This window comes from Saimiri boliviensis, chromosome 2 (genome assembly GCF_048565385.1).
Source record: "Saimiri boliviensis isolate mSaiBol1 chromosome 2, mSaiBol1.pri, whole genome shotgun sequence".
NCBI classification, from domain to species: Eukaryota; Metazoa; Chordata; class Mammalia; order Primates; family Cebidae; genus Saimiri; species Saimiri boliviensis.
In genome coordinates, this window is record NC_133450.1 from 78,009,400 (window position 1) to 78,153,578 (window position 144,179).

Consider the following 144,179-nt stretch of genomic DNA (forward strand, 5'->3'; position numbering starts at 1 on the left):
GTGATCCACCCGCCTCGGCCTCCCAAAGTGCTGGGATTACAGGCTTGAGCCACCGCGCCCGGCCTGTCTTTTCTTGTTGGTTAAGACCTCTTTATAAACTTGTTCGATCTCACCATCCCATATGCTGAGCAATAAAGGGTAAGTAAAGAAAAAACCCTGGATTACCAAGAAGGGCATTTCAAAAGTATTATCCTGACTGGGTATTCTAACATTTTGGGAGGCCAAGGTGAGAGAATTGCTTGAGCTTGGGAGTTAAAGACCAGCCTGGGCAACACAGTGAGGACTTGTCTCAAAAATAAATAAATAAATAAATAAACTAAAAAATTAGCCGGACATGGTGGCATGCGCCTATGGTCTCAGCAATTTGGGAGGCTGAAGTGGACAGACTGCTTGAGCCTGGCAAGTTGAGACTGCAGTGAGCAGTAATCACACTACCTGCACTCCAGCCTGGGCCACAGAGTGAGACTTCACCTCTAAAACGGATGTGTTAGTCCTTTTACTTTTAATCAATATGTTAATGCAAATAATTCATAAAATGCTACATGAAATGTATCCAAGACAATCTGATATCTGGAATCAATAACTGGAATTGATAAGTGGAGATCTTGGTGTCCACTGGGTAGGTGATTTGGGTACTGGTGAAGGTTGTGGCAGTCATTCTGAGCAGAATGTGCATGTGAGAGCCTTTCTCTACTGCTGGGGGTACTCCAGGAGAAAGGATGCCTACTTAAGACACTACCTTACATGGTTTTTATCTCTTTATTTCTCAGTCTCATTGGTTGCACCTGATTTCCTCCATGACATTAAATAACTGTTGTACAATTTTTTCTGCTGGTAGCACATGATTTTTCCAAATTAAAAAAAAAAAAAAAGAAAAGGTTATCTTTTCATCTATGTCTGTGTAAATAAACCCAGTAATTACTATAACTCAAATTGCTGCTGAAAGTCTCCATATTTTAATGTGCACAGTGGCACTTGCTACTAAACGTCTGCACATATCCTGGGAAGCTAATCCTGAATTAGGAAACCGAAAAACTGATTAAAATAAAATTGGGCCAAGTCCATGAGTTTTATATTCATAAGATTCACATTTTCCGTGAGGAAATGTGCAACACGAATTGAATTATCTTCGGGAGTAATAACAACAACAACAAAAAGGAAATTGAAGCAATGGTAAAACATGGGTACGCGCGCAGGGAGACGTACAAATGGGGCTTGTGGTTTGGGGTGATTGCGATTCAGTATTCTGTCCTGGTGAAGCAACCTTTGCTTACTAGCCTGCACAAACTCAATTCTCTTGAGGCTAAAGTGGGTATTATCCAGTTCTCCTATAGCAATGTTTTCTCAATTTTAGAGTTTTACCAAAATAATTTTTCCACGGAGCTTTGAAGATAGCATTACTAATCTTCATAAGTGTTTTAATCACTTTCCTTCCTGATTGCCTTTAGGACAAAAGAGCAGTTGTAAATGTTAAAAAAAAAAAAAAAAAAAAAAAAAAAAAAAAATGTCAGGAAGGCAAGAGTTGACTGTTTTTCTGCCTTTAGTCATAGACTATGTGAAACTGAGTATTAAGGAAATCCCGTAGAAAATTCAAGTCACCGCATTTTCTTGTAGTAAATTGTACTAATTAGACTGTCCATAACGCACCTTTCTTTGTTCCCTCGAGGACCACTCTCTGCCCCTTTACACTTTGTTCTCTGTCCAGGCAGCTGACCTGTATGGGCATCACCAATGAGCTCCTTTGTCTTCTGGCTCCATTTTGGTTAGGTCAACGGAGAGCCCCAACAGGAGATCAGAGGGAGAAGGGTGGGTAAGGTCAGGTGGGCATTATACCTCTACTGAGCACCACTGCTCTTGTCAAAATTTGCCCTGTCTTCCAAGCTCTAGAAATGACGTTCTGCCCTTTTCGCTTCAGAACTGGTGAAGGGAAGAGCCCTGCATTGTTCCCAGCTGGCAGGTACTGCACTCTCCCTTGTGGTTTGGGTTTCCATCTCTTGCCCACACCTTGATAAATAGTCCCTTATGTAAACCCTCCTCAAGTTATCCTAATTTGTGTTCTGTTTCCTACTGTGACCCACACAAAGACAAATCCGGTTCATCCACTCTGTGTCTAAACATATCTAAATTCTCACTACATTCTGAGGCCACCATCATCTCTTAACAGGACTGGTTTTTTGTTGTTGTTGTTATTTTTATTTTACTTTATTTTATTTTGAGACAGAGTCTCGCCCTGTCACCCAGGCTGGAGTGCAGTGGCATGATCTTGGCTCACTGCAACCTCTAGCTCCTGGGTTCAAGCGATTCTCCTGCCTCAGTCTCCTGAGTAGCTGGGACTACAGGCGCACGCCACCACAGCCAGCTAATTTTCGTATTTTTAGTAGAGATGGGGTTTCATCATGTTGGCCAGAATGGTCTCGATCTCCTGACCTCATGATCCGCCTGCCTCAGCCTCCCAAAGTGCTGAGATTACAGGCATGAGCCACCGCGCCCGGCCACCAGGACTGTTAACTTCCCTCCCTGCTTTCACCCTTCCTTTATGGCTTAAAATCTTCTAAAGGTTTCCCATTATACATGTAATAAATCCACAATTCCCTGTCATGGTCCAAGGCCCTGCATGATCAAACTGTTATCATTCAACTTCCTCTTGAGTCACACACATCTCCTAGGTTCCAGAACTTCTCAAGTCCTCTCTTCACTGAGGGCTTTTGCCCATAGTGTTCCTTCTGCCTGGCCTGTTCTAGTTTCTGCTCTTCACATGGGTAGCACCATCAAAGACAAAACTGAACAAGTAAGGAGACTGATTTTATTTTGGCTATAGGGAAAACACCCCATACTTGAAGATAGAGTATGTATTTATTTTCTATTACTGCTGTAAAAAAGTACCACAAAATTAGTTGCTTAAAACAATACAAAATCATTCTCTTATAGTTCTGGAGGCTGGAATTCCAAAAGGAGTCTTCCGTGCCTAAATCAAGGTGTCTCTGGTGCCGTATTGCCTCTGAAGAGATGCAGATTCTCTAGGCAGGAATCTGTGTTCTTGCTTTTTTCCATGTCTAGAGCTGCATTCCTTGGCATGTGGCCCCTTTATTTTCAAAACCAGCAGTGTAGCCTCTTCTCTCTGACCCTGCTTCTCTCTGATTCCATCACATGATTTTCTGCCTATAGTCAAATCTCCCTCAGCTTCCCCCTTACAAAGATATTTGTGCTTATTGCGTGTGGAGCTTAATATCTCGGTGATGGGTGGATCGGTGCAGCAAACCACCGTGGCACGTTTACCTGTGTAACAAACCTGCATGTCTTGCACATATATACCAGAATTTACAATAAAATAAAATAATTTTTTTAAAAAAAGATACTTGTGCTTATATTTAGGACCTACCCAGATAATCCAAGATTATTGCCTCATCTCAAAATCCTTAATCACATTTGCAAAAGCTCTTTTTCCATACAAGGTAAAATTCACAGATTTCAGAGATTAAGACCTGGATATTAGAGGCCATTATTCAGCCTACTACAGTGTGTATCAGCAGGATAGTTTTGTCTTAGTATTTTTTTTTTTTTTTTTTTTTGAGAAAGAATCTTGCTCTGTCAACCAGACTGGAGTGCAGAGGTGTGATCTCAGCTCACTGTAACCTCTGCCTTCTAGATTCAAGCAATTCTCCTGCCTCAGCCTCCCGAGTAACTGGGATTATAGGCACACACCACCATATCATGCTAAAATTTTTGTATTTTTAGTAAAGGCTAAATACCCTGTTGGCCAGGATGGTCTTGAACTCCTGACCTCAAGTGATCTGCCCACCTTGGCCTCCCAAAGTGCTGGGATTACAGGTGTGAGCCCCTATGCCTGGCCTTTTCTTATATTTTTTATAAGAAAGAGTAGACAAGTTACAGGTGGAGTAATTTAGAGTAGGGATTATTTATTTCTGTGTCTAGCTAGTTTCATGAGGACAAATAATTCTAATCTCAGCTAATCATCCATGAGACAAAGAATGAAGTTAGAAGGAGTCTATCTGACCTTATCTGCAGGCTTAGTTTAAAGGGGAAAAGTCTGGGTTTGACCTTGTCACAGTAAACAAAGGAATCCTCTACATTCTTATAGGAATCGTGAGAAAGAGTTGGCAGTCTCTTATCTAAGGCATATAGAAAACGGTGGTTCATTTCAGTTAGCCATTTCTAGAACACAGGAAGCTGGGAAGACTTCTAAATGATTGCTGTGTTCCGGGAGCACAGGGCTCAGGTAAAGTTCAACATCATCAGCACCTTCTTATCTTTACGTGTTTTTCACAGACACCTTACCTGAGTACCCTAATAAAGTACTACTATTTCCATTATTCGCTGTCATACTGATATAGAACGGCTGGGCTCCTGGCTAAACGCCACTCTTAATCCTGGAACCACGGCCCCAAGTGAAAACAGCTGACCCTGTTTTTCCACCCAAATCTTGCTTTTTTGGCCTGCATGCCCCTATCCCGTGCACATAAAGACTTCAGCAGGCATAGCAACACGGGCAGCGCAGCCGTGGGGATACAAGCTACTGAGCGTCCAGACTGCAGACAGATGCAGCTGACTTCAGATGGTGTACCTTCAGGGAAAGATCACCTTCTTCCTACACCACCCCCTTTCTAATCCCTTACCCGGCTGAGAGCCACTTACATCGCCCAGTAAAATCCTCCGCATACACTGCCCTTCCATCCGTTCGTGTGGCCTGATTCTTCCTGGATGCTCGGGTGCAGAGAGGGCAAGCAGGGCTTGGATGCTGCTACAGGGGCTGCCGGCAGCCTGCTCCTGCCAGGGAGGAGTGACGGGCCAGTTCCGGAGTTGGCCTTTGCCAGCTGCACGCGCTGGCTCGCAGGCTCCCTCTGGCGAGGAGTGACCCACAGTGAGTTTAGTGAAAGGAGCCACCCCAGCTGCCGCCCACCAAGGGTGTCAAGGTCAAAAGAATGATCCCGTCTCAATACCTTCTCTTTATTTCTTTCACGGTGTTTTTCACAATTTGTAATTATTATGTGTGGCTTGTTTTCTTGTTTATCTAAACCTTTTACCTTTTCCAGGGCAGGGAATGTACATGCCAGTATCTGCAGAGCTCAGAACAGTGCATCTTTGTATCTTTACAGCCTGAGACATTTTTGTTCAATCAATTGACAAAAGAACTGACACCGGATGGCAATAAACTAGGAGAAACTGTTTAGTAAGTAGTGAATAAGGATAAAAATAAATAACAGCGATTTGAAAAAGAGGGTGAGACTGGGCGCCGTGGCTCATGCCTGTAATCTCAGCACTTTGGGAGGCTGAGGCAGGCAGATCACTTAAGATTAGGAGTTCGAGATCAGCCTGGCCAACATGGTGAAAGTTCATCTCTACTAAAAATACAAAAATTAGCTGGGCATGGTGGCGCATGCCCGTAATCTCAGCTACTTGAAAGGCTGAGGCACGAGAATTGCTTGAACCTGGGAGGCTGAAGTTGCAGCGAGTTGAGATGTTGCACTCCATCCTGGGTGACAGAGCAAGACACTGTATCAAAAAAAAAAAAAAAAAAAAAAAAGAGAGAGAGAGAGACAGAGAGAGAGAGAGAGAGAGAGAGACAGAAATCTCCGGCAGCAGGATGAGCATGTTCAGAGCCCTGGAGAGCACGGAGTGTGTGGTGTGTGTGGGCATGGCTGTGGTGTGGAAGGGCTCTGAGCAGGGCAGAATGAGGCTTCATACTGAGTCAGAGATCAGACCCTAAAGGAGTTTCACACTTGCCATGTCCCTCAGTGCCCTGTATTAATTCATCCTTCCAACAAATATTTGTTGAATGTATTCCATGTGCCAGGCACTGGTCTAGACTTGAGGATATAGCAGGGAACAGAACAGACAAAAATAAGTCTGACAATAGATAGAAAATGTGATTCAAATGAATAGTGCTGAGAGTTAAGGAAAAAAGTAAAGCAGGGAGGGAGGTATGGGATTTAGACTTGCGATTTCAGAGATGGAAGCCAGGGGCAAGGCCTCAGTGAGAACATGCTATTTGCTGAGTGTGGGGCTGGGGGCTGGAGGTTGTTTTACCAAACTTGAAGGAAGTGATATCTTGGGGAAGGGCATTACAGGCAGAGGACACAGCAGGCACTAAGGTCCCGCGTGCAAACTCACCTGTAAGATGGCCAGTGTGATCCGAACAGGGACAGAGGAAGGTGTACAGTTGTAGGAGTTGAAGTCACAGAAGTTGGGAGATGGAGTACAGGAGTGGGGCCTTGCAAGCTCTTGTAAGGATGGTGGCTTTTCCACGGACAGAAATAGGAAGCCATCAGAAGATTCTGATAACAGGAATGACAGTCTCTAGTTTACTTAGGATTTCTTGGGTTGCTATGTTGAAATGAGGCAGAGGAGGATTAAGGCCTGATGTGGAAAGACCCTTGAGAAGGCTCATCCAGGTGAGATACGGGCTGGTGGCAACATGGTGTCAGAGAGGTAAAGGTGGAGATGGTGATGAGTGAGTAGATTCTGGATATATTCTGAAGCCAGTAGTATTTGCTGATGAATCAGATGTGTGTGAGAGTCAAAGATGACTCCAAGACTCATGGCAAGGATAGCATTGTCAAGAATGGAGATGAGGGGGAGTGCTAAAGAGCAGCTTTGGGGAGGAAAAGTAAGAACTCACTTTTGAACACAGTCAGTCAAAACTGCACAAATACTTTTTTTAAGTATAATTCATTCTATAAATGTACCTTTGAGCATTAGGAAATCATAGTATGGTGACTTATTTCCAATGTGCATGTTGTGTTAGCGGCTTTAGCAGCTGGAGTTAACGTTTTTTTTTTTCTTTTTGACACAGGGTTTTGCTCTGTCACCCAGGCTGGTGTACAGTGGTGCAATTACAACTCACAGCAACCTCCACCTCCCAGGCTCCAGTGATCCTTTCACCTTAGCCTCCCGAGTAGCTAGGACTACAGGCACATACCACCATACCTGACTAATGTTTGTATGTATGCATGTGTGTGTATATATATATATATATAGAGAGAGAGAGAGTACTTCACTATGTTGCCTGGACTGGTCTTGAACTCCTGAGCTCAAGCTATCCTCCTGCCTCAGCTTCCCAAAGTGCTGGGATTACAGATATGAGCCACCATGATCGGCCTAACATCTTTTAATACTGGTTATTTCTTACTCCTCTGAACTTCTCGCTTTCTCTGAGAATAATTTTACCACCTCTCTGTTAGGTAGAAGTACAATAAGAAAATCAGAAAGTGCAAGTACATGACAACAGAGAAGTCCGTCTTCTTTTCTTGCTCTCCTGGGCATCCAAAAGAGCACATGATCCAGAGATGGAAGTCTGGGAAGGCCATGCTGTGTGAGAACAGGGGCTTGCATGAGAACAGAGGCTTGGGCTTGAGCCCGAACCCCCAGGGTCTGCAGCCAAGTCTCACAGCTTGGCAGTTACCCATGACTTTCTCTCACAAGTGAGCTGCTGTGTTTTGCCCCAAATGATTCTCTTCTGCAATATAAACTGCTTCCAGGCTGAGGTGGAAATTAGTCTTCTTGTCCCAGATGTCATTGCTTGTCACCTTCTCTGAAGCAATGCCATTCATGACGTGGATCTTGGCCTCAACCTCTGAGAAGTTCTCCTTTCTGCATTCTTCATCTTCAATTACTTAACCTGAAAATATACTGTTTAAATCTTATACTGCAGCTCCATATACTCTGCTTAACTGCAGAAAGAGTCAGTCTACGTAAATTAATTTTCCAGATAACTGAAGCTTAGCCATCTTTTGATGCCAACCATGAGGACGAGAATTTTTCTGAGGGTGAATTGCAATGAAGGTATCCTTGCTTTCTTAACTAGGACACATGGAACAGAATTCAGCTTTTCTGCCATTAGTCTGTCTTCTGACGAAGTGATGATGTCCTCAAACTCTACTGAGGTATACAGAGTCTGTGCCTCAGACTGCTCCACTTTTTGAGCCTTGTTTCCTTTGTTAAAAGTTTCTGAAGTTTTGCTGCATTATCCCTGGTGTCAGTTATGGCTAGTTACTGCTCATTTAACATTTTGTTGACTGGAAAACAATGTAACTAGAAGTATGTGCAAATGTTCTGTATGGGAACACCGTTTTAGTACTTGAGGACCTCAGCAGTCTTTTTAAGGTTTAATTTATTTTTTTTGGTTCTAGACATCCCTCCAAATGAGTATGATCTACTGAGCATGCAGAGTGGAACTTTTCTGGGGGACACTTCATGAACCGTGTTTAACTTATCTGACTCCCATCTTGGCTCTTAGGAGCTGATACATGATCTCCAGAAATGTGAGATAGCAGTGTGGCAGGCAGGATTCTAAGATGGCCTGTGTAATCTCCTCCTCTCAAGTCAGGGAGGGACCTGTACAATGGGGTGCCTCTCCAATTATTAGCTTACTTTATAAGAAAGAGATGAAAATTTTTGCAGATACAATTAAAATCCTTAATCTTTTGACTTTAAGTTCAATTATAAGGGAGATTGACCACAATGGACCTGATTTCATCAGGCAAGCCCTTTCACAGAGGGTCTACAGTTGAAAGATTTCTCCCTGGTGGACTTAAAGAGGCAAGCTGCCATGAGTTCTATAGCAGCAAGGAAATTAATACAGCTGCCAACCACTTGAGATTGGAAGAGGACCCTGAGCCTCAGAGGAGACTATAGCCCTAACTAAAATCTGATTCCAGTATAGTAAGATTCTGAAGAGAGAACCCGGTTAAGATATGTCTGGCGAGGCATAGTGGCTCACACCTGTAATCCGAGCACTGTGGGAGGCTGAGGCAGGAAGATCGTTTGAGGCCAGGAGTTTTAGATCAGCCTGGGCAACATGGCAAGTCCTTGTTTTTACAATAAATAAATAAAATAAAATAAGTAACATGTCTGTATTCTCGACCCATGGAAACTATGAAATAATAAATGGGTACTGTTTTAAACCAGGAAATTTGTGATAATTTCTTATGCAACAGTAGAAAATTAATATACATCCCAGTTGGATTTTGTGTTTACAAGGATGAAAGAACACACTATACTCATAATGCATAGATTCACACAAATTTAGTCACATTATTATAATTACCCTATCCTACTATGGATAATATCAATTCTGAGTTTTATTCCTTCTAGAAAATAAAACTCGGAACCTATTAAGATTGTACTTGGCTGAGTATGGTGGCTGATGCCTGTAATCCCAGCATTTGGGGAGGCTAAGGTGGGAGGATTGCTTGAATCCAGGAGTTTGCGACCTGCCTGGCCAAAAAGTGAGACCCCATCTATACAAAAAGGAAAAAAAATAGTTGAGGATGGTGACATGCACCTGTAGTCTGGAGGCTGAGATGGGAGGATCACTTGAGCCCAGGAGTTCAGAGCTGTGATAATGCCACTGCATTCCAGCCTGGGCAACAGAGTAAGACTCTGTCTCAAAACAAAACAAAACAAAACAAAACACAAAACAAAACAAAACAAACAAAACAAAACAAAGCACAAGATTATACCTGTCTACTCCTGAGTTTCAGAAAGTAAAATATGAAATATGAACCTACTGATCTAATGTTTGCAGGGCTATAGCAGTAAATCTAATGCAATATTTCTCTATCACTTTCTCCACCCAAGAAAGAAGTACATATATATATAGATATGCACCTCTTACAGTGACATTTTAGTTGCTTACTTATATTACAAAAAAGCACAACACAATAATGATGGTATAATATCTTATATTTTCGAGTGCAAAAATTTATTATATATGACCTTCACAACATATGTCAGTTCAAACATGAGTTAATAATTAAATATAGTCTGGCAGACAAGTAGCTTATTTACAGATTTAATTTTTAAAATGTTGGTTTTGAATAGTTATTATTGTATATACTAAAAAAATGAAATCTCTTACTTGTCCTTCATTCAGTTTTCTTCTCCAAAGTCAACACTAACCGGTTTTTTGTGCATTCTTCTAGAGGTATACTATGCACTTAGAAATTAAAATTCAAAAAATATGAATAAATGGTAACTAATGCTCACTAAATTTGACTAATTAACTGATTTCCTAGCAATAAGATATATCTGTATTCCTAAAATACCATATTCCTGATTACAGTGGAATATTGTTTGAATGCCTCAGTAAAACTGAGTCCTGGGATTCTGTTTTGGATTTTCCTATGTTTATTCATACAAGAAATTGACTTGTAGTTTCCTGTTTTTGTGGTCTGGCACATTTTGCTATCAACTTTATGCTAGTTTTGCAAAATAACCGAGAAATGGACAGACGATGTTTTATCTTGTTCTGTTCAGCAAAAGCTTAAAAAGAATGGTAACTATCTTTTCTTCGAAAATTTAAAAGAAATCACCTAGAAAAAATATTTTGGGTTGCAACTTTTTTTGAGCTAAATCCTCGACAATTTTTGTGTTCTATCCTGAAGTATTAGATCTTATCAGGTATTCTATTTTCTTTTGAGTTACTTTTAGTAGTTTATATTTTACTACAAATAGACATGTTCCTTGTAATTAGAATTTTACCATACTAGAGTTTGAAAGAACATTCTTTTCCAAAGTTCAACCCAAAGTCCCTTGCTCATTTGTAAATGTGTATATTTTATCTATTTTTTAAAACTAAATATAAGTTTATTATCTGATGTTATTCCCTTTTTTAGCAAAATCAACAAACAACAGTTGAGTTTGTCGTGTGAACTGTTACCGTCTTTATTGAAAATAATGTTTATGCCTAATTATTTACCACAAAGTGCTGAGCCCAGTACTGTGCTCAGCTATTGACACACATTATCTCATCTGTTTGCTCTTATTCTCTTAATAATCCCATTTTACATAGGGGAAGACTGATTTATATATATATATATATATAATATAATATATTAATAAAATATATGTTATATATAGTAATATATAAAAATATATTTTTTATTGCATTTTAGGTTTTGGGGTACATGTGAAGAACATGCAGGATTGTTGCATAGGTACACACATGGCAGTGTGATTTGCTGCCTTCCTCCCTATCACCTATATCTGGCATTTCTCCCCATGTTATCCCTCCCCAACACCCCACCCCCCGCTGTTCCTCCCCTATTTCCCCACTACAGACTCCAGTGTGTGATGCTCCCCTCCCTGTGTCCATGTGTTCACATTGTTCAACACCCACTTGTGCGTTAGAATATGTGGTGTTTGGTTTTCTGTTCTTGTGTCAGTTTGCTGAGAATGATGGTTTCCAGTTTCATCCATGTCCCTGCAAAGGACATGAACTCATCCTTTTTTATGGCTGCATACTATTCCATGGTGTATATGTGCCACAATTTCTTTATCCAGTCTATCGTTGATGGGCATTTGGGTTGGTTCCAAGTCTTTGCTATTGTAAACAGTGCCGCAATTAACATATATGTACATGTGTCTTTATAATATAATGTTTTATAATCCTTTGGGTATCTACCCAGTAATGGGATTGCTGGGTAAAATGGTATTTCTATTTCTAGGTCCTCGAGGAATCGCCACAGTGTCTTACACAATGGTTGAACTAATTTACACTCCCAGCAGTGTAAAAGTGTTCCCATTTCTCCACATCTTCTCCAGCATCTGTTATCTCCTGACTTTTTAATGATCACCATTCTAACTGGCGTGAGGTAGTATCTCAGTGTGGTTTTGATTTGCATTTCTCTAATGACCAGTGATGATGAGCATTTTCCGTGTTTGTTGTCCTCATAAATGTCTTCTTTTGAAAAGTGTCTGTTCTTATCTCCACTTTTTTTTTTTTTTGAGACAGTTTCGCTCTTGTTACCCAGGCTGGAGTGCAATGGCGCGATCTCGGCTCACCGCAACCTCTGCCTCCTGGATTCAGGCAATTCTCCTGCCTCAGCCTCCTGAGTAGCTGGGATTACAGGCACGCGCCATCAAGCCCAGCTAATTTTTTTTTTTTAATTATTTTATTTTATTTTATTTTATTTTATTTTATTGCATTTTAGGTTTCGGGGTACATGTGATGAACATGCAAGATTGTTGCATAGGTACACACATGGCAGTGTGGTTTGCTGCCTTCCGTCCCCTCACCTGTATCTGTCATTTCTCCCCATTTTTTTTTTTTTTTTTTTTTTTATTCCAGCTAATTTTTTGTATTTTTAGTGGAGACGGGATTTCGCCATGTTGACCAGGATGGTCTCAATCTCTTGACCTCGTGATCCACCCGCCTCGGCCTCCCAAAGTGCTGGGATTACAGGCTTGAGCCACCATGCCCGGCCATATCTCCACTTTTTAATGGGGTGTTTGTTTTTTCTTGTAAATTTGTTTTAGTTCTTCGTAGATTTTGGATATAAGCCCTTCATCAGATGGGTAGATTGCAAAAATTTTTTCTCATTCTGTTGGTTACTGGTTCACTCTAGTGATTGTTTCTTTTGCTGTGCAGAAGCTTTAAGTTTAATTAGATCCCATTTGTCTGTTTTGGCCTTTGTTGCAATTGCTTTTTGTTTCAGTCATGAAGCCCTTGTCTATGCCTATGTCCTGAATGGTTTTGCCTAGGTTTCCTTCTAGGGTTTTTTTTTGTTTGTTTATTTGTTTTGTTTTGTTTTGAGACGGAGTTTCGCTCTTGTTACCCAGGCTGGAGTGCAATGGCACAATCTCGGCTCACCGCAACCTCCGCCTCCTGGGTTCAGGCAATTCTCCTGCCTCAGCCTCCTGAGTAGCTGGGATTACAGGCACGTGCCACCATGCCCAGCTAATTTTTGTATTTTTAGTAGAGGCGGGGTTTCACCATGTTGACCAGGATGGTCTCGATCTCTTGACCTCGTGATCCACCCACCTCGGCCTCCCAAAATGCTGGGATTACAGGCTTGAGCCACCGCGCCCGGCCCCCTTCTAGGGTGTTTATGGTGTTAGGTCTTACGTTTAAATCTTTAATCCATCTGGAGTTAATTTTTGTATATTAGGTACAAAAAAGGGATCCAGTTTCAGATTTCTGCACATGGCTAGCCAGTTTTCCCAATACCATTTATTAAACAGGGAATCCTTTCCCTGTTGCTTGTTTTTGTCAGGTTTGTCAAAGATCAGATGGTTGTAGATGTGTGGCATTGCCTCCAAGGCCTCTGTTCTGTTCCATTGGTCTATATCTCTGTTTTGGTAACAGTACCATGCTGTTTTGATTCTTGCAGTATAGTTTGAAGTCAGGTAGCATGATGCCTCCAGCTTTGTTCTTTTTGCTTAGGATTGTCTTGGCTATGCTGGCTCTCTTTTAGTTCCATATGAAGTTTAAGGTGGTTTTTCCAGTTCTGTAAAGAGGGTCATAGGTAGCTTGATGAGGATAGTGCTAACTCTGTAAATTACTTTGGGCAGTATGACCATTTTCACAATATTCAATCTTCCTGACCATGAGCATGGAATGTTCCTCCATCTGTTTGTGTCCTCTCTTATTTCATTGAGCAGTGGTTTGTAGTTCTCCTTGAAAAGGTCCTTTGCATCCTTTGTTAGTTGTATTCCTAGGTATTTTGTTCTCTTTGTAGCAATTGTGAATGCCAGTTTGTTCTTGATTTGGCTCTCTTTAAGTTTGTTATTGGTGTATAGGAATGCTTGTGATTTCTGCACATTGATTTTGTGTCATGAGACTTTGCTGAAGTTGCTTATCAGTTTAAAGAGATTTTGGGCTGAGACAATGGGGTCTTCGAAATATACAATCATGTCGTCTGCAAACAGAGACAATTTGACTTCCTCCTTTCCTCATTGAATACCCTTTATTTCTTTTTCTTGCCTGATTGCTCTGGCTAGAACTTCCAGTACTATATTGAATAGGAGTGGTGAGAGAAAGCATCCTTGTCTAGTGCCAGATTTCAAAGGGAATGCTTCCAGTTTTTGCCCATTCAGTATGATATTGGCTGTGGGTTTATCATAAATAGCTTTTATTATTTTGAGATATGTTCCGTTGATACCTAGTTTTGAGTGTTTTTAGCATAAATGGCTGTTGAATTTTGTCAAAGGCCTTCTCTGCATCTATTGAGATAATCATGTGGTTTTTGTCTTTGGTTCTATTTATGTGGTGGATGATATTGTAGACTGGCGTATGTTGAACCAGCCTTTCATCCCCAGGATGAAGCCTACTTGATTGTGTTTTATAAGCTTTTTGATGAGCTGTTGGATTCGGTTTGCCAGTATTTTATTGAAGATTTTTGCATCAGTGTTCATCATGGATATTGGCCCGAAATTTTCTTTTTTAGTTGTGTCTCTGCCAGGTTTTGCTATCAGGATGATGTTGGTCTCATAAATGAGTTAGGGAGGATTTCCTCTTTTTGATTTGTTTGGCATAATTTCAGAAGGAATGGTACCAGCTCCTCTTTGCACATCTGCTAGAATTCTGCTGTGAACCCGTCTGGACCTGGACTTTTTTTGGTTGATAGGCTATTAATTACTGCCTAAAGTTCAGACCTTGTTATTGGTCTATTCAGGGATTCAACTTCTTCCTGATTCTTAAGGAGGCCAACTAACATCTCTTTTCTAGAGAGTGGGGAAACTTAAGATTCAGCTCCCAGCTCTCTCCTAGCTTGAACTCTTCATCTTACTATTCTGCTTTTTCCATCAGTTTCTTTTTGATGCTTTCCTTTGGTTACTTTGTGCTATTTTTAATCTTTGACTTTAATGTTAACTTTCGTTTTTCTTATTTTTTAATAAAGCCATTTATAGCTACATATTTACCTCCAACTTCTGCTTTATTGTGATATGTTTTGCTGCTATGTGGAATTCTCCATGTCATTTTTACCAGAGTCTAAAGCTGCATTTTCTATTTCTTTTTGACCTATCCAGGAGAATTTCCTTTTTCCAATAAGTAAGATTTTTAATATTGCTTTTTATATATTTGTAATGTCTGTTTTATCGTGTTGTGATAAAAATGTTTTATTTACTATTTCTTCATTTTGGAATTTACTGAGTTTTTATTAGCTATTAACATAGAATTTGTTTTCATAAATATCCTATAGATTTCTAAAAGATGGTGTATTTTCTGTGGGTGAGCATTATTTTACCTATTCAATTTTTTTTAATGTTGTTTGAATTCTTCCTATATTTGATTTGTCAAAGATTTTCACAGGGGTGAACTGTTTCCTAAGAAAATTGACTTTCTGGCAGGGCATGGTGGCCCACACCTATAATCCCAGCACTTTGGGAGGCTGAGGCGGGTGGATCACCTGAGGTCAGGCATTCAAGACCAGCCTGGCCAACATGGTAAAACCCCATCTCTATTAAAAATACAAAAATTAGTCGGGCATGGTGAAACATGCCTGTAATTCCAGCTACTTGGGAGGCTGAGGCAGGAGGCAGAGGTTGCAGTGAGCCGAGATAGTGCCACTACAATATAGCCTGCAAGACAAGAGAGAAAATCCATCAAAAAAAAAAAAAAAATAGAAAAGAAAATTGACTTGACTTTCTGGAACTGTCCTTTTGTTTCCAACGATTCCTGTGTTATTTATGTCAATACTATGCTATTAGTTTACAGAAAGCTGCATTATTATAGCTACATTGTGGCCATATATATTTTATAAATGTGCAATGATACTCTCTTGTTATTCCTAATTCTTTAGTCTTAAACTTTGAAGTTAATATTGTCCACTCTTTTTGAATGTTTGTATATACTTTTGTTTATTCTTTTGCTTTTAGCGTTTTTATTCACTTTCACTTGTGGACTTTTAGTCCTTTTATATTCAATTACAAATATGATGCTTGCAGATAGAGTTTGATTTTTTTTTTCATTAAATTTGAGTGTCATTTTGTCAATAAGATGAACACATTTGTGTTTTCTATCTGCTCAAGCTTTGCTGACAGTCTCCCTTTTCCTCTGGTCATTCTTCTTAGCAGAGAGGCTACGTTAGTAAGTCCTGCTCTTGAATCCCAGCTTTAAATAACTGCAGATGAGGCCACCAATGGAAATCTTCAGGCTCACATCTGACATACCACTGCACCCCAATTTTAGTGACTAAAAGTAAAAACATGACCTAGGCCAAAGCAATGTAATTTGAGTGTTTTTATTTCAGGTTCATTTTTTTTTCCACATATTTTTTCAGCTAGAATCAACAGTCAAAACATGTCAAAGAGAAAAATCAAGCTGTTCATCAGAAAAACAATTTTTTCATTGGTTTGTCAATATGATTAAGTATTATAGACATACTAACAAAAATGAAAAAAAATCAGTACCTATATATTCCAAATTTTGCAAGTTTTTCAACTTTTCATTTTAATTATTCTTTTAAATCCATACAATCACTACAGAAAGTAACTAAAGAAATGATTCAGGATGTATTTCTTACTAATGGTTTGAAAATTTGTGGCACTTGGTTTTCAAGGCATCTATAAAGATTTCATCTGTACTAACCATTTAATTAGAAAAAATATGCAAAGTAATGCTATGATGGAAATTTCAAAATATTTGATAGGAAGTACAATTAAAGTTTATATGTTGAGAACAGAGTATATTTCATTTTGTTGGAGTATATGGTGTCTTCTAATCTAGTTAATATACTTTTCTGGCAGCAGCAAATTTAAGCCATATGTCATCAATGATTGCTCAGATCACTTTAAGTATATAATCTGTTATATTAAATAACTTATTTAGGTAACTGCTTTGAACATTTGGTAGACTCAAGTACTTCTTAAAGTTTTAAGTTATTGATTTTTAAATCTGCTTTGTAGGTATAAGCCTCTGAGGGGGCCATGCCTAATTATGTTCCCCACCCTATTGGTCTTTTCCTTTGATAACCATCCGTGGTTACTATGACAGCCGGTCAATAAGCATTTATTGAGACCCTGGTCTGGGGCTGAGACCTATACTAGGGCTGAGAAGTAAATGCTCTAAAAACAAAAGATTGTTTGTCTAGAGAAGTTTATAATCACATTGGTGGCTTTCATGAGCATGAGCCAACATGAGTTTCTTTGATTTTCTTGTTTATCAACAGCAATGACAAAAATGTTTTTCTAGGGATAGCATTGGCTTTGGCAACCCCTTAAGCAGATAAGATGAAAAAAAGCTTGCACTAACCAATAACAAAAAAATGATGCAATATATGTAGAATCTGGTAGGATCATCTCCAGAGGTTTGCATATCCATAGATTAGATTTACAGCATAAAGTACTGGAACATATTTCTTAATTGTGCATACATTAGGTTAAATGTATTCTAATCTTTCATGTTTTAAGAGTAAAATGTCAAGACATTTTTGTGATTTCCTCTAACTAGTAAGACAGGTGGGAGGTTCTTTGTGAGGATTTCCAACCAAGCCATATACAACAAATCCGATATGGATCCTTTTCTTGCCACTGGAAGGCTCCTAGTGACATAAAAGAAAAATTTAAAAATGAAAGTGAAAATTACTATAGGTAGTAGTGGCAATAGCATTTCTGAACTATTTAATAACCGGCAGTCTTAACTTTTACCTTAACCCAAAATGAAAACACTGAAATTATTATTACTATAGATATCAAACTGATGTATTTTTTAGGCAATACAAATACCTATAAACCAGAAAAACAGGGTTAAGTATTGTGAAGACAAAACAAAAATACACATTTTCACTTTTCTTTGAATAGGGAATTTGATCAATTAATACCTGTCACCATTTTGGTGTAAATGATTTTTTCCAATAATTTAAATATCTTACATTTGGGAAAAACCTCAGAAACCATCTACTGGAACCCTACCACTCAATTCAGGAGACCATCCTACAATATGTTTGATGGATAGTTTTCCCAGTCTACATTATGTAAAGACATATTTATCTGTATACACAGGAGTCAATTCATGAGGTATAAGTGTGAAGTCATTGGAGGCTTTCACGTTTAAATACCAATCTTTAAGTAAACAAACACACATTTTCAGTAGACACAACCAGAGTGTAAAGAGTGAAAATAGAAATGGCTCTGCCTTTTTCTCCTACACTGGCCTCTTCTCACAGTACCAGGAGCCTCATGAACCTGCCATGGGCACAGCGGCTCAGGGACACCCACCCAGGGCAGGAGGCTGTGAGCTGTGGTAGCTGACTTGCAGCTGTTAGGCAGGGAGGTCCAGGGTCTCAGGTTCCTGGAGCATGGTCTTACCAGATGGGCACACGCCTCTGGATAAGGCATGGCGGGCAGCAAGTCGAATCGAGGCTCTCTGACACTCACGGGCCTGAGGGGTGAGGGTCTCAGGGTGGCACTTACCTTTCTTTACTGTCTAAGAATCCAACATGTTCCCCCAAAAAACTAAAATTCCCACCTGAAGAGCTGTAAGCTTTTAAATGGATTAACGAATTTATCCTAAGATTTATTTCTAACATTCTTCAATGCTTGCAATGATTACTTACAGGACAATGAGATTAGCGGCTCTTGAGTGCTCCTGTAAGAGTTCATTCAGTCGCACTTGGCGGTAACTCTGTGGGCAATATTTAGATTTGTTGAGTACAGTTCTACTAGAATTATGAATGAGAATTTATTTTCTTACCACAAATCGTGAACAAGCAGAAAATCTCATCTGAAAAAATGTGTAAAAATTACAGTAACTTTTTCCGGCTTAAAACTTAAGTGTTTTAAAACCTCATGAGAAATTTTAGAAATCTTAAGAATAAAACACATTACAAAGATTTTCATTTTGTAGTGGCTTATTAAATTCTGGGGCGGGGGAAGCAAACAGCATAGATAACATTAAAAAGAAGGTGAGAATGACCAATTTGAGGCAATAGGTTTTCTATTAAAGAAAACGGGTTGAATCTTGATACCAATTTGATTCTCTAAGAACATAGATTATATTCTAGTCTGCCTTTTTTTAAGCTCTCTGAATATTCTCTAAGCACAGAGGGCTGGCTTCAATTAAAAAGCTGCCAAAAGACTCACTTGGAAAAATAACCACTTTGCAATGATGAGAGTAATATTTATTATTGTATTTCACTGGTTCAGAAACCAAGGCGCAGATGAGTGATTTGCTCGATTATATAAAACTTTGTTAAAAGTAAGAGGTTTATTACACACAGACTTTTTGATTCTAGTTGAGTCTCTTTTTTTCCCCCCACTAAATCTAAAAGGCTTTGAGTATTTCTTGCTCAAATTTTTCCAAGTTCAGCTCCTAATGTAGTTTATGTGGGGCATGGTGGGCAGTCCGTCCAAGCAAAGCTTTTGAGGCTTGTGGGCTGCAGGGGTCAGGGTCTCAGGGTGGCACTTATCTGGACCTCACTGTCCAAAAGCCCACATGTTCCAGTAAAATAAAATCCCACCTGAAGAGTTATGAGTTTTTAAATCGCTTAACCCGATTTATCCTAAGATTTCTCTTTTTTTCTGAAACAGGGGTTTATTCTGGTCATCCAGACCGGAGTACAATGGCACAATCTCAGCTCACCTCCGCCCCCTGGGTTCAAGTGATCCTTCTGCCTTAGCCGCCCAAGTAGATGGGACTACAGGCACATGCTACCTCTCCGGGCTAATTTTTTTATTTGTTGTAGAGGAGGGGTTTCACCCTGTTAACCAAGCTGGTCTCAAACTCCTGGGCTCAAGCAATCCTCCCACCTTGGCCTCCCAAAGTGCTGAGATTTTGTGTGTGAGTAAATCTTAGGACACCCAGCCTTTAGATTTCTTTCTAACATTTGTAAATGCCTGCAATTATACTTATGGTACAACGAGATTAGCAGTACTTGAGTACTCCTATAAAAGCACTCAAGATTTTGTAGTTTAGAAGTTCTTGTGGTCCCTTTTCATTTCTGTCCAACTCAGGTGTCAATTCTTCTACCTAGTTGTTAACCCCCTGCCTTTGCATTATTCTTATTATCACCAGCTTCACTGGGCTCAGGACAGAAGGCACTTCCCATCTTACGGGGCTCTGTAGAAAGGTTTACCATTTTACATCCATCTCACGATGTGTGCTGGATTCAGCTTCCATATTCATTCTTCCTGTCATATCACATATTTCCTCAGATTGCCTTTATAAGTTTTTCATAGCCTTTGTTTCATCAGGTTAAAATTATTTGTTACTGTGTTAGATTGTATCAACTTTGCACACATATTGACTCAAATTATGTTAGGCTGATGGGTCTGTCTCCTGTTCTTTAAAATTAAATTTGAAAGGAGACTTCACAATTTGTACCAATAATCTATTTTTTAAGTTTAAAAAATAACGGACCTTATAGGGAAAATGAAAACAGTTTTCTAAATAATCATATCCAGTAAATGATAGAAAAGCACTTGAAAAATGCAGAAAAGTTGGATCTTGAATAATGACATTTGACAATAAATATATTGCTTCTTTGTCTTTAAATCAACTACTGTTTCCTTTTTCAGTTAGTTAGAAAGCAAAAAAATTAAGGAAGACAAGTCCTTACCTTTTCCTTGACTGCTTCCAGCTCTGCATCTGTAATCTTCCACGGAGTTTCTCTTTTTAATTTCTCAGCAGTTGTTAAATCTTTGCAGCTTTCATGGAGACGATATGGTTCAATCATCTCTTCAAAGACTTTCCAGCTAAAATTTGAATTATAAAGGAGGCCTCACAGTAGGAAACTAACTCATTATTTCACAGATAGTCCTGGTATGACTGGCTCTGCTGGCTGTGGAATCAGAGCTGAATGTCATGCAAATCCTTTAAGAATTACTTTGCAGGGAATTTACTGTGAGTAAAACTGTGGCTACAGTACTCCCTACCTACCCAAGGAAAGGCCTTAGTGTGTTCGAGGCCTTGTTAGCCTATTAGGTGTTAGATTTTCAATATTAACAGACAAACATATAGGTAATAATTGTTCTGCAAATACATTTTCTGCATAGAGCAGTCAAAGACATGGCTGCAATATAGACACTTTAGCACACAAATGAGTTTCCACCTGTTTATTGTACAGACTCTATGGGAGAGATTTATCAATTAATGTAGGAGATGAACTAGGCTCAATGGGAGTTGAATGTGGCTACCCTCACCCTTAGTCCACATGGCAACTCCCACTCATGGCAGGAGGCCACGGGCAGGTAGGAGGAGAACAGCAAGGGCTCCCACCAGTTGAATGGTTGTAGAACAGTGTGGATGTTCACTGCAAATAATGCTCCCCTCGTCCTTTTGTTGGTTAATGTTGCTGTCTGAGATTTTCAAATGAGTATTATTCAGGTTCATATTCGGAAGAAAAACAAAAATCAGTAATGTTTTAATGCCTAAGAATCTGAGGTTATGTTAGAACATTTAAAAAGAAATTGCTAAGGAGAAAACTAGCAGCTAAGAGCTATAGCACATTTTAAAAATTACTTGTATGAGCCTCATAAGATTTATTCTTAAAAACAATGACACAAAGTAAAACTTACAATTTATGGCAGTAGTTGTCTCTAGTATGCTACTTTAAGATGATCTTAAGTATGAACAATTTCTTTGGTTTCATATAATGTAGCTTAGTTATAATTTAGTAATCTTGGAATGAATGATAATTAGAATCGATATGCTGTTAGGTCAAGAAATGAAAACATGAAGTAATGAGTTCAATTATCTCACCAACTGACCTGATTTAGGATTTGCACATAAAAGTGCAGAGATGACAAAGGAGCAGGATTGTCTCTACTAGTGAGCCTTTGTGAAGAGACTGAAAAGATACTTAATGCATTAGACTTCCATTGCACTGATTGATTTAGAAAGGTAGGCAAAGACAGGGAAAGATTAAGACTGATAGGCCCTATTATTCTTTCAGCTTTTATTTCCTATTTCCACAGTGTCATGCCTTTAGAGACTTTGGGGAATTGCCATTACTCTGGAAAGGGGCTGGCCTCAGAGAGTAGGGTCTGGGTTCTCCTCTGGCTCCTGCACTGTCCTCCTTGGCCTGCATATTCTAGGCTATACAAGGGGAGTAACAATGGCTGCGAGAAACTGGTTTGAGAGTCACTGTGATGATTTGGGTGACAGTACTCTGAAAAGCATGCAGTGCCTTGGAAAGGCAAGACATTCACTTTACTCAGCAGCCATGGAACTGAGATGACCAACGGGAGAGGCTCTCTGCTTAAGTTATTCGCATGCTTATTTTAATCAGGATAAAAGTTTCTTTGCAGCTCAGTCCAAATCCTTGCTAGAAAGCACAGTACAAAAATACTTTCCTAAGAAATAGAAGGTGGAGCAGAGGTTGTTGGTTGTCTCCCCGGCATTTGTACTACGTTTTCCTCGTAGTTTCAGTGGGAATAACTCCAATGACAACATCAGCCAATCAGCACAACTCTATGCCTTCTTCCAGACTGATTGGCCAGGGGTGGGCACATAACACAGGTAAACTTGAACTGATAAGCACCCACTATTACGCTGACCACAGTAATGGCTCAGTGGCTTAGGTTAGTGAACCCAGAATGGAGCCCTGGACACCGAGCTCAGTGATCTGGGAAGAGACAAACTTTCTCTTTTATAGAACATACATGAACAAGTAGGTAGTCCTGGTTGCAATTGATAGTCCATTTTCTTTTATAAGTGAAATCAACTTTGATAGACGCTTTTATAAAAAAAAAAGTAGGGAGACTGCAAGAAAATTAGTCCTTGATTACAAAATTAACCTTCTAGATTAAGCTTAGCCTGAAATTCAAACTACGCTTCTATTTTTAAGTTATACATGAAAATAATTTTCCCATCGTCAAAATCACTGTGAGTTAAGTTTTCTTTTACTTGCACTTGAAACATGCTAAGTGACACAGGAGGTAGTAAAGGGGCTGTATTTGCCCATTCTTTTTCTATGAATTCTTACTGTTCCTTTTCTGCTTTAATCTTTGATTTGTCTATCCTTGGGCTCATCCTTGAGCTGCCATTTTTCATTCTCCTAGCTAGGGGATCCTGACATAGCTCAAGATTTCTATTTTGGCTGGGTGCAGTGGCTCACCCCTGTAATCCCAGCACTTTGGGAGGCAGAGGTGGGCGGAACACAAGGTCACGAGTTCGAGACGAGCCTGGCTAATATGGTAAAACCTTGTCTCTATTAAAAACACAAACATAGGCCGGGCATGGTGGCTCATGCCTGTAATCCCAGCACTTTGGGAGGCCGAGGCGGGCAGATCATGAGGTCAAGAGATCGAGACCATCCTGGCCAACATGGTGAAACCACGTCTCTACCAAAAATACAAAAAAATTAGCTGGGCATGGTGGCGCACGCCTGTAGTCTCAGCTACTCGGAAGGCTGAGGCAGGAGAATTACTTGAACCCAGGAGGCGGAGGTTGCAGTGAGCCGAGGTCGCACCACTGCACTCCAGCCTGGCGCCTGGTGATAGAGTGAGACTCTGTCTCAAAAAAAAAAACAAACAAAAAAACAAAAACAAACAAAACACACACACACACACACACACAAACATTTGCTGGGTGTGTTGGCATGTGCCTGTAGTCCCAGCTACTTGGGAGACTGAGGCAAGAGAATTGCTTCAACCTAGGAGGTGGAGGTTGCAGTGAGCTGAGATCATGCCACTGCACTCCAGCCTGGGTGACAGAATGAGACTCCATCTCAAAAAAAAAAAAAAAAGATTTCTATTTTGATTCTCATTAAATCTGATTTTTTTCCTTATAATCACTTTTTTTTTTTTGAGACGGAGTTTTCCTCTTGTTACCCAGGCTGGAGTGCAATGGCACGATCTCAGCTCACCGCAACCTCTGCCTCCTGGGTTCAAGCAATTCTCCTGCCTCAGCCTCCTGAGTAGCTGGGATTACAGGCATGCACCACCACGCCCAGCTAATTTTTTGTATTTTTAGTAGAGACGGGGTTTCACCATGTTGACCAGGATGGTCTCGATCTCTTCACCTCGTGATCCACTCGCCTCGGCCTCCCAAAGTGCTGGGATTACAGGCTTGAGCCACAGCGCCCGGCTCTTATAAGCACTTTTAACTGACTATAGAAGAAGTGTTACATGCTGTTAAATATAAATAATAATTCACTTTTTTAAAAAAACAATAGCTGCTCTGCCTTCTCCATCCTTGTTCCTCATAAAAAGTCTAAAATTTTTTTAATTGCATAATATTTTCCTTCCAAGTCCACATAAAATTTCATCTCTCAAAATAATGTACCAGTTGTTTCTGCGACCACTCTAACATCTTTAAACTAAATTATCTACTTAATTGCTTCTAGTTTTTCTTTGATTTCCACATAAAGATTGTTGTCTTTTTGTCCTGTGACTTTTAATTCAGTCTATGCAATAAAAAATGGAATTTAACCACAAGAGCTTTTCAGTTTCTCCTGGCTCAATTATTTTCTCATTAACTTTGCTTCTGTACTCCCTTTCACCCTGGCCTTACTATGTTTATAGATAATATTGCTATGATAAAATTCCTCCATCAAAACTTACTGATGTTTTATGGGTAGTCGAAAGATTTATTAAAGGCAATTTGAGGGCATTTAAAATTAGCCTCCAACATGGAAATCATTGACAAACTATTTTTGACTTTGTGTATCACCTGATGACCAAGAAAGAATCATGATCAAGGGATAGTGTTAACAGCAGGTAAGGGCTGCCTGGCCAAGGTCCAAGTGGGAGCTGAAATTGGGCCAGTGTTCTATTCTCTAAGACTTAGTCCCTGGGTCTGGGGCTACAGCAGCCCGGATGAAGAGTTCTCTTTCCCAGATTAGACCATCAAGGGGAGTTGCCTTAATTAAGGTATTACAAATGTGCCAGGTGGGCTACTAGTGGCCATCTATGAGATTTATTGAATGATCAGACTGTGTTCTACAACAGGGTTACTTTCAGGTATTGGAACAGCCATTGCCAACATCAGATAGCGACTGTTTTATAAAGTCATATGGCATCACTTATGGCAGGAAGCTGAAGAGAGGATGATGTCTCTTCCAGCACACTCCTTTTGGTGGCCTCTTGTTTCTTTTTATCTTTTTTTTTTTGAGACGGAGTTTCGCTCTTGTTACCCAGGCTGGAATGCAATGGCGCGATCTTGGCTCACCACAACCTCCGCCTCCTGGGTTCAGGCAATTCTCCTGCCTCAGCCTCCTGAGTAGCTGGGATTACAGGCACGCACCACCATGTCCAGCTAATTTTTTGTATTTTTAGTAGAGATGGGGTTTCACCATGTTGACCAGGTTGGTCTCGATCTCTTGACCTCGTGATCCACCCGCCTCGGCCTCCCAAAGTGCTGGGATTACAGGCGTGAGCCACCGCGCCCGGCCAGGTCTCTTGTTTCTTTAGCAGGGTATACTGGCCACAAGGATTTTTTTTTTTTTATTTCATTAAGAATGGATTTGCTTTTTCTACATTTTCCTTAATACCTTGAAATAACAGAGAGAAAATCTCCAAACTTTTGGAAACTAATTTATTTCCTGACAAAAAAATTAACTCTCTTAATTCCAGGATAATGAGGACATATGACAAATACCAAATTAACACGGTGGACATCAGAAGAGGACATCATGGGACAAAGGTCAGAGCAGTAAGAAGAGTGTCCGGACTATGAAAAGTATTCAAAGAATAAAGAGGCTTGGTTATCGGAAGAGGTATATCAGCTTTCCCAGCAACAGGACGGAAGGGGCGGCTATGCAGGGTGGTGACTATGGCAGCTGGACAGAGACTGGTACAAAAGAAGGGGAAGGAAACAAGAACGTGGGTAGAGAAAACCGGACTGACAAGCAAAGAGACAAAGAAATAGAGGGACAAATTCGTCAGTAAACATTGATAATGCTTAGCGAAGGATAAGACCAACAACAGCAAGAAGAATTTGGCTATCAGAAGTGGATGAGGCCAAGTGTGGTGGCTCACGCCTGTAATCCCAAAACTTTGAGAAGCCAAGGTGACAGGATCAGTTAAGCCCAGGAGTTTGAGACCAGTCATGGCAACACAGTGAGACTTTTTCTCTACGAAAAAAAAAAAAATGCTGGGTATAGCGGCTGATGCCTAGAGACCTAGCAACTCAAGAGGCTGAGGCAGGAGGATCTCTTGAGCCTAGGAATTAGAGGCTGAAGTGAGTTATGACTGTGCCACTGCAACCTAGTCTAGATGATAGAGTGAAACCCTGTCTCAAAAAGAAAAAAAAGGTAGTGGGTGAATAATTCAGGCCCAGCATTAAGTTAGGGCTTATGGAAAATCCGAAGTCTGTAGACACAGTGCCTACCCACTGGACAACAGAAAATGCAAATGCCAAAATGCACTGACATAGACAGTACAATGACATAGAGAATGGAAATTCTTTGAATAAAGAGTGGAAGGCTACCAGAGATTATTGTATGACAACCCAGTTCATATCAGAATGTTAATTCCATTTATCAATGAGAAGGACATGTTCTTAGTTTTTCTTATGTATTTGGAATTGTAGAAATATAAGAATGTAAGGCATTAGAGTATGATGTAAAGAAATATCACAAAGTAATGAACAGTTTAACCCTGTCAATTGCAGCTTTCTTATCACAGTTAATGTATTATTATTATTATTATTTTTTGAGATGGAATCTTGCTCTATTGCCCAGGCTGGAGTACAATGGCATGATTGTGGCTCACTACAACCTCTATCTCCTGGGTTCAAGTGATTCTCCTGCTTCAGCCTCCCAAGTAGTTGGGATTACAAGTGCCCCCTACCAAGTCTGGTTAATTTTTGTATTGTTAGTAGAGACGGGGTTTCACTATGTTGGTCAGGCTTGTCTTGAACACCTGACCTCAGGTGATCTGCCTGCCTTGGCCTCCCAAAGTGCTGAGGTTACAGGTGTGAGCCACTATGCTTGGCTCTTTTTTCTTTTTTCTTTTTTTTTTTTTTGAGACAAGGTCTCACTCTGTCACTCAGGCTGCAGTACAGTGGGGTGATCGTGGCTCATTGCAGCCTTGACTGCCCGGGTTCATGTGATCCTTCTGCCTCAGCCTCCTATCTAGAACTACAGGCATACCCTACCAAACCTGGCAAATTTTTGCTGTTTTTGGAGGGTCTTGCTATGTTGCCTAGGCTGCTCTGGAACTCCTGGGATCAAGTAATCCTCCCATCTTGGCCTCCCAAAGTGCTGAGATTACAGGTGTGAACCACCATGCCTTGCAGTTAAGGTGTTTTGTGGAGCCATTTTAACTGACCTGCCACCTTGGAAGGATCATGAATAACCCTAAATAACATGAAATTCAAGTTTGTTTCATCAGTAAGAATGCATCTTAAATTGGAATAATTTTTGGTTAGTTATTAAGCTCACATAGAATAACAATAAGCCAAAAGAAAAGGCAAGAAGTCTTGAAAACTGTAGAATTATAACACATCAGGAAGTACAAAAGGAAGAAGAAATGACGGTCAACAGAAAAGGAAAGAGATTTGACAGAACTGTGATAATCTAAGCCATTCCAAGACCTTCACATCCCTCTGTATGATTCCTCTTGGAGGCCCCACTCCACACGAAATCAAATGTATTTAATTGCATCTGAATGCAACAGACAATATGATTTTGGACTATAAACAATTGAAGACATTTTATAATTGCCAAATGATAACTCTAAATATTTCATTTAATTTATAATTGGCTATGGTTTCTAAACAATCTTCTTGCACCCTTGCAAACTACTGTGAAGATCCAACCTACAACTGTTTTCAAATATCAGTGTTGCCAGGTGTGATGGCTTGTGCCTATAATCCCAGCAGTTTTGGAGGCTAAGGCGGGCAGATTGCTTAAACTCAGGAGCTTGAGACCAGCCTGGGCAACATGGCGAAAGCTTGTCTCTGCCAAAAAATTAGCCAGTGTGGTAGCACGTGCCTGTGGTCCCAGCTACCCGGGAGGCTGTGGGTAACTCCCCATATAGGTACCGAGGAAGGAGAGCTAAGCAGAATCCTGGCACAATGAAGACCTGGAGAATATCTCAGTTTATAGTGTTACTACTCAGTGATTTCCTTTTATATAATCCTTTATATAATCATATATTAGTTTATAGAATTAGGGCTTGGAGAATATCTCAGTTTATAGTGTTACTGCTCAGTTATTTCCCTTTATACAATCCTTTATATATAAACATATATCAGTTCATAGAATGAGTGCCTAAAGAATATCTTACTACTCAGCTATTTCCATATATGTGTGTGTGTGTGTGTGTGTGTGTGTGTGTGTGTGTGTGTATACATGTCTTAGTTTATAATTGGAGGAATGCCTAGAGCAGACACAGTGCAGAGCATGATTTAAGGGAAAACAGTTATACTCAGACAAGAATCCATGGCCCAGGCAGTAGCGTTCAGTATTATAAAGATACCCGCTGTATGGCAAGCTTGGGGCAAGAGCCACTCCTCCTGATAAAGGAGTTGTAGGACCTTGCTCCAGTTCTTGTAGAAGGCTGCCCTCAAACTGGCAATCACACCTTGGTGACTGTGAACTTTGTTAGCTCTTGTTACTGTGCTGCTCGAAAAGCATTCCCCTATAGAAGTCATTGGAAGCTGCCAGCATTGGCGTAGCCCCTGACAGCTCTGTCACTGCTATGTGACTTAAAGCATCCTCCTTTAAATTTTCTTAGTAGCTTGCCCATAGATAGAGGTATTGCACACTGCACCCGCTTCACTGTGCATGGCCCACCTCCATGCCTCGGTGACCTAATGGGGGTGGACCGCTTACTACACACGGCCCTTGCCTCAATAACCTAATGGGAATGGACCCCTTGCTGTGCACTGTCCACCTCCCAGCATAGGTGACCTAATGGGGGTGGACCCCTTGTTTTATTGCTCACGACCCTATTGTATCCTTAAAGATGACTTCACTCACTGCCCTGCCCCCTAACCTATACACAATAAACACGCTTCTAGACATTCAGGGCCTCGCCTGATTCCACTCATAGGTGGCGTGGCCCCTCAAGCCCAGCTGCATTTTCCTTGTACTTCCGTGTCCTGTCTCTTTATTTCTCGGATCCTGTGCCTCAGCACAGCAAAAGGGATACCCCATGACCCTGTGGGCCAGCAGCCCTACAGAAGGCCGAGGTGGGAGAATGCCCTGAGCCCAGGAGGCAGAAATTGTTGTGAGCTGAGATTGCACTGCTGCACTCCAGCCTGGGTGAAAGAGTGAAACCACATCTCAAAAAAACCACAAATAGGTTCCCTATTAAAAGATTAGTGCCCTTACAGGAAGAGAAAGAGAGAGCAGAATTCTCTTCCCATGTGAAGACATAGCAAGGAGGTGGCTGTCCACACACCAGGAAGAGGGCCCGTAAAGGGAACTGAGTAAGTTAGCAATCTTCTTGCATCCTTGAACTTGGACTTCCCAGAATCTCGCCAGAACCATGAGAAATAAGTATCTGTTGTTTAATCCACCCAGTCCATGGCATTTTGTTAGAGCAGCCTGAGCTGACGAAGACAATGATGGAGTTGATAAATATAACAATTAATGAGGATTAAAATAATGCCACATTTTGAAGATATTTAAATGATTAATTTGATTTTGTCATTTTTTTTAAAAAAAATTTTGAAGCCAATGCATTTATTTTCCAGGCTTCAGATAGTTTTAGAGGTCCGCCCCCCAAATTCACAGGCCTTACCTGTTGTGTCTTTAGTGCCTCAAAGCTAAAATGGCCCTGGAGTGTTGGTATTGCCAGTGTGCCAAGAAGACACAAGCTGTTTCCACATCTTCTCCATCAGAGCTCCCCATCCAGGATGCCCACGAGTAACTCCGAATAACAAAACTTGCCCTGAAAGCTCTGGTCAAAATAGTATGACCTTGCACTTCCGGCTTCTCTTGCCACCATAGAAACCAACAGGAAGGGCAACTCTAAAAACTAACTAACCTGTTTTAACAGTTCTCCCTCTCAGGCTTGTCTTCACTGTAAAAGCTTTTCTTCCCTTTAGAATGTACTTGTTAGTTCTATATTATGATTATTTAAAGGCCCTTCTTATTAGATCCTATCAAGAAGTCACTGCAGTAAATACGTAACATTTTTCCTGTTTGATAATCAACACAAAAGAGAATGAGAGAGTATCAGGGGTTATCAATAGATCTTGTTAAATATTTCATACCTCTCTTTGTTTGGCTTAATGTTGATGTCACCAATGATATGGATGTCTGCAAATTTTATCCTAAATTTGCTCAGAAGGGAGGCCATTCTGAAAATATAAAAGGAAAATACTTTATCATTGCGTATTTAACTATTTTCAATCAAAGAGCTTTGTGTTTGAGTTAAGATATCAAAAGCAATCACATCTCATTTCAGCTTAGCTTTCAGACAGAGGCCTTTTGGTTGGTGTTTGATTTTCATTACAGTACTTGATGAACGCATTAAGTGTGGGCCAAGCTATTTCACTGACGGCATAAAGAAACCTCTCTAGGTGCAGACACTGGCAACAGCCAATCCAACTCTGCATTTATATCCCAGGGAGCAGAATGCAAATTCGTCCACATTTCTTATGATTTGAAAGACAGCAAGTCTTAATACGTATGGACTATCATATTAGTGATAATTTCTATAGAGTTACAAACTACTGACCAATAGCTATCACATAATATAGCATAATATGATAAATTATATATGATTAATTATATCTATAAACACATAAGTTATATGTTATATAATATATTGACAGATATTATAAAATTATACAACCTCATATATATTTATATGAGGTTTTTTCCCCAACAATGGATAACTTTGATATAATGTCAAAGTTACAGAAAAGTTGTAAAGATAATACAAAGAACTCCCAGATTCACCAATTATTTATATATATATTTTTTGAGACGGAGTTTCACTCTTGTTACCCAGGCTGGAGTGCAATGGCGCGGTCTCAGCTCACTGCAACCTCCACCTCCTGGGTTCAAGCGATTCTCCTGCCTCAGCCTCCTGAGTAGCTGGGATTACAGGCCCGTGCCACCATGCCCAATTAATTTTTTGTATTTTTAGTAGAGACAGGGTTTCACCATGTTGACCAGGATGGTCTCGATCTCTCGACCTCGTGATTCACCCGCCTCGGCCTCCCAAAGTGCTGGGATTACAGGCTTGAGCCACAGTGCCTGGCCAATTATTTATATTTTGTCCCGTTTGATTTACCATTTTCTTTGTTTCTGTCTCTTTGTATTTATCTATCTATTTACTTCTATTTCCATCTAGCTACCTATCTACTCTATTCTTTTAAAGTCAGTTGCAGATATCAGGTACCTTTACCCTGAAATTTTTCAGTGAGCAGTTTCTAAGAACAAGGATAATCTTTTATATAAAGAGAGCAGATTTTTAAAAATTGGACAATTTAACATTGATGTCATACTATCATCTAAGTCACAAAACATTTTCAAATTATTCTAATTGTTTCAATAAAATATTGCCAGCTTTAATAAATATAAAATATTATAGATATTATGTTAGTTTCCATGCTAATATGATCCTCTTTAAGTGGAATTAAATATATACAATATCAATATATATATAATTTATTGCTTTGATTGAAAAGACATATATGCATAACATATACGCAGTCATACACCATATAACAACATTCTGGTCAATGACAGACTGCATGTACAATGGTGGGCCCATAAGATTGTTGTGGAAATGAAAAATTCCTATCACCTAGTGATGTCATAGGTGCTGAAATGGCATAGCACAACACATTATTCACACGTTTGTGGTGATGCCAGCATAAACTAACCTACTGCCCTGCTAGTCATATAAAAACACAGCACATACAATTACATACAGTACATCACACTTGATCACAATAATAAATGACTGTTACTGGCTTATAAGTTTACATACCATGCCTTTTATTATTTAGAGTGTACTCCTTCTACTTATTAAAAAAAGTGAACTGTAAAACAGTTTCAGGCAGGTGCTTCAGGAGGTATTGCAGAGGAAAGGACTGTCACCACAGGAGATAACAGCTCCATGCCTGTTACTGCCCTGGAAGACCTTCCAGGGGACACAAGATGTGGAGGTGGCAGACAGTGATACTGATGATCCTGATCCTGGGGAGGCCTGCACTCATGTATGCGCTTGTGTTTCAGTTTTTAACAAAAATATTTAAAAAGAAAACATTTAAAAATAGAAAAAAGCTTACAGAATAAGGATGTAAAGAAAATACTTTTGCACAGCTGTACAACAAGTTTTAAGCTATGTGTTATTACAAAAGAGTCAAAAACGTAGACATTTATAAGTTAAAAAAAGTTACAGTAAACTAAGGTTAATTGGTTACTTTATTATTGAAAAAAGTATTTTTTATTCCCAGGTCCAGCTTTGAAGAAAAATATTTCCGTATAAATCTTGTGTAGCCCAAGTATACAGTGTTGATAAAGTCTACAGCAGTGCACAGTCATGGCCTGGGCCCTCACTTTCACTCACCACTCACTCACTGACCCGCCCACAGCAACTGCCAGTCCTGCAAGCTCCATTCATGGTAAGTGCGTTATACAAGTGGACCATTTTTCATCTTTTATGCTGTATTTTTACTGTAACATTTCTATGTTTTGATATACAAATATTTACCATTGTGTTTCAACTGCCTAGAGTGTTCAGCTTAGATTTGTAGCCTAGGAGCAACAGTGTATACCATGTAATCTAGGTGTGTAGTAGGCTATACCGTCTAGGTTTGTGTAAGTACACTATGATGTTTGCACAATGATGAAATTGCCTGACACATTTCTCAGAATGTAACAATGTAGCAATGTATAACTACGTGTGTGTGTGTGCGTGTGTGTGTGTGTGTGTATCTATATATAGAGAGAGATATATACGTAGATAGATAGACAGACATATTCACATTCACAGTCCAATACATCCTAAGAGGGAAGAGAAAATATTAAAAATTACTGAATAAAGCCTGTCATTATTTTATGACTTCTAGAAGTGTTGGTTCCAGGAAGGGCTCGGAGCTTAAATATGCCCCGAGGAAATAAGAGCTGCTGAAGGTGGTTTTCTGGATTTCCACCAGAGACCTCTAGATATGTCATGTTCTCAGCATGCTTATTATTCTCACAACCGGCATCAGCTCTCAATGGCTAAATTAACGAGAAAGATACAGACTTGCCCTGTGAGATTTTAATTTTTTTAAATTAGAAGGCTTCTCTACAGTCATCCCTTTAAACTCTTCCAAACTACAAAGGAGAAACTGGTGAACCAGATATGTTTGGCGACTGTTGCAAAGTCCTGCAGCTCCTTGATGGCAGAGCTGGGGCTAGAATCCAGGTACAGTCTCTCCATTTAGTTCTCTTCTACATATACTGTGCTAAGAGTGACTGTCATGAACTAAGAGGTTTGAATTCCCCCAGAAAAAAACAACTGGACACAAATTCCTTCAGGCTCTTCTTTTCTTGGAGGCTTTTACTGGTCAGAACAAAATAAGCATTATATGAGATAACGAATCTTCCATTCAAGACTTGAGATGAAGCTTCTGTGGCACATTCCTTTTGGAAAGCGTTTGTGGCAAAGGGTCAGAGGACCTTCTTGAAGACAGCGATCAGGAAAAATATGCAAATAATTTACTGACCAGAAAACCAAGTAAACATGAGGCCTATTCTGGAGGCTTTGTCTTTAAGTCTATTGTGTCTCGGACACATTAAGTTATTAAAATTAAAGCATTAAAGCAATGAACCGCTAAAATGACCCAACACATGAATCGTAAACTACTTACGCAATTTTTTCTTCCTCAATGCGGTTGATCTTCCCTCCGACATAGATTCTTAACTTACAGTCTTTCCATTTTTTTCTGAGAGTCAAGATATAAGGGATAAGAAGTGTTAACCCTGGAATAAAGAGTAAATTAGACAGGATGAGTATATCTAAAAGGAAGGAAATGAATAGCTTGATATCTTTATTCATTCCCACATTCATAGTTCTTTATAGTTCCAATCTTTGGAGAACACAGAGTGTTATTCTCTAACCAGTATTTTCTCATATACCTCCTTAGGCAGTTTTAAGTTTATCAAAACTGAAATTCTTCTCCCTTGTGTATTTTCTGAAAGTTTTTACCTCCATCATCAAACAACCACCAAACGTCAATTGTGCCTTTTTCTTGTTTCTTTTTAAATTGAGTGCTGGCTTCCACCAGTTTCTGGTTGAACTCTCCCACATGCATTGACTGGATTGTGTTAATGCTGCCATCTGAAATGGAAGAGGGATTGATGCATCTGTTGCTTTTGAGGGCAGGAACAAAATAACTTTCTTATCAATCTACTGGTGAAAATAGAGAAAAGGTCACAGATTCCTGTTTATTAAACTTAAAATAAATAGTGACTCTATTCTTCAAAAGGCAAAGGTAAAAATCCAATCTCACAATAATTTAGACCACCTTCAATAGTTAAATAAAATATTGACAGTTAACAAGTAAAACAGCTTTATGATTATAGTTTTTATTAAAAAGCAATGGATTATTTTCAGACCTTTAGTAATCTGCCTCAGAGTGGAGTTATTATTTAGGCATGTAATAATGCTAATAGCCAGAATATCCCCATTTCTCCAAATCTCAGATATAAATCAACTTAATAATATTAATATTTTTATATTTACTTAAAGAACATGTGGTAAGTGGTTTTCTAGAAATAACCCATAGAATCAGAAATATCCTTTAATTAGGGAATTCATTCATGAAGCACTCGTTTGGTTTAAGTTCCATTCAGGTCTGGTTTATAAAATTTGCCAGGGGCCACGTGCAGCTTTTTTTTTGTTTCCTTTTGAGGTGGAGTTTCGAACTTGTTGCCCAGGCTGGAGTGCAACGATGCAATCTTGGTTCACCACCACCTCTGCCTCCTGGGTTCCAAGCAACTCTGCTGCCTCAGCCTCCCAAGTAGCTTGGATTACAGGCATACACCATCACGCCCAGCTAATTTTGTATTTTTAGTAGAGGCGGGGTTTCTCCATGTTGCTCAGACTAGTCTCGAACTCCTGACCTCAGGTGATCTGCTGGCCTTGCCTCCCAAAGTGCTGAGATCACAGGCATGAACCACTGTGCCCGGCAACCATGTACATCTTGAATTCTCTATGACTATCTGGTCCCATTGTCAGCCTCACTTACTCCTCTGTTTTCAAGGAATCTTATAAAGCTAAGGTAAAGCCATCTGAGCTATTTGAATCTTTGTGAATTAGATGAAAATAAAAGCTAGAAAATATGGAAATACAAAACATCTTTACTTGAGTTATAATTGAGGGTGTATATAAAATAGTTAAAAATTTTTTAAATGCAATTTCTACCCTAAGATGGATACAATGAAAGTGTACCAGGGAACTAGGCCAGTGTTGGGGCAGGACCCTTGCTCCTATTTGCCAGTAGGGGTTTCTTTGCCACAGTGTACATAGTGTTTCTCATATTTGTATCTTTGTAAGTTGTGACTTTATTGCTCTATTTCGGAGAGGTGGTGTCAGCCCGGTGCTTAGAGGAGAGCTGACAGCCTCTTCAGAGCTTTCTCTCTGATCTAAGAGCTTCTGAAGATGCTTTGTTCTATCTTGTGCCGTTTCCGTGTTTGGGGTCTGTCATTCTGAAGCAATGACCTGATATTGTTTTTTACATCCCTGGGACCACTGAGGGAGAAAAATTTATTTACAAAATGGACCAAGCTCTGCCCTTACAGGCAAGTCAGAACATCCAGAGGCTTTCCGTTCACACCCAGGTGCCTGGGGGCAGGATTGGTTCTGATCTAGAACTCAAAAGAGTTGACAACTAACAGAAGCCCAGAGTGGTGAATGGGCTCACTTTAGAGCTGTGTTTAAACTTCTAGGTATTAAAACAATACATCATGTTACTACTTTTCTAAACAATTTGACATGTTGACTTTTGGAAGAGCATATTTTTGCCAAAACAAGTATTGTGAAGCAGAAATAAGCTTCCAGAATAAACAACAAGTCCTGGTGTCATAATAAGGGCGTTAATGCTTCCCTCTCTCCAGCTAGAGCACACTATTGGGCTATGACTTTTGAATTTTCCATTATTTTCTAGACTGCACAACTTAGCAGGGCAGATTTAATGGATTGTTAGCTTTTCACACAATGAAACCAAATAATTAGAAAGGAAAGAAGATAGTAGTTAGCACCCAGAAAGTTTTATTTAAATATTTTCACCGTCAAAGTCCTGATACAGCTTCAACTAGAATTCAATCACATCATTTACATCATTTTAAGGTGGGCTGTAAGGAATAGGTCACAGCCCATGGGATCTCCCCGGAGCTCAGGAGCCCGGAGTATTTGAAGTGGGACAATATCTGGATTTCCCAGCATTCTCTTTAGAGATATAAACTATTATTTTATAAGTGAAATTTCATCCGTGGGCTGTAGTAGGAGAGCAAACAGGCAACTATTTACAGGGTAGGAGACGGCCCTGTCGAAGAGACTCTTTAAAGGACTGGCGCCTGTCAACTGAGACCAGAAGCCTGCTAAGTCCCCACTTGGATTCTGCTATTTGATTTGGAGACCCTCCCAGAGAAACCATCTTTTCCTGGCCTCACACCAAAGTATGACTTCACTAACTTCAGGACACGCGTTCGAAAATGCCTGGTAATATTCTGATTTCTGACCAGCAGAGGTCACTCTGTACCTCATTAAACTCAAACCTACAGCGTTTTGGAAAGTAATTTTCCAGAAACCAAACGTTTGAATCATCTGTTTATAAAACGTATAACAAGCTCTCCCATCCTCTGATCCTCTGTTCCAGGACTGCATGCCAGAAGTTCACAGATAAGTGTACCATTTAGATGAAATCTACGGGTTGTAAGTATCAATAAAGTTCTAAGCCCTGCATTCTGGTTTGTGATAAAGACGCTTTTTTTTTTTTGAAATCAGTGTTCTAGCTGGATACCGTATTTGCATGTACTAGTCATCTTTCAGTTCCCTGAAATGTCTGCAAGAGAAGGGTGTGTGTGGATAAGAACAGTTTGGGTACTGGCTCTTAAATTTCTATATCCTCTTTCCATCTTAACTGAGAAATTTCTATTTTATGGCATGCAATCTGCTGAAGCTCTGTTTGACTCCCAAACCAAATATTACGTTTTAAAAATAATTTTTGACAGTAAGATGGTACAAAGCACTTAATGATGATGATAAATGACAATAGCTGCTACCTTTTATCCATACTACCTTCTAGAAATAAATTTTTCAGTTCCTACCCACACTCAATGCCCCCAACATCTTAAATGCTGACTTCAGACTCTTTATAGATCCTCAAATAGTAACTCATCTTGTAAACTTTCTGGCCAATTAAAAAAAGTACGTACCATTTTTAGGCGTTGTCTTGGTGATGTTCAACTTGCCAGCTTTTTTAAACAAGGCTCGGATGCCTCCACTTCCCTCTTGACACTCGTTGTCTTTGATAGTGGCTTCCAATGCTAGTCTCTCCTGTTCTAATCTCTCTAATTCCTCTGATGAAAGAAGACAAAATCACCTACTTAACTCAGAGCTATAAAGTTTCTAGAAACAATCTTATAAACTTTTAATATTTAAAATGGTATATATGCAATAAAATAATTGTTTATATATAGTATATTTTTAAAAATGATTTTTATATATTACCTTTTAATGAAAGTAATATATTTTGGCTGGATGAGGTAGCTCATGCCTTTAATCCCAGTACTTTGAGAAGCCAAGATGGGTGTGTCACTTGAGCCCAGGAGTTCAAAACCAGCCTGGGCAACGTGGTGAAACTCCATCCCTATGAATGATACAAAAATTAGCTGGGAATGATGTATAGTGCCAGCTACTTGGGAGGCTGAGGTGAGAGGATCACCTGAGCCTGGAAGGTAGAGGCTGCAGTGAGCCATGATCATGCCACTGCGTTCCAGCCTGAGTGAAATTCTGTCTACAAAAGAAAAAAAAATTCCATAATATATCATAGTAAATTGTATTCAAAAAATTTGTCACAACTAGCTTAGAAAAATAGCTCTACATGGCTGGGTGCAGTGGCTCATGCCTGTAATCCCAGCACTCTGGGAGGTCGAGGTGGGCAGATCATGAAGTCAGATTGAGACCATCCTGGCTAACAAGTAAAACCCCATCTCTACTAAAAATACAAAAAATTAGCCAAGTGTGGTGGCATGTGCCTGTAGTCCCAGCAACTCGGGAGGCTGAGACAGGAGAATCGCTTGGACCAGGGAAGTGGAGGTTGCAATGAGCTGAGATCGTGCCACTGTACTCTAGTCTGGATGACAGAGCAAGACTCTGTCTCAAAAAAAAAAAAAAAAAAAAAAAAAAAAAAAAAAAAAAAAGAAAAGAAAAGAAAAGAAAAGAAAAATAGCTTTATGTGTTAAGTTATGATACATGAAGTTACTGGATTTTTATTTGTGAGGGCAAGAGAGGCTATTTAATGCCATCCTTATTCACTACCATGCAAAAACAAACAAACAGAAAACCTTGCACACTGTAGCCACTGATTTACTGACCTAAGCTTGTGGGTCAGATGTTTTACAACTGGAAGTGACAAAATTACAGAAGTACACTGGCTATATATCAGATACACAACAAGGCCTCGTGAATTGAAACATAAAACTAGACAGCAAAGATTAAGAAAAGATAATAAAATCTTACAATAAACTCTATAGGCTCTGGATACAAATTAGAATGGAAAATATGCACCAGCAATTCCTTTCGATAAGCAAAATACTGCGTGGAGTACGTGACCAAAGTCAAAGACATAAAAGCTGAGGTTTCTGGGTGCCTGTCAGAGTTCACATTGCTAAAAGGGTCTTATGACACATTTGAGCCTGGAACAGGAGTCAAACAGTGTAAAATTGCCTGCCCAAGGTTGAGGCCCACTATCCAAGCTTTGATGTTGTATCTGGGTGCCTTTTATCTTTTTGGATTCTGATTGTGACGAAAATTTCCTAGCTGCTATGTAATGTGCTGGATCTCTCTTTGGCTCAGCCTGCACTGGATCAGGGTAAAGAAGACTTTCAAAGCAGTCATATGACACTGCTACACTTAGGCGGCTTCTTGCTTCTTGCTTACACTGGGTGAGGTGGCACTCTTGTCAGATGCCCTGATCATACTGCCTGCTGAGAACAGAGTCCCAGAAAATGAGCAATGCTCAGAGGAAGAGGATAGAAAACCTAGATTCAGTGTTACAAAACACTGGGAGAGCTTCTGTAAATGTCAACCCTCAGAGCCCATTGCCTTATCTCTCTGTGAAGCGAAGCTATACAAACTCTAGATTTATCAATTATGTACTAACTAAATCTGTCAGGACAGTCACATCCCTAGACGATGCTGCTATTCAGCTACACAGAATTGTCTGGCTCCTTTCCAGGTCTTAGCAATTAATCTTTTGCCAGTGGCATGAGATTTAAGGTCAAATCACCCATGTGATTTCCCCAAAGCTTCAAAGGTTCTCAAGACCAGCAGCTATAGAAAATCTGAGAAATTAGACTGATGGTATTAAAGCTCAGACAAGTTGCTTACCCCTGACTTTTGAAAGGTGAAGACAAGCTGCATTGCACTGGGGGTTCATGACCGATTATAGCTCTGCTGCTGGCTTTATGTGACATTTGGCAAGTAATTTACTTCTTCTATGCCTCAGATTTCCCGTCTGTGAAATGGAAAACTGTAACCCTTTCCCTTTCCCACCCTCCAAGCTTTGCAAAAAGAATAAACAAAGTTTCTGCACAGTGTTTTGGAGCTCCTAAAAGAACAGAGCAAGAACTGCATTCTGTAGGCAGTGTATTTATGCAACTTTTGGAAATGGGCCTAGTCATGCAAAACAAATTGAGTATTTTCAGATGCCTGGGAGTTATTTTAGCAGTTACTATTTATTGCACACTCTTTGGGTGCCAGGGACCGTGCTGCATTTTATTCCTTTCCAAACAACCCTGAGATAGTTACTACTATTATCATCTTCATTTTGTAGATGAAGAAACAAATAGGTTCGGTGACTTGTCTGATATCACCCAGCAAGTTACAGGGTTCATATGCAAAGAGATCTGGGCACGCTTCCCACCATGAAGATCCTCCTCCTGTGGCTTATCATTATGATTTCAGAGTTGTTTTATTACCCTCCTACGCTTTATCATCGGATGAACCTAAACACTCTGAGGCACATGGTACAATGCTAAGTTAATTCCCCCAAACGATGGCCCATCCAACATGTCATTTTGAAAGGACGACCCTAAGGATACGAGTCTATATGGCAGGCTGCACCCAAGCAGCAGCACTGGTACCTAGATTTTGTTGTCACTGTCTTGAAACACCCAAGCTGCTATCTTGCCTTCTGGGGTGTTTCAGGGGGCCAGCTGCAGGGTAACCTGCTCTTTGCAGACCTCTGGTGTGGTAACTGTAAAGGTTGCCCTGGGAAGGGATTCTTCTCTTTTTTGGTTGTGGGGGTGGCGTGGGCTCCAGTGGACCCTATGCTTAGCCACTGGTTGCCATGCTCTTTGATCTCTAGTTTAGAAAAAGAAGGAAAAAAAGATAAATCCTCCTTTGTAATGGAGTCAGCTGGCTGAGCGAAGTGGGAGTGATTCCAGCCGTTTGCTCGAAGGTATGTGCACAGCCCATCCAGAACAGAGCAAGCTGCAAAATTGCAGGCCTGAGAGACAAAATCAAATTTTGCTCGAATGCTTGAGATGTAGCCGTTTCCTCACAGATGATAGAGACAGAGGATGACAGAGAGTATCTATTCCAAAGGCTAAAATCAGCTTACTTTGACATCTTGGATTTTCAGATCCATACCACGGTGTGATCCCCATTTGCATAGTGATTTTCACAAGTTCTTATTCGAGTTAATTCTTAATTATTCACTTGGTAGGTGATCTAAGGCCTCCTTCTGCGTGCTGCTTCCTTTTCACATTTCAGCGCTAAACAGAAGTGATGCTTTGATTACGTGTTCTTCTGAAAGATCTATCTAGTGTACTGCTTGCCTCTGTTTGCATGCAGGGAAATTAAGAGTAGACTTTGTCAAAACATTTTTGTCAACCCCAGAAATACTGGTCAGGTAACTTGCAAAGGGATACCATTAGCCACAAGGGGAACAAGCCAAGAAAGTATGAATGAATGGCTGTAAGTTGATTTTCACTAGCCTGACAATAAAAATTATTCTATCATCACCACCATCACGACTACATTTTTAATGTTCAGAAATTACAAAGCCCTTTTTACACAGTACTTCATTTGATACCAATACCGGGACGTAGGCAGAGCTAGTATTGTTCTCCCCAATTTACCAAAAAGGAAACTTGGGCTCAGAAAGTTCAAGTGATTTGTCCAAGGTAGCACAGCTAGTGACCCAAGCCTTCTGCTCCCAGTTCTAGTGTTTGTCTCTCTTCTCCCTTCTTCTTCAGTGACATGCCTTGCTCACAATATCTGCCTGCTGAAGGAATACCCAGTCCACATATTTTTTAGAAACCATCCCCTAATTTCTCCAATCACAATCAATCTCCTCTACATTTCTGTAATACCTTGCTTAAACCTTTATTGCACTAACTATAACTGTGTGACTCGGATGCCTGTCTTATCCACAATGGACTGCAGACTCCTGGAAGGCAGAACTTACGCCCTATTTCATCACTCACATTTACTGAGAGTATGCTGTGTGGCAAGCACAATGCCAAATGCCTTGCAGCCATCAAATTCTTTAATCCAAAACAATAGATCTGTGACATAGGTACTAGAATTATTTCCACTGGAAAATGCAAAAAGTGAGACACAGAGAGGATGAGTAACTTGATCAATGTCACACAGACAAAAGGTGTCAGTTGGGATCCAAACCCAGATCTGTCTATTCCAAACCCTATGCTTGGACCTTACATTATCCCTCCCACGTTCTTCATTGTGACACCCTTCCCTGCTCGTACCTGGAACCATATTTGCACCAATAAGCCCTTTAGAATTGTGTGTTGAAATAAAGAACAGGTCAATACTGTTTAATTCAGTTCAGTATTTTTGAAAGCACTGCTTTTATAAAAGAAGAAAAATAAGTGTGGAGTTGTGAAGAATGGGGGTGTGAGAAGTGTGTGTGTGTGTGGGGGGGGGTAAGTATAAAATACAATGTTTAAAAGAAGTGAAGTTAATACTGTATACAAAGTTATATAAAAAAGAGGGGCAGACAGGGGACAGACAGGGGAACCAGGAAGATAGGAGCCTGGGAGATGGAAGCATGAGAGGCAAGTGGGGAAGGAGAGGGAACTTCTCCCTGGAAAAGGCTACCACCTGGAAATCCTGTAATGGGAACTACTGGGAACTTGAATGCACTGGATGATCTGTAGTACGTTATAATTTATAAGGACACGCTGCTACGGAGAGAGAGAGAGATAGAGAAAGACAGAGATAGAGATAGAGATAGGGATAGAGAGAGAGAGATAGAGATAGAGAGCACGCCTGCCCTTCTCTCTTTTCAAGATGTTTATAACCTCAACCTGAGGTTCTAATGGTGGAAGAAAAAGCTTAGACCTTTTGGTTCTCCCAGTTGAGGGAAGGTTTCTAATCAGTTTTGTATGCCTTCATAGTAATAACTAAGAATGACTCTTGAGCCATACCTTCATGTAAATGCCAAAAAACTGCTTTGAACAGTAGTTACTGTATTTTCAAGTGTTTTATAAATTGATTATATGGTACCCAGTTGTAGTGACTGTATTTTAAAATTCAATTTACTTGCCAAGATTGCTTCAAATGCTACGTCCCCAGTCTTTTTCTTCTTCTTTTTTTTTTAAAGATGTCTTTTAGAAATAGGCAGAGGTCTACAAATTACAATCTGCTTTGAATCTTAAGGGTAGAGTCATTAATTATCTGACAGCAGAAGAGAGAGCAGGGAAACCCAGTGGGGGAATGGAATCCCCTCCCATTTTACAGCATTCTTTTTTAAAAATTATTAATTATTAAGTTATAATTCTTTCCTTGGTCAATCAACTCAAAGCTGTAAATGCTCATATGAATCAATGTGCTGTACCCCAGGTGAAGTCTAGTTGAATTGAAGGCAGGAAGCCATCCTGCAGTGGCTGCCTTCTAATCAAGTAATTACTTACTACACTGCCATCTGTCTTTATTCTGCTAAGCCACTCGGTCAGACACAGCAGTACCCCCATACTCTGAGATGGTCACAGACCGTGCTGTACTTACACAGAATACCTGACCACAATACATTGCAAATCACGTTTCATCTCTTTATTTCTTACCAGTACAATTTGGATTCTTTGTTGTAGTTGGAAAACTTCCTGGGAAGTGAGCAATATGTTTTTTTTTTTTTTTTTTTTTGCATTGTCAGGCAATAAATTAATTTATTAAGAGAAACTATCAGTCATCAGTATTGGATGAGTTGCTGCAGTGTACAAGTTACAATGTTATGAGCATCGATCGTATTCATATTAAAAGTTATTTTTCTCACATAAGCCTGTGATACAATATAAATATAAAAATATATACCATATAAAAATAATTGTCATTAGCTGGTAAATTATCTCTATAGCTGATTTCTATTCACTACTTTATTAACTAGAGTATATGGGCACTCCGAATTGCTAATATTTCCTTTAAATTATAATCTGCGATGACACTGTGGTGCCTGTGTTGGAAAAGCTACGATGATAATCATTAACATAGTATAATGCAGTACTTAAGATTTATCAGGCCCTTATTAGGCCATGAATTACAGCATAATATAATGAAATGCAAGTTTATTTCTTCCAATTCAAAATCTAATAAGAGGTTTGTGTCATAAATTACATAAACCTCAAAACAATGCATGGAAGTGTGGCTGAAAGTTAATTTCTATCATTATGTTGTTTTTCTGCATGTTCTTCCTGTACGTGTGTAACATTGTTTTTCTTTGTTTACCCTAGATAGTTGGTACTTGTAATTATTTTATTAGCATCCAACTGTATTTTCCCTTTCTTGACTAAGAAGCAGAAATATTTCAAACATCAAAGTTTATTTAAATAGGATACAACCCTTGGGAAATTAAAAGGGGATGCAGTTCGCTGCCAGGATTCTTTGAGAAATACTGTATAACTTGGTTGCTGTACTGCTTTATAGAAGTAAATCGAGGACGCGTCTTGGCAGATGGAACAATGGGTGGGAGCAATGCTTTTCAGCTACATCACATCTTTCGACTTGAAGAGATCAACATAACACACAAAGCTAATGTGTAATGTAAATACAAGTTATGTTTTGCATTTTCATTTGTGGATGGAAAACATTAAAGCACAAAAGCCAGGAAAAAAAATTAAAGTAAAACCTAGGAAGTTCGCAACAGAACAGTTCTCTTAATATTCAGTTCTTGTAATTGCCCTCAACAAGGGGGCTGTCCTCTTACCATAGACAGGCAGTCCCCTTGTTGTGTGTTTTAAGGAACACATAGCTTTGCCTCATTACCAGAGCTCAGATTTCACCATTGCCTCTTGCTATATGTCATCATCTTCTCTAGCTCTTCTTTTTAAGAGATAAAATAGGGGCTTCAAACAGATACAGGTTTGAATCCCAGCTCTACTAATGACTAGCCTTGTAAATCTTGGGTTAAGTCTCCATTTTGCCAGCTGAAAAATGGGGACAATGATAATACTCTCCTCATAGGGTAGCTGGGATGATAAATGTTATATATAAACATGAAGCATAATGGCACAGAAGAGGTGCTCAAATATTTTAACAATTGTTGCTACTAATGTATTAAGTTCTATTAGGAGGGGATATACATTAATAGTAAACACTCACTGAGTGGGAGTTAGTATTTCTGATCTGGAGATTTAGAATGTCCATAAAAAAGGCCGGGCGCAGTGGCTTAAGCCTGTAATCCCAGCACTTTGGGAGGCCGAGGCGGGTGGATCACGAGGTCAAGAGATCGAGACCATCCTGGTCAACATGGTGAAACCCCATCTCCACTGAAAAAAAAAAAATACAAAAAATTAGCTGGGCATGGTGGCGCGTGCCTGTAATCCCAGCTACTCAGGAGGCTGAGGCAGGAGAATTGCCTGAACCCAGGAGGCGGAGGTTGCGATGAGCCGAGATCGCGCCATTGCACTCCAGCATGGGTAACAAGAGCGAAACTCCGTCTCAAAAACAAAACAAAACAAAACGAAAAGAATGTCCATAAAAAAGAAAAGGGGCATAAAAATGAAGGCTAAAGACACCAAGAGATAACCTCTTACGCTACAATTTTGCATGGGATGCATTCTCCTCACAGTTTCATTTTTACACGCTCTTCATTGTCATAGAGTACACATAGTCAGATAGTAGCTCTCCGTCTTACAGAAACACTTGATCTCTAGCTTTTTTCTTTGTCCTCCTGTTCTCCTGCAACATACCGGAATGGCTGCATCAGAAAAATTCACCTAATCCACTCATATTCTTTCCTGTTTTGATGGAGACAATCATGAACCAGCAAATAGAATATGAATCGATCAGGCAATAGCCCTTAAAAATCCTTTTTTTCTGTCTGCTAAACCTACCCAGAAATGCCCTGATGCTGCTCCTGTGCCTTGAAGACTTCATGCTGCCGGGGAAAACTGGACAACCACAGCTGGGTTTTCACTGTTGCACACTGATCTGTTCTTGCTGATCTCTTTCATTCTCCATCATGACTTTTAAAAATGCTTACTAATTTCTTCTCATTCTCAGTTAAACCATGTCTCTCGCTTTAAGAATTAAACCATTGCTCCAGCTTAAAAGGAAGAATTGAGACTATTGTGTATCGTCTTCAACTGACTACTCTACTCTCACAAATCCACATATCCCATCATCAATCCTCCCCTCCTTTGCTCCAATTTTAGATAAAGTGTTCTTCTGTTTCAGGCTGACTCTTTCAGCCACGGCTTTCCCTCAGTTTTCTGTTCCTCCTGGATCTTACTACAGGAGTCACCCCTTTCTTTGTCTACCTCTTCATTTTTTTGCACACTCTGGTGCCATTTCCACTGTCTGGAAACATGATTTGATCTCCCATTCGAAGGTCTATAGGTCCCCCGCAGAAAGCCTGCTGAATCTCACTCCTCTCGTTACCATCCGTACTTCTCAGAAGGGTTGGCTGCATCCATATTCTCTGCCTGTTCATCTCATAGTCTCTCCTCAAACCATGGCAGTCTTGATTCTGATAATCATGCTTTGCAGAAATTGCTCTAAGATTATCTGTGTCGTGCCAATTCCATTTGATTCATGATCTCACTGTACTTTTCTGCTGCATTTGGCAATGTTGCTTATTCTCCCCATTTTGAGTCCTGTTCTCCCATGGTTTCCCTGAGCCCAGACTTCCAATTTCTTCACCTTTCTGACCTCTCCTCCTCTTCTTCGGGGCCTTTTCCCTACACTTTGGAGTCCTCGGCTACACACACTCTTTGAGTTGTATTTTCCAGGGTGATGGTTTCAATCCACATTAACCATGGTGTCTCCTGTATTAGTCTACCCAGGCTGTTTAATACAGGACGTCTTAAACAATATGCATTTATTTCCTTACAATTCTAGAGACCAAAAGTCCAAGATTAAGGCATCAGCTGGATTGATTTTATTCTGGGGCCTCTTTTCTTGGCTTGAAGACAGCTGCCTTCTCATCATGTCTTCACACCATCACCCCTCAGTCTATACGCTAATCTCCTCTTCTTATAAGGACATCCAGTGATACGGGAGTAGGGCCCACCCAAAGAACCTCATTTAACCTTAATGACCTCTTTAAAGATCCTGCCTCCAAATACAGTCACATTCCAAAGTACTGGGGGATTTCAACATAGGAATTTGGTGAGGAGACATAGTTCAGTCCACAACATCTCCTAAACCTGTATTCCCAGCTCAGATTTCTCCTTTACGATGAGGGCTAACTGCCTATTAGACATTTCCCATAGGATTTCCTACAGAAGATTGTTTGAAATTGACCCCAGCATCTCCTCATTAAACCTATACTTTCTCTTGCATTTCCCATTTCCATTGGCTCAGCCAGTCAGCTAAGGAGTTTTTCTTTACTCCTCTTTTTCCCATATCCCACATATCCAGTCAACTCCCAAACACTGCTCCTCAAGCCTGCGAAATACTTTTCAATTCTGCTCTTTTCTCTCCATCCCTACTGAGGCTGCCCTAGTTCAAGCTGCCACCTTCTCTTGTTTGATTATTGCAGAACTCTTTGATCTGTCTATTTCCATTCTAGTCCTGAGTCCATGCCCCATAGAAAGAGCATGAGATCTAAAACCCAAGTTTGACCACATTATTCTCTCACTTGAATCTCTCTAATGGCTCCTCGTTATCTGCAGAATGTGAGCCATCTTTTTAATATGGCAAATGAGGCTTTTACAGTCTGGATCCTCCTTAGAGTGGCAACCTCATGTTTGACTATTGTCGGCTTCCTGCTTTTCACTTGAGCAACATGAATCTGCTTTTGGTTGTCTGTATATTCCATTCCTCTCTCTTCCCAAGTCTTCACCTTTGCAAATGCTTTCCTCTTTGTCAGGAGTGCATTCTCCAAGCTGTCTTCCTTACTTTTCTCTCCCTTAACTTTGGTTAATGCCTACTCATCCAATAAATCTCAAATCAAAGGTAATTTTCTCCAGAAAGCCTTTCTGGAGTTAGCTGCCTCTTCTTTCTTTCCCATAATTCCTTATTCATATCTATTATAATGCTAATAATCGATCTACTTTCCTTACTAGGCTGTGTGTCTCTTGAGCAGGCGTCCCCAGACTGTTTACACAGGGGGCCAGTTCACTGTCCCTCAGACCGTTGGAGGGCCGCCACATACTGTGCTCCTCTCACTGACCACCAATGAAAGAGGTGCCCCTTCCTGAAGTATGGCAGGGGGCTGGGTAAATGGCCTCAGGGGGCCGCATGCGGCCCGCGGGCCGTAGTTTGGGGACGCCTGCTATTGAGGGTACAGACAGAATTTATTAATCTCAGTCTACCCAGCACAACTTGTACCTACACTATGCCTGGTACATGACAGGCACCAGAAAACCATCAGTTTTTCTTAATGTTGTGTTGTAAGTAGACTCTTGTGAAGTTCAGCAGAAGAGGTAAGTCATGGATTCATGTCTTGTGCTAATTTTTCAGTAAGTATATAAATACATTCTTTATTTCATACACAAGAGCGTATGTTTAAATTCTAAGACTAAGCAAGTATACCAAATTCTCTACAGGGAAAAAATAAAGAGTCACTAATCTGAATTAGCGTTTCTGCCTCTGACTTAAATTAGTGATTCACAGTATGATACATTCAGGCTCATTTCCATGTTAGCTACAAACCAGTTCATAGACTATCAAAAGCAAAATGCGTGTTTTTCTGAGGAAAGAATTAATCTTCATTTTCTGAAACATCTTGCAGAAATTAATTTGGCAGGTTATTTTACCGAAGGTGTTTATTTTCACTGATGCTGGCTTTGTGGTTTTGTGATAAGAAAAATAATTGATGACTACTTTGAATTCCTCTGCATTTCTGGTTAGCAGGGCAAAGGCTACATTGGAGAAAATATTGGGGGAACTATATGTACTGTGAGTTAGTGTTAGAATGTAAGCTCCACTGTCAAGGAGTTTTGTCTATACTCTCCCCGCTCTATCCAAGAATGATTTCAGGCACAGAGTAGGTGCTCAATTAATGCTTGTTAGTTGAATAAAGAAAGTACATACCTTGCACCTGAAGAACCTGAGAGATGTCAAATCCTTGGCTGATTCTGACGATAACCATGCCAATCTCAAAATCAAATGCATCACTGAAAGAGGAAGCAGAGCAGTTAGTGTTTTAAATGGCTCCTTTATCCTAAAGTGTTAGACTAGTATTAGTCTAGGATCACTTACTTCTAGGATTTTGATATAATAAAACTATTAAAATCCACTTTAGAATATAGCCAAGAGCTGATGCATTTCTTTTGTTTGTTTGTTCTTCCCTTATGCCTTTTTAAAGTATATTTTGGGTGGAGGTAACTAAATCATTCACTCTAGCCAATTTGTTCAAATAATACTCTAAATCAGAATTTTGATTAGGAGCTTGTCACATCTTTTAAAAATAATCAAATCTTTTGTATAGTGAGCAAAACAATCACTGGTATATTTAGACCAGAGAGTTTACAGACAGCAAACAGTCTTTAAAATGATTAGCCACCACCCCTAACCTGGCTGCCTCCCAGAAGGACTCCTATCACATTTCTGATTTCAAGTTCATGGTTAGAAATATCTCCAGTTCCACTAAAGAATTTTCAAAACTGACTCTAAACTCGCCATTTGAAGCAATGCTGTTTCACGGCAACCCTGTATACTGGCTCTTGTGCTTTCTCTGTATTCAACCCAAACAAATCAAGTTATCTAACAGAGAAATAAAGTCTGTCTTTCTTTGATCTCTGTTTGAAGAGATAAAACTTGAAGAGATAAATGTTTTCTCTGGTCCTAAAAATGGAAGCAAGCCAGTTAATAGTTTGAGCCATTTAAAGTTTTTTCACTGGGGGGTCCTTTGTAGTTGTATGGATTTAAAACTTACGAGTCCTTATCATTAGGTCATCCTACCCCGGGAACAACTGTCCCACCATATGTAAACAGTTGCCAATGGCCACAGTAAACCTGAATTTTCATTTGGTATACGTAAGCTTGGTGCAATATGAATATCCACTCAAAATCTAAACCATAAATAATCCTTACTTAACAGAATAGTTCCATTCTGGCACAAGCTATCACAAAGTAAATTCCTCATAAACAAATCTTGTTTCTGATTGTTTTTGATTATAAAAAGTAAACGATATGCTCCACCAGAACAAATTTTGATTCTGTGTGAGGCAGAATAATGTACTCTCAAAGTGTCCTAATACCTGGAAACTGTGAATGTATTTCCCTACACGGCAAAAAGGACTTGGCACATATGATTATGTTAAGAACTGTGGGATGGGGAGATTATCCTAGATTACCTGGATGGGACAAGAGTAATCACAAGGGTACTTAAAATGACGAGGTGTAAGAGGAGGTCACAGTAATGTGATGTGAGAGGAACTTGACCAGCCATTGCTGGCTTTGAAGATTGAGGAAGGCATTCCTGAGCCATACCCACATGAGGGAAGCTTCGGGAAGCTGGAAAAGGCAAGGTCAGAAATGTATCCTAGAGCCTCCAGAAGGGAATGCAGCCTGGCTCACACATGCCAGACTTCTAACCTACAGAACTGTAAGATAATCAAGTATTGTTTGTTTGTTTCTTAAAGACAAAGTCTGGCACTGTCACCCAGGCTGGAGTGCAGTGGTGTGATCTTGGCTCACTGCAACCTCTGCCTCCCAGGTTCAAGAGGTTGGAATTATAGGCATGCATCACCATGCCTGGATATTTTTTTTGTATCTTCAGTAAACGTGGGGTTTCATCATGTTGACCAGGTTTGTCTCAAACTTGTGACCTCAAGTGATCTGCCCACCTCGGCCTCCCAAAGTGTTGTGATTACAGGTGTGAGCCACTATGCCTGGCCTAAAGTACTATTTTAAGCCATTAAATTTGAGGTAATTTGTTATGGCAGTCATTGAAAACTAATAAATACAGATTCTAATTAAAATTAAACTATACGTGGCTGGGTGAGGTGGCTCACGCCTGTAATCCCAGTACTCTGGGAGTCCAAGGCAGGCAGATCATCTGAGGTCAGGAGTTCAAGGCTAACCTGGCCAACGTGGCAAAACCCTACCTCTACTAAAAAATATAAAAAATTAGCTGGATGTGGTGGTGTGTGCCTGTAGTCCCAGCTACTTGGGAGGCTGAGGCAGGGGAGTCACTTGAACCTGGGAAGTGGAGGGTGCAGTGAGCCAAGATCATGTCACTGCACTCCAGTCTGGGCAACAGAGTGAGACTTCATCTTAAAAAAAATAAATTAATTAACCGTATTTAAGAATATTACAGAAATTTAAAATCTTTTATTCAAAGAAAAATGGTAAAATACCGTAATCGTATAATAAGACCCCTGTGTTAACAATACTACTGTGCTTTAAGTCATAAAGACACAAAAATTGGAAAGGGAAATGTAATATGGATACATGATTGTCATTATTAGCCCCAGTGTTGTGCTAGTAAAGTCATTTAACTTTACCAATACAACTAGGTTTTATACTAGTACAAATCTGGGCCACCCTAACACTGCACTTTATTACCAAGGAGACCAATTACTAATCTGTTGGAAAAGCCAAAGGCCTTCTTGGTTCAGTATTACTGGGTTTGATTATTTTGCTCCCTTTGCATTTCTAGAATGTTTGGGATGGCAGGGAGGTTGGAAGACAGTCCCAGGTAATTCTGTATCAAATTATGGATTATTTCATTGTAAATTGACACATTTCTTCCTATGTGTTCTTTTTTCTCCTCTCCATTCCTTTTGTTCCCCAAGTCGGAGAGAAATTTTACTGAAGAATCTGGATTAACAGAGGACAGATCTGGTTAATTTCCAAGAATGTCTGATCAGCAACCGACTATGATTCTAAATACATCAAAATACTGTTTGCTGAGCCTGGAAAAATTCTAATCTTGATCACCTGGTTTAGTCTTAACATATTGAACTTACAACACCAGCAGGAGCCACATGACAGCACGTGGTACCCAAGCTGTATATGTTTTGAGAAGCACAATGCACTTAATATACACATTCCTTACATTAGGAAGACTGTTGGTGAATTTTTGTTTGTTCAGGAATTCCTGTACTTTCAGAAGATGAAAGTTATTTTCTTATGCTTCCTTTTAATAAAACTAAGAATGCTTTTGTTAGTATGTTGCATAAATCTGCTCAATATAATGGTAAATGTTATGCTTATAATAACAAGGGGTAGCGGAAATAGCATGCTATAAGAAGGGCTAAGCAAATACTTGTTTTACGTGGCTAGGATGGACTTTTAAGTGCAGCTGTATCTCTCAGGGCAATGCCACATACCCTGTGATCTGAATCAAACCACAGCCAGATCCCAGGCACAGGAAATCTTCTGTTTCCAGAGATGTTGACACAAAAGATGGCTTTTGGGCATAGCTAACATTGCCCCTCTGGAGTCTGATTAAGTATTTTCAAGCCTAGAAGAAATGCTCAACTTTCTTTGCTTTTCTTTTTTTTTTTTTTGAGATGGAGTTCCCCTGTTGTCCCTCAGGCTGGAGTGCTGTGGCATGGTTTCTGCTCACTGCAACCTTCACCTCCCAGGTTCAAGAGATTCTCCTGCCTCAGCCTCCCGAGTAGTTGGGATTACAGGTGCCCACCACCATGCCCAGCTAATTTTTGTATTTTTAGTAGAGATGGGGTTTCGCCAGGCTGGTCTTGAACTCTTGACCTCATGTGATCCACCTGCCTTGGCCTCCCAAAATGCTAGGATTACAGGCATGAGCCACCATGCCAGGCCGAAAATCTCAACTTTCTGCAATGTTTCTCTCTGCAGGTGTAGAATTTGTTTTCTCTTATCCAAAGGAAGGAACCAAGCCAGGTAATACTTGGAGTATATATGTATATACATATATACTGGCAATGTATATACATATATACATTACTCCAAGTATTACGTATATACATGTATATATGTATGTAATACACACACACGTATATACGTATATACATATATATTCATATGTATGTATATACATACATATCTATTCCAAGTATTACACATTATATACTCCAAGTATATACATATATATGTGTGTGTGTATATATATATGTGTATACACACACACACACACACACACGCATACACACAGGGTTTTGAAATACATATTTTATATATATATTCCAAATATATATTATATACTTGGAGTATGTAATATATAACACTTTGGAGTATATAATATATAATACTCTGCAATATATAATATATAGTATATAATATATAATACTTGTTTTGGAGTATATAATATATAACACTTTGGAATATATAGTATATAATATATAATGCTTGTTTCGGAGTATATAATATATACAGAAAGCACAGCATTACAGTCATGAGTTTCAACTCTGATTTGGGATAGTCCTGGTTTGGAATTCTAGCTCTGTCACTAAATGCACACTACTTAATTTTTAACATCTATGTCTCCACTTGAAGAATGGAAAAAAAAATAGTATTTCCTTCAAAATCTTATGTGAATTAAATGAGATAATTCATGTTTAAGACATTAGCCTGCTGCCTGCTAGTTCTTTAAGATCTATCATTATTACCTATATCCTAAGCCTCCTCAAATATTTAGCTGTCAGATGTTATGTACCATCTGAAACTCACATTCTGGGCACAAGCCAATCCTACTCTACCTGACAGCAGAAGCACTTGGCGTATGGGAGCCTCTTAGCAGACGGAGATATAGGGCTCTGGGTAGTGAATGAATTATCAGAGGCTCAGAAGAAGACAAGGACCGAACTGCAGAGACACCAGCCAACCCAAGATTCCAGGTGTTCTGAAAGAAAAATTTCTCTTTGCTTAGCTGTGCTTTGCTTTTAATCTTGTAAATAGATTTTAAGGTTGTAACTCTAAACATTTACCTTTTTCTCTGACACTGGTATTTCTCCCACCCTGCCTCCTCTGACACTCTGATTCCCTCAAGCTGTATTATTGGTGGTGTTTTTTTCACCTTGGAAAGAAGTCAGAGTACCAGGAGAATGTGCTCTTCTCAGGCAATTTAATCTGACACAACAGTGTTAGGTGCAGTACAAGTTATGTACTGCCCCGGTTAGTGCTTTATAAACACGAACACGTCTTGAAAGCCATCACTTACTGTATGATTCCCACGTAGTTCTCAATCTCTGTCAAGGGAGCTTTCCTCCAGTTTTTCTTATATCCAATCACCAGAGTGTTTGGTTTCATTCTTCCTAAGCCTGAGGCCTAAACAGAGGACATAAAAACATGGGCAACCCTTACTGCACTGGAAAGCTACGAGTGCAAATGAAAAATAATGTCTAAAGGAGCTCTGAAGTAATGTTCTGAAGATTCTGAAGATTAGATTACATTTTAGTGCATGTCCTTCATGCCCGTACCCAAGCATAAAATGGAAAGATTAATTCTAAATCATCTCAGCTATAAATGGATTTTAGATGACAGAAATGTAGCTTTTCTAAATTAGCAGTCATTTGCATTTCTTTTGACACACTCATTAAAATGGTTCAATAATTTAAAATCAAGTGCGGGTCAGCTTAACTGTTGGCATGCATGTTGTAACTTAGTGGTTCAAAGCTCATTCCCACCTGTTATACCTATAATGTCATTAGCAATAAAATCCATGTTTGGAAATTCTTATGTACAAGGATCAGTGAAATCTCTACTTACGTTATTTACTGAAGAGTGACTGAATTATGTTTCCAAAACCTAATTCTCTTATATGACAGTATCATTAATAGCCATATTCCATATCACAAGTGTTGTCTCCCTTCATTAGATGATAGCTTATAGCTTCCAGTTAATCAAATTTAATTCAGCAATATTACTAAGCACCAATGACTTGCATAGTACTCTGTTAGGTTTGGTGGGAGAGTGGTGAAGCACATTCTTTGGCCTTATGGAACCAAACATGGTGAAGAAGACAATATTTACACAAATGATGCTAATATACATGCACATGTAATAGAAACTCATATAGAAGAACAAAGGAAGAAAACTTGAATTTTAGGTGAGGATTCATGGCCAGCTTCATGGGAGAGGCAGTATTTCAACTGAGTCTTGGAAGTTGGTGAGACGTTGGCAGGTTAAAACGGGAGAGCAGCCGGGCGCAGTGGCTCACACCTGTAATCTCAGCACTTTGGGAGGCCAAGGTGAGTGGATCACTTGAACTCACGAGTTTGAGACAAGCCTGGTTAACATGGTGAAACCCCATCTCTACTAAAAATACAAAAAATTAGCCGGGCATGGTACTGCGTGCCTGTGATCCCAGCTGGTCCGGAAGCGGAAGCAGGAGAATCGCTTGAACCTGGGAGGAGGAGTTTGCAGTGAGCCAAGGTCATGCCATTGAACTCCAGCCTGGGCTGCAGAGCGAGACTCCACCTCAAAAAAAAAAAAAAAAAAAAAAATATGGGGAAGAGCAGTGGGAGTAATGGAAGGTAGTTCTGGGTCATGGGAAGAGTGAAAGAAGGGCCAGAGCTGGACATTTTAGAGGGAACAGTAGCAGGTGGAAGGAGATAGGCAATGAAAGAGGCATCCTGAAATAAACTTTGCCTCCAATACATTTGGTGTATTGTTCTTGGCCCAGCACCTTCCTGGAGTCCTTATTTGGCCCTTGGCAGATGTGTGGCAGTATGGATGGATGTAGTCTTTTCCATGGCGACACTCTGACTATTTGGTAATTTGTACCATAACTTCTAAGAAGCAAAGATGATTTTACTCGAGATGATGTAACTGCAGTGCTTCCTTTCATATCACTTTGTCTTATTCTTTTGCCACAGCTCCTCTGTACTTCACTTTTTAGGTAAGGAAATTTATGTGAACATATGCATGTTAGAATTTTCTCTACCATTTCTTCTGGATTAACCTAAGAATTCTCTTTCATACCTGTGTCTTTTCTTTCTCTGCTCTTATTTTATGTCTGTATTCCCATTCCTAGTTGAAAATTTTATTTTACAAAGCTTCTATCATAATTTTATAATAAATGACTAACAGTGCCAATGTATTTAACCAAAGAGCTATTGAAAACTAACTTGGGGCTGGGTGTGGTGGCTCACGCCTGTAATCCCAGCACTTTGAGAGGCTGAGGTGGGTGGATCATGAGATCAAGAGATCAAGACCATCCTGGCCAAGAAGGTGAAAACCCGTCTCTACTAAAAATACAAAAATTAGCTCGGTGTGGTGGCCCAGGCCTGTAGTCCCAGCTAGTGGGGAGGCTGAGGCAGGAGAATTGCTTGAACCCGGGAGGCGGAGATTGCAATGAGCTGAGATCATGCCACTGCACTCCAGCCTGGTGACAGACTGAGACTCCATCTCAAAAAACAAAAACCACAACAACAACAACAAAAAAACAACCTTGGTACTGAAAGAAAAATCAGCATCTTGCAATAATACCTGTTTCCACGGTTTAGCAAATTAATAACAAATGAAAAGTGGCTCATTGTGGGTAATAGGTTTTGCAGAAATGGTTTCTCTGCATGTGCAGCTACTTCACAAGTATTCTTAAGGGAAATCAGACACAGGAATGCATCAAATACTCTTAAGCTTCAAAATATTACCAATTAAGCTTAAGCAATATTTTTTCTTTCCTGCCTGCATGTGCATCTGAATTACCTGGATGCAGTCCTGACTTCTGACACTCTGAGATACAGTAACTCTGAAAGCCAAATGCACCATTTCCTATACATATAATTAAGGTTTTTCAACCATATTAAAGCCAAAATGCTTATCAAGCCAAGCTCTACAATTTCTGAGAATCTCTTGGAATGTTTTAAAGATTCTCTGTCATTCTAAATTGTGAAGATCAGAACTGCGAAAAAGATTTTATGTACTTACTATAGAAGAGATAAAGGAAGGAAAAAAGAAAGAAAAATAAAAGAGAAAAGATGGGAGAACTGTGGGATTTAAGGTTGAGCTGCAGAGATTATTACATTTTATTCAACATTCTGGAAATAATTCAGAAGGATAGGGAGATTTTATGCCCAGATCACCATGCATTAATTTAGTTGGTCTAGCAGCTGCCCTAACACCATTTGCAAAAGAAAAAAGGAAAAGAATGCCTGACTTGAGCATTGCTATATGCAGTATGAGATATAAAAATAGTTTGAAGTTTCAATAGGATCCTGAATGTCGTCAACCATTGGAACAAATTTGCATTTCAATAAGTACGGGGGCAGAATGTATGCTGGTGGCCAAAGGCAACCTCATTTTCCATTTCCAGCGTATCATTCATAGTTTATTGTAATAGAACTTCTCTGCTTTTGTTCTAGTTTTGCCTCTACTCAGGAATTCAAAATAATTCCTTAACCATCTGCACTGGTCTCCGATGCTGAGCTGCCTTCCTGCAGCCGTTCACTTTGGGAGCCTCATTAACATGGAGCACTAATTGTCTTTTGCCTCTGTGCTCCATCCCTCAATGCAGCCTTACCTGAAGGAGACTTCGGACGCCATCCCTGAAACAGTCTGCCGCCACTGCAGCATAAAAAGCCTTGATTTTGTTCTTTATAAGCCAGGCCTGTTTTTTCCCCATGCCACTGTTCATCTCCTTAACACACAGCTTGCGCGGTCCCTGTGTGACACAATGAAATATTGGTTAGAAGCCCTGCTATTATACATCACATTGCTGTTGTTTTCTAAAGGACAAAAATAGCCAGCAATGCCCCATTGAGTTAAGAAATGGGAAAGAGGGAAAAACACCTCACTGGACAGGGTTCTGCAGATTCAGCCTTTTGGGGAGGACCTGTGCTACTCACATCATTCATTTTCTACTCATTTTCTTCCCAAAACATCCAGACTTATTAACATCTGCTTAATTAACTGCCTGCCACTGAATGAAAGGAAGAGCTGAGGGCATCATGGCACATGAGGAAAATACTGAAAATGTGACCGAAGAGGCTCAGGATAAATAATCAGCCTTTGACTCATTAGCGAGAGCTACTTTTAGGAACACCAAAGAAATCTCAGCTGGAGCCTAATTTCAAGAATGGACTGCCATGAACTGCACATAGTGACAATTTTTGGCCGATGCGTGACTTTTTTGTATGGCAAAAATACCCTTATACCACATTTTCCTGGTAATGTTGCCACGCTTCCGCTTAGATACATTAACATTTCCTTCTCATTCAATAAATTTGGTGGGAACAAAAGTTTACGTATCTATGACTTAAGAAGAGTGGAAGAGATTAAGAGGGAAGAAGGCAGGTGTTGTGGCTGTTGATAAAGCATTTTATAATTTCAAGATTTAGTTCTGGAAACTCATTTTTAATGAAATATTCTATTATTATTTCTCCTTCCTTAAATGTCCAAGCTAACTCGTTTCTTCTCATGTTGTGATTCAATCCATAAGGTATTTCTGATTATCTGCCATATGTCTGATAGAGTATGAATCCATTTTCCCAGGAAATTATTTTAATTTATAGAGAGATTTGTATTTTGTTGAGATGTCTTAGATTTTACATGAATCATTTATATGAATACTTTGGATGTTGATAAACGCAGCCTTGTAGGTATTGAAGTAGGACTCAAGATTTTGCATTTCTCACAAACTCCTGGAGGGAACAGATGCTGCTGCTCCTCAGACCATACTTGGAGTCATGGTCTTAAAGGGTCTCAGATTGGAGAGAGGACATTGGGATGCATGGAAAAAAAAAAAAAGCCCAGGCTTTGCAGTCAGACAAAACTGGTCTCAGATCTAAGCTTGAGGAGGTAATTGATTATCTCTGAGCTTTGATATCTTGTTCTGAAAATGAGGATAAACTCTTGCTTCTGCAAGGTTGCTTTAAGTAGTAATAATAAAGTACCTAGTACAATGTCATCGAAGCCCACTGCGCTTGTTCTCTAACACAGTTGCAAGAACACCGAACTGAGAGTCAGAATGCTGGGTTGAGATCTGGCACTGACTGGCTGACACTCTGGGACTGTCATTTGTCCTGTCTTGATGTATGTTCTACACTTATAAAACTCAGGCAATCACCTAGGTCATCACTGCCTAATATGATAGCCTGTATGTCCATGCTGCTATTGAGCATTTGAAATGTGGCTGGTTCACACTGAGATATGCTGGAAGCATAAATTACACAATGGATTTCAAAGTCTCAGCACAAAAAAGACGGAAATATCTCATTAATGTTTCTATATTGATTCCATATTGAAATTATAATATTTTGGGCACAATGTGTAAATACAATATTGTTTTTTTTTTTTTTTTGAGACGGAGTTTTGCTCTTGTTACCCAGGCTGGAGTGCAATGGCGCAATCTCGGCTCACCGCAACCTCTGCCACCTGGGTTCAGGCAATTCTGCCTCAACCTCCTGAGTAGCTGGGATTACAGGCAGGCGCCACCATGCCCAGCTAATTTTTTGTATTTTTAGTAGAGATGGGGTTTCACCATGTTGACCAGGATGGTCTCGATCTCTTGACCTTGTGATCCACCCGCCTCGGCCTCCCTACAATATTGTTAAAAATAACTTTACCTATTTCTCTTTTTTCTTTTTTGTTCAGATGGAGTCTTGCTTTGTCACCAGGCTGAAGTGCAGTAGCACGATCTCAGCTCACTGAAACCTCTGCCTCCTGAGTTCAAGAGATTCTCCTGCCTTAGCCTCCTGAGTAGCTGAGATTACAGGTGCCCACCACCACACCTAGCTAATTTTTGTATATTTAGTAGAGACGAGGTTTCACCATCTTGGGCAGGATGGTCTCAATCTCTTGACCTCGTGATCTGTCCACCTCGACCTCCCAAAGGGCTGGCATTACAGACATGAGCCACTGTGCCTGGCCTCTTTTTTTCTTTTTAATTGGCCACTAGACAATGTCAAATCATATATGTGGCACATAATATATTTCTATTACACAACACTCAATCTCTGGGGTCCTTTCCATTTTAATATTCTATTTAAATTGAATCAGATTCTTTATATTTTTACTTTTTCCAGCATATTTCCTAGAATATGCCAACTTTTCAAAACAGTTTGGCTGACTTCATATTAAAGGAAAATTAAAAAACAAGAAACTTCCCTGAAGACAGAAAAGGTAGAGAGATCGGGAGAATAGTTACTAAACTAGATGACCTTGTCTAAGGAAGGCTATGCCCTTATGGATCAATTTAGCTAAGGTTTCCAGATTGTCAGTGCATTTTGAATCACTAGTCCTTCTTTGGGCATTCTAAACTTCATCAACTGCTGAAGAAAGAAAGAATATTTTATTCAAGGAAGTTAGAAGAATAACAAAACAGAAAAGGCTTTGAACCATCAGTGTAGTGAGTTGTACCACTGTGACTGTGAACCCCTGGCGAGAATGGCATTTATTTAAATAAATACAGTCTAACGTATGTCTGTTAGTATTATAAAAATCCAGATTAAACATTAATTGTGACAGAGAGATTTACTTTAATGCCTAAACTTGCCATATTGAGAAGTCATAAAAACGTTTCAATGCAGAATCTCTCTTTGCTAAAAATGATTATAACATCATTGTAGCACACTTATTAATGCGAGGCAAGGAAGGCTGCAATACAAATGTAGTAAGAATAAAGCAAACTAACAAAGAGAAAAGACATACTGGAATACCATTATTCAACATTCAAATATGTCACAGTTACAAAAATGAATTTTACTACCCCATTATAGTATTATAGAGATTAGCTTCAGTTGGGATCCAAAATATGAGTACATAAATTAATTCAAGATTCAAACAAAGAAGCTTTAAAAATCTTGTATATATTATAGCTTTGATATTAATTGAGGAATGGGTAAAGCATTTCTAATTATGTAGTGTGGAGAAGTTGATGCAATGTTACTTTAAATAAGTGACTATCATGAAAAGGAGTTTGTCAAGGAGTTCTGATCCCATTAGGATCAAACAGAGAAATTTGCCAAGTGCAATATTTCTTCCTACTTTTTTTCTTAAACATTGGAAGTCTTATTTGTCTGTCTTCATTTTCATGGCTGCTTTGGTTGGAACTGAAGGAAGGAACATTTTTTCCCTTTCTGATTTGGACCATATTATCTTACTATGCAGGCTGGTGCCTATTCATAGGTTATTTCACTCTTTCAATATTTGGTCATGTCACTATTTTACTGACATCATACCAGAGGCTTACTGACAAAAGAAGAATAAGATGCATCTAGAAAGAATACATTTTTTCCTCGGTGGATGTGAAAGTTGAGATTAAGAGGAGGTTGAAGATAGAAGAAAAAATGAGATTTTAGTTTTTTTGGGGTTATATGGGCTTGAATTGCCTTCCTTATATTGTGGAGTTAAAAGGTGGGTGTCTTCTATGAGATATGTAGAGAACTCCTCAAACAGAGAATTTAAAGAGAGCTTTAGGTTTTCTTAAGATACTTTATAAATTTTTAGAAAAAAAAAAAAAGAAAAAGAAAAAGAGAAACAGGGTAAAATTCTAAGAGCGATTTTACATGAGAAAGCCAGTTGAAGACTGTCCCTTTCCTCCATTACAGGAGAGGACAATCAGGTTTAAAGTAACATTAATGAGTAGGAAAAACATGAATGAAAATAGATTTACATCTTGGTATCCATCTGTGAAAGGAGAAGACTACTACTCATAAAATTCAGATAACATTGTCTCTGGGGACAGAGTCAGGGGTCTGGAGTGGTTTTAAAAGGGGCTTTAACTTGATCTGTAATGGCTTATTTCATTTAAAGAGTGAGTGGAAGGCAAGATGCAGTGGTTCATGCCTATAACAGACTTTGGGAGGTTGAGGAGGGTGAATTGCTTAAGCCCAGGAGCCAGCCTGGGCAATATGGCAAAACCCCATCTCTACAAAAAATACAAAGATTAACTGGATGTGGTGGCATGTGCCTGTTATCCCAGATACTGGGGAGGCTGAGGAGGGAGGATTGTCTGAGCCTGGGAGCTCAAGGCTGTCATGAGCTATGATTGTGCCATTGTACTCCAGCTTGGGTGACAAAGTGAGACCCTGTTTCAACCAATCAATCAATAAAATAAAATACAATACAACATAATAAATAAGGTGAGTGGAAGCATCTGTAACCATTTTTTTCTTTTTCTTTTTTTTTAGGCAGGGTCTCACTGCATCTGGCCCAAAATGTTAACAGTCATTAATTAGGAAACGTAGACTATGAATTAAAGGTCTTATTTAATTTTATTTAGTGAGCCATATGAAACTGCCGGTATCTAATGATTTTGATCTATAAAAATGCAAATTTTATATGATTCAACCTAATTATTTTTTTTAGTGTTTCAAAATTTAAAAACAGAGTCAATCTTTAAAAAGTCTTATTTCTTTGGCCACCAGCACAACACAATGTACTTGATAAAAGATGCCACTGTAGACTTGAAAGCCTTTTGCAAGGCAAGACCAGCAAAATTTAGAAAAGAGGTAAGCGGGATGGGCACAGTGGCTCACGCCTGTAATTCCAGCACTTTAGGAGGCTGAGACAGGTGGATCATGAGGTCAAGAGATCGAGACTGCTGGGCGTGGTGGCTCACGTCTGTAATCCTAGCACTTTGGGAGGCCGAGGTGGGTGGATCACCTGAGGTCAGGAGTTCAAGACCAGCCTGGCCATCATGGTGAAACCCCATCTTAAAATAAAGAAATAAATAAATGGTTAAATAGTAAAAAAAAAAGAGAGAGAGATCGAGACTATCCTCAACAACATGGTAAAAGCCTGTCTCTACTAAAATTACAAAAATTAGCTGGACATGGTGGTGTGCACCTGTAATCCCAGCTACTTGAGAGGCTGAGGCAGGAAAATCGCTTGGATTTGGAAAGTGGAGATTGCAGTGAGCCAAGATCATCGCACCACTGAACTCTAGCATGGTGACAGAGCGAGACTCCATCTCAAAAAAAAAAAGAAAGAAAGAAAGAAAGAAAGAAAATAGGTAAGGGGCATATTTTTGGACAATAATGACTTTATCTTTTCCAAATCCCAGATCAATGGAATCAACTTTCAATTGAATTAACTTTTGAACCTTAAATGTATACCTGTTATTTGTTTTAATAAAAAATTCCTATTTTTAAATGTAAAAATAGAAGTATTAGGAATGAGGGACTGCTGCAGTATGATGTCTTTGCATATGGGAGAGGAAGTGTGAACGAACCCCATAAGACTTCTAGAACTGAACACAGTGTGCCCAGAGAATTACAGGTACATAAATTCAAATTAAATTATGTAGGATGACTGGTTTGGATCTCTCTCCATCTACTATCAATGACATAAGTGAGGAAGCTCACTGACAAAGGCAGTGCTTATGTGTGTCAGGATACAGAGGGTAGAAGTGGTGGAGGATGCAACTTGCAACCTTTAACTAATAACTTACCTTTTGCTGAACCTGTTGAACTTGGCTGTGCTTAGAAATATGAGGGGGATACTATAAGGTAGAGTTTTCCTCCCTCCTGTCTTCCTATGGTGACAAGAATGATAATGTACAAAAGAACAAAATGACTTTCATGTTTAATATAAAGGCTATTGGAAGTATGTCACTTCCAATGACACGGAAGTATGTAGTTCAAAAGAGAACAGACAGTAATTTTTAAATTACAAAGCTGGATTCTTTAAAATGGGTCCCCAAATTTACCTTGATGAAGAGTGGCTTGCGTAAAATCTTTAAGCTGAATAGTAAAAAAGCAACAGAGGGGAAACGGCTTAGAGGAGATTGTAAGTTAGCTGGATAGTTGGAAGGCCACAGTGGGTGCTTGAGGCCCAGCAAAGAGTACAGGTCTTTTAATTTCAAATTTTAAAATGCGGCAGTTGCAGGAAATGACAGCTGTGCCCACACATTTTCCCTCTACCCACCTGCATCAAAATGCCCATGTTTTAAGTCTTGCTCCTTTCTGGTAGGATAACAGCACTTAAAGCAAATATTTCAGTAGCTGCCGGCCACCAGAAGGATGGAGCCCAGAGCCTGCTGTCCTGTGATTAGTGGGGAGAAGCACATATCTCACTGTTCCGTCATGATCAAACTGCTGTACACTTAAAAAGTTCAAAATCCAGTGTCTGGACCTGGTTTTTCTTTTCTTTTCTTTCTTTTTCTTTTTTTGTTTTTTTTTTTTTTTTTTTGAGATGGAGTTTCGCTCTTGTTACCCAGACTGGAGTGCAATGGCACAATCTCGGCTCACCGCAACCTCTGCCTCCTGGGTTCAGGCAATTCTCCTGCCTCAGCCTCCTGAGTAGCTGGGATTACAGGCATGCACCACCATGCCCAGCTATTTTTTTTTGTATTTTTAGTAGAGACAGGGTTTCACTATGTTGACCAGGATGGTCTTGATCCCTTGACCTCGTGATCCAACTGCCTCGGCCTCCCAAAGTGCTGGGATTACAGGCGTGAGCCATTGCGCCCGGCCTGGACCTGGTTTTTCTAAGAGGGCATGCTTTAGGTTTTTATTGAAGGTAATATATTTTGGGAATAAAAATGGCAACTATAGCATACCAAAAATAATGATATTGACAATAACAATGAAAGTTAATTGAGCATTTATTCTTTGAGGGACATCAGACTCAGCATTAGAAAGCTTATCTTCTGTAATTCAAATAGCAACTCTGTAACATAGGTGCCATTTTTATTATTTTCATTTTACAACTGAGAAAAGTAAGGCACAGAGAGATGAAATATTATGTGCCTAAGGGACTCACGGCTAATAGGTGGCGAAATAGTGATTTGAAACTTGACTGTTATTCTCAAAAGCCCCTGAGCACCAGCTTCCTAGACTCAAAAACTAAACTGTCATTCTCTTATCATCATCACTATTTAACATTTTCCACAAGGTTGGCCTAACCATCAACCTTTGTGCTTTTGGAAAAAAAATTCTGATGGCATACTTACTCCCCCTACATCCCTTTCCATCTGTTTCTTTGCAAAGATGATTGACGACTGAGCCCAGAGTCTAAAAATGCTGTCAACATCTGTAGCCCCAGGAGCTCACACAAAGTAACTAACTGGAAAGTCATTAACTGATGCAGTAACTATTTTCTGTCCCCAGGAGAACCTTGGCACCTGAGAGCAAGGTTCTTGGGCCCTACATGGAGAGACCGATAGAGTAGTTTATAATGCAGCCCAACATGTATGTCAAACAAACAGGGCCATTGGTGGCACAGACTAAGCCACCTACTTCAAATGAAATGATATTCCAGCACTATCCTGTATGATAGTCAAAGCAGCAAAGGGTTAATTAAAAGCAGTCTCTCTTGTTTCTGACAAGACCCTTTCTCCTTTGCCAATAGATGACTGTTTATACTCCCAGTTTATTTCTCCAGTCCTAAAGATACTTTATTGCCTGCTAAACTAAATTTTCTCTGAATTGCTGCAGAAGAAAAACACCCCAAACTGCTTATTTCATCAAAACTGGCTTCTATATTATATTGGCCAAAATGAAATCCACGAATCCAGGGCACCAAAGTTGATAATACAAGAGAGGGGTGCTTGATAAGATTTTAAAAAATTCTTTAGCGTCACAGTTGGTCATTACTTAACCTGTCAATCTCAAGTGCTTAGTAGGAGTCTCTCTACCTCCTACCAGATAATTGCATTGAGTTATATTATTTGAATGACCGTTATATAAGCACCAAGAGGAAAGAGAGTATGATCAACTGCTTCATAGAATATTGGCATTTAGAATATTACCAAGTGTAAAGAGATGCTTAAGTGCTGGTCATGATGACGTGGTAAATTAGCCCCCAGCATCAGGGCAGAGTTGACTGGCTGGAAAGTCACATGACTTCCTGACGGCCCTGTTCCTTGGCAGGTACTGGAGAAGTAAGTAGTGATGCTGGATGCTAACAGCACTCCCAAGGCTGCAAGTGTCCTAGACTTTCTCCTCAAGGCATGACACACAGCACACTTGGGTGGCCTAGACCGATATTTTGGCTCTGCCACTTTCCTGTCATGTGATCCAGTACAATAATTTAATTTTCCTGAATCTCACTTTCCCAATCAGTAAAATGAGAACAGGGCTGATTTTCTTTCATGCTTCACTAGGCTATCGTGTGGCTCGAATATGAAAAGCTGTAGAAAAAAGCTTTGAAGAATAGGTAAGTACTTAAGTACTATAAAAATGCATTAATTGCTAAGAATTTTGAGTGAGGGGTGTGTGTGTGTGTATGTGTGAGAGAGAGAGAGAGAGAGACAGGGTAAGAAAGAGAGTATTGGGAATAGAAGTAGAGGCAGGCTAGTTTGGAGGCCTTGCACTTTATTATTATTTTATTTATCTATCTATTTATTTATTTTTTGAGACAGAGTTTCACTCTTGTCACCCAGGCTGGAGTGCAATGGCACAATCTTGGCTCACTGCAACATCTGCCTCCCAGGTTCAAGTGATTCTCTTGCCTCAACCTCCCAAGTAGCTGGGAATACAGGTGCCTGCCACCATGCCCAGCTAATATTTGTATTTTTAGTAGAGATGAGGTTTCACTATATTGGTCAGGCTGGTCTTGAATTCTTGACCTCAGGTGATCCGCTCGCCTCCGTCTTTCAAAGTGCTAAGATTACTGACGTGAGCCACTGTGCCTGCCTGACTTTATTATTATGATTATTACTATTTGAGATGGAGTCTTGCTCTGTAGCCCAGGCTGGAGTGCAGTGGTGCGATATGGGCTCACCGCAAGCTCCACCTCCCAGGTTGAAGCGATTCTCCTGCCTTAGCCTCCCAAGTAGCTGGGATTACAGGCATGTACCAACATACCCAGCTAATTTTTGTATTTTTAGTAGAGACAGGGTTTCATCATGTTGGTCAGGCTGGTCTTGAACTCCTGACCTCGGGTGATCCTGCTGCCTTGGTCTCTCAAAGTGCTGGGATTACAGGTGTGAGCCACCGCACTCGGAGACTTACTATTTTATTATTATTATTATTATTATTTTTTTTTTTTGAGATGGAGTTTCGCTCTTGTTGTCCAGGCTGGAGTGCAATGGCGCGATCTCGGCTCACCGCAACCTCCGCCTCCTGGGTTCAGGCAATTCTCCTGCCTCAGCCTCCTGAGTAGCTGGGATTACAGGCACACGCCACCATGCCCAGCTAATTTTTTGTATTTTTAGTAGAGACGGGGTTTCACCATGTTGACCAGGATGGTCTCGATCTCTTGACCTCGTGATCCACCCGCCTCGGCCTCCCAAAGTGCTGGGATTACAGGCTTGAGCCACCGCGCCCGGCTATTTTATTATTATTTTAATGCTTCCTCCACACTTGAGAAATTGGTCAATAATTATGGTTAAATTTTTAGCACCAGTTTTTAATACCTCCTAGGAAAACCACCAATAAGTTGTTATTAATCTACCACATATTTCCTGAACAAAAATAATTCATTTAGCTCTGAATGTTTATCTAAGGCATGAAAAACTTGGTTTAGTTCCTTGAATATCTGCAGTGTTACCAAATTTATCCAAATATTTAATCTAAATTTGATGTGCTATCATTTAAGGCCATTATGTCTGGGTGGTTTCTTCATCAGTTAATCTCTATAATAGTGCTCTCTCTGGCTCATTCCCTCCTTTTAATATTTCTGTAGACAGTTATCACCCCAAATGCCTTCATTTTATTTCTGAGCCAGTTATCTTTTTCTTGACTCAAAGGCCATCATTTGGAAATATTTGTCACTTTTAGTTGGCCTCCTACGAAATCTGAAGCACATTTCGTCTACTGGTTTAAATTCAGGATCACGGGCCCTTGCTCATCCTTGCTCTATGAATCAAGGTAGAGGGCTCTTGTATAAACTGTTTTTTGCTATTTTCCTATCACTACATGTACCTTTTCTCCTCACCTAAAATAAACCAAGGTAAGCAGGAAGAAAAAAGCACTTCCCTGGGGTGAAGTGGTTCTTACCACAAAGACTTCGCAGCAGATGCAAAGGCCACTGTTCTTGGTAAAGGCGTGAGTTATGTCCAGGAGAGCAGGTCTTGTCATGGGTCCCCCTGTCAAGACAATGCACTGGGGCCTAGAAGTGAAAATAAGGTGTGAGAATGTGCCATTGCAGGAAGTCTGTAACCTCAGAACCATTCCAGTGGGATAACAAGGACAGAGGCTTGGAAAAATGGGACAACCTCTCCCCTGGTTTTTCGCTTTCCCACCAGAATTCTTGAATCATCCTGCCTGTCCATCTTGACATGCTCGTGTTTTCAGTTCAGTTAGTCATAGCAAAAGTGTGAAGTAAGGAAAAGGTGGTCTTGTGGTCCCTTACATGGTTTGGCTTTGTTCCCACCCAAATCTCATCTTGAATTTTAGCTTCTATAATCCCCACGTATTGTGAGAGGGACCCAGTGGGAGGTAACTGAGTCATGGGGACAGATTTTCCCTTGCTGTTCTCATGACAGTGAGTAAGTCTGAAGAGACCTGATGGTTTTATAAAAGGCAGTTCCCCTGCGCACACTCTCTTGCCTGCCACCATATAAGATGTGACTTTGCTCCTCCTTCACCCTCCACCATGACTGTGAGGTCTCCCCAGCCACGTGGAAGCATGAGTCCACTAAATCTCTTTTTCTTTATAAATTATTCAGTCTTGGGTATTTCTTTATAGCAGTATGAAAATGGACTAAAACTGGTACCAGTAGAGTGAGGTGCTGCTGTAAAGTTAGCCAAAAATGTGGAAGTGACTTTGGAACTGGGTGTAACACACAGAAGTTGGAACAGTTTGGAGGGCTCAGAAGAAGATAGAAAAATGTGGGAAAGTTTGGAACTTTCTAGAGAATTGGAGGGCTCAGAAGAAAGGAAGATGTGGAAAAGTTTGGAACTCCATAGAGACTTACTGAATGTCTTTGACCAAAATGCTGGTAGTGATAATGGACAATAAAGTCCAGGCTGAAGTGGTCTCAGATGAAGATGAGGAACTTCTTGGGAACTGGAGTAAAGGTCACTCTTGCTATCCGAAGAGATTGGTGGCATTTTGCCCCTGCCCTAGAGATCTGTGAAACTTTGAACTTGAGCGAGATGATTTAGGGTATCTGGTGGAAGAAATTTCTAAGCAGCAAAGTGTTCAAGAGGAAGCAGAGCAGGAAAGTTTGAAAAATTTGTAGTGGAAATTTTTTTTTGTGGGGAGAAATTCAAGCCGGCTGCAGAAATTTACATAAGTAACAAGGAGGGAAATGCTAATCACCAAGACAATGGGGAAGGTGTTTCCAGGGCATGTCAGAGAACTTCACAGCAGCCCCTCTCATCACAGGCCTGGAGGCCTAGGAGGGAAATATGGTTTTCTGGGCATGGTCCAGGGCCCCCCTCCTGTGTGCAGTGTTGAGACTTGCTGCTCTGTGTCTTAGCTGCTCCAGCCATGGCTAAAAGGGGCCAAGGTATAGCTTGGGTGCTGGCTTCAGAGAGTGCAAGTCCCAAGCCTTGGCATCTTTAATGTGGGGTTGGTCCTGCAGGCACACAGAAGACAAGAATTGAGGTTTGAGAACCTCTGCCTAGATGTCAGAAGTATGGAAATGCCCGGACATCCAAGCAGAGGTGTGCTGCAGGAGCAGGGCACTCATGGAGAACCTCTGCTAGGTCAGTGCAGAAGGGAAATGCGGGGCTGGAGCCCCCACACAGCCTGCCCACTAGGGCACTGCCTAGTAGAGCTCTGAGGAGAGGGCCACGGTCCTCTAGACTACAGAAATGGAGATTCACCAACAGTTTGCACCGTGCACTTGGAAAAGCTGCAAACACCAACCAGTGAAAGCAGCCAGGAGGAGGGCTGCACCCTGCAGAGCCATAGGGGCAGAGCTGCCCAAGACCATGGGAACCTACTGCTTGCATCGACATGATCTGGACATGAGACATGGAGTCAAAGGAGATAATTTTGGAGCTTTAAGATTTTACTGCCCCACTGGATTTCAGACTTGCATGGGGCCTGCAGCCCCTTCATTTGGTCCACCTTGCTATCTCCCTGCATGGAAGGTTACACCTGGCACTATGAGGGGCTGCAGTTTGGGGTAGGCATAGCTCAGCGTGGAAGGAAAGAAGCACTCACTTACAGGAGGTGCGGTCATAATAATGGGGCAGAACTGTCTGACTGCTTATTTTTAGAACATACCCGTAAAGCTTATAACTACTTGAATGCCTTGTCCCTCATATGGGAAAGGCACTCCTAATGTGGAACAACATCAGGGTGCCTGAGACACCAGCTTTACCTGAAGTTTTTCACGTGGTCTTCCACTGTGGTTAATTCCAGAGCATTGTCTAAAGCACTCACGTAGGAAAGTGCCTGTGTGGAGGAGCCCCAGTTCACCTCTGTGGATAAAGGAGGAAATTGGCATAAAAAGCACTGACCTTTCCTCTGTGCACCACGAATAATTTTTACAAGCCATCCCCATCTATGATTTTCCTTGGCTGTGCCAGTGATGATGAGTGCCCAAATTAGAGAAAATATAATGTGCTATTTCCTAAAAAGCACTTTGTATACATCTATGAATACACATGAATCCTCAGAAGCGAAGGCTTCATTCCAGCAAAGGATCAGACTGTACAACTGCAGTCCTAGAAATCTTTCTTGGTGGGAGAGGCTGTGCGATAACCACACTGCAGGCAGACAGACTTGGGAACTGGTCAGTCCCTGAATAGATCCAAAGCATCTTCACAGATTTTTTTTTTTTTTTTTTCCGAGCCAGAGTCTTGCTCTGTCAGCCAGGCTGGAGTACAGTGGCACCATCTACCGGGTTCAAGTGCAGTGGTACCATCTCCATCCCCCCGGGTTCACGCAATTCTCTGCCTCAGCCTACTGAGTAGCTGAGACTACAGGTGCGCACCACCATGCCCAGCTAATTTTTGTATTTTTAGTAGAGGCGGGGTTTGGCCATATTGGCCAGGCTGGACTCAAACTCCTGACCTTGTGATCTGCCCACCTCAGCCTTCTAAAGTGTTGGGATTACAGGCATGAGCCACTACACCTGGCCCAATTCTTAAATTGAAATGAGAAGCAGTATTTCTGTATACACAGATAGTGTGCAGTAATCTTTACATTTTGAATAGTAAAACTAAATAGCATGGGAATTCTAGATTTCTATGAAGAGGGCTGAGGTTCCTTAGAAAACATTTTAGTTTGATCTTTGAGAACCTAATCCCTAATCATCTTCATCACAAGAAGATCAGTTCTCCATTCTACCATCTTCCTCCGCTTTCTTTCTTTCTTTCTTTCTTTCTTTCTTTCTTTCTTTTTTTCTTTTTTTTAACAAATTTAAGTTTTAAATGGCTCTTCCAGGGTTTATGAGAGGAAGCCCCTGACGTGAATGTACAGCTACACCCCAGATGACAGACAGAATCTATTCTTCTCAGTCTTGTTCTGGAGAGCCAGGGAAATGGGTGAACCATAATTATCGGAGATAAAACAGATCAATATCAATTAAATGTTGACTGTGCATCAGGCATTAAGTATACCTTAAGGTATTTATTTCTATAGGGATAAAAGCTCTACTAGTCATTGGACGTTTATATGTAAAAAGTGATCCTCGAACAATACCTCACATCATATATAAAAAAGAAATCAAAATGGATAACATACCTAAATATAATTCCCAAAGCATTAAAACTTCTAGAAGTTTGTGACTTTGAATTAGGAAAAGATATCTTAGATCAGATGCAAAATGGCAAGCCATAAAAGAAAAATAAGTTAAATTAGAATTCATAAAAACTTAGAACTTTTATCCTTCAAAACAAATTGTAAGGAAAATAGAGAAGCAACAGATACATAGAAAATATTTGCAAAACACATACTACTAAAGGATTTGCATCCAGAACAGATAAAGAACTGTCACTACTGAATAATAAGAAGACAACTAAAAAATGAGCAGAAGAATTAAACAGACACTTGACTAAAAAAGATATATGGATGGCAAATAAGATGTTCAACATTGTTAATCATTGGTAAAATGCAAACTAAACCACAATGAGGTGGCACTACATATCTATTAGAATGGCCTTTAAAAAATCAACTGGCAATAACACATGCTGACAAAGACGTGGAGCATCTAGGACCCTCATTCATGGCTTGTAGGAATGGAAAGTCATACTGCTACCATAGAAAACAGTTTGGCAGCTTCTTCTAAAATTATATATATATACATATATATATATATGTACTTTTAATTTAATCATAAATCCTACAACTAGATATTTACCCAAGGGAACATGAAAACATAAGTCCCCATAAACTCCTGTGGACCGAAACTGAAAAGAACTCAGATGACTATCAATCAGTAGATGGAACTAAAAAGTATATGTGATGTATTCATACAATAGAATACCACTCAACAATACAAAGGACAAACCACTTACATATGAAACAGCACAGATAAATCTAAAAGCATTCTGCTAAGGGAAAGGAAGTCTTCTAAAAGGCTATATACTGTATGTTCCTATTTATATAGTATTTTGGAAAAGGCAAAGCTGGAGGATCAGACATCAGACAAGCAATCACCAGAGGTTATGTTGGAGGGTGGAGATTGACCACGCAGGGGTATAGGGAACTTGTGGGAATGATGGGAATACCCTGTGTTTTGATGATGGTTACAACACTGCACAAGTTTGTCAAAACATATAGACAGTACATTAAAAAGAGGTAAGTTATATATGTAATATATACATATAGTTATATATGTAATAAATACATATATAATATGTAAGTTATATGTGATGTTTAAAATATATAAAGTAGTAAATAAAAGCTAAACCACCCCCTCCAAGGCAGTGACTACAAGCTCTGCTTTACTGGCAGAGTAAGAAAAAGGAGAGAGTGAGGCTGGCTCTGGGCTCCTCTGCACTGCATTGCTGCAGCTCCTCGCAGCTGTAATGCACCTGGTACTAAAGTCAATGCCCAAAGTTCACATCCAATTGACCAGCCTGTGGCAGCTTACTGTTGCTCACAACATCAGACTCTTTAGCATGACCTTTAAGTTTCTTATTTATCTGGCCCACACCGACTTTTCCAGGCTCCTGCTGTGACCCTTCTCCCTCTCACTCAAGAGCTTTCTGTGTGTTGAAGGCCTTGAGCTTCCCAAATATGCTGTCCCGCACTTACATGTGTCCTTAATGTCATTCATGGTTTGCCTTCTGCCCAGAATATCATTCCCTGACTCTGATTAACCAAACCTCAGTTGCTTGCTTTAAAAAAAAAAAACTAATTTATTTATTCATTTAAAAAATATTGGTTAAATGTCCACTGGGTGTTGACTCTGTGAACATAAGTTAGGAACCAGAAAGTTTTCCTGAATAACTCCAGTCAAAGTTAACCCTTCTCTCCCGCTTTCTCAGCAATTTGCTCATATCACTCTCACGGTGGTTACTCTACTGTATCATAATTAATTCCTTAAGTGTGACTCTGTGAACTCCTTGAAGACACGAACTGTATCTAATTTATCAGGACATCAGAAACAGAAAGTGATGTAACAGAAAGTTCGTCGGGTTGGTTCGGTATCATACACATTCTGGGTATATGGTCAGCTCCATCACATCCCAATTATTACTTTGGCAATTCTTTCAACCCCAGTTTCCTCATCTGTAAAATGGGACTAACAGTATTTTGAAGATTGAATGAGTGTAAAGTATATAACAAGTGCTCAACAAGGTTAACTATTGTTATTACTTTTTCTTTTTTTTTGAGACAGAGTTTTGCTCTTGTTGCCCAGGCTGGAGTGCAGTGGCCTGATCTCAGCTCACTGCAACCTCCAGCTTCTAGTTTCAAGTGATTCTCCTGCCTCAGCCTCCCGAGTAGCTGGGACTACAGGTGCCCACTACCAAGCCCGGCTAATTTTTGTATTTTTAGTAGAGATAGAGTTTCACCACATTGGCCGGGCTGGTCTTGAACTCCTGACCTTGTGATCTGCCTGCCTTGGCTTCCCAAAGTGCTGGGATTACAGGTGTGAACCTCCACGCCTGACCCTAGCTATTATTATTATTATATTGCAAGATATTATTAATATCCCACCTTACATAAACCTCACTTAAGCACATAAAAGCTGCTCCATAAATGCTTAATAAATGAGTAGAGAGAGAATTGGAAATGCTATTCCATACAGTCCTTATGATCTTACCTGGCTTCTTATAAGTCACATAGATATAGAGGAAGAATTCAATGACATAGGTGATCACAGCTGCCCACCAGTTGATGACAAACATGACTGCACAGCACAAAACAGCTCCAAAAAGAGATACCCACATGTTGTAAATTCCATATGCAGGTCTCCATCCTGAAAATAAAAAAAAAAAAAAATGCCGAAGGAAAACTTCCACTCTACTACTATCAGGCCACTGAATACGATAAGAATGCAGGTAACAAGTCTTTTTCCTGACACAAAGCATCAGAACTTTTAAGTCAATTTCCAAACTCTGTTATTATTTTCCTATGATATTGGATCCCTGCTCTATGAAGATGCTGCTTACACCAAATAGAATGCTGTAAAGTTTAGGAAATGTTAAGCATCTGAAAAGTGTGCCATTCAGGACCTTCCATACTTTCTGCCCCCGAATGTCTTCCCAAACTCCCAAATCTTAAGCATCTGGTATCTATGCCCTCAGGAACTGAAAAGAGGCAGGAGGAAGGGAAAGAGTGGGGCTTGTCAGGTGGGGAGGAGAAACTTCTTGGCTGTCTAAGAAAGAAAAAGTGAAGGCAATGTGCTTTTTGCTCCCATGGAGAAGGCAGAGAAGTCATCAAGAGTCAATCTGCTTGACGTTCTGGTAGCTCTTCCATTACCCTAGGAGGACAGGGGTTGCCCTTTCAGAAATAATAATTGATGGAAAAAGAGGGAGAAATGGCTTTTAAAACCCAGTGGCTAGCAAAGGCTTGTTAAACCCAAAGTATGAATATGTCATGCATTTTGCAATGAAAACATTTCTCACAGTGCACGCATGCGTGTGGGTTTTCTGTGTTCTCTTAGTTCCCTATAGTGAAAGTAACTGAAAGACAGTATGGATAGGAGGGAAAAGCTCCGATTTGAAGGGTGCCTTTCGTTAATGAAGGGGCACATTTAATTAGGAGTTGCTGAAACACAACAGAACTTTAAGTGTTAGGAAGCAATTTTCTAAATGGCCACAAGATGGAAATAGCACTTCAAGAACATCATTGAAAATTGCTTTATTTTTCTGAGCCTGGCTTCGTGTGTGTGTGTGTGTGTGTGTGTGTGTGTGTGTGTGTGTGTGTGTTGGGGGGCGGGGGCAGTGGGCAGACATTATCTGGGTTTGGATATCCACGTGTCTTTCTTTATATGCTTTTCTATATTCCCGCCCGCCTTTTCTTTCCCATTCTCCTTTTCACTTGTTTTTCACATAAATAATACCTCTATTATTTCACCTTATTTTTCAAAAGTGGCCATCACATGGCATGGAGTCACACATTTCTGTGTTAAGAAAACACACAAGGAAACAAAAGTCCTCTGCTACTTTCTGTAGCCTAGTATTGGTTAGATTAAGGTTAGTCTTCCATGTGTCTTATTGGAAACAAGTTTTCCAAGGGAGGCTTAAGATCCTGTCAGACTCTAAATGAGTGGAAATGTGTTTACACATCCCATAAAAGTCCTCAAGGTGGAGAACTTTCTGAAGGTAGATAATGACAAGTCTCCATTCTGGCAGGAAGGCAGAAGAAACTGAAGTGGACAATGGAAGCAAAAAGAGGTGAGGAGTGACTAGAAAGGGGAAGGTTCTTTGGTGTGAAGTTTTGAGCAACTTTAAACCACAGCCCAAAGGAGGTCTTGGCGCCACCAGCATCAATGCAGCCTATCTGCATCGCCTCCACTCAGCAGGTAATTACAGGGACTGCTCATCCTTCTCTTCTGCACCATGGGCAGGAAACAAATTGATAGTAAGGAAGTTTCAAATATATACATTAATTCCACTTCCGTGGTCACTTTCACTCTGGAAATAAATAGTGGTGTTTTTCTACTGCTGAAATAAATGTGGTTTCTCTTGCAATGAATAATTTATTACCACAGGAGAAAATTGACTTTACGGTTGGTCAAAAAGGCCATTGCTCAAATGATTCTTTTTCTATTTCAAAAATCATCCCCAAACTCACCAAAATAAAGTGGCTTATGCTTCACACTAGGATATAAGGAAACATAAACACAGATTGAACGCTTTTCACTGACTTATTTCATTTTATTGAGACAAACTAACTGTTTGTTTAGGCATATTTTAGTTTTGGAAGTAAGCTTACCTGGAGATTTGGCATAAGAGGCGTGGAAGCAGGAGAAATTAATAAGTGCGTATGAGGCCAGGAAAAAGTTGGAGATGATGGGAGCAATGGTGTTCAGTTCCGCTGTAAAAGAAACAGAATTGAACATGTACGTATGAGTGATGAGACCAGGGGCTGAACAGCTGTTATAGTCTGGAAGCTTGACTTTATTTGGAAATTGAAAACATAGCGAGCATCTGTCAAAGTTTAAGAAGTTAGTCATTTTTCTTTGGGGGCTACATACATACTCTTAGCTAGGGTTTCCATAAAGTAAGAAATAAAAAAGCCTACCCATCAGAAAATAGACAATCGAGACCTCTACCTACAAAAAGTTCACCTGGCAATGGGTAGCTGTGAGACTGGGCATACAATTAATTCCCCTGTAGCTTTTTTGGAAGCATCTAATCCTGTGTTCTTTAACTGCTATGTATACAATAAATAGGCTTTGCAGGATATTAGTTAAATACCAGTGCACCGAAAACTTCCCTGTGGAACTCTCCCTGCCTAGACCCAATATATGCTCTCTGATTTTCAGGACTCTTTGTCATTCATAACTTTTCCACATCTCTAGAGAGTTCTACCTCTCAGGGGTAGCAAAAATATTATTAATTATTATTATTAGTTTTGAGATGGAATCTCACTCTTGTCGCCCAGGCTGGAGTGCAATGGCATGATCTCGGCTCACTGCAACCTCTGCCTCCCAGGTTCAGGCAATTCTCCTGCCTCAGCCTCCCTAGTAGCTGGGACTACATGCGCCCACCACCACACACAGGTAATTTTTATATTTTTAGTAGAGACAAGGTTTCACCATGTTGGCTGGACTGGTCTTGAACTCCTGATCTCATGATCTGCCCACCTCAGCCTCCTAAAGTGCTGGGATTAACAGCCATGAGCCACTGCACCCAGCCCCAAAATACTTTTGCCTCAGTGAGTAAATATCTGGTATGATTTAATTCTAGCTGGATTTTTTACTGGGCAATATAAGAAAAAACATAGAGATGTTATCCTTTATCTGAACGTCAGATCTCTAGCACCCTCAGTGATGCAAATGATACAATGATGCAAATGCAGGCAGCTGGGTGTGATTCTGGAATATGAATACCAACAAGAAAGTAGGCAAAACAGCTGCCATGAAGCTTATGCGTGGAGCCAATCCACTTGTTCTGAAAGAGCGATTTTAAAGGATGTTATTTCAATTTACCCAAAACTTTTAAAACTTTGGTTACTTTCTCATGTAAATGCAGCACAGGGTAATGATTTGGGATCTTAAAGACTAAATTACATAATTGAAACATCTCTTTATATAATCACTTTTAATTTAATTTTTAAAAATCTAACAGAGAGAGACAAAGTCCCCTCTTCAGCGTCATTCAAATGCTATGAGGATTCATGAATTATAGCCACTTCCTGAGTTTAATATGTAACGAGGAGGAGCCCTCATTGCTCGGCACTGCTGCGCTGAGGAAGTCTCTGCTCACTTATGTGTGGCTCCCAAAGCCCTCTGCCTTCTGCTTCTTTTCCTCTGATATGCTCATCAGCAAAGGTGAGGCCTTAGGGAAGAGTGAGAAATGTGCAAATTAAAGTTGGTGAATGTGCCTCTCCAAGACTATGTAGCTGTTTTTATATCACCTGAGGAGAGGAAGCAGAGATTATAGTCTAGGTAAGTGGTTCTCAAATACCAGTGGTCTACGAATCTCTTGAGGAGCTTGTGAAATGTGGACTCCTTATCCTCAGAGAGTCTGACTCTCGTTACTCTAGAATTGGGCCTGAAGTCTCTGTACTTTCCCAAACACCCCAGGTGATTGTGATGTAGATGGTCAGTGAACCACAGTTTGAGGAACACTAACATAGGCAATTCAATTCTGCTAGCCATCAGGACGGTAGATAAGGCAGAAGCATCTATGTCTAGATTTGGACAATTTCAGTCAGGTCGGAGGAAGGATTCAGCTGCATTTGGTTGGATGGATTTCCAACACTCAGATTCAAAGAATAGATTAAAACCCTGTCTACCCTGAGTTCCACAAAGGCCCTCTACACACAAGGATTTCTCATTTCCTTCTTAGATGCCAATATTCCCAAATGGGATCCTAAACATAAAACAGGTCAATTTTTCATGCTAAAAGGAAAGCCCTATAAATAATCAGAAGAACTCTCTGGTTTTCAATAAAAACAAGAAAAATTTACAAACCAATAAGAATAAATGCCATGGCTATAAGAAAAGTGAGAATATATCCTCTCAGGGGTTCATTGTTTTTCCCATATCCCTTTGCAAAAAACTGCAGGGCTTTGTAGATGTTGTCCTTGCACAGAGCCTAATGGAAAAGAAGAGGAGAAATTTGTCATTTACAGCTATGCACAGTCATTTTCTCTAGGTGATTCAAACGAGAAGATTTGGGGAAAGATTAAGTGATACACGAGATGAGGCACAAGTTAACACTGCAGTTTATCATTCTTTATATTATTTGAATCGATCTTGACTATGTGGCAGACATAGCACTTGAGCCAGATGCAAACATTAACTGTTTCAGAAAATGATGGAAAATGATTGCCAGTGAGAATGAGTATTTCAGCTTGATTCACATTCTGTGGAAACAGCAATAGGGAGAAGCACAAGCTGTTGTGCTTGTATTACCTGGAACACTTTGGGTGCGCTGACAAGGGAGGCCAGGGCGGAGGAGAGCGTTGCAGAAAAGATTCCTGCAGTGATGAGGGGGCCAAACCCTGATACCATGCTCATGACCTTGAGAGGAGAGGTACAAGTCAGGAGACTTTCTGAGGAATCTGTTGCATAAGCAAATTGCTTTTAAATAGATTTTTTTTTTCCTCTGCTTCATTTTCATTCTTGCATTCCTTTTTCATTTTTTATTTTTTGAGACTGAGTCCCCTCTATCACTCAGGCTGGAATGCAGTGGTGTGATCTTGGCTCACTGCAACCTCTGCCTCCCAGGTTCAAGCGATTCTCATACTTCAGCCTCCTGAGTAACTGGGATTACAGGCACCCACCATCATGCCTGGCTAATTTTTGCATTTCTAGTAGAGATGGGGTTTCACCACATTGACCAGGCTGGTCTCAAACTCCTGACCTCAAGTGATCTGCCCTCCTTGGGTTCCCAAAGGGCTGGGATTACAGGTGTGAGCCACCATGCTCAGCCCATTCTCACATTCTTCATTTTATTTTATTTTTTTAAATAGAAATGGCTTTTTTGGTTATTTATAAGATAATAAATGCTCACCACAATATATCCAGAAGATACTGGAAAGAATAAAGAAGAAAATGGTTTCAAGGATTTTGACCTTTTTTTCTCTGTTCTTTGTGGTTATATGTTTCTTTGATGATGGGGAATTCTTTCCAGCAGAAAGTAGTATTCTAATAAGGTTTGGGGAAGGGCTCAGCTCTTTACTAGTCTTTTTACAGCCATTAACTTTTCTTCTTCTTGCACACAGAGGCCTTTTAGACCTTTGCTACTTCTGTGCTCATTAAGCATAATTTACCTCTGAGACATGATGTGATTCTATCAATTTAAGTCATATTTTGGAATAATGACTTCAGCTGAGTTAATTTCTCTTCGTGGGTTATTAAAACAAAGAATGAAGCATTCACAACAAATTTACTTCTCCCTCTGCTCACCAATCATGAAGACAAATTAATATGTTTAAAGTCTTAGTTTTTCTAACTTCCATTGTTCTTTCCCTCTTATTTACCTCCCGTCTGGCACTCACAATTTTTCTCTCAGCCTTGTCTTTCAGGCTCTCCAGGGCCACCTCAAAGGCTTTGTCTAAGCTGTTGGCCTTGTATGAAATGCATTCCAAGATTTCTCAACGAACTTAAAACAGAACTATCACTTGACTGCAGCAATCCTTTACTGGGTATATATCCAAAAGAAAATAAATCATTCAACCTAAAAGATACAGGCACTTGTATGTCTATTGCAGCACTATTCACAATAGCAAAGACATGGACTCAACCTAGATGCCCATCAATGGTGGATTATACAAAGAAAATGTGATACATATACACCATGAAATATTACAGACACAAAAAGAAAATCATGTTCCTCGCAGCAACATGGATACAGCTAAAGGCCATTATCCTAAGCAAACTAACACAGGAACAGGAAACCAGATACCACGTGTTCTCACTTATAAGTGGGAGCTAAACACTGAGTACTCATGAACATAAAGTGGTAACGAGACACTGGGGACAGAGGATGGCAATGGTTGAAAACTAGCTATTGAGTGCTATGCTTAGTACCTGGGTGAACTACTCACAGTGAACAGAGGCTACCTGCTTTCATATCCCCAAATCTCAGCATCACACAATACACTCATGTAACAAATCTGCACATATAGGATACTCCTTGAATCTAGAAAAAACCTAAAATTATAAAAGAAAGAAATACATTCCAAGTGCTAACTAATCTAAGTTCCTTTCCACCATGAAATCTTGCACAACTGATAGGAAGACGTGTGGTGACAGGAGATGACCTCTCCCTGGTGATGCAATTCATCCGAATGCCTATTATCTCCCCACCACAGTAAATGTAACCATAGGATTTGCTACCACACAATGCCTATATGATTCCTTTCCCTCCCATATGAGTCATTCCTTGCTGGGTTCTTGTCAGTCAATAATCAATCCATTGCAGATTAAAAAGTCTTACTCTATAAGACATTCTAAAAATAAAATAATATCAATGAACTTTTCAAAATTTTGCTTCAAACCTGGAAATTATTCATCAGCCCATACTGACATGGTTCATGTCGACATCTTGAGAAGTCATAGCCCAACCCACACGCTGCAGAACCATTGCAGTTCATCCCAGAAATGATGGTGTCATTCACATTCCCAGTGGCATCTCGGACCACACAGGCCCCTGTGGAAAAAAACGTGGCTTGTTATTTCTTTATAAGGTTCTGGTCCCTTAGGGTTTTCTTCTGGAAACATAGTTTACTTTGAGTCTGAACAGGTCCATTTCTTAGCCTCTGTTCACTGTGACTAATTCTTGGTAACTGGAGGCTCCCATCTGCTGAGTCCCAGGGTTTCTCATTTTCTTAACAGGCTGCCATATCAGCCACCTCTTGTGACTTCGATTTGAGTGGTAAGAGACTTGGTAGTTGACAGTGAGTCTTAATTTCTGATCTCTTAAAACTTATATGGCAGTGCTTTGTACATAATACATACTCAATACATATGTCTGGCTTAGTACTACCGACCAGATATTTTTCAAGTAGAAGGATTTATTTCCTCATCTGCAAGAGAACCAAGGGGTGGCATTACGGAATTCTATTATAGCAATTAAGAGAATGCAGCCCTTATTTTCAACTAATGATACTCCTTGCATAATTTATAAAACAGAGTTACAGTTCTATATTATATGCAATTTTAATGGTTTAAACAATAAAGAAAATGGTTTAGAATACAATATTCAGATTTCCTAGGTAAGGGTAAAATATTATTGATCAAATATCTATCTCAGTTGATCTATTCCATTATTTTCATTAATTTGAATATATGTTATTTTCTATGCTAAGAATTCTATGATGAACATCTTTGCGTATAAGCTTTTTCTCCTAGGATAGACTCTTAAAAATGGTATTGTGGCCATTTAAAAGACCCTTGGTATATATTTTAATCACTTTTACTTCTCCCTGTGCTCACCAATCCTTATTGTGCTCACACAGCCTTAATGTGAATAAAGCTTTCTCTTATAATTTTTTCTAACTAATCTTTGCCATTATGTATTTCATAGGATTTTTGAAATATATGAATATATGTGTAAAGAATATGTCAACTTTTCTGAACTACATGAAGGATAAATACTTTACAAACTAAATATCAACCAATAAAACTGCTTTGCTTTTCAAACTCTACCCAGGGTGGGTTCTCATGCCTTGCTAATACCTTTAAGACAGGTCCCAGTGACAGGAATGAATGGGATTCCTTAATCTTAGCCGTGAAATCCACATTCTTTGAATTTGGGAGACTTAAAAAAAATCAGAGAATATTCTATTTGAAAGAGCCATTTAAAAGAATCCTTGCAGGGATTCTTTTTATTAGAGTCCTGAGAGCCTGCCAGCCTCTACTTGAATGCTGGAAATCATGGATGTTGATTATAAAGTCAAACTATTCATTCAAAGTTTACCTGTTTGCATTGTTCATTTGTGTTGAACTGAATTCTTTGAATCATGTATTTTAACCTCTCCATAATAGATCTCTCAAAATTTCCATGAAGCCCGGCCACGAGCCATTATTTGTACTAATGACAGGACATTCACTCCATGACTATCCTCCTATGCTGGGAAAGTGTAGAAATGCTTATTTTTCTACCCATTAGGGGCAAAACCAGAAACTCTGAAATCAGATCTATAACTTTACTCATTCCCTCACTTTAACTGCAGTAAAAAAGAAAACTCTTTGAGAAATTTAACTTAAGTGGTTTCAATATCATTAAAAAAATGTGATTACCTAAAGCAATGAAACAAAAAAATCTGTACATGTAACTAAACTTGGACATGCCCCAGCAATTCATCTATCTATGTAACTATTTATTTATTTATTTTTGACACATGGTCTCAGTCTGTGCCCAGGCTGGAGTGCAGTGATGTGATCACAGCTCACTGCACCCTTGACCTTCCAGACTTAAGCAATTTTCCCACCTCACCCTTCCAAGTAGTTGGGACCATAGGCGTATGCCACCATTCCTGGCTGATTTTTTATTTTTTGTAGGGCTGGGGTTTCACTGTGTTGCCCAGGCTAGTCTTGAACTCCTCGGCTTAAGCAATCCTCTGGTCTCAGCCTCCCAAATTAGTGGGATTACAATCATGAGCTACTGTGCCCAGCCCCAACAATACTTTTAACAAAGTTGTCAAATTTCCTCAGATTAGAGACAGTGAGACCGGGAAGGATTTATGTTCAGTTTTTGCTTTTATATCCAGAAACCAATTGTGGGTACATGCACCTTCTCATTTCTCTTACAGTAAGCGGAAGAGGACTGGGATGTGCCCTTTGGCCTCCACAGTGGTCCAGCCTGGAGCTGTTTTCCCTATTGTACACAAAAGATGGGTTTCTTCTCTAAATGTTGGGAAACCACATTTCTTCCTCTCCTACTATGGCAAAAGTAGGAGGCAGCCCCTGACCAGGAGGAGGTGTGGCTGCAGGCAGCAGGTGGAACCCAACTCATCCTCAGGAACAGCCGGTGAGCACACATATTTTCTGTTCACTGAACAATGTAGGGGCTGGCTGCCCACACTGCTAACAGCTGGGTCTTGTTCTGATTTTCTGCCAGTTGGTGACAGTGACATTTCCAGATTAGGGAGAGCAGTGCAAGAATGAGACACAGTCACAAATTCCATATCTTTCATACTTTCCTCAGGCTGTTTTTAAGTTTAAATGGTTTTGTTTTTCACTTCTTTTCTCTATTCTGTTTCTCTCCTGCCTCCTAGAACAAAGGAAGTGTATGCTGGAAGTGGTAGCCTCCTTAGCAGTGGGATTATAATCAAGGATAGTAAAATGGGACCCTCTTTGTGTGCAGGTAGAATGACAACATGATTAGCTTTACTCAAGCCCTGACCCAGAGATGCCTGTATTACAGCTTAATTGCCTTCAAATCCCTAAAGCATCCAAACCATTAACATTAAGGTACCAAGAAGGAATTAAAATTGCTGCCTTTAAAAAAACTTTGCACTTACGTTCCATTGAAAGCCCACTAGACGTGAATAACTGGACCCCTCATGATTCTGACATTCTTACACTAGAGATGTACCACTTACCTACACAAATTGCAACCCCTAAGTAGGCAACAGTGGTGATGAAAATGGCCAGCATGGTTCCTCTGGGGATGGCATCCTGGGGATCCTTTAAAAATAATGTGGAGGTAGAAGAATACAGAGCAGAATAAGAACCAGAGATCACTTGCAGTTATTTTCATATTTTCAGATTTTTAGGCTAGCCTTCCTGAGGCAAGTTCTAAGAAAAGATAAAACCAATGGCAAGTTGATGGGCTTGAGTTTTATTATGGACAAAGACAAGGTGTACAGAGTGAATAAAGAAACCTGTAAAATTTTCAGCTGAACAGAAGAGATCTCTAACTGTCCAGAAGGAAGTTTCTATAGAAAAATACAGTAGGTAGTTCACTCATCAAGGCCTCCTCCTTCTCCTCATGTCGTATAAATTTCATTTAGATGTATCATGTCTTGAAGTTGTAGGGGAAAATATACTAACATACCTGGCATGTTGATGATATCTCTGTGTGTATTTGTTTTATACTGAGCATAAGCTTGCCTTTAAAAAAATCACTTTTGACTGAGCAAAAAGGATGATCTACTTACTGAATTCTTCAATCCCTTAAATTCCCTATTTGGAATCTAGTTCAGAAATATCTACAATGGGAGATATTTAATTTTCATAAGCAGGCATAAAGAAAGAGGGAAGTTCAAGTTTATACCAGAAAATGGGCTTTTCTCTTGCTTATAAGTATATATACATTCACTGAGTTGAGTTCACATCATATTTAATTTGTCATTTTATATCCTATTTGTGGGGGGCGCTAAATCATAGCAAATCAATTTTTAAGTAGCATATTGAACTGTATTCGACTTATTAGGAATTATTAAATAGAAATTTTAATGTCTTCACTTATACAGGACAGTGCCTGGCATATAGCAGGAGTCAATACATATTGAATTGAAGAAGGACAATCTCAGCAGGCATGAGTCCCCCCACCAGAGCACGTTAGACTCCTTAATACAAATAAGCAATCAATACAGTCAAACAAAGTTTGTGTTTGAAAAAGAAAACTTAAATATGTGAACAATCCATCAAAAAGGTCACGCATAGTGAATGTAGATGCAACTTGACAACTGGAAGCCACAACTGAATCAAGCAAATCTGCCCCACATGGCAGTAAGCCAGCCCTACGGAACCACTCTGTGATCATTAATTCCTCCCCACTCTTCTAGGAAAATCTGCACCACGGTTTGTTCTGAGACATAAATACCCACTCTCTTCCTTCCAAACTATTGTTGCCAGCGTGACAGGTGTGTGCAATGGGGCAGCACACAGAAGGAAAAAGAAGGCAATCATGCTGAGATGGGACCAACTGAATCCCCCCAATTCACGTTATGTTCCAAAATTTGCTTTGTTGATGAAGAATTTCTTGAGATCTGAGTAAAATGTAAAGAACTGACAGTGGAAAGAGTGAAAAAAATATAGCGTATTATATATATATACACACATATATATATGTGTATATATATATATATATATATGGATAAGAGATGTGAAGATGGAAGGCAGTTTTGTACCTAAAACATGAAAACTTACTTTTTGCCAAGGTGCTGTGTCTCACGTCTGTAATCCCAGCACTTTGGGAGGCCAAGGTGGACAGACCACCTCAGATCAGGAGTTCAAGACCAGCCTGGCCAACATGGCAAAACCCCATCTCTACTAAAAATACAAGATTAGCTGCATGTGGTGGTGTGTGCCTGTAATCCCAGCTGCTTGGTAGGCTGAGGCACAAGAATCACTTACACTTCAAGGTGGAGTTTGCAGTGAGCCGAGATTGTGCCACTGCATTCTAGCCTGGGTGACAGAGAGAGATGCCATCTCAAAACAAACACCCCAAAAACTTAGCTTTTATTTGAATCTATCTGCTACAATCTCTAAAATGACTTAACAGAAGTCACATGAGAGTCAGTCGTGACTCTAAGACTGATTTTACTTATTTATTTATTTGTTTGTTTGTTTGAGACAGGTTCTTACTCTGTTGCCCAGGCAGGAGAACAGTGGCTCAATCAAGGTTTACTGCAGTCTCAACCTTCCTGTGCTCAAGTGATCCTCCCACCTCAGCCTCCAAAGCACCTGGGATGATAGGTGCACACCACCATGCCCAACTATTTCTTTCTGTATTTTGTAGAGACGGTGTTTTGTCATGTTGCTCAGGCTGGTCTCTAGCATTGGCCCACCTTTGTCTCCCAATGTGCTCAGTTTACAAGCTTGGACCACCATGCCCAGCCATTATCCAAAGACATTAACACAGAAATCTGGATGCCAACACATTAGTGTATGGTCATATATTTACATTGTCTGGTCTGGTTAGCTTTCCCCTAGGTAGGGCTCAGGAGGACTTGGACAAATTATCGGGTTTTCACTTGAAATGTAGTTTCCATCCACAAGCAATAACCCAAAATCTAACCTTCTTTACCTTTTCTCATTAAGTATTGTATTTTTCCTTAGGACAGAATACAAGCAATCTATTAGATCCCTGCTTTTTGGGTATATCAATTACATCCTAATTTTGCTTCTCTGAAATCACTTCTTAGCTTTCTTGATTAGACTTGGGTATTTTCTGAATCTTCTCCCAGGTACTTATTTAGAAATTGCCTGTTAGTGTGTTATTAGCAAATATAAGATTCTGGAAGGGAGCTTTGTAGCATGCCCTTGTGCCATTGGCAGACTGAAGTGCCTTCCGGAGGGATTCTGAGGCTGTGAGCAGGGCTCAGGATCCTGCCTACCGTATAGTGTGCAAACAGTAATGTTTTCTAAATTGAACTGAATCCATTATGTTTTGTTTCTAGTCTCACTTTCAGAGAGAAATAGTATCTACAAGTACTGAAGTTTCCTCCCCATTTCCCAACATATCGTCGCCTCCCAGAGCTTAACATTCCTGGACACTCTGGCTTGTGGCCATGTTATTACCTCTCAAAGTAGGCTTCTCTCTTGATTTTCATGACTCCATTGTCTTTTGATTTCTTCTACTTCTCAGCTCTGCCTCTTTTTTCTTCATGGACTCACTTTCTACCATTAATACTTTGAATGTCTGTCTCCCTCCATGCTGCCTGAAACTGCCTCCCTCTTCCCTTTTGCAGATACCTGCATGAACTCACCCATGTCATGGCTGCCAGTCCTGCCCTAGCTCCTTTCAGAGCTCCAGACTCATAAATCTAGCTACCCATTCACTAGACATTGCCACCCCATGTCCTTCTGCCATTTTCAACCTCAATGGACAAATGTGAGCTTCCTTTCCTCATCCACTATACTGTGGAATCAATTCAACAGGTTACAACTAGCATTAAAAGAATACAACAGAACTGATGTGAGAATATCAGAAGGCATTGCTTGCAATAAAGCAGGGAACTGTTTGGGGAAATTTTTCTAAGTGTGCACTTGGTTGTGATATATAATATTTTCTTACTGTGGATCATAGTAAAAAAACTTTTTTTTTTCTACTTCCTTTTCTCTAACTTTAGCAAAAGCTGACATCTTTGGTTCTTGTCCTCTGCATGGCCTTAAATCAGGCCCATGTCATCTCTTGTCCAGACCCTTATGATATTCTCTAATTGGTCTTTCTGCCTCCAGTCTTTATACCTATTACACCCGTTCCCCACCTTCCAATCCACCCTCCACAAGCTGTTAGCAGGTTCTCTCTAAAACACATATTTAATCATGTTACCCCTTTGTCTAACCTCCTCAGAGTCTCTAGCTAGTTGGGGGATAATATCCAAATTCTACATCTGTAGTTAAAAGGACTCCTGAGTTCTGTATAGAGTAAAAGTATAGAGTATACAGTAGTGTATGTGTTAAAAGTTAACCTTAATTATAAAACCGTAAAAATATTTTTAAATAAAAAGAATGAAACATTCTACAATAATATTATGATCATGTATGCACCTAAAATTGTAACAGGCCTTTCTCTGTAGTTTTTTACATATGAACTCAATATCAAGAGATTTCTCAGTAGAGGCTGCTAAATAAATAAACAGTTCTTCACTAACGTAACAACCCTAAATCAAGTTAACACTTATTTTGAGAGAGAGGAATTTTAAGTTTTGTCTTTTCAGGCAGAAGTAATATCATCTCTTTTCTTTGTTTACTCCCAGAGTACGTAGGGCACATAGAAAATTCTTTGTAAGTATGTTTATTAATGTATTGATGAAGAATTACATACCCCACTCTGCACATACAATAATTCTCATTAGCAGCAACTCTCTCAGTGCCTTTAAAACAAAATCCCATTCCTTCTGTTCCAAATGTCCCTCTCTTCTTTGTCCTGTTGGCAAACTCCTGTTCATCCCTCAAAATCTGGATTGAGTATCCCCTCTTCTGAAGAAACAGGAAATTGTGGCTTCCTCTTTCCTTTGCTCTTGATTCTACTTGTTTGCTCTAATTCATGTAAGGGAAGTCTGTCTCCCCCTTCGACTATGAGCTCCTTGAGGGAGGGGTGAAGCTCCTTATTTCCTCAGTACCTGGTATGAACAGGCACTCAGTGAGCGCCAGCTAATCTGAACTGACTACTAAACATATGATACAAATTAGTTTTCGGGGAGTCTAAAGAAAGAACAATAGTCTTTAATTTAAAGGTGTGTGTAGAGTTTGCAGAAATTTAAATCAATGACTTCTGATACTCTTCCAAAGCTGAGAAACCAGAAGTTCAACATCCACAGCTAAATTTCATGCAGCAGCGATACTACTTGAATCATTTTGAACAAGTTTCTTAACTTTCTGCACTTCAGCACAATATGTTTATACCATATTTCTGATGGAGAATTTACCACAGCACTGTGGCCCCTAACATAAAAAGTCTAAATGCCTTTATTTATTTACTCAGTATTTATTGAGGCTTTACTAGCTCTGAGGATACAGCAATGAACAAAATCAAAGGCAAAGTCTCTACTTTCATGGAGTTATATTCCAGGGCAAGCACCTCTGGCTCAAGTCCATCCAACAGCTGTTTCCCTTTGCCTTCAAGGTGACTGAGCCCCATCAGGGTTTCTTTAGTTGAACTGTCAAACACTTCTCACTGTTCCCAGTTTTCTCACGTCTGACTATTCTTTCTGCCTGGAATACTCTGTATTTCTTCATCCATAGCCAGCATCCAGCCTTTGCTTTATGTTCAGGTTCACAGGTTAGTTCCTTGAGAAAATCATCCCTGATTAACTTAACAATTATTTGTTCAGTATTTTTGTTTCACATCTCACTTGGACAATGCATATGTTTTTCATGTATGTATATTTCTTGATGAGTCTTGAAAATATTTCTTGTCTTCCAAAGTTGATCATAAATTTGTTGAGGTAAAACCTGGGTCTTCTACTTTGTGTGGTGTGTAGTAGAAATGGCTTATTGTCACCTGATATACATTTTCACTTTCCTCCTTTTAATACTAGAATTCCCTAAAATTTTATCTGGGCACATGGCTGCCCAGATAGAGATTACATTTCCCACCCTCCTTTGCAACTAGGTAAGGCCACAAGACTAAATTCTGGCCAATGGAATGTCAGCAGGGACAATACATGCAAGTTCTAGGAATTGCTTGCCATCTACATGCTTATCCTGCTTCCTATGAACTGGAATGTGATCTTGCAGATGAAGGGCAAGCCACAAAGTAATAGTGAAACAAGAGAGGTCATCTGGGTTCCTGTGCTACCTTTCGGAGCAGAACTTTCTTATTCCCCTGGATAGCCTCTGGGCATGACTTAACATAAAAATTTTATTTATATTTTGGTTTTTTAAAGATCAGGGTCTTGCTATGTTGCCCAGGCTGGCCTCAAACTCCTGGGTTTAAGCAGTCCTCCCACCTCAGCCTCCCAAGTGCCTGGAACTACAGATGTGTGCCACTGTGCCCAACTGAGCTAGATTTTGTACATTAAAACCTGCATCTTGTTTAGGCCACTGTTGCTGGTCCTTTTATAATATTCCCATATCCTAATTCATACCAGACTCTTTGCAGTATTTCACACCAAATGAGTGGGATGCTAAGTGAAAATGTAATTATTTTCCTTTCCTTTGTTTTGTTTTGTTTTCACTTTTATGGGAATGTTTCATATTCTCATTCATTGGGGTTTAAAAGAGAAAGGGTGGTTTTGGTATTTTTTCACTGAACTATACTTATTTGGGGAAAATATGTCACACTATCATACTACTCTGTTCTTCTGATATCACTGAATAAGGCTTTTGGAAGCATTATCTGGAATAGAAATCCAAATATGGCATTAAAAGAGAGAACTTTCAAATCATCAGGAAATCTTGCAGAAACCTACAGATCAAATCTTTAGGGTAATACGGTCACATTTAACCTCTCTAGCTTTTGTGCTACCCACCAACTGCACCACCATCTCCCAGGACTGCAAAGCAGAGCAAACAACATACCTCCAAATCTCCTGAGATATTGGCACCAGCAAGAATCCCAGTAGCTGCTGGGAAAAAAATGGCAAAGACAGAGAAGAAGCCTTCGCCCTTTGTGAAGCGTGGCCCAAAGTTTTCTGCAAATATTGATGCTGCAACGTAAATTATAAGAAAATTATCATTTAGACATTTTTCATAGAGTAGGAGATTAAGTTACTGTTGGCTTCCCTAGCCCTAAATGCAAATACATTCCTATAGTCTTGCTCTGTTGCTCAGGCTGGAATGCAATGGTGCAATCTTGGCTCACTGAGACCTCTGCCTCCCGGGTTCAAGCACTTCTCCTGCCTCAGCCTGCCAAGTAGCTGGGATTACAGATGCCCACCACCATGCCCAGCTGATTTTTTTGTATTTTTAGTAGAGATGGGGTTTTGCCATGTTACCCAGGCTGGTCTCAAACTCCTGACCTCATGTGATCCACCTCCCAAAGTGCTAGGATTACAGGAGTGAGCCACAGTGCCCAGTCACAATCCTATAGTCTAAATGCAATGAACTTGAAGATATGGTGTACTCCTGAGGACTTTAGGTTAATATTTGTCAAAAGTCAAAATACGTATCATAAGGTTTTAGATCTCTATGACATAGCTCTGAAAAATCAATTTTTGTGCCTACAGAGATCCAGGCTGCCTTTTTTGCATCTAGAAAAGGTTGAAAGAGGATAAGATGAAGAATTGTCTCATAACCACCCCGGAATACCCACAATGACACCACCACCCACATCCACACACATACACAACTACATTCTCACATTATCAGTACCATAAACAATCAACACACTGGTTTTCTATGCCTTTTTTTGTAGTTGAAGAACCTTGTGGGTGCATCTACTTTACAATTTTGTTACAAATGTACTAATCTTTTTACTCTTCACTTGGAGAGATGAGATCTTCGATGCTTCTATCAAATCCTCAGTATGGGTGAATATTATGTTGAGGAGCTTTGTTAATAAAATAATACCATTCCACAGGTTGTCACCAAATTATTCAAATAGAAAGGAAACAACCTAGAAAAACAACAGAAGGAGAAAAGAGAAAAGAGGAGGAAGAAAAATGTGGACAAAAGAATCTGGGATGCAAAAATAGGAAAAAAGGCTTAAAGAAAAAGATCTGATAGGAGTGCAAAGGAGGGAAAATAATAGAAAGGAAAAGGATGCTAAGATGTAAAGCAAACCGGAAAGTCTTGATGAAGAAAAGGAATCAGGAAGAAAGAGGTATGTGATATCAAAAAGAAACAAATACTGACAACTGAGTAAATAATGAAGGGAAAGATTTAAAAACTCAGCAGTGGATTCTTGAGGAAGCTAGAGGGGAAAGACAGGCGAGAACAGATAGAAGGAGTAAAAGAAAAAGAAGTCAAATTTCATGCTCAGTGATGTTGTCACAGGATGCTACCCCAAGTAACTCCTACAATCTTTTCTGCCTGAAAACCTGACAGTGATGCTTAACTGGGTAATGCTATGGGAAAGCAAGGTGCAAACAAGTCCAGCAGGAAGAAAGAAATGACTATGTTTGACTTTGGTACTCTGCAGTGGTTGAACAAATTGAGCTGTGTCTCTCTGTTTCTACTATTTGATAGCAACAACAAAAGATTTACAAGGCACTTTCACATCCACTGTCTGACTCGTTTCTCAACATTCCCTCAGGAAGTTCTTATTATCATTTTGGCAGGAAAATCTGAAACCCAGTCACATTAGGAGTTCAGTCCAGCTGGTAAGTGGCAGTGTTGAGACCCAACCTTGTGTCTCCTGAATCCAACTCCAGGCTCTTCCCTGGAGAAATTTACTATCCATTTTATCACTAGTTAATTATCACTAGTTTAACTCAGAGATTTGCTGGTTCGAAAGCCTATGGTGTGCCCAAATTTTCTGGTGAAGTACTGGGTTTCAGAAGAGAATGATAGTTTTTGCCTCTCTTATGTTGCCCCAACACACTTGCCATTTCTTTTGGGCTTCTGCACCCACAGGCAGCTTGAGAGGAGAACCAGACATTCCGATGGCTGGCATTGGGGTGATGGGGGTGGTGATGAGGAAGGCAATGGAGAAGCATTTAATGAAAAACAGCCAATGTGTTCCACGTACCTTGGTAATTAAAGAAACCTCTGGACTTTTTCTCATTGTTGGATGGAATGACAGTTCCAATGAAGAAGTTTGCAATAGCAATGAGAAGAATGACCAGAAGAATCACTTGGGCCTGGAATAACAAGGTAAAAGGAAATCAAATTAGATTTATTAAACAACTTTTTACATAATTATAAAAGTTGTAAGTGTCTACTGCAGAAAGGCTCTATCTGATTATTTCAGTTATGTCTCTGCTACCTAGAGCAGGTAATAAGTGCATCCTGATTAAAATGGCATCTAAATAGGCCTTATTCTACTTGGATGTATACACCTCATTTTGAATGGAGCATGGGTTTGGGCACTTGAAGGTGACATTTCCGTAACATTCTAAGTAGCAGGTGGGTAACTTCCACCATTGTCCCAGGAATGTAAATGAAGCCAAAAGTTTTAACACTGATAGACTTGAGGGGGTTTTGTTTGTTTGTTTGTTTTGGAAGAGCACTTGTGGGTTGTTTCTGTTCCCAGTGCTAACTGCAGGGGTTCGAGAATGCAGAATGATGAATAGAATTCCTGTGATGCCCAGTGCACTTGACAGCAGGCTGCTGGTGTGTGCTCAGCACAAGCAGTCTGCAAGGTTAGCTGGCCAGATGGTCTTCCTTCAGCCCTTCCAATGCTGCGAGGTGTTTATGGCTTGGTGCTGCCATACGCTGTTTCCTTTACCTGGAAAGTACTTCACTCTATTCCTTGCATGGCCATTTCCTTCTTTTCATCCTTTAAATCTCAGTTACTCCTCAGAGAGGCCTTTCTTGACCATTTAATCTTTTATATTTTATTATTTTATTTTATTTTGTTTTCCTGAGACAGAGTCTCGCTCTGTCGCTCACGCTGGAGTGCAATAGTGCGATCTTGGCTCACTGCACTTCTACCTCCCAGGTTCAACCAATTCTCCTGCTTCAGCCTCCTGAGTAGCTGGGACTACAGGCACATGCCACCATGCTCGGCTAATTTTGTATTTCTAGCAGAGACAGGGCTTTACCATGTTGGCCAGGTTGGTCTCGAACTCCTGACCTCATGATCCACCCACCTTGGCCTCCCAGAGTGCTGGGATTACAGGTGTGAGCCACTGTGCCCGGCCCATTTAATGTGAATAATAGCAGTTATCTGTTCACTGAGGGCTTACAATAGAACAGATGCAGATTTAACTGTACCTGTATTCTTTTACATAAATAATACCATTAACAAACTGACAGCTTTATGAAGTAGGCACTATTATTATCCTCATTTTAAAGATAAAGATGCTGAAGCACCGAAAGTTTAAATAATTTACTGAAGACCACAGAGATAGAAACTGGATTGAAATTCAGGCTCTCTAACTAAAGAGCTGGAGCTTTAATACCCTTTTCTGCTACTAAACTTCACTGCATCACTCAGGGAATACAGTTATCTAAAGCAGGGTTCTCCTGTGTGTGTGTGGTTTTTTTTTTTTTTTTAATCACAGTGTCTTGTTGATTCTACCTTTCACAAATTATCTTTTTATATTTATTTATTTGCTTGCTTATTATTCATCTCTTCATCAACCATACATAAGGATTAAGCCTGTTTTGGTCACAGGTGAATATCTAGTGCCTAGAAGAATGCTTAACATGTAGCAGGCACTTACTTAATTTCTGTTAAATTGTGAATGCATAATCTACAAATAAATGCCATGTAGGAATGTTTTCTATTGACTTATACAAGTGGGAGGCTTTGGCTGTCTTCCTAGGCCTGATGACCACCTGAGATCTAGCTACTTTATCCATAGGCACGTAGGATTATTTTCAACTGCACCAATCACTTGAGGGAATTACAAAGGAGGCAAAGACATGTTTCTCATCATTCAGAAATTTGCTAACCATTTTATCACTAAACTCACGGGTTTTCTGGTTCTAAAGTCTATGATTTGCCCACATTTGCTGGTGAGGAACTGGGTTTCAGAACAGAAACCCTCTTATATTCTCCCAACACACTTGTCATTTCTCTTGGGCTTCTGCACCCACAGGCAGCTTGAAAGAGAAACTGGGTTTGTGACTGAGAGACCCAGGTTTCCACCGGGCTCCACTGCTGTGATCATAAGGGGTCTGGGTATAAGGCGGCCACCCTGATGACAGTACAAAGAGATAAAACACAGCAGTCATGTGACTTGGGAGCCTGAGTCATGGCTGCTTGGGTTTTGTGCTTTGCAGGCTTGTTGTTCCACCTAGCACTTGCCTACTCATTTCACCACAGCAGGTAATAACAGCAATTCTTTTTGAATACAGGGTTCCTTCTACTCCTGCAATTTGTTCAGGACCTGACCAGCCATTGTTGATAACATCATCTTTGAGAAATTTACCTTTGCCTCCCATTCCATTCCAGCTACTGAAATTCCTAGAAGAATCACTACTGTGATAGAGCCTATAATCCGGATGTCATTGGTTGGATCCACCATCATCGAATCACTCTCCTGGGGAAAAATATTATTAAATGGTTAGAGATACAGCTTTTTGCATGTGAATCTTATTGCAGCATTTAGCAGCAAAAAGAGACACTATACAATTACACCTGGGGCCACATAGGATAATAGAAAAATGGAGTATTCATACATTTATGAAGATAAAAAACTTAGCATTTTTTTTCTGTGATAATAGGCCTTTGATAGTCAAGGTTAGGAGTTAGACATTTTAGAGATTCATTCCAGCTTTTGAAGCTGTTGTAGTACTAAGGAAAAGTATGTATACACATACATATTGTGTTTTATTGCAGAAGAATGACTAGTTGTTTCTGTGTGTCAAGGAGAATCCTAAGGGAATAAAAATGAGTGTTTTACAGTATAAATACTGAAAATTAAGTGGTGTACTATTTAAGAACAGATGACACAAACCAGATAATGCAAGTCTTGAAGACAGTGTACCTTATGAACTGTAAGCTCATTTATTTATCTAATTTTTATATAGGGGCACTTTCACCAACTAAATTCAGTGAACACTATCATTACTATGAGAAAAGGACTGGAAATTAGTTGGTATATCATTTAAGTCATATGCTTTCACATACAACATCCTAGACTGGGCACCTGAACTAGGAAATGGCTAGTTTTCTGGTGAGTTATTTTAATTTTTTTAAATTAAAAAAAATTTTTTTTGAGATGGGGTCTCACTTAGTTTGCCAGACTGGAGTGCAATGGTGCGATCCTGGCCACTGCAACCTCCACCCTCCGGGTTCAAGTGATTATCCCAACTCAACCTCCTGAGTAGCTGGGATTACAGGTGTGTGCCACCAGGCCCAGCTAATTTTTGTATTTTTTGTTCATTTGTTTCTTTTCTTTTTTAAAAATATTTTTGTATTTTTAGTAGAGACAGGGTTTCACCATGTTGGCCAGGATGGTCTCGATCTCTTGACCTTGTGATCCTCCCACCTCGGCCTTCCAAAGAGCTGGGATTACAGGTGTGAGCCACCATGCCCAGCTGAATTATTTTAATTTTAAACTTTCTTTCCTTTTGGAAATCTATAACCATAATCATAGTATTACTGTTGATGGCAATATCCATTATTTATCTGATGTTTCATATTTTACACAATATTTCATGTACATGATTTCATTTGATCTGTGCCACACTTCTGTGAAATACATGTAACAGTATTATTAACCCATATTATACATTTGGGAAACAAAGTTCAGAAGAAAAGAGGAAGTAATCCAAACTTTCTTGAATGGTAAAGGTGAGAATCTGGGCTCAAAGCCAGATCTTCTGATGCCAAGCCCAGGCTCCTACCACTATATTTGATGTTTTTCCTCTCATTTAGTTGTAATGATATTGCCTAGTGCCCTAAGAAGGCAAACTAAACTAAATTATTCTGCTTGGCAGAAAAAAAGAAAAGCTTTTAATTACCTTAAGAAGATCTACTACAGTCTCAGCAAATCCCACCACATACATAGCAACAGCGACTGCATTAGCAAAAGCAAAGATCAGGCCTATTGACCCACCGAACTCAGGCCCTAAACTTCTGGAAATAAGATAGTAGGCCCCACCTGAAACAAGAAATGAACATACTTTACATTGAGGAACTGCTAGTATATGTGACCAAATGATTATGAACATCTGAGAACATTTACAGCGTGAATTATTTCAGTAACAGTATTACCACTTCCTAACAATTTTTGGAATCCTGTGTTACCACAATGAATAACTTAGCCCTTCTTGGTACTCTCTTCTTGATCTACAATAGACGTATCCTGACTTAATAAAATACAATCTATTAAAACCTAAATATAAAAAGGCTACAAATAAGAACACAGCAAACTTTACCAAAAAATGTGTTGTCTTTATAAAAAGATCACTGGAGGATTCAAATTAATAATGCAACTGAAGTAAAATTTTATAACCCAAATCTCTAGGAGTAGGAAAGTCTAGGTAGAAAATGAAGTAGGTGAAGTTTATCTTTGTTTTTCTAACTTCTTTCTGTTGTGTATATATGGAATATATATATATATTTTTATATATACATATTTTCAGATATATGTGTGCCGAATAAAACAAGATATCTGTACAGTGTGGCATATTATCCATTCTATTAAACAAACTTGGTTTTCTATGTTTTTAGCTCAAGAAGGGATGATTATTGCTAAATACTCATATATGTATGGGTGTGGCAAGGAGGTCCGTTGCCTGTTGGCCACTGAGAGCATGTGTTTGGGGGTGGTGAGTAGGAAGAGAAGCAGGGAGGGTTTGGAACAATTACTTCGCCCTCGCACATTGAAAAGGTAATTCTTTTAAATATATATAATGCTTCCGTGCACATGAAGAATGGAACTAGATTGGTCAACTGCCTAGAGGGTACCTAGGGCAGCTTACTGAGGATGGAAAGAACTAGATGTTAAGAGGTCTGATTATCACAGACCATAGCAAGATTACGACTTGCTATGCTAAGCTGGCCTTGAAGGTGGATAGAGTTGGCACAGGAATAACAAACATACCTAAAAACAAAACAAAATTACTTTCTGCTGAGAAGAAATTTCTTTCACTATATTAACTCTTTTGGGCTCAGGGGTCAAAGTCCTCTCTAAAAATGTAACATATTGTCTGGGTGAAGCAAACCCCCCTTATTTCCTTTATACAGGTTACCTTAAACAAATGAGCTAGCCAGTTTTACCTAGGTGGGCTGGGCCAACAAGAGAGACAGGCAGAAGTTGACAGTGGAGGTGTGCCCTGGGCAGGAGGGTGTTTTAGAAGGCCCTGAGTAGGAAGACCTGGATAAGGTGCCCAAGCCGATGACCAGAGAAACCAAAGGGGAAGGGGAGGGGCAACAAAGGAAGCTAGAAGAACACGATACATTTCATCCATTTCACTTTCTGCCTAGGCCTGACTACTCCGAGATGATTAGAAGATAACTCTTTGCTTATGTATTTATTTACTACCTTTTAATGATCTTCCCTTGCCTGTTGGTCATCGGGAGCACAGCGTTTGGGGTGAGCCTCGAGGCCTGAGTGCAGGAGTGGTTTACTGAGTAGGAATCATCAGCAGTGCCAGCTGGAGCACTGGAGAAGACCCATGCTGAGGGGTCCTGTGAGAGAGCCGGTGGGTCTCGTCCAAGGGACAAAGAACTCATATATTTTGCTAAATATTCCATACCTTCTTAGTAGACACATAGTCACTGTCCACTTTGTAAACATGTCTCATCACAAGAAATGGGTCATGTCAGTGAAGATATTCTAATTTTAGCTGAGAAAAATTTGCTTTGCTATTTAAATTTCGGATTATTTTGTTTTGTTTTAGGACACTGGTGATTAATTAGCAATATGTAAATTTCACTTCCAATAGTAAACTAACTCCAGACATGACTAGTTACCAAGCCTCCAGTCATAAGTAAATTAATCAGCTTACCTCCTCTTACTACTCCATTCGTGCAAATAGCAGACATAGAAATACCTGTGAGTGTCGTCACGACCACACTCAGGCCAATGATGATGACTCCAAGACCTGCAAAATCCCCCAAGAAAGGTGTTTGGTTCCAGTACTGACAGAAGTCACCAGTACTTCAGGAAGCAGCAGCCTGAATCTCGTCACAGAAAGATCCACCTCCCTGTGAAAACCTGAAATGTTCTAAAGAATCCCATTTTATGAAGGTCTAGGAAGCACCTGAAATGTACTGAACTTTAAAACTGAAGCCAAGGCTGGGAATCATTTTCCAAGGAACATCAGCTAGACATGTGCAGATAGCCTGAAAAAGAAAATGTTTACCCAAGGAAGGTGTACATCTATCATGCACGACCTACAATGTGCCAGAGAGATCCATTAGAAAAGAGACCAGAGTAGACCAGGACCATTCTAAGTGTACCTTAGGTTTCCATTGGCATCCAGCTCCACCAAATAGCCAGGCTTCGAGAACACTGGGCTACTTCCTTGTTCCCATCAAAAAGAAGTATAAAAAATTGTTTGCCTACCCGTAGCAAGTGATGAGGGCATTAGAGATCTTAGAGATTTTACCTCCACGGACAAACCCGTTAGTTGCTATTGCAGAAGTTGACAACCCAGTAATAGAAGTTACCATGGTGGAAAGAAGAATTATGAGAACTCCAAGACCTGTTAGCAATGAAAGATAGAAGATATTGCATTTTACTTTTCTTCCTTGGATTCCCTATTGCTGCAAGCTACACTGCCTTTAATTTAAGTTTTCAGGTCCATCACTCGGGCTCCAATGGGGTTTCTTTGTGCTAAGGAGAAAATGGTTTGCCTGGCATAAGGATCAAGTCGAAGAACTGCTCATTATGATGAAGGATGGTTTCCAAAAGTAAACACAATCTAAAGTGCAGCCTTGGAAAGGAAAAGTTGACTTATGCTGATGTCCTGGGAGAGAAACTATCCTGGCTGTGAAAAGAGAAAACATGGCATTTGACCTTCTTTCTTGCTTGAAGGAACCTGAATGAGAAAGTTGGGGGTTTGACAAAGGTTAATTCCTTCCCCATTTTTCTCACATCTCTTTGCCTGATGGGGGAAAAGGAACCAACTTGCATTACCTTTGAAAACACTCCAGAAAGGTCAGTGGTGAACTATTAGAGCCTGTGTTGCCTTTACCTTACAAATGATGGTGCGGGTCACAAGTTTAATTACCTCCTCTGACATATCCATTTGTGGCAATAGCAGAGGTGGATAAACCAGTGATACCAGTCACTGTCACGGCTAAGCCGATGATAATCACACCAAGACCTCAGTTGAAACAGGAAAAATAAAGGCATTAAATGGTGGAAGAATTCATTGGATCATTTACATAAAAGCCAGCATATCTAGGGTAAACATCAAAGGACCACATTTGAGTTTAACAAGTTGGCCAGGAAATCACCATGGAGTACATGCATTAGCTTTGAAGTTTTCTGCTTGTAGTAGCTCAGGTTCCAAGAAACTCAAGAGCTAAAATGTGCAGTACTGAGTTGTACAAAACAAAACCACTAGGGCTGGTCAAAATTTAATGTGAACCCCATCTTATTATTATTTATTTTTAGAGACAGTCTTACTATTTTTTCCAGGCTTGTCTTGAACCCCTGGCCTCAAGTCATCCTCCTGCCTCAGCCTCCCAAGTAGCTGGGGCTACAGGCTTGCCCCATTGTACTTGACAGAATCCTATCTTTGAAGAAGTTCTAGGCACCTATAAACATGACAATTGGCCTAAAATTCCAAGCTGTCAGCATAACTAGAGATTAAATGTTCACCCTTCCAGGTGACTATCTTTTTATGCACGTTTGTTCACACACGGGTGAACTACATATTGTATAGCAAGTTATTCATCTGGCAGATGGGTAAAGTGGAAAGAATCAAATTAAACTACATTAACTTATTGACTGTGAATTCTGGAAAGTTACTTATTATTGTAAGTCATTTAAAATAAATAACTAAGCCAAAAATAGCAATGAAATTAGAAAGAATGCATGTGTAAAGTGGCTAGCATAGCCCATGGAACACAGTACACAATGGTATTGCTTTTTGATCATATCCACAATAGTCATAATATTTACTGCTTTGTAAAAACCTACTATAGACCCATCTTTGTGACAGGCAATGCAAGAAACACAAGGCACAAATAAAACGGAATTTAAAAAGCTGCTCCAAGGATTTTATGGCTCAGAAGCTTGACAATTAGAAGAAGAGGGAGAAAATGGTAGGGGCCAGAATTGAAGGAAGGTGTGACTGCTTTGAGCTTCAAAAAACACATAGCTAGGAGGGTGCGGAAGGGTATCAGAATATAACACTTTGGCATAAGAATTATTTGGAGCTGAGACAACAGAAAAGAAGCAGATACAAGAAAAGCTCTCAATCCCCTTTCTATTGATCTAAAAACAGGACATAAATTTCTCCTCTCTCCCCTCTCTACCAGGGAGCAGAGAAGCCGATCACCAGAGACAATTCTGAACTCTAATCAGCCTGACAAGGCACCACAGGCATCTACACAGCAAGCTGTGCTAACTCTCACCTTCCATTCCCTTCCCTATGCATTTACCTTGCCACCATTTGCCACCCTATGAATAAAAAGTCATTTTCCTTTGTCTTGTCACCTCTTTAGAATTTAATTGTTCTTTTGTTAAGATGATATGTAAGCCCAGGTTCTAACCACCCCTTTAAGTCACTCATCTCTGAGTGCTCCCATGTGTATGTACCATGTACATGTTAATACATTGTTTTTCTCTTACCAATCTGACTTTTGTCAGCCTAATTTATAGGCCCCCCAGCCAATGAGCCTAAGATGGGTAGAAGATAACCATTTTTTCTTCCCTACAATACCCTCTTTAATGGAGGCTCTTAAAAGCTAGAAGTTATAAAAAATAGTTGCACTAAATTAATTCTTCATATCTATTGCAGGGATACTATGGTGAGCAGTGCCTCTATATCACTATGTGGCTTCAGGTCCTTGTGCCAGTAAAGGTGATTTATTTTGCATTTGTTTTGCTCCTTACTTTGTTTGGAAGAAGCTTGACAGAAAATGTTTAGCATACCCCAGAAACTCTACAGGACCATATAATTTGCATTTCATAACATTAAACCTACTCCAACCTTATTATTTCCTTGCTGTTATTTTCCTTCTGACTCTAAGTTTCTCAACAATTCTTAATTCATCCTTTTGCATTGTATATATTTCTACAAACCATTTGAAATCTTCGAACAAAGTTTTATACTTTTGAACAGCAAGGGATCTGCTTCTCTCTCACAACAAACATAAAATTCCAGGGTAGAAGGCAGCTTGGAGAACATTCAGTTTATTGTTTCTGAAATTGTGGTTCTTGAACCACCTGCTTCAGGAAATGCCTGGGGTGCTTATTAAGAATGCTCAGACCTACTGAGTTTGGATCTTTAAAAGTAAATCCCAGGATTCTGCAGTTTCCTAACCTAACTTCCCAGATAATTCTTTTGCATCCCACAGTAAGACAACTAAGCTACCCTTAGCCTACCTCAACTTGTGTCTACCTATTCAGAAAGGTACTTTAGCTTTATCTTCAAAGAATTCATTGCTCCTTAATATTTAGAAAAGAAAGGGAAACACTGAATATAGGTGACTTGCTTCAGGTCATACCAGCTTTTCACACCCAACTTCCTTGCCTGATGGTTAAAATTTTTGGAAACCATCTTGCCCCAGCAAGGTATCCAAGACAGAGAAGAACTAGACAACATTATCAGCTCATTCCACCCTTTGCTTTTGGGAACACGGCCGTCAAAACTAATAGCCCAGAATGGTTACACAAAGGCTATAGCTACTGTGACTCTTGGCTCCAGATTCCTCTGGCTCTATTCCCAGGGTCTGGGCTTAAAAATGTATTCAGATTTCTTCCTCAATCTACCCCCAAAGGAAGAACAAATCGATATAGTTGTTTCTTTTCTTCCCCAACAAGGAAAACCCAAATGGGACCCAGATGGCAAGTTAACTCATTTAGTTTTAGGTTCATAGCAAAGGCCAGTAAAACTGAATAAGGTTGACAGTAAGTTTCTAGTACTCACTAAAGTCTATCTTCTGAGAATGAATGAGAAAGAAAGGAAGAAAGAAAAGAAAGAAAGAAAGAAAGAAAGAAAGAAAGAAAGAAAGAAAGAAAGAAAGAAAAACAGACACAAACCTCCATTCAAAGGAAACCCCATTGAACACTTATTAGGTAGACTTTTACTGTCTTCTAATTTATAATTTAACTACTTTAATAAAAAGATCTTTACTAAAATAAAATTAATGTCTGATAGTATAATAAACCATTTAGCAGAAGATAGCATTCTTCATACTCGACAATTTTGCAGTAAACTCAAAACTGAGTTGACTGTGAAGAGTAATGTAAGATCTGATTAAAGTTCAGATTATTGCCCAAACATATGGATGTTAAATAAGTTGCATTAAAAAGAATTACTCTTGCCCTTGGCTACTCTCACACCTCCAAACAAAGTAATGTTTCTTGATGATCTCAATAAGTTACTAAACTGCCCTTAAAAACCTAATTTTGCATGAAACCCTGGAGCAAAACCTTGGCAATATTAAGATGCAGATTTTCCATGGAACAGCATATACTTATTTTGGACCCTAGGGCTGTGAGCATTCATTTGCTATGCATCATAAAACCGGCAGGCAGCCCTCTGTCAGGAACCCAGCAGTTGCCAAACATGAAACATGGAAAAACTATGGGAACTGGCTCCAGTTTTTCAATTTACAGCTTAGCCCTTTCTTTTTTGAGTTAGTCTTCCGGTGATGTTGAATGTGTTTTGAGGAGCAAAGGCAATAAATAATAACCAACTACCTTTTAAAATGTGAATTGAGATACCCTTTGGAATGCTATCTGAAAGCACAATAGAACTTCCATACTCTTGAGACTGACTGTTCTCCCAAAAGTGAATTCATCATGTATTTCCCATATATGGAATAGAACATCATTAATTTTTATCTCATTAAATGGGAAACTTTGATAAAATTCAATTACATTTTTCATAAAAATTGTACTAATATACTTTCAACAAAAAAGATTTGCTAGAAGAAATCATATTTAAAATGGAATGTAATATTTAAAACATCAGATAAATGCCGGGTGCGGTGGCTCACGCCTGTAATCCTAACACTTTGGGAGGCCGAGGTGGGTGGATCACCTGAGGTCAGGAGTTCAAGACCAGCCTGGTCAACATGGTGAAATCCCATCTTTATAAAAAAAAAAAATCAGATAATCACTTAAAATAATGTCATTATTATCCATTTTTCATTTAGAAAAAATAACAGTAATATACATTATCTTAGTCATTTCATCTATCACTTTAAGCTTATATCTGGCAATATTTGATTAACCTTTGTTTTCTTACTGCTGGTGTTGAAAGTAACACAATTATTTTCTTTGGAAAAAGTTCAACAATTCAGCATTTTTATTAGTCAGCTCACATTTTCACCAGTTTTCCCACAAGTTATTTTTGTTCTGTGAAGTTTTACCAATTATTACAAGAAGGATACTCTGTAACAAATGAGAGGCAAATGTCAGTATGTCCCCAAATACAAATATTATTACCTAAAATTAACCTGCTATTATATATCTGTATACCTATAACTCTATCAAAAGATAGAAACACCTCCTAGATCATTCACCTGTTTGGCAAACTGGAAAATTCCAGTTTCATAGGAGTTAACTCTTCACCTTTTCTTTCTGACAAACATCATCAAAGAAGCAAAGGAAAAGGTGCCCAAGTGTAAATTATTTCTGTGACCTTCACCTCACATTCAGCATTAATGGAGAAAACAGGTTGCTCATTGAATTTATAATTTACATAGCAAACTACTTAGGAGGGGAAACATGCTTACCAATTCCAGCTTCTCCAACAATCCAGGAGAGGCGAATGAAGAGCATGACTCCCCAGATATTCAGCATGCATCTTACCTGTGGATAGAAGTGGTACTGAAAAGAGACAGGACAAACAACAGTGGGACAAAACCCGGAGCTCTTCATAACCCTGTGCCCGGGACTTGACCACTCTTAATCCACCAGAACACTGAATGAATAGTTTTTATTTGTAAACAGAGGAGTTTTCTCACCAGCACACCTTTCACCCAACCAAACTTCACGACACCAGCTTGATCGTCTTCCTTATTTTCAGCTTGTTCATCTCCAGGTATCCCATCACCATTAGCAACTCTGTCAGCTGAACTTGGGGCGACCACCACATTCTGCATTTTGTAGATAGCAAAAACACAGTAGTTGGTCAATGAACAACAGTTCCATAAAACTTTTCACAGCAAATCAAAACGACTGAAATAAAACTTAAAAGAAAAAAAAAACGCAAACAAACTAAATATATTCTGGTCATTTTAACGACATTTTTATTTTTTGCCCCAAAAGCTGAAAGATTCATTTTGTGAGTGATTTTAAAGTGTTTTTAAGGCTGCAGGGGTGGTAAAGGGAACCTAAGACGTTCTTCCACTAATGGGAATATTTCCTCTGGTGAAAAGTCAGATTTGGATAAGTATAGCACATAAAGAGAACTTAAGAGAGAAGGTCTACAAAGAAGGAAAAGCCAGAGTAAATGAAGGTCTTTGGGAGTCATGCTACGACCAAATAGAGAACCTTCCTGAGCTAAGCAGAGGATCTGCACTTCTTTCCATGAACCTCCCTGTACTTCATTTTATTCCTTCATCCATCCATCCATCCATCTGTCCATCTATTTTCCTGAGACAGTCTCGCTCTGTCACTTAGGCTGGAGTGCAGTGGGAAGATCTCAGCTCACTGCAGCCTCCGTCTCCTGGGTTAAGGTGATTCTTGTGCCTCAGCTTCCCGAGTAGCTGGGACTGCAGGCGCATGCTACCATGCCCAGCTAATTTTTGTATTTTTAGTAGAGATGGGGTTTCACCATGTTGGCCAGCATGGTCTTGATCTCTTCACCTCATGATCTGCCCCCATCAGCCTCCCAAAGTGCTGCGATTACAGGCATGAGCCACCGTGTCTGGCTGACATGTTTTCTAAGAAGACAAAACAAAAGAGTTTAAAGTATTCTACAAATCCAGGGAATGCCCTGGATGACGACAAGAATGTTATTCCCGCAGAAGTTTCTTTGAAATTCAGTTATGCCTTTGAGAATTGTTCAATGTGCTAGTGTCTTATAGAAGAAGTTTCATAACTGATTACTAGTCGAATAGAAATAAGAAGTAGGTAGTATAAATAAGGGTTTAAACTTTTATATAGTTTTTTTTTTTTTTCCTGTGGTCTGATTTTGAAAAAGACTTCCCTTCTCATTAAGATAGTATCTGAGTTCAAGGTGCGAGAAAAGAGTTCCTTTTCTGTCAAATTGAGAATACTCCTCGATTTCTAATTTCTTTTTAAGATATGACTTTGAATAATTTCAAATGCATCTACTTAATTTAGCTTATCTGGCTTCTACCTGGCTCTTTCTGAAGACTGTACTTCTTTGAGCTTTGAAAAAGGTTTCTTTTCTAGGAAACATTTTGAAACTATTGGGAAGTCTCTTAGATTGAGCCCTCAATTACCATGATTATAGAATGACTATATCTTATTTAAGTGGTCTAAACTAGTTTAAGACCAGGGTGATATCTTCTGATTATTGCTAGTTACAAAGTTTTGGACAAAGGCATTTTTTCCTCCTTTAAAATGGGACTGGTGTGAAATAAACATCCATATTTATTATCAAAGCTTCATTTTAGGATGACTGAAACTCCTGCCCTTGCCATACTCAAAGGCTCTTGCCTCTTTGGGCTAAAGTATAGCTTACCCATGGCAAACTACCCTCATCTGGGCTATATACCCCAAATGACTTTGACTTCTTGTCTTCTTCCACCCTGTTCTTCTCCTTGTCTTTTTATTTAGTTATTTACCCTTCCTGAAGTAAGTGATTTTCTTTGTCTTTGTAAGGATTTCTCTTCAAACTTTCTTCTTCCATGAGACTTTGTTCATGATACTATGGTGACACTTGGATAACCAACATAATACAGTGTCATAAGAGTCATTGTGTGACAAGTGAATCAGAGAAAGATTCAGCTCTTAATTACCATTACTATAGGAATGATTTTAAATCGTGGGTTACTTTTTCTCAGTACCAACCAAAGGCTTGCCATAGAGCAGGCCATCAATAAACAATGCTGAATCAGCCGGGTGCAGTGGCTAGTGCCTGTAATCCCAGCACTTTGGAAGGTTGAGGCAGGAGGATTGCTGGAGCCCAGAAGTTCGAGACCAGCCTAGGCCACATGGCGAAAACCCACCTCTACAAAAAAATTTTAAAAATTAACTGGGTGTGGTGGCATGCACTTGCAGTCCCAGCTACTTGGGAGGCTGAGGTGGAAGGAATGCTGCAGTTGAGAAGGTCAAGGCTGCAGTGAAACACATTCGTGCCACTGCATTCCAGCATGGGTGACGGAGTGAGGCCCTGTGTCAAACAAACAAAAACGATAATAAGAAAACAACACTGAATTCATAAGGTGGACTTGAAAGTTCATGCTCTCTACCACTTAGGAGCAGATATCCTAGTTTCTTCTCCATTCTTGCCTCCTACTTATCTTTCATCTCTATGGGACAGTTCATTCCTCATTGTTTCTTCTGGCAGGTCACATTTAAAAGGGGAGAAGAAGGGAATGAATCCTAAGACAGATAATAAGATAATAAAATAATTTTCTGACAGTATTGGGAAAAATGAAATAACAGAGGAGACTGAAGTTAATAATTAAAATCTAGTTTTTAATTACCTGAGGAATATGTTAATCTTAGATATCCTCAGTCCCTATTTGCGCAAATAATTAAAAGCTAACATAATATATTCACACCAACGTAAGAATAAATGCAGTCCAAAAAATTGAGGCTAACCTGGTAGGGCAGAAACTGGTAATCTGTATCAGCTACAAATGCTAACTAAGTAAGTAATTCAAAATTTTTTACTTTTTAAGAAGTAAAAAGAAATTGGTGCAATAAATTGGGTTTAGATGTGGACCCTTGCATTTTAAAGATTTATTTAATCTTTAATATATTTAATCTTTGGAGAATATATTTCTAATATTTGCAATATAAGTATTTATTAGCAATAGGCGCACCCCATCTTGTAGGGAAGTGAATCACAGGAGTGTTTTAGTATTTTACTTAATAAAATATATATAGAATATTATTTCAACATATAATCAGTATAAAAATATTAGGAAACAGTTTACATTCCTTTTTTAATATTAAGTCTTTGATATTCAGTGTGTATATCTCAATTTCGAATAGCTACATTCCAAGTGCTCAATAACCCCATGTGGTTAGAGACTACCATATTGGACAGCACAGTTGTACACCATGCAGTCAATTTCAGATGCATGAAACATTTGAGGCTGTTTTTCAGTCCATTAAAAATTCTATTTTTCTCTGAAAGAATTCTATACATATGGCAGCAGAATAGGTCAAACGTAACTTTCATTTTCTCATAACTAAAATGTATAATCAATGAGAGCAGGGAATTGAAGAATGTGTTAAAATGTCCATGAACGTTGAAGATAGATTATTTGGTTAGGAGAGCTATTTATTTGGTTTGATTTGAGAAAAACTTAAAAAAAAAAAATTATCAGTATTGCCGGGCACGGTGGCTCAAGCCTGTAATCCCAGCACTTTGGGAGGCTGAGGCGGGTGGATCACGAGGTCAAGAGATCGAGACCATCCTGGTCAACGTGGTGAAACCCCGTCTCTACTAAAAATACAAAAGTTTGCTGGGCGTGGTGGCGCGTGTCTGTAATCCCAGCTACTCAGGAGGCTGAGGCAGGAGAATTGCCTGAGCCCAGGAGGCAGAGGTTGCGGTGAGCCGAGATCGTGCCATTGCACTCCAGCCTGGGTAACAAGAGCGAAACTCCGTCTCAAAAAAAAAAAAAAAAAATTATCAGTATTCTAGTTTATTAAGATCCCATGGCCAGACCATCAGCAGCTACTAACTTTGGGAGAGGGCATTTTTTTTTTTTTGGCATAGATTAATTGGGGATCCCAAGAGACACAGCCTTCGTCACATGCCTTTTTTTCAAGATAGTCTTGGTAATAAAACCCATGTTTTCCGATTAGACTTGAATATTTGGTCCAGGAAATTGCTCTGCTACCTGATAAACTCCAGTGCTACCTATGACCCTTAGATCTGAATTGATGAGAATATCCAAGACTGTAAAAAAAAATCTTACAAAGTAGGCTACAGGATGAATAGGATATTTAAAATTTCCTCTAAAATAAGCATTCCTTCCTGATGGATGCCTTTCCTGGTCACAGTGTAATGGTTCTTCAATTTATCACTAGGACTTCACAATATGATGCAAAAAGAATATTCTATGAGAGGATGGCAGAGAAACCAATATATGTGCAAGTTAGTAAAGCAATCATTTTCTAAATTATTCAAAAGTGTAGTAAATGTAGGTTGTTCAACTCTCCCTTAGGTATTAATAATGTGTTTGACTCACTAGAGTTTCAGAGTTTTAAATATATTTATACCATAGAGGGGGAAAAAAACTCAAACGTATGTGTTTTTTTGTTGACTATTAAGATCTGATAGTAAATTTACAAGCACAGAAGCCCTTTCCATTGCTTTCTCTCATTCAAAAGAGCCAAAAAATCCTATGCCATATAAACTAGGATACTTGGAATCTAGTTTTGGTTGTGCAATTGACTCAGGGTGCATCCTTCATCAAGGTTTTTAACCGTGCTTGAATATTGCCAATAAGAATACATCCAGTAGACTTTGTGAAAATCTTATCTCAAAGTAGTTTACTCTAAGGCAAAATTATTTTTCTCTGTTTGCCATCTTACTGCTTTGACATGGCAAAGCAAATCTTGGTTCCACTCTTGAATAAATGTCTCCTTCGTAAATCATATAAACTCATCATCAAAGTACTGAACATGACTTTGGGTGGAGGGTTTGTGGGGATTTGAGCTTTGTAGCAAGTGGCCTGAAGTCTCCCGGCTGGTTCATGTTCTTGAGACCAAAGTCTCAAAGACTAAGAGTTTTATGATTGCTGCCTGAAACCAGTTTTTCCCCTCATACTTTGAATTAATTTGCTTGTTCACACTCCATTACCATAAACGATGACCCATAACATTTTATAAATGTATGCTAAGTTATGTTGCTTTAGGGAATGATTATTTATTTACCAAGAATTTTATCTGTGCATTAAGGATTCAGGAAAAGCAAAATAAAGTATGTTTAAAAAATGCAAAGAAAGACCACTTGATAAAAGATTATCCCTACTCCAATTTTGACAAACTAATGAATCTTCAATCACATGCAGTTTAAAGGGCAATGAGCTCCTGATGATGAAAGATTAAATTATTTTATTTAATATATAATGTGATTTTCCAGAACCTAGAAAATCATTAGATACCTTTATAGCTATTATCAAAGCAGAGGAAAATAAATATACTTCCTCTATAATTTCCAACTAGATACTATTTGTTACTTATATCTTTATGTCTATCACCAAAGCAGGGGAAAATGAATGTTTTTTAAGTTCTAACAAGAAAATATTTGCCACTTATACATTCTTTTGAATTTTGAGCCTTTAATCTCAGGTTGATAGACTTCTTAGACCACCATCGATAGATAGTTCCATAAATATTTACACCTAGGTGATCCCCCTGTTGTTGTAAACTTTCTTTTATTATTGTAATATTCAAACATATGTAAAAGTAATGAGAATAACCAAATAAATCTTAAGTACTCATTATTGAGTTTCAACAATGATTAACATATAGCCAAACTTATTCCACCTAAGCCCCTCCCAGGCCTGCCACTCCGTTACCTAAAAACCAATCCCAGTAAGAACCAGATGATTCCTAAGGCTCATTTCAGAATAAAAAACATATGATTCTAACCAGATTTCCATATCTTACTGATCAACATTATTATGTTTGTACATTTCTATCCCTTTGTGATAAAAGGCAGTATTTTAAATTAAGACAATGAAAGGTTTGTTTTTCTTGTTTTGAAAGTTATTACACATTATGCCTATAAAACACTACCAATGGTCACAATTTGTAATCATAGTGTATTTAACATAGCTGAAAACACGTATCTCACACACAAATTGACTTGTGTTTTTGATAATTTAGGACAAAAGTTAGGTATGTGTAATAGACTGACATGAAAAAGAAAGCTGAAAGGTTAGTATTTTCCAATGTAAGGGAACTACTACTCTGCTTGTCATCTATTACTAAACTATGTATAATAAAAAATTAACATTCTTTTTGTTTTTTTCCCCCACAGATTAACAGTGAGAGCTCCCTGGGGAACTGGCCTCAAATACTAAGAAACTCTAAAAAGTATCGGAATAAACTCTTAGGTGCAGAGTTTAACTCCAGCAAATACTTTAGGGGTGGCTTCTGGTCACTGGACTTTAAGGCATTTATTGCTTCAATGTTAATGTCTATTTTATTTGGCTGTTGTTAGCTTAGTAATTATTTCTAATTTCAGATATTCCCAATTTGAATGCTGAAGTTGCAAATTTGAACTTTGAAACACTGTAGAAAAGGTTATTTTCTACAGAAAACATTTGTACATTTTTGCCCTTTTATAGAAGATGAGCATTAGGTACATTAATTTATGTGGTTTAATGTTTGTTAACTTGACTATATTTCCTTTATTCGTATCCATAACAATGTCATTTGGTTTATATCACAAAATTCTAGAGGAGAGAGGTCAAGTCACTTTAACTCACTTTACACAGAAGCTCTTGTAAATATATGCTTAATAAATGCTTTTGATTGTGACCAAAAAAATGACTGAGACGTAATTAATTCTGTACGACAAGCAATATGATCTTTCATCACAGTATCAGAAAAAAGGACTGAAACAAGGAAGCACCTACTGCTCAGCCCATCATGACAGAGTGTGATTTTCTCCTTTATGCCTGAGTCCCATCATTCTCTACAGCTGTTCAGTGAGATAAAGAAAAGTGCCATGGGAAAGCAGCCTGAGGATGGAAAGCAGTCATGAAGAGCAAGGACTCTGCAATTCTGCAGACATGGGTTCAACTCATGAGCTATGTGACCTGGGTTTCTTGACCTTAGAAGTTCATTGACTTTTGCAAGCCTTTGTTTTCTCTTCTACTAGATCCATAGCATTTTATAAAACTTTCAGCATCCATAACATAGCAATAATAATAGTACCTCCCTTGAGGGGTTATTTTAAGGACTGAGTGAGAATTTTTTAAGTGTGATCAGTGTCTGACACATAACAAGTTCTCAATGAAAAGCTGGTTATCACTATACTGCATTTAAAGTTAATGCTTTTATTTACAAATTATTTTTAGTTGTTAACAGCATAATGATCCAAATATACAGTCATTCCATTGTTTTTGTTTTGGATTAGTTTCTATAGAGTTAGCTTCTATAAGAATAATATGTGTCTTAATTTTATAGTATTTTATACTTTTTATAGTTTCTTTCCATGACATCAGAACACATGGCTTTCATAGAAAGTCTATATATTTCTGTGAGTCCTTTTTAGTTATATTTTTCTTAAATGCTAACAACAATGGCAGTTAGTAGGGCAGAAAAGGAGTCCCATTTTGGTTAGTCCTATAGCATAGAAGTGGTTATGAAAAGTTGGCCACAGGAATTAGGCTGAATACTGAAAGCAAAATTTTCTTTCAGAAGTAAAGGTGCTAGATTAATCTTTTTTTTTTGCCAACTGTCAAATAATTATTACATTTGTTTAAATATAGAAAGGTCTCTAGGGTATGTTTGATAAAAACTGCAGAGTGCAAAACAATGTGGAAAATATGTTCTGGTACACGTTTGGAAATAAACATAAACAGAAAGTAAATGTTGATAGAAATCCAGATATTTATAGATATATGTGTATGTTTATATAAGCCTAGAACATTTCTGGAAGGATTTACAAGAAACTGTTAGTAATGGTTGTCCTGGAGAGAATAACTGAATAGTGATGTTAGATGAGAAACATTTTATTACATATTTTTTAGTACTTGTTATATATTTTATTAGTATTAGACTTTTAAAATAAAATGCTAGTATAAAAATTACCACTATCATGATCAATGATCATTTATGAAATTCTTACCCACTGTAAGCTAAACTTTATATTTACAGAAAGTAATGTTCACAAGCATCTTGCAGGAGAAGCAGAAGTTATACAGCTTGTACAATGGCTTGAACAGAGCAAGTAAAGTAAAAAAAAACAGTTGTTTTTCCTGCTTTTAAGTAGAGTTTTCAGAAATTTATAATTTTTCCTGCTTTTAAGTAGAGTTTTCAGAAATTTATAATTCACAGTCACCAGTATAGGCATTTAGCTCTTTACTAACATAGAAAATAAAAAGGATTTATTCAATTACGATCTCAAATCACTGGAATTACAAATTCTGTCAATATCTACTGCACCTAGAGTTTCATTTAAGGTTCAGCCTTAATGTCTTTTAAACCTATTTTTTATTTTACCTATTAGGATAATTTTGTCATATAACTTTTTCTTACTTGGAAATTATAACCAAAATTTACACAAAATCCAACTCGTTTCTGACTAACCATGTTCTGCTATTAAGTATGAATATACTATTGCTATTACAGCTTTTAAAGGCATTATAATCATAGTTACAAAAAGTATTGCCTAGTTATACTATGTCAATTACCTTCTATTTTAGAACAATTTAGGTAAAACACAATTATTTATCTTTTTGCATTCAAAATCTGTATCTGAGTATAATCATGTAAGTGTCTGAGTATCATCATATAATGTTTCTTCTATTGGTGATTTCTACTTGAGATTTGAGGAACTACCATAAAAATGTCAAGGGCCACAAGGAGGCGGCAGCATAGCTATAGCACATTGCAGGTTTCACTACTTATATTTGAGGGAGATAAAGCAGGAAATAGCTGAGTCAAATTCATTAGCAAGCAATAAAGAGATCAACTGAAGAAGGCCCAGACTGCTACACACGGAAAAGCAGACTACGCCAAACAATTTCAGCAACACGAGAATGGGCCTGGCTGCAGAAATGTGCCCATTGTAGCAGATTCTGTGATTGAATATGAATTCTGCTCCTACTTGGGCTATGTGGATACCCCTTCATGATTTAATCAAGATGAAGTTTCCTGGATAACTGAGGGTCAAGTCTATAAAAAGAATAGCTTATTACTATACTCATTCAAAATAATTATTCAGAGCTAGACCTAATATTTAATGTTTCAATTTGCCCTTCCTTGGAGTCTGAGAATAAAAATGCTTTAAGTTAAAGTTTAGTCTTTAGTTTCATTTTATCTCTTCAAAAGCAATACAATATTCCAAACAGCTATCACTTTTGTCTAATGCAGCTGTAACATTCCTACTGTGTGGTCATTTAGATGGCTTTCTTTTTCTTTTTTTCTTTCTTTCTTTTTTTTTTTTTTTTGAGGTAGAGTTTTGCTCTTTTTGCCCAGGCTGGAGTACAATGGCATGATCTGGACTCACTTGCAACCTCTGCCTCCTGGGTTCAAGTGATTCTCCTGCCTCAGTCTCCCAAGTAGCCAGGATTACAAGCATGTGCTACCGTGCCTAATTTTTACTTTTTTATTTTTATTTTATTTTTAGTAGAGATAAGATTTCACCACATTGGTGGTGGCTGATCTCGAACTTTTGATCCACTCACCTCAGCCTCCCAGAGTGCTGGGATTACAGGCATAAGCCACCACGCCAGGGCTTTAGATGGCTTTCTAATCATCTGTTCCTTCAGAGCTTTTCTCCCTTATGAAAGCCATGGCTTTTGCAATTATAAATAAGCTACTTTTCTCTGTCAGGAATGTAGTCCTAAGAGCAATGTGAATTTATTCCATTTCTTTTTTAATGAAGTTAGAATTCTATTTTCTTTTGTTGTAAATTGAGGAAGTAGATGAATGAGAATATTTAAATTATGATACTAACTTTAAAAAAGGAGGCAGCTTTAAAAATTATCATGTGTGATGTGGTACTGTGGGATAGAATTTCAGGTCTTTTTTAACAAGAACTTTTGTTCATTTTAATTCTTCAGAAAAAAAATGAAATCTCTTTTTATAATGCCCTATATTTCTTCTCTTTCCGCCCTTTCTATATCTTGTAAACTCCTGGTGCCTGCTTCTGTCAACCTTCTTTTCCTTTTTCTTCTCCTTTTTCTGACATTTTCCTTTTCTTTCCTGCACATAGAAAAGGACAGGAACACCTCTGCCGGATTTCAAGAGTTCAAATTACCTGCCTTCCAAAAAATCTTCGTGGGGGCTACCATGTTGTCTGAAATTGTCGTATTGCTAACTTCTTTTGATTAAAGCATCAAATATGCCAGATAAAGTCTAAAACTTTTATCTATAAAGAAACCAGCCATTTGGCAGACTGTTGCTGATTTAGTAGACAGGACTAGCAAGGTCTGGTGGGGAAAGGGGATAAAGAAACAAAATTAACAACACGGGCTCCTCCTCAGGAAGTCACTCAGTCTCTCGGGGGAGGATCCAGAGTCAGGGACCCTAGAAGCTAAGGCAAATACATTTTGGAGATGGATTTTCTTGTGGAAGGAAAGGTGAACAGAACCTAAAGAAAGATTTTCCCTTTTATTAGCATCTTTCCTGAGAGTAGTATTCCTAGACTCTCTGGAGTAGATGATCACTTAAAAAAAACATTGAAGGAATGAACCGATGAATACATACAAAAATAACTGCTTCAGTCATTTTCTTCTCTCTCTTCAACTTGAGCAAGAGTAAACTCATTTGAATATGTGACATCTAATCATTCTCTTTAGTAGGTAATTATGTTCCATTAAGAATGATATTTATTTCAAACTTGTCTGCAAGAGCAGGAAGATAAAACTGATCAATATATTTTGGAGAAAGTTATGGAAGACAAAATCTACTAAGATATAAGATTAGAAAAAGTGCTGCCTCCTACTTCTAACAGACTTGGGAACCCTGGCTGTATTCCTTAAATAATGAAAAGTTTAGCCACTTCTGCTGCTTCTGTACTTAAATTTAATTTGGTTATTTTTATATGCTTAAGCACATTCAGGAGCCTCAGGCAAAGTTTTAAAGAGGAAGGGATAAAATGCTGAATCTTATAAATCTCTGCCCTCTAAGAATATAACAAATACCTGTATATACTAAAGGCTGGCACCCACAGTATTAACTACTGTGAGCACAAGTGTTTTGCTTTTCATACAGTCGACATGGAGACATTAATACTGATGTGAAACCAGCTCCAAATTCAGTTTGACATGTTTAACCAAGTGTGAATTAAATAGACTATAATCGTAAACAAGGTAGAACATATTGCCTAACATTTAGAGTTCGTTCTTTAGTTCTCTATCCTAAGTCAGAAAATTTGTGGAGCCCAGCACAGTGGCTCATGCCTGCAATCCCAGATCTTTGGGAGGCTGAGGTGGAAGGATCCCTTGAAGTCAGGAGTTCGAGACCAACTTGAGCAACATAGCAAGACACTGTCTCTACAAAAAATAAAGTCAGGTGTGGTGGTACATGCCTGTAGTCCCAGCTACTCAGGAGGTTGATGTGGGAGGATTGCTTGAGCCCAGGAGTTCAAAGCTGTAGTGAGCCAGGGTCTCACTAACACACTTCAGAGCTTGGGTGACAGAGTGAGACTTTGCCTCAACAACTAAAAAAATTTTTTAAAAGACTGGGTGTGGTAGCTCAGGCCTGTAATCCCAGCACTCTGGCAGGCCGAGGTGGGTGGATCATGAGGTCAGGAGTTTGAGACAAGCCTGGCCAAGATGGTGAAACCCCGTTTCTACTAAAAATACAAAAATTAGCCGGGCATGGTAGCAGGTGCCTGTAATCACAGCTACTCAGGAGGCTGAGGCAGAGAATTGCTTGAACCTGGGAGGCGGAGGTTGTAGTGAGCCAAGATCATGCCACTGCACTCCAGCCTGGGCAACAGAGTGAGACTTTGTTTAAAAAAAAAAAATCCAAAGAAAAAAAGCATCTGTGAAATGCTTTCTTGTGTATTTTCTATTTACTGAAAAGTAGGGACAGTTTTGTAAGTAAGATGGATGGTGTTTGAATAGACTTCTTTGACTGTTTCGCAGTCATAGTGTAATGAAAAAGAAGGAAATGACCTGAAGTTATGAATAAGGGAGGACACTTGCCTGCGTCCTTCAAGCTTACCTTTGCGAGTTGCTCGTGAATCTCAAGCAGGCTGGGTCGGTTGGCCTTGGGCCCACTGACGCTGCCGGTGTTGCGATAGTACTCAATCTTGGGAACCGCATCCATGGTGTTGTGGCCAAAAGTTTGTAGGTAGTATGTCTTTGTGTGAGAATCATAAGCATGAAAACTGGCATCTGTTTTAGCAGTGTCTCCACTTTGGAGGAAATTGTCATAGCACTCCTGATTCCCAGGCCTAAAGCTGATTCTGAGTCTTTTCTGAGCTTCATCCCCAAAAGAGGTTTCTTCATAATGTGGTGGATCAGTGTCATCATTTGCAGCTGCACTGCTCTCATGGTTCTCATTTATGACATTAACTTGAAAGCGATTGGTATTACTGGGCACTGAATCCAGAAATATATTGGAAGAGTTGTTCAGTGACATCTTCCAAAATTGATTTTTTAGTGAGCTATCTACTTTATGGTTGTTTAAAAAAATTTATATACTTCTTCCTCAAAATAAACACTAATGTGCTTCCATTAGGGAGCTCTTGGCTCTTGTTCTAGATGATTCAATAAATAGATTCTTGATATATTGTCTCCTATACAGTCTTCAGGATGTTCTTCAAAGCTGTCATTGAAAAAGAAAATTAAACTTGTTCCAAGTAATACAAATGTATTTAGGTAGGGGTGGGATATAAGGGAATAATTTTCTTTTACAAGACATATAGTTTTAAATTCTTTTTAGTAAAATTTATCAGTGCACTGGAGTTCACTATGACTCTAGAAAAGATGTAATTCTACCTACTGAATACAGTAAGAACTGATAAGAATGTTCTCAGCCTAAGACATAGTTGGCTGACAGTACTAAATGCTAAAACTGCAAAGTATTCTGATAGGAATGACACTACATGAAATACAAAGCAAAAAACCAAGACTTCTAAAAATATGTTTTTGCTAGTTTATAAAAATCTGTACATGTTCAATTAAATAGTTTGTTCCAAATTTTGTTACCTATGCAAGAAGTGAAAAATTATGTTTTAGAATATGTATGTAAAAAATACATCCCATCAGGATGATGTCTCTGTAAATTCTTGGATATTTTACTATTCTTTAAAACATTTCATTTGCTCATACATTGGTTTTGCAAATACTAACATGAAACCCTAAAAAAATTACAAGTATTTGGGGTAAAGAAATAAGTCACAGCCCTTAAAATGTCCCTAGCCATATTTAGGTAAAATACTCATGCTCTGCTGACTCATTTTAATAAAATGTCCTAAATAATTGAGTGGTTTATATTTGACTGTGAGATGAATAGACTTCATAATAATTTTCACAATTTCATAATACTGGCCTGTCTTAAAACACTTTCTTTAGAATTATGTTTCCTTATTGATAACTTAAAATTCGGCTTTTCAAGGAAAGTTCTAGAAAAATGAGATAAATATAAACAAAAATTTGCCTCTCTCCTGCAGTTATTAAAGCCGTGTCTTTGAATTAAACCCCTCAACTTCATTTCCCAAGTACCATTTCCTGGGGAAATTATAAGTGAGGCTATTATCATTTTAGTTTTTACCAAACAGTTCTCTTCATAGTCCTTGACACCCTCACCTACTCTTCAGATTTTACTTTATGACATAATATTAAGTATGATTTTTACCCTGCCCAGAAATGCTCAACTTACCACCAAGGAGCCTTCTTCTGAGGAAAGGTAACCTGCTTCAGCGTCACCCAGGACTATATGGGGCACTTAGCTTTCAGCTCAGAATGCTAGGCTTCTGCTTATTGGTTAGAAACTTTCTTGAAAGAGATGGCTGTCCAATGATTGGCCTGGAATAGTACTGTAAGCCCCACCCAGTCATTAGCCCTGAGGAACTGTAAGTACCATATCAACTGGTAACTTGTAGTAAATCATTAAACCTTTTAGACAGAAAGTAACATAGAGTTTCTTTAATTCATAAGGAGAATTGGATTGCTTAACAGCAATCATCCAAAAACTTTGAGCATTGCGTTAGTCATTTGGGACTAGATAAATTGAGTTCCACAATCTTATTTCAGATGAGTCCTAGTGACTTCCTATTGTTTAGTATGTGTATCAAAATACAGCTCTCCAGAGCAAATTTCTAAACTCTGTAACTAGAAAGTAGTATCTGAAATGATTTTATCTTGCTTGTAGCAGATATTACCTTGACTCTTCTGCCTGGGAAGTAAGCAGATTGAGAGTGGAATCAATGATTTATTGAAAACTTTCTACATATGGGAAAACTGTTTTTTGTTTGTTTCTGAGACAGAGTCTCGCTCTGTTGCCCCAGGCTGGAGTGCAATGGCACCATCTCAGCTCACTGAAATCTCTGCTTCCCAGGTTCAAGCGATTTTCCTGCCTCAGCCACCCAAGTAGCCGGGATTACAGGCGCCCACCACCAGGCCTTGCTAATTTTTTGATAATTTTAGTAGAGACAGGGGTTTCACCATGTTGGCCAGGTGGTCTCGATCTTTTGACCTCAGGTGATTGCGCTTCAGCCTCTCAAAGTGCTGAGATTACAGGTGTGAGCCAACAGGGAAAACTGTTTTAAGCAGGAATCAGACTGTGGGTAAGTATCCCAGTGGCACTACTAAAAGACCTTTATGTCTCCAACTGGAAAAACATTTTTTTGTCAAACTCAGTTTTTTAGTTTCGTTGAGGAAAAGGTTTTTCTTTTTCAGATCTGCGAGTAGGTGATTATTAACACAGCAGACAGTTCCTCTCTCAGGTCTGTCACTGATTTTCATTCAGGATGATTGAATGAGCCCTCTTTATTTCTTGTAAGAAACGATTCAAGTGATTTCCAGTTGTCTGGGTAGCTTGGTTGTGGTGTAATGCAGTGGCTAGGAGCAAGACTCAAGTCAGAAGGCCCAACCTATGTCCTGGCCCTGCCACTTGCTGTCTGTGTGAACTCAGTCAAGTTACTCAATCTTTCTGTGCTTTAATTTTCTTATCCGCAAATGCAGATGTGGATAATAATGGTATCTACCTTGTGGTAGAGTTATTGTGAGGAATAAATAAGTTAGTTTGCATATGGGGTTTAGATAACAACAATTTGTACCTAGTGCTTGCTCTCATTATTTTAGCACTATTTACAATTAGCCAGAGATTATTACTTAGCGCATTCAAGATTTTGAGGTGGATCATTCATTAGTGATTGGGATAGTTTTTTTTTTTTTTTTTTTTTTTTGAGACGGAGTTTTGCTCTTGTTACCCAGGCTGGAGTGCAATGGCACGATCTCGGCTCACCGCAACCTCTGCCTCCTGGGTTCAGGCAATTCTCCTGCCTCAGCCTCCTGAGTAGCTGAGATTACAGGCACGTGCCACCATGCCCAGCTAATTTTTTTGTATTTTTAGTAGAGGCGGGGTTTCACCATGTTGACCAGGATGGTCTCGATCTCTTGACCTCGTGATCCACCCACCTCGGCTTCCCAAAGTGCTGGGATTACAGGCTTGAGCCACCGTGCCCGGCCGGGATAGATTTTATGTCTATAAAAATAAATGTAAAAGTAAGTTAGTGAACTGAAACAGGATTGTAGAAGTGTCTAGAGATACCCTAAGTAAAATCCTTTAGATTCTCTTCGTCAGGTAAATGTCATGCTAATCAGTCAGGCTAATACTGTGAGGCTGTGTCAGAAATAGAGACAGAATTACAAGGCTGTACCTATAACTTATTCTACTCTTAAAGGCCACCAGTATAAGGCATTTATCTGTTTTGTTTGTTTGTTTGTTTGTTTGTTTGTTTGTTTTTGAGACGGAGTTTCGCTCTTGTTACCCAGGCTGGAGTGCAATGGCGCGATCTCGGCTCACCGCAACCTCCGCCTCCTGGGCTCAGGCAATTCTCCTGCCTCAGCCTCCTGAGTAGCTGGGATTATAGGCACGCGCCACCATGTCCAGCTAATTTTTTGCACTTTTAGTAGAGACGGGGTTTCACCATGTTGACGAGGATGGTCTCGATCTCTCGACCTCGTGATCCACCCGCCTCGGCCTCCCAAAGTGCTGGGATTACAGGCTTGAGCCACCGCGCCCGGCGACATTTATCTGTTAAACAAAGGGTTCTGACTCCTCGTATAGAAAGTGTTTAGGCGTAGGAATGGCACATTTCAAATTCAGGTGGGTGGGGCTGGTTGTTTAGATCAAGACAAGGGACAGCTAGGATGGGGCTGGGACCCAAAACAAGTTCCAGTTCACCAGACCAGGACAGAAGCCATGAGCTGACATCCTCCAACCCTTTGGGGATCCACTTATTTACTCTGCAACCTTTTCCCTCTACCAATGACTGTGAATACTTCTGATACCAGTCGATTTCTTTTTCTTTCTGACTGACTGCCTGACTTCAAAATAGTACGAATTTGTTTTAGTCTTGATCTTACATCAACCAGACATTTTCATTCTAAGCCTTTTATCTCTCACGGTGAAATGAAAGTCTTTGTTCTCTATTAAGGGGATTCAGGCATCCTGGGACAAACGGGAGATAGTTTTCGTGGATATGGATGAAATTACACTATCTGTAAAGCCAACCTTGAAAGGTGAATCTGACTTAGGCCTTTCAGATGTGTGGGAAAAGTAACAGAAGCAAGCTATCTTGAGGTATGCTCCTCTATCTTTCCTCCTATCCTCTCTGACAAGGCTTTTGGGAAGGGGAAGCTAGAGGCTGATCCAGGAGTGACATTGAACATCTATTCCTAGAATAATTAACATTTCATGAAATTTTCATGTTGTTTTCACATTGTAACCAGCCTTTTATATTTTTGATACTGTTTCTGGTTCTGAAACTACAGATGCTGACTTTCTTACTGCCTCTAGCCCCTCCAAAAAATCTAAGGCACCCAATAGACCACGAATAAAAACCACAGATGAAGACTCTTTTGGTTAATAGAATTTTTCTTTAGTGGGATTTGGAAATAATATTATGGTAGAGTTGATATACTTGAAAAGCTTATGGGAGTTGAACTTCCAGAAACAATGCTCATATTGTATAAAGTTTTCCTGCCTCTTGGTTGTAAGGGTCTTTCTTCCTTTGAAATAAAGGTCTGGCCTTGTGTTGTTCTAGTCATCAAAATGGAGGGTCTTCTCTGGGAGACAAATGAAACACCTGGTACTTTAAAAGCCTCGGTCTCCAAAGAGACGTCCAGTTTCCCGGCACACGCAGCTTTCAGTATGTTCAGCTGAACTTGGACCAGTGACCTGTTCTTGGGCCAGGTTACTAACTGGCTATGAGGTGTACCAGGCCTACATTCTTGAACCAATTAGGTCACAAAGAGCCTCCCTGAGGTGAGGATTTGGTTTAGAAGAGCCACAGCTAATTATAGATATGTTCTAAATCAATTATGAGATGGAAAGCATCAAGGAATCTCATATAGAGACAGCTGGTTTTGAAATGCCATAGACTTGAGCAGTAAGCATGTCTATAAGCTATATAGAAGTATTGAGGACATTGTCCAGGGATACAGCAGAAATTAAACTGCCCAAGTTCAATCCCTAACTTAACCATTCCCTAGCTATGATGACCTTGGGAAGTTAGTTAATTTCTCTCAGCTTCAGTTTCTCTTCTGCAAAATTAAGATTAAAAATAAAATGGAAATAGTAGTCCCAAACTCAATTAATTGATAAGACTATCAAATAAATTGAAAGTAACTAATTTAGTGCTAACTCTTGGTAATGTTATGCTTGTTTCTTCTTGGTATGTTTTGTAGTTCTGTATTTTCAAAGGACATAAATATTTTTGTATTTATCTTCTGCTATGTTTCTCCATTCTGACTCATAGAGAGTCAGAAATTGGTAGTTGGAAACAATTTTTAGAACTATATAATTCTATCTTTTTATTTCATTTGAAGAGAATGAAATACTAGAGAGTGAATAATTTATGCTAAGCCATTGCTTCTTAGAGTTTAAGAATCTCTATTACTGCTGCTGATGAAGAGAATAAATAATGATAGCAAAGTATATGTAGATACTGTTTTATGGTTTACAAATTGCTTTCACATTCATTATATCTAATTGACCCTCTAAATATTCCTGAAGATATGCAAGATGGCTTTCTTAATTCTTATTTTGGAAGATAGGTTCCCCTTAGGTAACTTTCTGGGTCATAAAGCTAGTTCTTGGCTAAGCTAACATTAGAATTCAAATCTCTGGGTTTAGGCTCCTAATCTGAAAAAATTTTCATGACACATTAAATTCTCATTCATTTCAGATCTCTGGGTTTTCAGGTACATTTGTAGCATTCATAGGGCACTAGAATTGGAAAGGATGTTAATGATTCTCTTCCTTGAAGCCCACAGAGACTAGATGACTTACTCATCAGAGCATAGCTCTAATGGTGGCACAGCTGAGACTGTGTTTATTTCTGCTTAGAGTACTCCTTCTACTAGGTCATGCTGGAAACTCCCTTTTAAATTCTATTTATGCAAGGGGAAGCAGAGGGAGCATCAGTATGAGGCAGGTCTGGTTTGGATTCCAAGCTATGGGACTTTACTTCAAGAAATTAAAAAAAGAGAAGAGATAGGAGGGTCAGGGCTTTGTGAAATTTGGGGACTTTTAGGGCCTGTGATTACTTGTAGGCTTTGAATGTTAGTTTTTGAGTTTTTTTTTTTTTTTTTAAATTTGTGGACCTTTTTGATCTATGGCTATTATTAGAAAAATAATATTCTGATTATTCTTCAGACTAAATTTTCTTATGTTTAAAACCTGACTCACTAAAGCTAAAGGGGCCTGAGTCTGGAATGTGGAGAGGGTGTCTGGTCTTTGCAGAGGGGAGAGAGCAAGATGCCTTTTGCACAGTTTATTAGCACAAGAAAGGAAGCAGAAATTCAAGTCAGTTGTTGAAAACAAGAATAAAGGTGGTAAACATAGCTGCAGCCATCCTTATGCTGTATTCACTGGAAACCTCCAAGTGGAGACAGAGGAAAGTGAGGAATCCCAACAATAGTTTATCATTTGCTCAGCGTGGTGAAGAAATCAGTCACAGATGTTTATTGAATTCACCAAACAAAATGAGCCTCTCTCACACACACGCAAGGTAATGACAAATGTATCCAGAATGTGTCCCAATGGTGCAACCATAAAAACCATGTAGCTGGAACTCTCACGCGAGTGCATATTCAAATGTCCCTTTATCAAACTCTTCAACTTCATCTTCCCATGTAGAGGAAGGCATGCTGCTATATGGGTCTAGCAGGATTTTGAAGCATCTGATAATAAGAAGTCCCAAGAAGATACACAAAATCCCAACAAAAGCAAAGCCAGTTTTTTGCTCCAGAGTCAATGAGAAAGCTGATACTTCGTTGACACTCATCTTAGCTGAAGAGTTGCCACAGTAGGTACTACTCATTCTTCACTGGCATATTGTTGTGGCTCTTCACATTTCCATCTGGAATCAACTCTTGGCCTAGGTACAAAATTGGACTCAGTTTAGTTTTATCCTTGTATGGTATTGGGTAAGTTGTTGCTTAATAAAATCGGACATTTTGCAAACCTTCTTGACTGAACTCACAAAATGTTTGAAAACATTGATCAGAATCAAATTAGCACTGGAGATGCTACTTTTAACTGTTGTAATTGGAGAATTACCTTTGTGGACACCAAGACTGTCCCTATATACTCTAAATAAATCAAGTGTGAGTGTGGATATTTGGATTATCAGCCCTAAAATATTTTGATTCATTGCTAGACAGTGAGATATCTGCTTCTTTGATCTAAATTGTCATCTAATTTTCACCTCATATTTGCATGTGTAGGTAATATAAATAATCATAGTATGTAAGCTGCTCAAGCTGTTTAAAGTCCAAACTTAAAGGTCTATTTCCAGTGCCATTTTGACTGATATAGATTCTTATCCTTTTAAACAGACATAATGACTTCTCTATTTTTTACCCCCTTAGGTTTTATATGTGCGTACTTACATTTTTTTTTCTTCACTACCACTGGATATACTAAGTGTCAATTTCTTAAAGAGAGGAATTATGTTTTAAAAATTACATTAATGCAGGCAGTGCCCCACAGAGCAGCTTGCAAGTAATAAGCAGCAGTGGCTATGGCCATTAACCACCTCCCCACCATCTCCATTAGTTTTCAGAACACCCTAGGTAGACATAAAATCCAAATTAAACAACATGCTTTCTCTGCAAATTCAACTTCAAGACAAGCTCCCCAGTCCCCCTCCCAACAAGATTTCCACTCTAAAGTCCCTACTGTGCTGAGATTCTAAAACTGGCACTAAAGTGTCAGAAAGTGTATGTTGAACTGAAACACAATAGGCTTTTCCCCCCATTTGATGTCTTTAGTTAAATGAATTACAAATACAGATAAAAATTAATCAAATAAATTACTAATGTACAGTCACCCTTTAGAGAGGACTGTCACTAAATAGCTTTTCATCTGATAACTGTGAATGATAGACAGTTGGTATTTTCTTTTTTATTGTTGCTTTTTCTGATAATTTTCGGACCTAATTTTCAGAAAACAACTGAGACAGTACAAAGGATGGAGGTAAGGAATGGAGAAAGAGAGTAATAAAAGCAGGCCTTGTAGCTTTCAAAGTTATTCTGCAAGTAATACACCAATTAATATCAATCAATATTTTGTTTTATAATGATTTGGATTACAAAAAAAGCTCTGTTTTCAAACCTTAAGTGGCAGAAATATTCAATAATTATGATTTATGTTCATCGTTTGATTTTTTTCATTTAGTAAAGGGAAAAACTATTGTTCAAACCCCTCTTGAATTTCTTTCCTCTAAATCATTTTTTTGTCCTAATCAATATAGCATAGTAAAACGACTTTATTTTTTTAAATATTGGGACATTTATTGGCTGAATATGATCTTCCTGAAGGTTGAGCTCTTGTTATACTATTTGTCCTGTAAAAAGCGTAGAAGACTAGACTGAATCTTTAATGACTCGGAGACTTAACTGGAACTTTTTTTGCTATCTAAATGTCTAATTTTCTTGCTTTTGTCAATTAAAAGTCATTTGTTAAGATCCATATACTTGCTGGTTCATTTGTTTAATGGATGGAGAAATTGAATAGCAGGATGTTTCTGAATGGAGATGTTGGACCAAGGAGATGATTCAGCTAACTCACTTGTTCATTTATTTTTTACTAGAGCATAACCTTGCTGGGCTGCAACATGTGGATATTTTAGGGGTTATGTGGGTAAGAGGAGGCAATAAACATGGTTTATTGATGGACACTGTGGTTTCCCACTAGATTTTCCTCAACGAAGGACTTGTTGCCCAGCAGCAAAGAATGTTGCCAGCAAACAGTCTTCAGCTTCAGCCTCTTTCACTGATTGCTTCGGTTGCAGAGAGCTGCTTCATCCAAAGTCATGGCATTTCCCAAGGAAGACTATACTCAATGATTGATTATATAATAGGATAAAGCCATGGCCATCTTGACTCAAAGGAGGGCAGCTCTGAAAACCTATTTCAGCTTCAAAATTCTATATGGGCTCAGTAGAGACTGCCACTGGGTCCATCCCACACCTCAACTTCTGCCCATTCCTGTTTAATTTCCCACTTGTCCATGGGTGTTGAGCCCAAGGACAATCCTCAATAAAAATTCAGCAAGCTAACCTCTGTCTCAGAGTCTGGTTCTGGAGAGTCTAACTTTTAGCAGTTGACATCACAAAAGTTAAAGTACTTGGGCAGTTTTAATGATCTGTTTATTTTTCAGACAGTTCCTTTTTTTTTTTTTTTATCATCTAGCAGTAGCCTAAACTGACTAAAGTTATGATGTTAGCTAAATGTATTCAGGTGTTTTGAAAATGCATAATATAGACCCAGACACAGTATCATAGCTGGTCATTGGAGGAGTTAAGTCTGTTGACTCTTACCCAGTGATTCATTTACTACATTCTTATTTTTCTTAGAACCTACTAACCAACCAAACAAACCAACAAAAAGAGGCGATTTTCAGAGGCAGCAATAAAACATTCCTCTCATTTGTTACTATCAATTTAAAACAAGGCATCTTCCTACTTAAGACATATAAAGTCTTTTGTACTTTAGAATACATGTCCATCATACACCAAATAATACTTTGTTCTTAGAGCCTTAGATGATATGTAAATTAAAGAGTATTTATCATTTTAAATGGAAAATAGTTACTTCTCACATAATGATCACAGTTCCCAGCACACTATAGGTAACAATATTTTAATTGAATTAAACTAAATATATTGTAGAATATATTTTTTGAGGAATGAAGTCCTTCAAATAAAGTTTTGTACAAGACTCTAGTTTTTAAATATCCAGAAAGCATGAAAATACATTTAGTTAAAATGAAAAAGAAAACTTTGATTTCAAAAATTGGCATTGAAAATAAGTATAAAAACTCAGTAGCTCAGAGTTCAGTGTTTTTGTTCTTTTCTATCAAATTTACTTGGCATTCTTAGACTCACATCATTTTTAGTATTCAAAGGTAGAGAAAATAGATGTTTCCTTACCACCTTGGAAGTTTCCTTTTGTTTTCTAAGGAAAGATATATAGCCAACAAATATTTTGGCATTAGTTTGTGCCGGGAAGTACAGGGCTAAATTTTGTATTCAACTATAGTGACATTGGTTAGCTTAAGATTTCTGGTATAATTACTCTTTCTTCTTCTGTCCCTGCCCTCTACATTACTTGGCTGTTACCCTTAACTAAGAAGGTATTGTAAGATACTTCAAAGGCTTTTGGAATCAGGTAAGGGCATAAAGAATGAATAGATACACAGAGTCACTGTTAATAAATAAATAAAATCACCATTTTTATACTACCTCGGAGGAATAGATAAATGACTATTTCATGGCTTTAAACATAATTTATAAGCACTCTGTGTCTCTATGATTGGTACAAATACAGGAGCAAATGCAGTAAAAGTAGGGAAAATGCTGAGAAGTGACCCAAAACTTTCAGAATACTGTTAAGAAAGCTAAAGAGCTAGATGAACTTGAGGTAACACATAATATTTTCATGTATTCATTAACCAAATATATATTCAGCATCTGTTAGATGTCAGTACTGCTCTTGGTACTGGGGTACAGTGATGAACTAGATAACAATGTGCACCTGCCAAACTTAGGGTTACATCCCAGTGCTGAAGACAGACACAATTATTTAAAAATATCTATCTCTATACCATATTATGGCAGGTACTCATAGTCATAGAGGCTATGAAAGAAAGCAAAGCGAGTTCAGAGGAAAGAGAGTGATGGTGGATAAGCAACATTCCTTTAGTTAAAGAGGTCAGCAAAGGCTTCCCTAGGGAGGCAGTATTTTCCCTGAATGATGTCTAGAAGAGAACCATGAAAATATTTGGAGGAATAGATTTGAACTTTGTGGAAACAGCCTTTGCAAAGGCTTTGAGGTGGAAGAATTTCGTATACAGTATGTTCATATCAAGAGATAGACCAATATAAGATTAAGCCCTTTATTTGTACAAGATGGTTTAATGTTATCAAATAGCAAAAAAAATAAAAAATAAAAATAAAATAAAAAAGCATCTACTTAATCTACTTCTGTCTTTTTAACCAATGTAGAATGAGCTTTAGAAATGACAAAAGAAAAAAATCAATGTAAGGGGACAAATACTTTAGTAGAATAATGTGTAATCACACTAAATGAGTTAACACTCTCATGAACAGATAGTTTATAACTTGGAGATGTACTTTCAATACTTTTGAGAAATTACAGACCACGAAAGAGCTGCCAGAGGTAAGGATATGGACAAATGTCTCAATTTTCAAGAGGAGTAAGGGGGAATTGTAAAAATTATGTATTGGTAACTTGGAATTAATCTTTGTTGCAAACCCATAATTAATTATTTAACGAGTAATTTGTCAGTATTTCAGAAGTCATTACAAGTTAACGAGTTTAATAGGCAGTGCCAATTCACTTCCTTTTTGAAAGTTTACTACTAATACGGTGAATCAGGGAAATAGCATGGACAAGGTTTAGTTATTTTGGCAATGCATTTAACAGCCTCCCGTGATCTTTGTGGGGAAGACATGAGATATGCCTGGATAATAATATTTTTAATGTAGATTCACAGCTCTGAACTACCCTAATAAATATTGGGTTCTGTGATCATGCAGATGGGTCTCCAGTGTGGTATTACAAAGGTTTAACTTTATCTACACATACTTTTCAGTGTTTTTTTTTAACAATGACTAAGTTGAAGATATTGAAGTGAAGCTTATTAAATTTGACAAACCTTGGCTGAAATATGATAGCACATTGAATAAAGGCTCAAAACAATTCTGATGCCTAGAATTTTGGGTTGAAACTACAGCATAAAATTTAATAGAAACACTTCTAAAGCCCAACGTTTAAGTGGGAGAGAAGGAGATGCACCCACCCCAAACAGAGGAGATAATGACTTGGCAGTTCATGTAAAATAAATCTGTAAGCTGCCATTAATCAAGTTAGTATGAGCCAAATACATGAGGTCGTGGCTTACAAAAGCAAATGTTTTAAATTGAATGGGGGTGCAAATGATAGAAAGTAATAACATTATTATAATGCATCAGTCAGACCACATATAAAGTAACGCTGCATATATTCACCATACTTTCATTGAAAAATACTTATCGGGTTGCTACTATGCTCTAGTAGACATGAACCCCTCTACTCAAAAAGACTATAGCTAGTAAGAGACGAGCCATGTACACACGAGGAAAAAAACAGCAATGTAGGCTTCTACAAAAGGAATAAAAAAGAGAAGGAAACAAACTTCTATTTAAAATCTACTGTGTATCAAAATACTGCTTTACATACATTTATTTAATTCCCACAATGCCCACATTGTGTTGATATTATTGTCTTCAACATCTTGGTGACAAAAAAGAAGATTCAAAAAGGATAAACAAGTTTAGATGGAATCAGGATTTCACCCATTGAGGAATCAGGAAAGTTTTTTTTCTGCAAGAGATTGTATTTGAACTGAGTCTTGACAGACAGAACAATTCAGATCTGAAAAGAAGAAAAGAGCCTGACAATAAATATGAAGACAGAAATGTACTGGATTTATTCAGAGCACAGTGAGCAATTTGGTACAGGCTAGAGGGAGTATAGGAAACCAAGCACTGCAAAGGTTGGTTCGAATATTTTGACTGCCAGGCTAAGAGTTTGAAATTTATTTGCTTAAAGGCTGAGTGGTTTGATGATGAGACTGAAATGGACATAATTTTGAAAGACAAAGCATCATGGGAAAGAAATGGTTCAGGTGAGAAGCAATGAGGATCTATACTAGTAATTAGATACGTGGGAGATGGTAGAGGTTGGAAAGATATTTGGAAAAATAGGAGGGGTAGGATTTAGAAAGTAGTGGGCCCATGGGGAGGGAAGCATCAAAGACGACTCTACACTATTAAGCTTGAACAAGTATAAATATAGTGTTTTTACTGATCAAAACAAAGAAAATAAGAGCAAAGTATAGAATTAGAAAGTAAATGATGACTTTACTTCTGAACTTGGTGAATTTGCGGTACTCATGTGTGATGCATAGTAAGCACTCAATTGACAGCTTTCAATACATTAATCTAGATCATTTTGTCTAGCATAAAATTTTTGATGGAGAGAATATTTTAAGGTATTGTTGTTAAATAATGTTTGTGTAGAAGAATGTATCCAGGATGGACAGAGCCCAGTATATGGAAGTATTTGCAGATAAAACCTTAAAGAAAAGAGTTGTTGAGTTTTGCCTAGGAAAGGGAAGACCAAAGATGACAATAGGTAGATTCAAATATTTGAAGTATTAACTTGCAGAAAGCCAGATGGGCTTGTTCTAGATTGATCCATAGAGCAATTTTATTGTAATTCCATTAAAGTCAATTTTCTGTTACCAGAAATGAATAAAGATGGAAGAAGCCTAGCAAGGAGCTTCAAGGAATGCCTCTCCTACAAAGAGAATCTCCTCGTGGAGTTATATAAGAAGGATCATGAGTAAATCTGTAGCAGAAAGTTTACCACTATAAAGGAGGCCAGGCTTTCTAGAAGGAGGCATTAGTAAATAGTGCCAAACTCTGCAGTGGTGATGAAAACTAAGCACTGAAAACATGGTCTTATGGTTGGCATTCGGAATTATTTCATCATTATAAAAATTTAGTTGAGGGTTGAGGAGGGACACTAAATTGAATGGGAGTTAGGAGGGAGGGTAATGAGAAATCAGAGTCAGATGGTAAATAAACTTGACAGAAAATAAGTTTTACTTAGTCAAAAATTAAAAGTACAGAAGGTTAAATCATAAGACGAATCACTTTCTATAATGAAGACATGACTGAATATTCAGTTTTTAAAGAAAGAGCCACATAAATTTACCTGGGTTTAAAGAATTGCAAAACTTTCCATTTCTAACAAAAAATGGGTTGAGAAAGAACAAATGTTTTATTAATATCTTAAAAGGGAAAACAGGCTTTTATATTTATCAAAAAAGTCTGTACTAAAGATGAAAACAAAATGCAGGTCAAGGAGAGCCACTGAAGTAATAGTCAAAGGCTGATTAAGAAGTCTGGCCATTGCTTCAGGCTGTGACTACACAAGCAAATAGAAGTAAAAAGTTAAGCAATTGCCTAACAATATGTTCAGCAAATAGATGGTTTTGGTAATTTAAACTATATATGTAGCAACTGAAATACCAGTATTTCTGGCCTAAATTTTTCCAACGATTGCCCAAACTGTCCATTTTACTTGCTCTGTGAAATGAACAACTTGTCTCATTTCAACACCAAAGCTAAAGTTTTTGAGAATATACTGCTAAGTGTGCCAAGTCTTCTGCTTTTCTATTGATATAGAGCACACTATGATATAAAAATATTGTTGGCTGGGCGCGGTGGCTCAAGCCTGTAATCCCAGCACTTTGGGAGGCCGAGGTGGGTGGATCACGAGGTCAAGAGATCAAGACCATCCTGGTCAACATGGTGAAACCCCGTCTCTACTAAAAATACAAAAAAAAAATTAGCTGGGCATGGTGGCGCGTGCCTGTAATCCCAGCTACTCAGGAGGCTGAGGCAGGAGAATTGCCTGAACCCAGGAGGCGGACGTTGCAGTGAGCCGAGAGCGCACCATTGCACTCCAGCCTGGGTAACAAGAGCGAAACTCCGTCTCCAAAAAATATATATATATATTGTTAACTACAACATATTGTTAAAAGCAAAAGTCTCCAGTTACAAAACTGATTTCTTCACAATTACTAAGGTATTCAAAATACTCAACAAGTATAGATAAAATATGCATTTTCACTCTTTCTAATTGCTGGAAGAGCTTTTCACAACAGACACTGTAATACCTAGTTCTGGAGAAGCATCATCTTAATATCCTGTTTGCTGGGATATAGAAAATGAAAGAAATCTGAGAAAATTTAGATGATGTTCAAAAACCACAAAATTTAAAAATTCATAAAAAATAGTTAAAAAAATAAAATTTCAAAAATAAGTAGAATGTAAAATTGGGTAATGGTAAAAATTACTTGTAGTATATTACACCAGAAAAACTGGCTAAAATCAACAATGCACAATTTAAATATCAGGATCAATATGAAGAATGATTAAAATATTTAAGTATCTTTTAGTACTACTGATACAAATAATAAAATACTGTCTTGAGCCATATTCAGTGGAATAAATGATTAGGTACTTTGGCAATGAGTAACTTGGTTGAAAGTACATTTCCTTCATGACAACTGTCAGGCACTAAGATTTCTTAGTACTGATGACTCATAAGATTGGGCCAAGGGTATTCCTGTAAATATCAAATAGCCCAAATCTCATGAAGTTGCTTTGTAGTTAGCATCCAGTAAGTAAAAAACAAAGTCTTCCTATGATCAGTACTTACAAATCATACCCCTGTAAGTAGTCAAGCATAGTATTTTTATACCTGAAATACAGCCTTTTATATTCATGAATATTGTTAGTGATGTTTATTTCTTCTGTGACATAACCTTACTAGAGATATAAAAATACACCTTTCAGATAAAATCATTTAATCATCATGCAATAATGCACAATTAGAGAACCCAATGTTAAAAAATGTGTACCCATTACAGAAAGAACCCCCTGTGTTTAATGTTAATCAACAGGTTTTTCCTCTTGTTTATTTATCTAGTAATGATATTCCAAATAGTAAACTTGAAATAGTAACTATTAGAGTGGAGTATGATGTTCTAGGTGGAAAGTATTTTAGTACTGGCTATTAGATAACATAATCTCTACTGCTAATGATGACATTCTTAATTTCATAAAATAAGACATATAGCAAAACCCAGCTGAAGAAATAATGAACCCTTCCATACATATACACATTCTACACAAAATATAAAGGTTATTATATCCCAGTAAAAGAGAGAAAATAAGCCTTATTGAAGCCACATCTGCACAGAGGTAGTTAATCATTAAGAATCAAATGTGTTGGAATCAAAGGAAAGCCTTAAATTACAAACCTAGATGTCTTCATCATGATGAAATGCATAAACTTCAGGGTTTTCCAGAGATCCCACATCTTAGGACCTGCCAGAATTCACCCCCAAACCCTCAGATTTCAACCTTAAAAGAATTTCTCTCTCAAGAGAATCTTTGGATGGCTCAAGGACTCTGACATTCAATCCTTCCAAAGCACTGGGAAACCTGGTCTGAAAATTCTCCAAATATCTCATTTAAAAAACCTAGACCATCATCATCATTCTGCGTTGTTTGTCTCCAGGTCTCTTTCTACGTACTAAGCCGAAGAAGCATGGAAACTTCCTACAAAACATTATGGGAGAAGCATCAGCAATCTGCACGTACACAACACTTTCCCCCCGCTGGCAGCCGCATCAGCAGTGGCGCTAGCATTAGGGTTGCTGTTTCCCCTTCAGAACGTGAACTTATCAGACCTGCTGGCTCCCCCGCCCACCGCCCCACCACTCGCTGTTTTGCTTCAGAAATGCAAGAGAATGAGGGCATGCTACTCATCTGGACCTGCATTTGGAACGCTGTCAGTTAATGCAGAGGGAAGGGGGAGAAAGTTACTTCGCAGGCAGCGCTGTCTCACCTTCCATGCTTGTTGCCATGGAGATAAAGTCCAGCCAGTAGACTTAAGTGTTGGCACGTTTGTCTGTGTTCGCTGATCGGTTCAGTAACAACGTAGAAGGCGTGTTCTGGAACCTGCGTGGAGTCACAGGACCCTGGCTAGCGCTTTTCTGGCCTAGGAGTGTAAATGTCTGTGTCTGTCGGTGAGACAGAGGACGTGGGCGCCCGCCGAAGTACGTGTGCGCGCGCGCGTGTGTTTGCAGGAAAACGTGCATGGATTTCCTCGGTGTGGCAGTGTGTAAATATTTGCGCTCGCGTGTATCCTTGACAGCGTCTCTGTGTGTACGTGAGACTGAAAAGAGGTGGGAGATGAGGAGGGGAAGGGAATCGGCTCCAGCAGCAACAGGCTTTATCTATTCCTGCTAAAAGAAAGAGAAAGCGAGAAAGAAAACAACAACAACAACAACAAAAAAAAAACCAAAAAAAAATAGACGCTCATTTTTCTCTCTTGACACACCCTGAAGGTTAGCAATTAGATTTCATCACTAACTTTGTTTACTAAGGCAGTGGGGGTTTAATTAATTCACTGCTGAAATCCTTGTTTTGCTCTCTTTGCTGCATTCCTAGCTGTGCCTCGGGCATTTTCCTGTGCTTTGGTGACAGCCGTTTCAGTCGAACAGTAGGCGCCAAATTCTTACATGTTTCTTCTTATCTGGCAAGGAAAATTCAGAAGTGAAAGGTGTATTGGTTTAACTGGAGACTGAATGTGTCGTTTGGAGTTTTTTTTTCTTTACTCTTTCCCTTCACTCTTCTCAAATACAACTGAATCCCCCTCGGTTCCCAGAAGGCACCTAGGCGCTGTCCGTAGTGCTGAAATGGCTCGTGGTGAGACCTGGCTCCCGAATACGAGCTAGAAGACCACAAAACAGCAGCCAGGAAACGCTCTGATAAAGCTCTAGATAGCTGCCAGTTAACGTTTTCTAAACAGTGTTGAATGCGTAGATTCTAAACCTAACCGACATGAAAGCAAGGCAAGGCAAAGCGAAGCAAAGCAAAGCAAAGCAAAGCAAAGCAAAGCAAAGCAAAGCAAAGCAAAGCAAAGCAAAGCAAAGCAAAGCAAAGCAAAGCAAAGCAAAGCAAAGCAAAGCAAAGCAAAGCAAAGCAAAACAAAACAGAAACCTTGCTCTTGATCCTTATTTTAGCGTCTGGTCGTTTCAACAAACTCAGTTATAGGGTTCCCAACTCTATTTATGTTTTGCTATTATATCCAGAACCTACAAGTTGCAAGTACTTTTGATTCCCTACAACCTTAATTATTCACCTTCTAACTACTGGACTGTGAGTGGTTGGGGGAAAGGTAGATACAGAATTGGTACATCATTCATCTAAAGAAAGTAAGATGAAAACACATAATAAGTGTAACTAGATTCAGTAACAAAGTGAAGGCAAACTTTATGATTATATTATTTTGAGGATTTACTGATTTGGGAAATGTAATAGTCTTACAAAAAATGGGCAATGTATAACTGAGAGTTCATAGAAGACCACATTTTTAAAAAGTTGTTTTTGATTTGAAACTATTAACATGTCCTAAAATGTAGGAGCACTAACTGCCCCCTATGGAAGAGTGAAAGACATATCTTCTTCTAGGGACATTTCCATGGCCATGGTTTTATTGACTCTTTTTAAGCTTGCCAAGGGCCAGATTCTTTATTGCGCTCTGTGCTGGAACAGTGCTTCTTGAAATATAACATGCACATGAATCTACAATGATCTTGCTAAAATGCAGATTCTGATTTAGTAGGTATGGGTTTGGGTCTCAGATTGTGCTTTTCTGACAATTTCCTAGGTGATGCCAGATATTACTAGTTTTGGGACCAATTAAAGTAGCAAGATGCAGCTGGGAGTGGTGGCTCATGCCTGTTATCCCAGCACGTTTGGAGGCCGAGGCGAGATGATCACCTGAGGTCAGGAGTTCGAAACCAGCCTGGCCAACATGGTGAAACCTTGTCTCTACTGAAAATACAAAACTTAGCTGGGCATGGTGGCGGGCACCTGTAATCCCAGCTACTCAGGAGACTGAGGCAGGAGAATCGCTTGAACTGGAAGTCAGAGATTGCAGTGAGCCGAGATTGATTGTGCTACTGCACTCCAGCCTGGGGGACAGAGGGAGACACTGTCTCAAGAATAAATAAATAGAAATAAATAAAGTGGCAACATGCTAGAGATATTGTATTCTGGCAATGCAGTCACTCATAGAGTGTGGGAAAGGAAATCATTTTATTCCATCTATTATCTTATGTATGTTTCCAAACTGTTACAAAAAATAATTTATTCAAAATTAATTCAGAGGTTAATCATGTAAACATTTTGTCTGTACAGTATTAACAATTTTTATGAATTTGATTCATTTGATTTTGATTTTGACATTGTCTGGCTGGACCAGTAGTATAGTTGGAAGTTGACTCTGTATTTCCATACTATGATTACAATCATTCATTCTCTTTGCAGGCCCAGCTCAAGGGAGCAGAACTAAGTTACATGATTCTGCTGTGGATATATGAGCACCACTCCAATAATTTGTTATCATGGTTGGGGACTTTGACTTTTTATTTTATAACTTTAAATATGACTCCATGTTGAATGCCCATAAAGCTGATTTTTAAAATCTGGATATAACAGATTTAATTCTCATTTAGTTTAGAAGGTAGAATATGGTTCTTGTTTCATAGATCATTTATGTGAATGTTGATTTGTCATGTCATTGACACACATGCTTACATTTTGAAGGTTGCTGGTGTTTCACATTAATGCTTCTGAATTGATGCCAAAGGAAAGCTTTGACTATAAATTAGGTTCCTTGGTATTAGTTGCTGCATGACCCTGACCCTTTTCAAGCTATATGAAAGGTAATGATGCTCTCAAAAGTGTGCAAAATGGCTTATTCAGGAAAGCATAATGGATTAAAAATCCATTAGGCTCCACTTTCTTTGCTAGATGCTGAAATACAAAGATAAATGAGATTTGGTCTCTGCCCTTGAGGAGATACATGGCAAAATAATACGGCAAGTTCTACAAAGTTCTATACAAACACAGATTAATATGCTATTTATATTTTGTTATCCATTGCCAAAGAAGGGATGAAGAATTGCAAAAAGGTAAAACACAGAATACTTGTATTTCAGATTCTTGCCAATATCTGCTGGCCAACTTTTACAAACAAATTGCTGAAAGACATGAAATATATGAATGCCTTTCTAAAGCATACGTGGATAATCTATATTTCTGGAGCATCTATGATTTATTTTCAGAGCAATTTAAATTATTAGAAATGTATATATGTGGGTGGCATCGTTTAGAAGTTCCCCAAACAGAAATTGCCTTTACTATGCTTTGACATTATGCTCTCAGCTTATACACAGTAATTCTATGTGAAACAGCTCCCAACTCACACAACCTGCTCTATGTCTACTACAGGGCTGTTACTAAAGTCTTGGTCAACATGTAAGTTACTATTTCTTACATAAAGATGCCTAAGGAGTTTAGATTTCAGAGACATAGCCCCCAAAGCATTTCTTTCAATACCAGTTTCATGAATTAAACTTTCATGCCCCTCCTCCTCACTTAAATCAACCCAGGTAAAGTGGTATGTTTTGTTCTTATATACAATGAAAATCATGTAACTAATTAAAATTAGCATTTATTTTAGTTACTAGGGATGTCAGAGTCAAATTAACAGCTGAAAATGAATAGCTGTATAGGATCTTAAGGCTGTTATATATGTTCTTTTTCATGACCTTAACTACTGCAATTTTGGTTTCTCAGGTAATGAATGATATATTATTTTCTTTTAATTATCTGTTTCAATGTGTCCCCTCATGTAAATGTTCTCATAAAATCAGAAGTGGAGTAAATTTAAAAAAAGTAAATTTCTCTGCTTTTTGGTCAAAATATGTGGACTATTAAGTGAGTGTATATGGTTGTTTTATAAATTTATTAATAGGATAGTAAAATACAGAAAAATGTATCATCTAATTACCTATGCAGATATAAATCTAAATTATGATGAAATATTAAAATGTCAACATGACAGAAGAAATTTTCAGTTTATATAATTACAGATCAGCTTAATTTCAGACTGCTTTGTTATCCTGTTTCTCTTTTTATACTCTAAATAGTGTCCCTTATATGACTAAGACTTTTTGTTATCTCAGAGATTGGAAGTGTTAATTGTCCACCTTGTTAGAAGACATGGTAACTATAGGAATTTAGAAAGCATGACAGCCCCACTCTAATGAACACATTCTAGAATGAGGTTGTCACAAAGAAACTGAAAACAAGAATTTCCTCTAACAATTGAGCTCAGGATTCTTTTCAGCAGAAAATTCAGCTTGCCTAAATTCCTGCCATCCCGGCTCTAGTTGACCTCTTGCTCTCAACTTATTAGGCCGACATGTTACTTTCAACTTTTGAGGAAAATCGACATCTTGTTTGGCTGAGATTTGATTATTATTCCTGAACTAAAATATTTTAATGTAGTTGTGCTTTTTGATTTGAATATTGCTATTGATTCAAGCATTGGATAGCATATCTTTCAAATGTGAAATTTTAAAAAATGTATTAAAGACAAATATAGATTAGTTTTGGTTTAAATATTTTTTAAGATCGATCCAATGCTTTTTTTTGGCTTTCGATAATGTTAGGTAATTAGCTATATTCAAAAGTCAGCTCTTTATTTTTCAAACAATGAATTCCTATGTATTTGAGTGTCATTTTTATCTACCCATACCTTTTTTTGGTCTACATACACAGTTTTAATCATTTTTCTGGGGGGAGGAATAAGAATGATTTTGAAATTTCACTAAGAAATGTAGGCCCTCTTCCTAAACAAGCATATATACAGATGTTTTGCTCACAGCTCAGGTACTCACGGATCTCTGGAAGTTCATTTCTATAATCCCAAGGTAATCCAAACAGCCTACTAAAATATCTGCTGTAAATAAATGGTACATGATTTCATTCCCTGTCTTACAACTAAGTATTGAATATTTTAAACTCCTACGTTTTTTAAAGCCACCCCATTAGTTTTCTAATTTTTTTTCCCTTGGAGATCATTCTTTAGGTCATTTTTACCACTGATATCTCAAAAGTAAGCCAAGGCTGAAGCGCTGAAATAAGATTAGAGAGTATAGTAATAGGATAATTAGATTTGATTAGAAAATGACTGTGTGGGATTTTGTCAACAGTGAAGAAATTATCTAAGTAGATGGACTCCTAAGTGAATTGGAACATCATGACACTTCAGCGTAGTTAATGATCTAATGCTGGTCTGGTTGATGAGTCCCACTGAAAATAAGATGTTATGTTTTCTGGTAAATTTTTCTGCAAAGAAAAATGTACTAAATATTTCAGTTCAGAGTGATCTATTTAAATGAAGTTTCATTTTATTGGTTTTAGTTTTACTGCTCAAATGCCTTCAATTGTTTTATTTAAAGCGTACTTTAAGCCCTCTAATATATTTACTGTTGAATCTAATGAGTATGAGAGGGTACCTTGGGCACAATCTCCACGAATGTGTGAGCCATAACTACAGTATAATATATAGAGATTAGCTTAAGTTATTTTGCTGTGCTAAAGAAATAGAGAAACAAGAGTAGTTTTCTATCTTAATGTATGCTTCTGTAATAGGACTCCTTTAAAAAATAATTGGCAAATAGGAATGTCAATGGAATGTGGAAATCAATTGTTTTATACCTGATTTTCCCCAATACATTAATGTTTTGACTACCAAGTAAAAGCAGTTACACTCTAAGTCCACTAACACAACTGAAGGCAGTAAGCTGTGGAGTAAAGTAGTCCTATATACAACACCCATTCGCTCCTCCTTTTTCCTCTTGGCTTAATTTGACCACATGTTCTGTCTTGAAATTCCATGTTGCACAATTCTTCCTGATCTTTGTGCATTTGTCCTTGTTTTCATAACTCAACCTTTCCTTATATTTATCCCATCATTCTTTCTTAACAAAGAGTTCTAAATATACTGAAATATATATCATAACTTTCATTTGTAACAGTGCTAGCATTTTCTTAGCTTTGTAAACGTTTTTGCAGTGCTCTGGTTGTGATGTTATGTGAGTTTTACACTTTTTTCTCCAACGTAATTTTTTCCCTAAATTTTTCCAGTTTTTTTTTATTGGATAGAAGTAATTTTTTTTTAGAGCAGTTTCAGGATTACAGAAAAGTCAGAAAGTACAGAAAGTTCCCATATCTCCCATTCCTTTTCCCACAGTTTCACTTGTTATTAACATCTTACATTAGTGTGGTACATTTGTTAACAGTTGATAAAACAATTTTGCTACGTTATTATTAAGCACACAGTTTACACTAGAGTTTTTTATGTTGGTCAGGTTCATGAGTTTTGAAGGGTGTATAATGTCATATATTCACCATTATATTTTCATGCAGAATAGTTTCATATCCCTCAATATCCTCTATTTATTCCTTCCTCTTCTCCTGACAAGCCCCTGGAATCCGTTGATCTGAAAACTGTCTCTGTAGTTTTCTCTTTTCCAGAATGCATGCATAGAGTCATACAGAATGTATGTAGAGAGTCCATCTGTTGGCCTTTGAAACTGGCTTCTTTCATTTAACAACATGCATGTAAACTTCCTTCGTGACTTTTCATGGCTTGATAGCTCATTTTTTTAATCACTCAATAATATTTGATTGAATGGATCTGCCACAATTTATCTATTCACCTATTAAAAGATGTCTTGGTTGCTTCCAATTTTTGGCAATTATGAATAAAGATATTATAAACATTTGTGTGCAGGCTTTTGTGTGGACATACATTTGCAACTTGTTTTGGCAAATGACTAAGAGCACGATTGTTGGATTCTATGGTAAGACTATATTTAACTGTGTAAGAAATTACCATACTGTCTTCCAAAGTGGCTGCTCCATTTTGTATTTTCCCCAGTAATGAATGAGAGTTCCTGTTGTTCCACATCCTCTTCAACATTTAGTGTTGTCAGTGTTTTGGATTTTAGCCATTCCAATAATATACAGTGGTTTCTCATTATTGTTTTAATTTTCAACTCCCAGTGACATCTGATGTTAATGGTAATTTCATATACTTTTCTATTTGTATATCTTCTTTGTATATGTCTGTTCAGATTTTTCCACTCTTTAATTGGGTTATTTGTGCTCTTATTGTTGAATTTTATGAGTTCTTTATTAGATATGCATTTTGCAAAGATTTTATGTCAGTCTGCGGCTTAGCTTTGCATTTTCTTAAGTCACCAATTATTTTTAGTGCATGATTTTGCAGAATGCGAGTTATTTTTCTTTTTCAGGAATCCGTGGATTGTTAAAGAATAAACACTTGTATTATGTGATATCACATTTCTAAAACTAGTCTAGCCAAATAAAAGCCACACCTCTCATATTTTAAGCAAAGCTAAACTTTAAGAATGTTTGTCTGGTGAGATACAAAGCCACTTTAGGCGACTATAGGAGACAATCAGAAAGACCTAAGAAGGGGCCATCTTTTTCTATACTACCTAAAAGTCAGTAGAAAATAAGTTGAAGTTAGTGACTATTGTTTTAAGGAGTATTTAAAAATATGAAGATTTTTAAGGAGAAAATATAAGCCTAATGTTTTGAGGACTGATTAACTGTAATAATTTTTACATAATATTCTGTGTCTACAGTAGTTTTTATGTGACTGTCCCCAGTAGCTTAGATAGTGCTCAAAGTAAAAGCACTTGGGATGAATAAGGCTTGGTTTTTCAGAAATGTTGCTGATACTGGTTTCCAGAAATATCCAGAGTCCCGATGTAGAAATCTGTTTTGAAGTACATGGACATTTATGCAAGCCTACATTTGCTCTGTGATGTTGGGACTGTCAGAACATCTAGCCTGACAGTGCTACCATGCAGTCTCTTTAGTAACCTGAAGGCTATTGGAAGAAACTCACAATTGAGATTTGTTAATAGAGTCAAGAGAATAAGATAGATCACAAGTATTTTTTACATACTTCATCTTATTTAGAAGTTCAGGCACTTTAAAAATCCAACAGACACAATGAATGAATGGATTGTTAAAACAAAATAAAATGGAGACCAGGCTTGAGAATCCTCTGAGCAGACAAAACCAGTTAGACAGTGAAAGAGTAACTTAGGTTATTTCCTGCAAATACCTCTGAAAATTGTAAATAAAACGAAAGTTGTCTTCCAAAAATGATGTAAGATGATGATTTTTAACCAATGTTGTCTGAAAACCTCCACGGTAATAACAAATCACTGTAAAAGTTAAACAATTTCATTTTTGCTTTATATGCCAGCCTACAATGACATGCCTCTGAGCTTCCCCTTACCATTTTCGGTTTGAGATCTCTCAGTTTGTAAGTTGTTTTGTATTATAATTACACGTTTTAAAACATTTGACCTGATTTTATTTTTTACAGCACGATTGCACACATAGAGTATCTGTCTCCTTCATATTGGGGTACCTCCGAAAGCATGCCAAATGGTTTAGAAACTGTGCCAATTATTACCTATTGACACACAGCATTGTTCTCGCCCAACTAACTTATCTCTCCTTGAGACATTTCTCAAACTCTTGCTAGTAGTATTCCAACCTAAGTTCTACCAAGGAGAAGCACTGCTAGAAAATTTGCAAGGAGGAAGGGAAAGAGAAGCCATCAATTTTAGCAGTAGCTGCAGGTAACTTTATATCAGCAAACGGTAGATGGAAATGTTATGTCAGCAGATTCTGGGCACAAGAAGTCTTGAGACTTATCTTGTTGTTACAGGTCAGAGGGATCATTGGCCATGGTTCCCTGTGACTCCGGCTCTTCCTAATATTTCATACTCTAGCAATAGCTCCTGAACTTTACCCTCTCAGCCTTACTAATTGTTGTATAAGCCTTTAAGACTTTGTGCATTAAATCCTTTCCTACAGGAAACATCTATAACGTTTGACTGAATCAAAAGCTTTATTTCTTTTCCTGACTGACAAAAATAGCTAGAAATGAAAATCATGGAAATATGTCTTATTTATATACATATTGCATATATACACATATATATTCTGTATGTTTAAACAGTTTGTGAATTGAAATATAATGACATGAAATCACTTCAGTCTACCATTTTGCAATACATCATGAAAAAATATATCACATTAGTATACTACTGAAAAATCATTGCTTTCAACAAACTAAGCTCATAAGCAGCCATGAGGAATGGCGTGATCCTTCATGAAAAGGGCTGTAATAAGGTACAATTTTTGGATTCTGTTTAGTTTTATGAAACAGAGGACACAGAGAGAAATTCAATGGCAATGCCTAAAGACAATGGAGGTCATTTCTCTCCCTAAATACGAAGAAGTTTGGATATAGGTAGTCCAGGGCTTCTACAATGACTCTGTGAGGCCATCAGTGTTTCTGCTTTCTTTCTCACCTGTCTTTCTTAGCTTGCAACATTTGTCTTTATACATGTTGACTCTTGGTTTCAAGATGGATACTTCACCCTTTAGCTTTACAAGAAGGCAGGCAGGCAAAGAGCTTATTAGGAACGTAAAGACCCTCTGAAAATCCCTAGTATATTACTCCTTGTAACTAATTTGATAGAGCTGTGCCCATTGTCACTCCCAGTATTTCAGGTGGGCACGCTGCTACCTTAAATAAAATTGTGGTTCTACCAGTAAAATTAAAAAGGGAGAATGAAAATCAGATTAAAAAAACTTTTCAGTGTTATACAGCCTAAAGAAAAAGAGAAAACAAAAGCCAATATAAATGATGTCTTCAGAAAAATATTTTTAAAGTAGTGTTTTTATTGCCAAATGTACAAAAATGATTGAAGCAAATGAGTCTTTTAAATTAAAAAGTCATCAGGATTGTATTCAGGCATATTTAATAGAAATAGCCCAAATAGCAGCAATTTATCAGGATAGAAATGTATTTCTTCCTCTTGGAAACAAGTTTAGGGTTAGGAATGTCAGGATTGTTATTGTCACTTCGTGGCCATCAGAGATCTGAATTTCACATATCTGTTCTACCATCCTTACCACTCAGCTTACAATCCATGGTGTAATAGGGTTGTTGTTGTTTATAGATATCACTGCCCCACTTCAAGCTAGCAGCAGGAGGAGACAATAGAGGACAAAAGGGTCATTCTTCTCACTAAGTCAGTTTCTTTCATGGAAACTTCTACATGGTCCTTTCAACATTTCTGTTTATATCTTATTGGCCAGAACATAGCCACATGGGTGCATGTAGCTGTAAGTGTGGCTAGAAAATTTTATTTTATAAAATAAAATTTACAGCTACTATAAATAAAAATTTTCTATTGTCAAATAAGTGGAAGATGGATTATGTCAGTTATCTCTATTATCATCATTTATAGGATTATCTTCAAATATGCACATGGATTGAACCTTATAATTCATCACTCTAAGAATTCTATTTTCTCTTCCAAATGTTGTAATTGAAAATTAAGAATGATGTGCCTAAAAAGGGTAATTACTTAAATTGAAAACAATTTCTGATATGAAACAATCATTTCATTAATACTGAGTTAGGGCCTGGCACGATGGCTCACTCCTGTAATCTCAGAATTTTGGGAGGCCAAGGTGGGTGGATCACCTGAGGTGAGGAGTTTGAGACTAGCCTGGCCAACATGGTGAAACCCTGTCTCTACTAAAAATATAAAAATTAGCTGGGAGCAGTGGCCAGCACCTATAATCTCAGCTACTAGGGAGGATGAGGCAGGAGAATAACCTGAACATGGGAGGTGGAAGTTGCAGTGAACCCAGATTGTGCCACTGCACTCCAACCTGGGTGACATGGTGAGACTCCACCTTGAAAAAAAAAAAAAAGATTTAGGATACCAAATCAAGGATATTTAAAAACATTGCCATATAATATCCATGGCTTTGGATAGAGTAAGCCCTATTCATGGAATTATTAACAGGAGGGAGTGGCTATGCCTACAGGAAGGAAAGCAGGGTAGGGCTCCTGGGAATTTGCTCTTCTGATAAATTTTTTGATGGAGTTACTGGAGTGAGATTGAGGAAAACACAGGGTGATTTAAATTGAGAAATTAGAAAATGATTAAAAATGAGACTCAAAGATCTGGGAATTACAGAAGTCTTTAGTCTGCAAAGAAAAAATATGTCCCAATATTGTTTACAAAAATCAGAAGTAATTCTGTCATTAAACAATTACCCCAGGACTGTAAAGTTGAAAAATAAAACAATTATCTAAGGAAGTCTACCAAAACCCTTGGTATTATCTGAATTATTTGAAGAATTGAGGTAAAAGTGGACTTTCTGCCTGAATTATTCAGATAATTGTTTTAATTCTAAACTTCACTTAGCTAGCTAAGTAGAGACTTTTCTATAGGATATATTTTTGGAAAGCTAAATGCTAAAAGAAAATGGACTCCTAAAGTAAGTAGAGTTGTGGTATAATGAGGGTGTATGGGGGTGATAGAGAGATGGGGAGGGAAAGAGAGAAAGAAGGAGGAAAAGAGAAAAAGGG

The 144,179-nt window shown here is 38.7% G+C and overlaps 2 protein-coding genes across 6 annotated transcripts; both read right to left on the minus strand.

Annotated features, from left to right (window-relative positions):
• Window positions 1-12,048: 12,048 nt before the first annotated feature.
• SLC12A1 (solute carrier family 12 member 1) lies at window positions 12,049-117,409 on the minus strand. 4 transcript variants are annotated; one of them, XM_003928888.4, is made up of 27 exons: window positions 117,313-117,409; window positions 115,651-116,256; window positions 103,611-103,742; window positions 103,380-103,455; window positions 97,466-97,561; window positions 95,474-95,613; window positions 93,937-94,047; window positions 91,587-91,698; window positions 89,477-89,604; window positions 83,104-83,188; window positions 80,056-80,207; window positions 77,966-78,073; window positions 77,522-77,645; window positions 75,316-75,417; window positions 73,199-73,354; window positions 69,305-69,404; window positions 67,026-67,137; window positions 56,663-56,803; window positions 53,360-53,466; window positions 48,304-48,386; window positions 37,017-37,160; window positions 33,787-33,918; window positions 33,449-33,560; window positions 29,849-29,935; window positions 20,298-20,433; window positions 18,297-18,364; window positions 12,049-17,282 (listed from the first exon to the last, which is right to left on the minus strand). In XM_003928888.4, exons 2-27 carry the CDS (start codon window positions 116,068-116,070, stop codon window positions 17,147-17,149), a joined length of 3,300 nt encoding a protein of 1,099 aa, XP_003928937.2. In that variant the 5' UTR covers window positions 116,071-116,256; window positions 117,313-117,409; the 3' UTR covers window positions 12,049-17,146. The 4 variants fall into 4 exon arrangements, with proteins under 4 accessions (XP_003928937.2, XP_003928936.2, XP_010337798.2 ...); XM_003928887.4 differs by lacking the exon at window positions 97,466-97,561 and adding an exon at window positions 98,069-98,164; XM_010339496.3 differs by lacking the exon at window positions 97,466-97,561 and adding an exon at window positions 98,693-98,788.
• A 4,818-nt stretch (window positions 117,410-122,227) lies between these two features.
• Window positions 122,228-132,911, minus strand: CTXN2 (cortexin 2). Of its 2 annotated transcripts, none has more exons than XM_003928891.4 (2): window positions 132,657-132,911; window positions 122,228-123,040 (listed from the first exon to the last, which is right to left on the minus strand). In XM_003928891.4, exon 2 carries the CDS (start codon window positions 122,981-122,983, stop codon window positions 122,738-122,740), a length of 246 nt encoding a protein of 81 aa, XP_003928940.1. In that variant the 5' UTR covers window positions 122,984-123,040; window positions 132,657-132,911; the 3' UTR covers window positions 122,228-122,737. The 2 variants fall into 2 exon arrangements, with proteins under 2 accessions (XP_003928940.1, XP_039324767.1); XM_039468833.2 differs by lacking the exon at window positions 132,657-132,911 and adding an exon at window positions 132,067-132,472.
• Between the last annotated feature and the right edge of the window lie 11,268 nt (window positions 132,912-144,179).

What these genes read in the sequence shown, in the direction of transcription:
- CTXN2 (XM_003928891.4), bottom strand. Translation starts at nt 122,983, where the DNA reads ATGAGTAGTACCTACTGTGGCAACTCTTCAGCTAAGATGAGTGTCAAC.
- SLC12A1 (XM_003928888.4), bottom strand. Translation starts at nt 116,070, where the DNA reads ATGTCACTGAACAACTCTTCCAATATATTTCTGGATTCAGTGCCCAGT. An exon ending in TTCACGAGCAACTCGCAAAG is followed by an intron (nt 103,743 to 115,650) that starts GTAAGCTTGAAG and finishes TACAAAATGCAG; the next exon opens with AATGTGGTGGTCGCCCCAAG. An exon ending in AGGGGTTGCAATTTGTGTAG is followed by an intron (nt 80,208 to 83,103) that starts GTAAGTGGTACA and finishes TTTTTTCCACAG; the next exon opens with GGGCCTGTGTGGTCCGAGAT.